The 112500-nt window shown below is 43.2% G+C and overlaps 1 protein-coding gene across 1 annotated transcript; it reads left to right on the plus strand.

The window, feature by feature from the left end:
* The first annotated feature begins 33157 nt into the window (after positions 1-33157).
* Positions 33158-76644, plus strand: LOC138206642 (solute carrier family 23 member 2). Its single transcript, XM_069163486.1, has 12 exons — positions 33158-33345; positions 40830-40985; positions 44170-44327; positions 46213-46396; positions 47446-47627; positions 51072-51189; positions 53150-53306; positions 62669-62922; positions 67839-68003; positions 69376-69484; positions 75689-75784; positions 75857-76644. The coding sequence occupies exons 1-12, from the start codon at positions 33274-33276 to the stop codon at positions 76039-76041; spliced, it is 1836 nt and encodes a 611-aa protein (XP_069019587.1). The 5' UTR covers positions 33158-33273; the 3' UTR covers positions 76042-76644.
* The last annotated feature ends 35856 nt before the right edge of the window (positions 76645-112500 follow it).

Genomic DNA, 112500 nt, shown 5'->3' on the forward strand with positions numbered 1-112500 from the left:
AGACACACAATCTGACACTCACAGACACACACACACACACACACACACACACACACACACACACACACACACACACACACACACACACACACACACACACACACACACACACACAGAACAGAGACACACACAGACACACACAGAACAGAGACACACAATCTGACACTCACACACACACACACACACACACACACACACACACACACACACACACAGAACAGAGACACACAATCTGACACTCACAGAGACACACAGACACACACAGAAACACAAAGACACACACAGACACACACAGACACACACACAGACACACACACAGACACTCACAGACACACACAGACACACACAGACACACAAAGACACACACAGACACACACAGAAACACAAAGAAACACACAGACACTCGTAGACATACACAGACACACAGAACAGAGACACACAATCTGACACTCACACACACACACACACACTCACACACACACACACACACACACACACACACACACACACACACACACACACACACACACACACAGAACAGAGACACACAATCTGACACTCACACACACACACACTCACACACACACACACACACACACACACACACACACACACACACACACAGAACAGAGACACACACAGACACACACAGAACAGAGACACACAATCTGACACTCACAGACACACACACACACACACACACACACACACACACACACACACACACACACACACACACACAGAACAGAGACACACACAGACACACACAGAACAGAGACACACAATCTGACACTCACAGACACACACACACACACACACACACACACACACACACACACACACACACACACACACACACACACACACACACACACACAGAACAGAGACACACAATCTGACACTCACAGAGACACACAGACACACACAGAAACACAAAGACACACACAGACACACACAGACACACACACAGACACTCACAGACACACACAGACACACACAGACACACAAAGACACACACAGACACACACAGAAACACAAAGAAACACACAGACACTCGTAGACATACACAGACACACACAGAACAGAGACACACAATCTGACACTCACACACACACACACACACTCACACACACACACACACACACACACACACACACACACACACACACACACACACACAGAACAGAGACACACACAGACACACACAGAACAGAGACACACAATCTGACACTCACAGACACACACACACACACACACACACACACACACACACACACACACACAGAACAGAGACACACAATCTGACACTCACAGAGACACACAGAGACACACAGAAACACAAAGACACACACAGACACACACAGACACACACAGACACTCACAGACACACACAGACACACACAGACACACACAGACACACAAAGACTCACACAGACACACACAGACACACACAGAAACACAAAGAAACACACAGACACACACAGACACTCACAGACACACACAGACACACACAGACACACACAGACACACAAAGACTCACACAGACACACACAGACACACACAGAAACACAAAGAAACACACAGACACTCGTAGACCTACACAGACACACACAGAACAGAGACACACAATCTGACACTCACACACACACACACTCACACACACACACACACACACACACACACACACACACACACACACACACACACACACACACACACACACACACACACAGAACAGAGACACACACAGACACACACAGAACAGAGACACACAATCTGACACTCACAGACACACACACACACACACACACACACACACACACACACACACACACACACACACACACACACACACACACACACACACACACACACAGAACAGAGACACACACAGACACACACAGAACAGAGACACACAATCTGACACTCACAGACACACACACACACACACACACACACACACACACACACACACACACACACACAGAACAGAGACACACAATCTGACACTCACAGAGACACACAGACACACACAGAAACACAAAGACACACACAGACACACAGACACACACACAGACACTCACAGACACACACAGACACACACAGACACACAAAGACACACACAGACACACACAGAAACACAAAGAAACACACAGACACTCGTAGACATACACAGACACACACAGAACAGAGACACACAATCTGACACTCACACACACACACACACACTCACACACACACACACACACACACACACACACACACACACACACACACACACACACACACACACACACACAGAACAGAGACACACACAGACACACACAGAACAGAGACACACAATCTGACACTCACAGACACACACACACACACACACACACACACACACACACACACACACACACACACACACACAGAACAGAGACACACAATCTGACACTCACAGAGACACACAGAGACACACAGAAACACAAAGACACACACAGACACACACAGACACACACAGACACTCACAGACACAGACAGACACACACAGACACACACAGACACACAAAGACTCACACAGACACACACACACACACAGAAACACAAAGAAACACACAGACACACACAGACACTCACAGACACACACAGACACACACAGACACACACAGACACACAAAGACTCACACAGACACACACAGACACACACAGAAACACAAAGAAACACACAGACACTCGTAGACCTACACAGACACACACAGAACAGAGACACACAATCTGACACTCACACACACACACACTCACACACACACACACACACACACACACACACACACACACACAGAACAGAGACACACACAGACACACACAGAACAGAGACACACAATCTGACACTCACAGACACACACACACACACACACACACACACACACACACACACACACACACACACACACACACACACACACACACACACACAGAACAGAGACACACACAGACACACACAGAACAGAGACACACAATCTGACACTCACAGACACACACACACACACACACACACACACACACACACACACACACACACACAGAACAGAGACACACAATCTGACACTCACAGAGACACACAGACACACACAGAAACACAAAGACACACACAGACACACACAGACACACACAGACACTCACAGACACACACAGACACACACAGACACACAAAGACTCACACAGACACACACAGACACACACAGAAACACAAATAAACACACAGACACTCGTAGACCTACACAGACACACACAGAACAGAGACACACAATCTGACACTCACACACACACACACTCACACACACACACACACACACACACACACACACACACACACACACACACAGAACAGAGACACACACAGACACACACAGAACAGAGACACACAATCTGACACTCACAGACACACACACACACACACACACACACACACACACACACACACACACAGAACAGAGACACACACAGACACACACAGAACAGAGACACACAATCTGACACTCACAGACACACACACACACACACACACACACACACACACACACACACACACACACACAGAACAGAGACACACACAGACACACACAGAACAGAGACACACAATCTGACACTCACAGACACACACACACACACACACACACACACACACACACACACACACACACACACACACACAGAACAGAGACACACAATCTGACACTCACAGAGACACACAGACACACACAGAAACACAAAGACACACACAGACACACACAGACACACACACAGACACACACACAGACACTCACAGACACACACAGACACACACAGACACACAAAGACACACACAGACACACACAGAAACAGAAAGAAACACACAGACACTCGTAGACATACACAGACACACAGAACAGAGACACACAATCTGACACTCACACACACACACACACACTCACACACACACACACACACACACACACACACACACACACACACACACACACACACACACACACACACACAGAACAGAGACACACAATCTGACACTCACACACACACACACTCACACACACACACACACACACACACACACACACACACACACACACAGAACAGAGACACACACAGACACACACAGAACAGAGACACACAATCTGACACTCACAGACACACACACACACACACACACACACACACACACACACACACACACACACACACACACACACACAGAACAGAGACACACACAGACACACACAGAACAGAGACACACAATCTGACACTCACAGACACACACACACACACACACACACACACACACACACACACACACACACACACACACACACACACACACACACACACACACACACAGAACAGAGACACACACAGACACACACAGAACAGAGACACACAATCTGACACTCACAGACACACACACACACACACACACACACACACACACACACACACACACACACACAGAACAGAGACACACAATCTGACACTCACAGAGACACACAGACACACACAGAAACACAAAGACACACACAGACACACACAGACACACACACAGACACACACACAGACACTCACAGACACACACAGACACACACAGACACACAAAGACACACACAGACACACACAGAAACAGAAAGAAACACACAGACACTCGTAGACATACACAGACACACAGAACAGAGACACACAATCTGACACTCACACACACACACACACACTCACACACACACACACACACACACACACACACACACACACACACACACACACACACACACACACACACACACACACACAGAACAGAGACACACAATCTGACACTCACACACACACACACTCACACACACACACACACACACACACACACACACACACACACAGAACAGAGACACACACAGACACACACAGAACAGAGACACACAATCTGACACTCACAGACACACACACACACACACACACACACACACACACACACACACACACACACACACACACACAGAACAGAGACACACACAGACACACACAGAACAGAGACACACAATCTGACACTCACAGACACACACACACACACACACACACACACACACACACACACACACACACACACACACACACACACACACACACAGAACAGAGACACACAATCTGACACTCACAGAGACACACAGAGACACACAGAAACACAAAGACACACACAGACACACACAGACACACACAGACACTCACAGACACACACAGACACACACAGACACACACAGACACACAAAGACTCACACAGACACACACAGACACACACAGAAACACAAAGAAACACACAGACACACACAGACACTCACAGACACACACAGACACACACAGACACACACAGACACACAAAGACTCACACAGACACACACAGACACACACAGAAACACAAAGAAACACACAGACACTCGTAGACCTACACAGACACACACAGAACAGAGACACACAATCTGACACTCACACACACACACACTCACACACACACACACACACACACACACACACACACACACACACACACACACACACACACACACACACACACACAGAACAGAGACACACACAGACACACACAGAACAGAGACACACAATCTGACACTCACAGACACACACACACACACACACACACACACACACACACACACACACACACACACACACACACACACACACACACACACACAGAACAGAGACACACACAGACACACACAGAACAGAGACACACAATCTGACACTCACAGACACACACACACACACACACACACACACACACAGAACAGAGACACACAATCTGACACTCACAGAGACACACAGACACACACAGAAACACAAAGACACACACAGACACACAGACACACACACAGACACTCACAGACACACACAGACACACACAGACACACAAAGACACACACAGACACACACAGAAACACAAAGAAACACACAGACACTCGTAGACATACACAGACACACACAGAACAGAGACACACAATCTGACACTCACACACACACACACACACTCACACACACACACACACACACACACACACACACACACACACACACACACACACACACAGAACAGAGACACACACAGACACACACAGAACAGAGACACACAATCTGACACTCACAGACACACACACACACACACACACACACACACACACACACACACACACACACACACACACACACACACAGAACAGAGACACACAATCTGACACTCACAGAGACACACAGAGACACACAGAAACACAAAGACACACACAGACACACACAGACACACACAGACACTCACAGACACAGACAGACACACACAGACACACACAGACACACAAAGACTCACACAGACACACACAGACACACACAGAAACACAAAGAAACACACAGACACACACAGACACTCACAGACACACACAGACACACACAGACACACACAGACACACAAAGACTCACACAGACACACACAGACACACACAGAAACACAAAGAAACACACAGACACTCGTAGACCTACACAGACACACACAGAACAGAGACACACAATCTGACACTCACACACACACACACTCACACACACACACACACACACACACACACACACACACACACACACACAGAACAGAGACACACACAGACACACACAGAACAGAGACACACAATCTGACACTCACAGACACACACACACACACACACACACACACACACACACACACACACACACAGAACAGAGACACACACAGACACACACAGAACAGAGACACACAATCTGACACTCACAGACACACACACACACACACACACACACACACACACACACACACACACACACACACACAGAACAGAGACACACAATCTGACACTCACAGAGACACACAGACACACACAGAAACACAAAGACACACACAGACACACACAGACACACACAGACACTCACAGACACACACAGACACACACAGACACACAAAGACTCACACAGACACACACAGACACACACAGAAACACAAAGAAACACACAGACACTCGTAGACCTACACAGACACACACAGAACAGAGACACACAATCTGACACTCACACACACACACACTCACACACACACACACACACACACACACACACACACACACACACACACAGAACAGAGACACACACAGACACACACAGAACAGAGACACACAATCTGACACTCACAGACACACACACACACACACACACACACACACACACACACACACACACACACACACACACACACACACAGAACAGAGACACACACAGACACACACAGAACAGAGACACACAATCTGACACTCACAGACACACACACACACACACACACACACACACACACACACACACACACACACACACAGAACAGAGACACACAATCTGACACTCACAGAGACACACAGACACACACAGAAACACAAAGACACACACAGACACACACAGACACACACACAGACACACACACAGACACTCACAGACACACACAGACACACACAGACACACAAAGACACACACAGACACACACAGAAACACAAAGAAACACACAGACACTCGTAGACATACACAGACACACAGAACAGAGACACACAATCTGACACTCACACACACACACACACACTCACACACACACACACACACACACACACACACACACACACACACACACACACACACACACACACACACACACACAGAACAGAGACACACACAGACACACACAGAACAGAGACACACAATCTGACACTCACAGACACACACACACACACACACACACACACACACACACACACACACACACACACACACACACACACACACACACACACACACAGAACAGAGACACACAATCTGACACTCACAGAGACACACAGAGACACACAGAAACACAAAGACACACACAGACACACACAGACACACACAGACACTCACAGACACACACAGACACACACAGACACACACAGACACACAAAGACTCACACAGACACACACAGACACACACAGAAACACAAAGAAACACACAGACACACACAGACACTCACAGACACACACAGACACACACAGACACACACAGACACACAAAGACTCACACAGACACACACAGACACACACAGAAACACAAAGAAACACACAGACACTCGTAGACCTACACAGACACACACAGAACAGAGACACACAATCTGACACTCACACACACACACACTCACACACACACACACACACACACACACACACACACACACACACACACACACACACACACACACAGAACAGAGACACACACAGACACACACAGAACAGAGACACACAATCTGACACTCACAGACACACACACACACACACACACACACACACACACACACACACACACACACACACACACACACACACACACACACACACACACACACACACACACACACAGAACAGAGACACACACAGACACACACAGAACAGAGACACACAATCTGACACTCACAGACACACACACACACACACACACACACACACACACACACACACACACACACACACAGAACAGAGACACACAATCTGACACTCACAGAGACACACAGACACACACAGAAACACAAAGACACACACAGACACACACAGACACACACAGACACTCACAGACACACACAGACACACACAGACACACAAAGACTCACACAGACACACACAGACACACACAGAAACACAAAGAAACACACAGACACTCGTAGACCTACACAGACACACACAGAACAGAGACACACAATCTGACACTCACACACACACACACTCACACACACACACACACACACACACACACACAGAACAGAGACACACAATCTGACACTCACAGAGACACACAGAGACACACAGAAACACAAAGACACACACAGACACACACAGACACACACAGACACTCACAGACACACACAGACACACACAGACACACACAGACACACAAAGACTCACACAGACACACACAGACACACACAGAAACACAAAGAAACACACAGACACACACAGACACTCACAGACACACACAGACACACACAGACACACACAGACACACAAAGACTCACACAGACACACACAGACACACACAGAAACACAAAGAAACACACAGACACTCGTAGACCTACACAGACACACACAGAACAGAGACACACAATCTGACACTCACACACACACACACTCACACACACACACACACTCACACACACACACACACACACACACACACACACACACACACACACACACACACACACACACACACACACACACACACAGAACAGAGACACACACAGACACACACAGAACAGAGACACACAATCTGACACTCACAGACACACACACACACACACACACACACACACACACACACACACACACACACACACACACACACACACACAGAACAGAGACACACACAGACACACACAGAACAGAGACACACAATCTGACACTCACAGACACACACACACACACACACACACACACACACACACACACACACACACACACACACACACAGAACAGAGACACACAATCTGACACTCACAGAGACACACAGACACACACAGAAACACAAAGACACACACAGACACACACAGACACACACAGACACTCACAGACACACACAGACACACACAGACACACAAAGACTCACACAGACACACACAGACACACACAGAAACACAAAGAAACACACAGACACTCGTAGACCTACACAGACACACACAGAACAGAGACACACAATCTGACACTCACACACACACACACTCACACACACACACACACACACACACACACACACACACACACACACACAGAACAGAGACACACACAGACACACACAGAACAGAGACACACAATCTGACACTCACAGACACACACACACACACACACACACACACACACACACACACACACACACACACACACACACACACACACACACACACACACACACACACACACACACACACACACAGAACAGAGACACACACAGAACAGAGACACACAATCTGACACTCACAGACACACACACACACACACACACACACACACACACACACACACACACACACACACACACACACACACAGAACAGAGACACACAATCTGACACTCACAGAGACACACAGACACACACAGAAACACAAAGACACACACAGACACACACAGACACACACACAGACACTCACAGACACACACAGACACACACAGACACACAAAGACACACACAGACACACACAGAAACACAAAGAAACACACAGACACTCGTAGACATACACAGACACACAGAACAGAGACACACAATCTGACACTCACACACACACACACACACTCACACACACACACACACACACACACACACACACACACACACACACACACACACACACACACACACACACACACACACACACACACACAGAACAGAGACACACACAGACACACACAGAACAGAGACACACAATCTGACACTCACAGACACACACACACACACACACACACACACACACACACACACACACACACACACACACACACACACACACACACACACACACACACAGAACAGAGACACACAATCTGACACTCACAGAGACACACAGAGACACACAGAAACACAAAGACACACACAGACACACACAGACACACACAGACACTCACAGACACACACAGACACACACAGACACACACAGACACACAAAGACTCACACAGACACACACAGACACACACAGAAACACAAAGAAACACACAGACACACACAGACACTCACAGACACACACAGACACACACAGACACACACAGACACACAAAGACTCACACAGACACACACAGACACACACAGAAACACAAAGAAACACACAGACACTCGTAGACCTACACAGACACACACAGAACAGAGACACACAATCTGACACTCACACACACACACACTCACACACACACACACACACACACACACACACACACACACACACACACACACACACACACACACACACACACACACACACACAGAACAGAGACACACACAGACACACACAGAACAGAGACACACAATCTGACACTCACAGACACACACACACACACACACACACACACACACACACACACACACACACACACACACACACACAGAACAGAGACACACACAGACACACACAGAACAGAGACACACAATCTGACACTCACAGACACACACACACACACACACACACACACACACACACACACACACACACACACACAGAACAGAGACACACAATCTGACACTCACAGAGACACACAGACACACACAGAAACACAAAGACACACACAGACACACACAGACACACACAGACACTCACAGACACACACAGACACACACAGACACACAAAGAAACACAAAGAAACACACAGACACTCGTAGACCTACACAGACACACACAGAACAGAGACACACAATCTGACACTCACACACACACACACTCACACACACACACACACACACACACACACACACACACACACACACACACAGAACAGAGACACACACAGAAACACACACAGAGACACAAAGACACACAGAAACACACACAGAAACACAAATACACACAAACACACACACAGACACACACAGACACATCTAAGGAGACAGAGACATACAGAGGGAAATGAAAACGTCACATGTTGATTCCGGCTGATCGCACATTTCAGTCAGTAATTTATTAGAACAGAGAGTACGAACACCAGAAACAGAAAAAGTAATTATTACAAATTGACGAGTTGAGAAAAAAAATTAAAGACGAGGCTCGTGAAAATCTGAAGGCTAAAAAAAGGCAGCAGACTCATTTTCTGTTTCACAGCTCTGCTGAAGGTGTGATGTTTAATTCTTAGTCTCCTTGTCAGCTGTTTATGTTTGGTAGACTCGGTCCAGCCGCCTGTCTCTTCAGCTCTATACGTGATATCTGGAGAGGTCACGGAACTGAAGAGGCGGTTGAGACTTGACCTGCTGCCACTCCTGTGTAGTTCAGTACTCCATAAATCAGACTGGGTTTTGGTCTGTCAGCGGATGTTCAATAATCCGCACTGATGGGAAGAAACTTTATTATGTACAGACCAGAGTTGTTTGGAAATGTCTTTGATTTTCCATTTTAGGCATTAAAATACTTTCTGGAGAGCAGCTGTTCCTTTTTCAGGATGTCCAGTTCAATCTGGGCAAAACTCAGTAAATTCAAACAGCCACGTCACATGGACGACTTTTCCAGTTTTTTGCAGTTTTAGCTCTGCTAACAACATGGTTGCCATGTTGTTGTTGCTGTTGTTGGTCGGTCGGTCTTTGGGTCGATCTCTTTGTGGTCCCGTCTGAAATATCCTGACACTTATTGGATGGATTGAAATGAGATGTGGTACAGGCATTTAATATCCCAAACAGATGCATCTGGACTTTGTTTTTGGAAGAAATGAAGCACAACAGTGAAACACCTATTTCCGTTACAGTGGTACCAGGCGGCTCGCTCTGCAGCCTTCTGAGAATGACGTACACATGACTTTAAACAACAGATCAGCTGGTCACGGTAGGTGAAAACAGCTAACTGATATATAACATATAATAATAATATGATAGGAAAAAGTCCCCCAGGGTTTAAAGCCAAGTTAAGTTATGTTTCAAGAGTAAAGGTTATATAATCATTTTTGAAATTATTCTTAAAGTAATCTTTGTAAACCTGTTTGTTTTTTTACATTTTTGTCAAATTATATTTATTATCAAATATATTTGTTGCATGCCTTTTGACCTGTAAGCTTTTAAATCGATGCTAAAAAGGACAGAAAAGAAATCGTGAAAAGATTGCAGTTTTACTGGGTAACACAAGTATGCAGTCTGAGCATGAAGGAGTGAGTTGCTGAACTCTGTCCACTTTCGCTAGATGCATGCAGTAAGTTAAAAACATACTACAACACTAAAAATGAAAGAAAGAAAAAAAAACTTAACAAATTTGTTATACATAGAAAACTGTACAGACAGGATAGAACAAGATGTCACATTTATCACAGCAGTAGAGGAATATAAAATCACACATCCTGTTTTACAAGAAACCTGCTGTCTCTGCCAGCAGCTCATGAAGGTTGAAGACAAACCTGAACTCTGCTGAGTTGAAAAACACCACATCAGACGTCTTCTGCTCCCGACTCGTCCTCCTGAGGCCAGTAAACAGAACCTGTCTCCGCTGTGTGGACCCACACCTGGCTGCCACTTTTACAGAGCAGTCACCATGTCGGCTGCTTTGACACACAGTGCTGTTCTCAGATCAGTTAGAGCTACAAGCAGAATCACACTGATGCAGTTAAAAGGAAATTAAGTGGTTCTCAGAACTGAAAACCTGAACAACCTGGAACCACAGCTGTGGATAGTGTAGATGTTTGGTCACTCAACATGGACACATGCCAAATATTTTCATTTTACAAATGTTCAGGTCAACTGTTTGGATTTTGGTGGCTTTTAGAGATTCTTGTACCAAACAGTATTCTGCCTTATTTTATGTGATATGTTGTAAGTAGACACAGACCGGCCAAAAGGATTAAAGAAAGCAAAGATATTTTTCTTGGAAGAAAAAAATATTTAACATTTAACCAAACCAGGTTGGAGGGGAGTTGGAGGGGGGTTGGAGGGGGGTTGTAGGAGGGTTGTAGGGGGGGTGGAGGAGGGTTGTAGGGGGGTTGTAGGGGGGGTGGAGGAGGGTTGGAGGGGGTTGGAGGAGGGTTGGAGGGGAGGTGGAGGAGGGTTGGAGAGGGGGTGAAGGAGGGTTAGAGGAGGGTTGGAGGGGAGTTGGAGGAGGGTTGGAGGGGAGGTTGGAGGAGGGTTGGAGGGGGGTGGAGGAGGGTTAGAGGAGGGTTGGAGGGGAGTTGGAGGAGGGTTGGAGGGGGTTGGAGGAGGGTTGGAGGGGGGGTGGAGGAGGGTTAGAGGAGGGTTGGAGGGGAGTTGGAGGAGGGTTGGAGGGGAGGTGGAGGAGGGTTGGAGGGCGGTTGGAGGGGGGTTGGAGGGGGGTAGAGGACGGTTGGAGGAGGGTTGGAGGGGAGGTGGAGGAAGGTTGGAGGGGGGTGGAGGAGGGTTGGAGGGGAGTTGGAGGAGGGTTGGAGGGGAGGTGGAGGAGGGTTGGAGGGGGGTTGGAGGAGGGTTGGAGGGGGTTGGAGGGGGGTAGAGGAGGGTTGGAGCGGAGTTAGAGGGGTAGAGGAGGGTTGGAGGGGGGTTGGAGGAGGGTTGGAGGAGGGTTGGAGGGGAGGTGGAGGAGGGTTGGAGGGGGGTTGGAGGAGGGTTGGTGTGGGGTTGGAGGGGGGTTGGAGGGGGGTTGGAGGGGGGTTGGAGGAGGGTGGGAGGGGAGGTGGAGGAGGGTTGGAGGGGGGGTGGAGGAGGGTTGGAGGGGAGTTGGAGGAGGGTTGGAGGGGGGTTGGAGGGGGGTAGAGGAGGGTTGGAGGGGAGTTGGAGGGGGGTAGAGGAGGGTTGGAGGGGGGTTGGAGGAGGGTTGGAGGAGGGTTGGAGGAGGGTTGGAGGGGAGTTGGAGGGGGGTTGGAGGAGGGTTGGAGGGGGTTGGAGGAGGGTTGGAGGAGGGTTGGAGGGGAGTTGGAGGGGGGTTGGAGGAGGGTTGGAGGGGGTTGGAGGAGGGTTGGAGGGGAGTTGGAGGGGGGTTGGAGGAGGGTTGGAGGGGGTTGGAGGAGGGTTGGAGGAGGGTTGGAGGGGAGGTGGAGGAGGGTGTTTCCATGTGACGGCTCTTTTCTAAACAGGTCTTTACTCTACTTCCTCTTCCTGTCACAGAGACTGAATTGACTGATCTCTACTCTACTTCCTCTTCCTGTCACAGAGACTGAATTGACTGATCTCTACTCTACTTCCTCTTCCTGTCACAGAGACTGGACTCACTGAACTGAGGACAGTTTGTAACTAACTCACAGCTTCTATGTTTATTTATTTCTGAAGAACTTTAACTCTTTATAGGAAACTTGAACCCACCTTGGATTTGAAGTATTCATTTTAAAGTTATATTTTTACATTTGAAAGCCAGAGTGAATGGACAGTACACCTGGCAGCTTTGAATGACAGCTGAAACAGACGTTGGACAGGACGTTCAACACGTCCTGCTGTTTGTCACGTGGCCTTTCGGCCCTTCATGTCCAAACCTTTATGTGTCCTTCAACAGCTCGTCCTCACCGGACTGAAGCCAGCACTCTGTTCCAGTTCGGTTTACGTCTCATCCACACAAGAGGCGTCTCGGTCTTCTGTCTCATGCATGTTTGAGTGAACCCGAAGCACAATATTACACTTCAGGTTTAAGGTACTAAACGTGAAGTTTTCTGGGCTGCTGCTGAACACATGAAGACATAAGGCTGAGCGTCTCTGCTGTGCCGACTCAGTGTTACACCTGCAGTGTTTACCTGAGGTAACAGACCGTGTTAGTGTGTCTGCAGGACTGGACTGGAGGAGGGCGTCGTGGGTGGCTTATAAAACGCTGGGTTTTGTGGGTGCTTCCTGACAAGCAATAGAAAAGATTCTCAGACTCGGTTATGCAAGACGTTAGTCATCGTGGCATGATTCATCTTTTGGTTCACTCTCTTTTATTCTCTCATTCCTAACCCCCCCTCTTAAACTCCTTTTCTGCTTCCTATCTCTCTCCAGTGGGGGTACAAGAGGTGCTATGCAATGAATGAGACACCCACTCGTTATACTTTTTACTGTAGGTGGAAAAAAAAAAATTACATATGAAAATTATAAATGTTGAGAAACCACTGTAGAAACAATATGACACTTTTAACTGGCTTTAAGGAAGACGAGCGGTTGGGCGGTCGATCCGAGGAGCTGCAGCTGGATCTGGACTGTGGACATATTATTCCCTGCAATGCTTCAAAAACTAAATGAATTAGAAACATGAAATATTTCTCGCAGGTGGATGTGAAGATTAGGACCAACATCTGTATCCTTTTTATTTGTAGGAAGTTCTTTGCCATCCAGAGTTTCATATTCTCAGCGCAGTTCAGGTCTCAGCAGGAGGTCTGTCGTCTGTGGAACAATGAAACCATCTTTTCAAGAAAATAAACCCACATGGTAAATATATAGGATCAATACAAAAAAACATATTCCACAGGAGACATGTGCAGACAAAGAGGGCGCATACCAACAACATAGAAAGGGGAGGAGTTTACATCTGCAGTGTGTTTGGTCTGTCACTAAAACTGACAGGAATTGTTTTTTTTCCTTGAGCTCAGTGAACAACCTGCAGATCCTCCTTCAGGTCAAAGTTATGCTGTGACAGACACATTCAACATTTTGCACCATAAACTGCCAAATTAGCAACTTTTCCATCTTGTTTACATGTTAGAGGATGGATGTCTCTCCCTTTAAGAAAAACACTTTGGTTTTCCATCACATGTATGACACATGTTGCAACATGTGATAACTTGGGGAAAATATGTGGAAAAGTTTTCAAATGTCCATGGACTTCACACATTACACCATTAAAATGTTCCAACACCACGTTTCCCACAATCACATGTGACTATATGAGTTTTTGCACATGGAATTCATGTGTTTTTTCTGTCGGGCTGTCATTGTACCAGGTCGAATGACATGTAAATCATGTGACTACATCTATAGTCAAATTCATTAGCAAGGACCTCCGGCTCAATTGAGTATGAACAGAATTTATAGATTATGGGACGGTGGTTTGCGCTGGAGCTGAGCAAGACATGCGGTTTGGGGAAGGCTCAGCTGAGAACCCACTGCAGCTCTCGGGCCTCGCAGATCCCCAAAAAAACCTTCAGAGAAAGCAGTGATAACCGACCCATGCGCAGCTCCTGAAGCCGTGACGAGTGAGGAGCAGCTCGGAAGCCCGTCTGAACACGACCCAGGACGACCCAGGACGGATTGATTGACGAGGGTTAATTCAGCTTTTCACGGGACACGGAAGAAGCAGCAAGAACGTTGGTTCCTGGGCACACGGAAAGCAGTTTAAAGGAACGGTGGCAATGCAGCAGTGGAAGAGATCGAAGGGTGTGAAAAAGGTGGAGAACACGTTCGACTCGGGCATGAAAGGTGAGCGAGTGACGGTCACGCGAGACATGAAGGACGTGAAGGCGAGGGAGCCTCCTCTTCTCTGCCATTGATGTCGACGACGGGGAGGTCGCCGGGATGGATCACGGATCTTGGCTCCTACTCCCATGAAAGGAAGCGACGATCACCGGATGGTTCCGTTGCAGCAGGGCATGATGGAGGGAGTTTTGGAAAAACATGTAGATGACACGAATGAGAGCGAGTGGCGGGAAGGAACGCCCAAAGCTAACCCCATGTTGGAGCGATATAAGTTCCATGGAAAGATACAAAGGGACTCTGAAAGTTTGGACCAGTTCGTGACTGAGCTAAAGCTGCTAGTAAAAGACTGCAAGTACCCTAATGGGGATGAGATGATTAGAGACCAGATCGTTTTCAGTACAAGATCTCCAAGAGTCCGGGGAAAACTACTCTGTCACGGTTCAGATTTAACGCTCGAGAAAGCGATTGACGTCGCACGCTCACATGAGCTATCACAACAGCAGCTGAAGACGAGGGGTTGCCCCGCTGCTAATATACAGCCGGCCGGTCTGTCCACGCAGTTAGCAGGAAGCCGTTCAGTTCCGAACAAAGATACCACGGACGCAAAATAACTGTGGGGAACGATAGCAGCGCAGCAAGGAGTGTGGAGCATGTGGAAGACAGCACGGTCGCATGCCCTGCAAGAAGGGCGTCAGTGAAATAAATGCAAAAAGACCAACTACTTGCTAAGATGTGTCGGACAAACACAGTATCAGCCGACAAAATACAAGCCCAAGAAAGTCCATGCTATCTCAGAAGCACGGAACAGGCCTCGATGGATCTGGACATTGACACTATTATATAAAAGCATGAAAATACAGCAAGGGAACGGCCATTCGCAGCGGTGGAAATAGGAAAAGTGAAGCACAAACTAAAGTTCAAAACAGATACAGGTGCCCCGATAATGTGATACCAGTGAACATGTTTCACAAAATATGAGGAAGTGTTGCATTAGGGCTGTCAGACGGCAACATCTCGGGATATGGTGGACAGAGACTTGGTCGGTGTCCTTCGTTTGCTTGGACAATTAAATGTCAGTGGAACCACAGAATACTACACGGATCATTGAAGGGGGACAGAAGGACCTGAACCCGGCATCTCGGTGTCTGAACCAAGTGCTGCAATCTGAGGAAATGGAAGGACTGACGAATCCAAACCTGGCCCTCTAGGGCCCAATGAGACCTGCAGTTGGGTGAAATGGGGGATGGCCAACTCTGGAACCAGCATTTCAGGGAGTGGTGGTAACGGTCCCTCTTTCTGATGGGACTTTTGCCGACGGAGCACAGTTCGTTTGGAGGTTTTTTGTTTGTTTTCTTCTTTCATGGCTGGTGGTGTGGATACGGCTGGAGGTGGACAGCTGTGCCCGGAGACTCCCTTTACCACAGCAGAGTGCTGGAGCAGGTGAAGGACTGCAGCTACTTGTGCCGGTGACTTTACCAATGGATGATCTTCCTCGAGCGGAATCTCGGATGAAGGACAGCGGAGAAGTTTTTTTTTTTCTCCTGGAACTCTCCCGATGGTGATTGGGCTGGTGAACCGCCTTCGCTCGGTCCCTGGTGAAAGTGGAGTCCCTTCCGTGGTGAGCTGAACCCTGGTGCTCCAGTGGAGGCTGCACTCACATCAGCTACGTCAGTAGGTGAAGGCCAGCGAGCTCCTCATGCTCTCTGGTCTCCATCTCACAAATCAAACATTCAACACTGATGTTCATGATCAAAAGGAGACTCACTGATTCAATGAAGTGACTGACAGCTGCCGCTCTGAGTTCCAGTCTGAACAGGTGCACATTACAGCTGCAGCTCAGGAACCAGCGACATCATCATCATCAAACTACAGGAAGCACGTTCTGATGAAGATGTTGGGGTCCCCGACACTGAAACGACTCTCTTCCTCCACATCCACCCTCCTTCACCTGCCCTCACCTCCTGCTGTATCCTGTCTCTCTGTATCCTGTCTGTCTCTGTATCCTGTCTCTCTGTAAATGTCTGTCTCTACTCCTCTTTTCCTTTTTCTTTCTCCATCTTCTGTCCTCTCAGCGTTACAGCAGCATCTGGAGGCTGTTGCTATGCAGATTAAATGCTGTAATCCTGAAATGTAAAGGATGCTGTGCACGTGCACGTGCACGTGTGTGTGTGTGTGTGTGTGTGTGTGTGTGTGTGTGTGTGTGTGTGCGTGTGTGTGCATGTGCATGTGCGTGTCTGTGTGTGTGTATGTGTGCAAACTTGTCTGCAGACGACCGGATGTTTCTGGTTGTGGTATATTGTGGCAGCAGTGTTGCTTTATGATGATGATGATGATGATGATGATGATGATGATGATGATGATGGTTTCAGTTCTCATTCTGGAAAACAGCAGCAGGAGGGGGAGGGGGAGGGGATGGGGAGGAGGAGGGGGTACATGATGTCACCACAGGAAATACACCCATTCAGAAAGGAGAGAGAGGGAGGGACTTAGAGGAACCCTTACATCTGTGACAGCATGGTGGAAGCTGTAGTTTTATGAATGCAGCAGGTGGAGATGGAAGGAGGGTGGAAGAGAGACGGTATCATGAAGAGAGACGATATCATGAAGAGAGACGATATCATGAAGAGAGACGATATCATGAAGAGAGACGATATCATGAAGAGAGACGATATCATGAAGAGAGACGGTATCATAAAGAGAGACGATATCATGAAGAGAGACGGTATCATGAAGAGAGACGGTATCATGAAGAGAGACGGTATCATGAAGAGAGACGGTATCATGAAGAGAGACGGTATCATGAAGAGAGACGATATCATGAAGAGAGACGGTATCATGAAGAGAGACGGTATCATGAAGAGAGACGATATCATGAAGAGAGACGGTATCATGAAGAGAGACGATATCATGAAGAGAGACGATATCATAAAGAGAGACGATATCATGAAGAGAGACGATATCATGAAGAGAGACGATATCATGAAGAGAGACGGTATCATAAAGAGAGACGGTATCATGAAGAGAGACGATATCATGAAGAGAGACGGTATCATAAAGAGAGACGATATCATGAAGAGAGACGATATCATAAAGAGAGACGATATCATGAAGAGAGACGATATCATGAAGAGAGACGATATCATGAAGAGAGACGGTATCATAAAGAGAGACGATATCATGAAGAGAGACGGTATCATGAAGAGAGACGGTATCATGAAGAGAGACGGTATCATGAAGAGAGACGGTATCATGAAGAGAGACGGTATCATGAAGAGAGACGATATCATAAAGAGAGACGATATCATGAAGAGAGACGGTATCATAAAGAGAGACGATATCATGAAGAGAGACGGTATCATGAAGAGAGACGGTATCATGAAGAGAGACGGTATCATGAAGAGAGACGGTATCATGAAGAGAGACGGTATCATGAAGAGAGACGATATCATGAAGAGAGACGGTATCATGAAGAGAGACGGTATCATGAAGAGAGACGATATCATGAAGAGAGACGATATCATGAAGAGAGACGATATCATAAAGAGAGACGATATCATGAAGAGACCCTGAAGGATCTTAAACTAAAACATATGAGATCAAATGAGATGATCAAAATGAGGAAGCACAAAAATGAAGAAGAATGAATGAAGCTTGAATGAACCAGGGTCTGTAATACTCATCATTTTTATGAGGATCAACATAGTTTTGTAGATTAAAAAGTGTAACCAGAGAATTGCTGCACTGTTGATGCTCTGACCTGAAGACGATGACACAAACTGAGAAAGCAAGACAGAGTAGAGAGAGCTCCGTCATCAGATACACAGCGTGTTTCCAGGTTTTATACTTCCAAGCTAAATAACAAAAACACCCAAAAACCATGAAAAGTGACAGAAAATAACACTAAAGAAGATTTGAAGTAAAACAGAAACAATTTATCCACCTGATACAGAAAAGTAAAACACAAAAACATATTTTTCAACCATAGCACATATTACACATGTACATAATATCCCCACTTTTCTCCTGTAGACTTATTTTTCTACCACAATATTAATGTTATCTACAATAAATGGAGTCATAATAAGGATCTGGGTTCTGTTTCATTCTGAGGATTGAGGTTGTAAATATAATTGTTTTCACAAACATACAAACAGTATGACAAAACTAAAAAAACAAAACATGAATAAACATATTTACATTTATTAATACTTAACACCAGTGAACTAAAACATCACTGAATACTGCAGATTATCTGTTCTGGAATATATTTGATGGGAAGTGAGCAGTCATGTTTTTGCTGTGATTATCAGGCCAACCAGGGTGAGTTCATGTTTACTAAAAGGTTCAACTGTGGTGAACCCACCGAGGCTACGGGCCATTTCACACACAGACACACACACACACACACACACACACACACACACACACACACACACACACACACACACACACACACACACACACACACACACACACACACAATGATGTGGGATAAAGACTTTCTTCTTCTCACACACTGATGCAAAGTTCTCTGACACACACACACTGAAGCCTTCGTCAGACTTTGAGACTCAGACGCTGAGGACTTACTTCTGTATATCAATTATGAGACATGAACAGAAGATAATATGACAATGAGAGCAGGAAGACCAGCTTCTGTGTTTGTTGTTGTCAGGCTGAACAACATGTGACTGCTTAACAATAAGCGGACCAAGTGAGACACCTGTTTGGAGTGAGAGTTGTATTTGAGGGGCAGGACATCATTGTCCAACCCCAAAAAAGGGACATCAGGTCAGATGTGCGACCAGGTGGGTTTTCTTTGATGTGCACTCTGTTCAAGTTTCAGGTGTGTAAACCAGCGCAGATCACCCAGAATGCTGTTCACAGAAACGTGAGCAGTGTTTGAGAAGCGCGTGCTCGGCGACACTGAAGGAACACCTACTGAAAAAACATCCTCTGCATGAGCAATAGAAAATAAATCCAATCGCAAAACATATCCTGCATAAATAATCATGCTGGGAGCAGATTTACCTGCAAACTGCTCAAATCTTTAGTGTTTAAAAGTGAAGAGCAAAAGAAACGTCAGCATCGTCCACTGACTGAAAAACAGTCGCTGTTTAAATAGTTAGAAAACATATTATTTTCAGGTCTCTTTGTGTGTCTGTCACACAGACGGTCCATCATCACACCAGGACACCGTTTCCAAATGTGTATGATTGTACTCAATGAAAAGAATTACAACAAACCTCGACACACTGGGACGTTCAGCACTTCTGAGAACTGTGAGAGAATCTGAAGTAATTAAACCCACAATAATAATATCATAAGAGAAGAAACCTTTGTTTTGTATTGTGTATCATTTGGTTTTAATTATAACAAATGAAATCAAAAACACTTCGTTAACCTACACAATAAAAGCATACTGTCTCCTTTCTCATGCATGATTTCAAAACCTTTTAAAAGTCCTGTGTCAGTGCACCGTGGATATAGATTCTAATTTCAGTTTGAGCATCTCGTCTGCTTTAACACTTGCAACCCTTAAAGCTGCAGCCAAAGTGTTCTGGTATGATTCTGATTTTATTCCACTAATCAACCATGTTTGTGTTTCTCTCGTTTCAGCTTGTTGAATATCACTTCCTGTCCTGGACTCTCCTGCCATCTAGTGAGCAAACATGACATTACAACCTTTTTCAGTGACTTAAATTAAAGTTCAATTTGTTTGATTCAACACTGCTGTTTTAATTTGGAGACACGAAGGGAATACACTGACTGTAGTTTCTTTGCCTTGGTTAAAACAACTTTTCTATAAAATAACTCGTATTTTTAATGAATGTGTATTTACAGTTGTCTCCAGAAGTATGTAAACAGCCATCCATCATCTATACCTGCTTTATCCTGAGCAGGGTCATTACATCACAGCTCTCAGTCCATCACAGAGACAGACGGAAACAAAGACCGTTCAGCTCTCATTCACACCTCAGGGACATTTGTAGAACCACCAGTTAACCTGATAGCATGTTTCTGGATGGTGGGAGGAAGTCGGAGAACCGAGAGAACCCACGCAGGAACACGGAGAACATGCAGACTCACACAGAAAGGTCCGGATTTGAACCCAGAACCTTTTTGCTGAGAGGCCACCGTGCTAAGCACTGAACCACAGTGCTACTCTCTATGTAAACAGAAGAAGGACGTTTGATGGTTTTGCTTTTAACTTATGGTGTGTGGATTTAAAATCAAAAGATTAAATTTAATGAATAAATGGTCTTTACACGCATACACACATACACACACACACACACACACATACACACACACACACACACACACACACACACACACACACACACACACACACACACACTTTCTAGTCTTCTGAAATTTTAAATGGAGCCAGAAGGCACACATCAACATACAGACCAGAGAACTGAGTGACAGAAATAATCACATCTGTAAGAAGAAAAATGACAAAAGACTTTGACAGCACAGGAAATAAATAACATCATGTGGAAATGGAATTGTTGGCTTTCATGTTTGGAGAATCAAAGATCTGATTCAGTCCATCCGATATACAGAAATTGAACTCGAAGTGGATCTTTCAGAGGAATAATGATCCTGAACACGCTCTCAAATCCAAAAAAGAATAACACACAAAAAAGAAATGTGAAATCCTTGAAATGTTGTGGGGGTATTTGGAACAGTGACAGAGGACATGCAACACAACCATCAGACAACTCACAGGAACTTTGAATGAAATGTGGTCAAACAGTTCAACAAGTCAGTGTCACAGCCTGGTGGGCAAATGGAGGAAATGCTGAAGTTATTTCTGCTAAAGGAGGCGATGATATCTTCTGATTACAGGGGTTCACTTACTTATTACAACTACTGACGTTTTTGTTGAATAAACTATTTAAAATGCTAATTTACCTGAAAGGAGGAGCACCAACGCTCTGAAGGCATGGAGAGCTTTTCCAGAGGTCGTGGACCGTCATTAGACCAAATATTAGACTGCTATTTTCTTAAACGTTCACCATGGCTCACTTTTGCACATCTGTAAAGGGGACTCCGCGTTAAGATGTCTCTTCCTATAAAATATCAAGATGTATTTGCATGTATATCGTGTGTTTTGTCTTGTTTTAAACCCAAATTTAGATTCCTAAAGTAGAAAAATGTTTTACTTCACCGTTAATATAGTTATAATGTTAAAAATATGTTTCACTATGCGCCCTTCATAATAAAAGCTCTCTGTTATCATCCTCTGTCATGGAACATGTGATTCTCATCTTGATTTCACGTGTTCAACCTGAACAAATGTCTTTGATGTGTTTGTGTTCTTTGTTGTGCAGATTTTCTCTGTTCTGTTGTGGACGGCTGAACGTTCTGATGTTGGAGTGACACGAGCATATTTACTTTCAATATTACATAACAGCGAGTCAGTGTTATATGTCATTTGTTCCATGTTTCATGAAAGCATAATTAGTGCTGCAGCAGAGGTCATATCATGCCCATAAATCACAAAAGAAAGGAGGAGCTGCATGTGTGAGTGTCATTCAGCAGAACATCTGTGTCAGCTGTGGTCGGTCAGCTGGGCCGTCACATGTCCACATGATGCAGAGGAATCCGTGGCAGTCATCGCCTGGTCAAGTATTCACCTTTTCATTCCAGTTGTGAGCATCCATATTCCTGGTTCCTCTTTACTTTTATATTCTGAAGATAAAAGCCAAATAAAAAAACAGAAAATTCTCCTTGTTTGTGTGTTGTCGTATTATAATACAAGATTAAGTTCCTGGGTTAATATAGTTATGTGAAGGCAATTCATTATTATTAATTACAATTCATTATTTCCAGTGGTGGGAAACTACCAACAATGGATGATTTATATTTTTTATTTCACAAGTGCTCCTAACCTCAACCTTACATTAACTTTCTCTTTTGTCTGTATGACACATCTGGATGCTACCAAATACACAATTTTTCCACTGACTATAGAGCTGACTGCTGGAGACTGTCAATCATCTGATAACCCTCCAGGGATGAGGCTAGTATCCATTTAGTCTGAATAAAATGACAGAACATAAATATATTTACAACCCTGTTTCTAAAACAGTAGTGACGCTGTGTAAAATGTAAATAAAAACAGAATGCAATGATTTGCAAATCACATAAACCCATATTTAATGGGAAACAGACCAAAGACAACATATCGAATGTTCAAATCTTATTGTTTTATGAAAAATAGCTGCTCATTATGAATTTGATGGCAGCAACACGTCTCTAAAAAGTTAGGACAGGGTCAACAAAAGATGGAAGAGTTGTGTAACACTGATTTGTCAGTTGAAAATGGTGATTCAGTGTAGTTCAGCTTAATGTTCAGATTTTGAATTTGGTTAATACATACATAACGTAACAGGTTACACGTATTAAATGACATGACCTACGTAATGTTACATACATATAGAATTACAGATTTGAACCAAACTATGATCTTTTACTAAACATGGTTTCTGGTGCTTTAGGAACCTATATGACACTGACATCCTGTAGTTGACTGACAGGTGTATTAATGGCTTTGGTATGATATCAGTTTGACTTTTTCAGATCTGGTCAATGCTACAGAAAATCATGGTCATAGAAAAGCAGGTATAATTTAAGCACTGAACCTGTTTGGTGAAAGTTCGGCCTTGTGTCCTGACCTTCTTCGCAAAGCAGCCAGGACACGGCGGCATCTCCACTACGTACATGCAGGATGATCTGAGCTGTGACGGGAGCACGTGCTGATCACTTGTTTGCTCATGGGTCAGGGGCTGCTGTGTGAATGGCTTTTGTTTGGTGCATCACAAAGGTCCACGGTGCATCAACGAAGCTCTGATTCATTCAAGTCACATGTTTCATTGGTCACCATCTGCCAGAGCTGTCTGTTGGTTAGAAATATTAATATTACACAACAAAGTTCCACAGTAACACATCAATAGTATACTTTTTAAACCATAGTTTGTTATGTGGTGGGTGTTTTTCCAGGACCCAAATGCAAGCTCACAGACTCAAGGTTTTCAAGTTCCAAAAATACAGTCTTTATTGTCCAAAAAACAAACAAAAGACTACAAACCAAAAGGTGGCACCTATCGTGTCCACTTTACGTCCAGTCGGGAGGGCAACTCAACCGACAGCTCCAGGGGGACACGGGTAACAGGGCAGCCGGCAGACCAGCGGAAGGGACGGCGTCAACAATCCTCCAAGCCGGGAGGGCAACTCCACCGACTGATGATTTTGAGGTGATCGGGGGCAAAACGGAGGACAAAACTGAACTCCTGACAGTACCCCCCCCTCAAAGGGAGCCTCTCGGCGACCAAAACTGGACCGGACGGGAGGAGGGGGGACCGGAGGAGGGACGGAGGACCACACTAACACAAGACACGAGACAGGAAACCCAGGTGGACGGAAGAAGGCCACGGGGCAGGAAGGCCTGGGGTGACCGCTCCGGAGGACGGCCACGGGGCAGGGCGGGTTCGGGGGACCTCTCCGGAGGACAATGACGAGGCAGGGCTTCGACCGCGATGGAGGATGGAGCCGGAGGCGGAGTGACGACACTCCTGGAGGACGGAGCCGGAGGCGGGGCGGCGACCGCGCCGGAGGCTGGAGCGACGACCGAACAGGAGGACGGAGTAGGAGGCGGGGCATCGACCGCGCCGGAGGCAGCAGGGGCCGGTGGCGTGACGACGACCGCACAGGAGGATGGAGCAGGAGGCGGGGCGTCGACCCATCCGAAGGCAGCAGGAGCTGGAGGCAGGACGTCGATGACCCGTCCAGCGACGGGGAACGAAGGAGCAGCATTACTGCCGCATAGGCCGTGCTGCAGGTACTTGAGGGCAACCTACGGGGCTGAGGGCTCGCCCGTAGCGACCTACGGGGCTGAGGGCCCGCTCGTAGCAACGGACTGGACTGACGGCTACACGTCCAGAGATTAAGGGCGCAGCAGGACCGGATGGCCGGTGACCCCGGCGTCGCCGCCTCCTTCTGGGGGGGTTCCAGAAGGCCAGGCGGGTTCCCTCGAACCCAGTCCGGGGTTCAGCGGAAACCGTGTCATTCAGGCGGGCCTGATTGGAAAAATATTGAAATAAAGTCATGTATTTAGGATTCGAGTCTGTGGCTGCTGGGTCCTTCCGTGGTCGGTGCATTCTGTTATGTGGTGGGTGTTTTTCCAGGACCCAAATGCAAGCTCACAGACTCAAGGTTTTCAAGTTCCAAAAATACAGTCTTTATTGTCCAAAAAACAAACAAAAAACTACAAACCAAAAGGTGGCACCGAGCGTGTCCACTTTACGTCCAGTCGGGAGGGCAACTCAACCGACAGCTCCAGGGGGACACGGGTAACAGGGCAGCCGGCAGACCAGCGGAAGGGACAGCGTCAACAATCTTCCAAGCCGGGAGGGCAACTCCACCGACTGATGATTTTGAGGTGATCGGGGGCAAAACTGAACTCCTGACAGTACCCCCCCCCTTAAAGGGAGCCTCTCGGCGACCAAAACTGGACCGGGCGGGAGGAGGGGGGACCGGAGGAGGGACGGAGGACCACACTAACACAAGACACGAGACAGGAAACCTAGGTGGACGGAAGAAGGCCACGGGGCAGGAAGGCCTGGGGTGACCGCTCCGGAGGACGGCCACGGGGCAGGGCGGGTTCGGGGGACCTCTCCGGAGGACGATGACGAGGCAGGGCTTCGACCGCGATGGAGGATGGAGCCGGAGGCGGAGTGACGACACTCCTGGAGGACGGAGCCGGAGGCGGGGCGGCGACCGCACCGGAGGCTGGAGCGACGACCGAACAGGAGGACGGAGTAGGAGGCGGGGCATCGACCGCGCCGGAGGCAGCAGGGGCTGGTGGCGTGACGACGACCGCACAGGAGGATGGAGCCGGGGGCGGGGCGTCAACCACCCTGGAGGACGGAGTCGGAGGCGTGGCGACGACCACGCCGGAGGACAGAGACGGGGGCGTGGCGACGACTGCACAGGAGGATGGAGCAGGAGGCGGGGCGTCGACCCATCCGAAGGCAGCAGGAGCTGGAGGCAGGACGTCGATGACCCGTCCAGCGACGGGGAACGAAGGAGCAGCATTACTGCCGCATAGGCCGTGCTGCAGGTACTTGAGGGCAACCTACGGGGCTGAGGGCTCGCCCGTAGCGACCGACGGGGCTGAGGGCTCGCCCGTAGCGACCGACGGGGCTGAGGGCCCGCTCGTAGCAACGGACTGGACTGACGGCTACACGTTCAGAGATTAAGGGCGCAGCAGGACCGGATGGCCGGTGACCCCGGCGTCGCCGCCTCCTTCTGGGGGGGTCCCAGAAGGCCAGGCGGGTTCCCTCGAACCCAGTCCGGGGTTCAGCGGAAACCGTGTCATTCAGGTGGGCCTGATTGGAAAAATATTGAAATAAAGTCATGTATTGAGGATTCGAGTCTGTGGCTGCTGGGTCCTTCCGTGGTCGGTGCATTCTGTTATGTGGTGGGTGTTTTTCCAGGACCCAAATGCAAGCTCACAGACTCAAGGTTTTCAAGTTCCAAAAATACAGTCTTTATTGTCCAAAAAACAAACAAAAAACTACAAACCAAAAGGTGGCACCTATTGTGTCCACTTTACGTCCAGTCGGGAGGGCAACTCAACCGACAGCTCCAGGGGGACACGGGTAACAGGGCAGCCGGCAGACCAGCGGAAGGGACGGCGTCAACAATCTTCCAAGCCGGGAGGGCAACTCCACCGACTGATGATTTTGACGGGGGATATCCGCAGGAGACACAGAGGCCGGAGGAACGGGAACAGGTACAGGACTGACGGAGAGCTGACGGGGAGCAGACGGAAGACGGACGGAGAGCAGACAGAGGACGGACGGGTGGCTAAACAAAAATGCACCGACAACCAGAGTTGTGCAGGGGCAGGTTACATATAGTCTGGGGAGGTGATCAGGGAGATGCAGCACACCTGCAGGTGGTGATCAGGGGTGAGTGGCTGCATCTGCTGGGACTGGTGAGGGGCGTGGTCATGGGAGGTGAGTGAAAGACAGGGGACAGAGGGGACACAGGAGGAGAGGTGATCGGGGGCAAAACGGAGGACAAAACTGAACTCCTGACATAGTTCGGTTTATGGATTGAGTATCTGAGAGAGCTCGTATAATAAGTACAGTAAATGTTGAGCTGACAGAGTTAACTTCTCAAAGCGGAAATCGTCCGTGCTTTGATTTCATCACGTGAAACACTCGTGTGAGCTGAGAGGCCGAAGACACAAAGGATCTTTTCATTGTGAGTCGTACCGTGTTGAATCCCTTCAGACACCTGCGGTACGGATTCCCAACAGAAGCTTTGTGAAAAATAAATCTGTGAGTTGCACTTAGAGACGTGTATAATTCATGAAGGAAAGGGGAACATGAATTACTCCCTCTGATTGATGTTTCTGACGTCTGTAGACATAAAAACGCCAGAAACGGTGTAAAACACCATTTAATGCTTCAAAGACTTGAAAAATACCGACCGTGACCAAAGAGCCTCTTTATGTTGGTGATGTAGATACATGAAGACGGAGCAACATCAGAATACGAATGGATTCCTGTTGGCTCACAGAACCTTCTGATGTTAGTGTCTCCTTTGAGTCGGCTCTACATGGTGCTGCAGACACACAACTCTCAGTGGGACATGAAAGCAAACAGAGTTTCTGCCTCTCTATTTTCCCGCCATCTCAACCAGCGGCACTTCTTCTTGTCAAGCTGCTTCAGACTTCTCATGGCTCTTTGTAAGACCAAAAGACAAAACCTTGAGATTAACATTAAACATAAAAAAACAGATTTTTTTTTTTTTTTTTTTTTTTTTTTTTATTTTTATCACTTGTGCGCCACCAATGAATATATTTCAAAATGTATGCAGTACAGATTTATGCAGATCCTGTAATTCAATTTAGTTTAATTCATTTTTACTATTTTCTACAATGCAAAACAATACTGAAGACAAACAGTGGAAAAACAGTGGAGTTATGGACTGTGGAAAAATGTGTACATAAAGCAAACAATTTCAGATGGTGGAATTTCTTCTTCTGTGTTTGAGACCGAACGAAGTAAAGAAAAAGGCAGTCCTTCATTACTTTTATCATTACTTCAAATGAAGGTCAGTCAATCAGGAAAATTACAAGAACTTTCAAAGTTTCACAAAAACCATGAAACACTGTGACGAAAAGAAAGATCAAGCGTTTCCTCTGCTGAAGAGGATTGTTCATCAGTTACCAGCCTCAAAAATAACCTTTGACAGCACCTCACTTTGGAGCCGACACAGAGGCTTCCTAGAGTTCAAGTAGCAGACACGTCTCAACATCACCTGTTGGAGGAGACGGTTTAAAACAGCCCTTCATGGCTGAAAGAGGCCACAGCTGACAGACACCAATAAGAAGACTTTTGCCCGTTGTGCTTTGTTTTGTTTTGTTTCATAGTTTTTGCCTATTCGGTCCTTTACGTTACTGACCTCATGCTCCCTCACCTGCCTGAGTTCACTCTCTTGTGTCTTAGTTCTCTGGCCTGATTGACATTGCTCTACACACCATCAGTTACCAATGTCTTTGTGGAGATATAATTTCTGTTTTCTTCAGGATGAAGACCCTAAACACACCTCCAGGCTCTGCAGGGACTGTTTGACCAAGAGGCAGAGTGATGGCTCAAATGAGGTGACTGAGGAAACGCAACCAACAGGAGCTGAGTTTATGTGGGAACGCCTTCAGGACTGTTGGAAAAGCTCCAGTTGATGACTTCATCATGCTCGGGAGAATGAAGAGTGTACGAAGCTGTTATAAAAGCAAGCAGTGGCTGCTTTAACGAATCTGTATCCAAAACATGCATAGATACTTCCTACATGGATCCAAATGTGTTGTTTCATGGTTTTGATTTTTTTTTTAGTTTTGTTCTACACAGTAGAAAATAGTAAACAGAATGAAAAAGGGTTAAATAATAATAATATTGTCCAACTGTCCTTGCAGAGTGTGTTCAGGTTCCTCACTGTCAGCTGCCCGTAGCCCAGCAGAACCTTTTCTCAAGGACTGCCCGTCTGACAGGCCTCCTGAATATGTGTCCTGAATGTCCCATGGCACCACAGTAATCTGATTTTAATGTTCTCATTTGGCATGCAGGCCAGTTATGTTCAAACACAGTATTCATCTTTGTTTCCACGTCACCAGTGTGTCCAATTCTTGAGCATGCATGGTAATAGGAAGAGAGATGGGAAGCACTTTTGGGTTAGATGAGGTTTCAGTTGTAGAACTAAAACTGAACAAAGGTTTGAGGTTTAGAAACAGTTCAATTCAATTCAAGTTTATTTATATAACACCAAATCACAACACAGGCTATTTCTGTAACTTTACAATATTATACAGAGAAACCAACAATTCAACAATTCAACAATTCAACAATTCAACAATTCAACAATTCAACAATTCAACAATTCCCACATAAGCTAGGAGGGAAAAAACTCCTCTTTAAGGGAGAAAAACCTCCAACAGAGGGAAGAAAAACTCCTTTTAACAGGAAGAAACCTCCGACAGAACCAGGCGGTTGAAGTCGAAACAAGTCAGTCAAAGATCTTCGGCTCCTGTCAGATGCATTTTTTTGTTTTTGCAAATCAGCTGTGAAATTGTTAATCAGGTGTAGCGCTGCTGCCTGTAATCGGCCAGAGAAAGAGAGATGTTGTTGCTCGTGATGGCTGCAGTATGACTTCAGGACGGTTCTACCGTTGCTTTAGACTCACAAAAGTCTTGTTGAGGACAGAAACAGCTGGCCACTGCAGAGGTCTGAACAGCCGGAGCAGATCTACAGCTGGCAGGCCATGGTTTTAATTATGTGACTGGGGGCACAGCACTTGGTCAATTTGCTGACAGATTGCAGTTTTATTTTAATATTGAAAATATCAATCGTGATCCAAAGCAACTGTTTAAGAATTTTAAATGGAAACAACAAATGGGCTTGCTTATTTTGGATTGTTTATCCAATGAAAATGTGTTGGTTGTTCTTTAAATCAGTGAATATAAACTGCACATCACAACACACTCGGTAACACAAATGAATTGTATGTAACCACATGACATATCCCTCACAGTGTATGTGTTACTGTGGAGACTGGGCGTCACATCCTGAAACCCGCTGAAGAAAAGTAAACTCATCATATCTGTCTTCCAGCCTCTTTTGACTTTTTACAAATATTTATCCGAGATCAAAGAGAACTAGAGAACCATAACACATGGAATATTATATGGAATATTGTAAGAGAACGATTGAAATCCATTGTCATGATGTTTTTTTTTTTTTTTTTTTTTTAATATTTCCTCCTTATGTTGATACAAATAAAGCATTGCTTTGTGCAGTTACAAATTAACGGATCATACATCCATAGAGCCAGGTCATAAATACTATAAATACTGGTGGTAGAGAATGATTTAATAAAAGATCGTAGGTAACTGCAAGTTGGAAAAGGTGTGATTGAAATGAAGTTTCAAAAGTTGTACCAGAGGCTGTTTCAGAGTAAATGACCTGAACACAGCATGACTGCAGCCGATACTCCCGGAGCCGAATGGTTAATCTGAGGTAACGTGAGTCTGTGGAACACAATGATCTGTTTGTGGTAAAATACATCTGTTATTAGAGGCTCTGTCATCTTTCTAAATACATAATGTATGATAATGTGACAGGTACTAACATGGAGTCTATTGTAGTCCAGCTCAGGTGAACACAAGTTGAACTTTAATGACTCTTCAGTGACACTTGTTCCGCAAATTTCTTCCCTCCAAACCTTTGATAAGAGCAGATGAGTACGACAAATCAAAGATTCATGTGACAAACGTGCTCGTCTATCCTCATCAGATCTATCGTCACACAACAGCAGGCACATGACCGCAAGTCAGAGTCACTAAAACTCGCACCGTCTCAGCAGCCGACCACAAACAGTTCAGAGCCGGAGAGGAGATTACCAAACCGCCGAGCCGCTCTCTTCTTCACTTCTATACTCAGTTACCGTGGTGACGTCACGTTATCCTCTTTACATCTGCGGTCAGTGGAGAGTTTTACTCCCCCGGTGTGTGTTTGTGTGTTTATGAGGATCTTAAAGAGGTGGCCGTCAGCACCTTGCCTCAGTTACCAGAATGCATCTCACTCCGGAGGAGAAGATCGAGCTGGGACTGAAGGAGCGGGGCACCGTCAACCCGGCCTTTGGGGTAAGTGTCTTCATCCTCTCTGAGTTTTATAGCTTGGCTTTGAGACACCAACAAAGTCAAAGTTTCAAACACTGACTAAAGGTATAACACAAAGTATTTTACCATGAATGCTTTCAATATGAAAGTACTTTTAATTATTGTTTTACTTTTACGAGCAAACTAAGAGTGAAACTCGGAGGTAAATCTAAGCTGCTGTAGAATGTGAAATCACCAACGTGTGCATGTGTTCCACAAAACACGACATATTTCTGTGGAATCAATCGCATGGTTTCAAAGTGTGTCGTAAACAAGTCTTAAGTGTAACAAACTAGAAATAATAAAACATCAACCAAGAAACATAAAGTGAATATCGTATATTGTTGCATGTGTGTGTGTGTGTGTGTGTGTGTGTGTGTGTGTGTGTGTGTGTGTGTGTGTGTGTGTGATTGGTAAAAGTTGGGAGTGCATGGGGAGTGTGAGTGTACACAGCTGAGTCTCAACGAACTGAAGAATTTAGAAAAGTTGGGAAGCAAAACAAACTCAACTGCAGATGTTTGAACACAAACCCGTCGATAACTGCAGAAACAAAAAATACATGCGGAAGCAAAAGGCCTCATTTAAAATAGTTGTTCTTGTATTAATTCTTCTTGTATATATAGTTATATATACAACAAAATAATCAATTCACAGATATTGAATTAGGGATAATACATTTGAATATTTTGATTAATCCTGCTGACTTCTATCCACATGAAGTTTTCATGGTTGATTTTAAAGTCTTCATCATTATCAAGATCATGATGTTTATTCCAGTTGTGCATGTTTTCCATGAGATGCATCTCAAACTAATTCAACTTCTGTTTCCTGGTCTGTTTATTTTACTGTGGATGCTTCAATCCCAAAATAAATGAAAAGTTTTACAGTATTTAGAAACTCTTTTTTATGAGCTTTATTGTCCGTGACAGTTTTCTCTGGTAGAACAATACTGAAAGACGATGCTAATCAGGTTATTTGTTTCAAACAAATACAAGATGTGTCATCTTCCTCGTAGATAATCTGATCGTATGTAAGATTTACAGCTAAAACTATCCAAGGTGTTTATTAAATCTGGCCAGATAACGACTTCAAACCACAAAAAATGGAAGCAGCAAATGCAGGAATCATGTTTCTGGTTAAACTTTTAATAAAACTGATATATTTTTCATACATCTGTGTAGCGTTGAAACACACATCTTCTACCCTCATTGTTCCTCATGCTGTGAAATAGGCACAAACTTTTTTTTGAAATCCTCGACACCTGATACATAATAGTCGTATTTGAAGCTCACTGGTGCGACGCAATAAAACAAAAAAAAAGAAAATGTGTTTTTGGCATTTTTTCCTACAATTTAAACAAAAGAGCTTTTGTTCGTCAGTTCGGGGAAGTCGAGCTGTTCCTGTTCATTTCAGAGTTTCAGGTATCCAGAGAGGATGAAGGCTAAACCATAAAAACAAAGGCTGGCTTCATGTTAAAGAGGAATCAATGTACCTTTGGTCACAGGAACATCGTCATGGTGCAGTAACTCCGACCCTTGAACTCCACGCTCGGGTTGTTTGAAATGCTGGTGGACAGAAGCAGTGGATTTTGGCTGATGTTACTAAATATGGCACTTAATATGTGTATATGTGTGCATGCATGTTTGTCTGTGAGTGTGTAAATCAATAACCACATCTGCTCATCTCCCACACACTTCACTTCACTCCTGAAACTGGTCTGAAGCTTTTAGTGGAAGTTAAGAAAGATTTAGATCGTTTAGCTAAAATACAATTACTTTTTAATTTGAGATTGACAGTTTTCCTATTTAAAACTGTCAATCCCAAATTAAAAAGTTACATTTAGATAAATATGATTAGATTTTCTGGTGTCATAAATATCAACATCATAGTCTATGTGGAACAAGAGATGAGGCAGGTGGATGGCATCTTTTGAAGACTAAAATACGTTTGATGTTTAATGTGGAGAAACTGTTTTGGTCATTAAGATGAGGCAACAAAGGTTGAGGTTCAGTGATCGTGTTTGAGGGAAGAACTCACTGATGAAGGTAAAACGAGTTCATCACTTAATCTGTACTGAAATGTTATGAACTGAATGTAAAAGCCAAAGAGTTGAGGTGGTTACGACTTTCACATATGTGAGTGTTAGACATAAACATTGATCTCATCTGGACCGCTTGTCTCCATCTTCATCACTGAACGAGTTCCTCAATGTTCTTCACAGCAGACAGAAAACCAATCCATCTTCCCATTGGCCCAGCTGTCAATCACATGATGCTGCACACTGAAACATCACGCTGGACGGATGATGGATGGATGGACTGTCGTCTGTTTTCATCATCCATCCATCCATCCATCCATCCATCCATCCATCCATCCATCCATCCATCCATCCATCCATCCATCCATCCATCCATCCATCCATCCATCATCCATCCATCCATCCATACATACATACATCCATCATCCATCCATCCATCCATCCATCCATCTATCCATCCATCCATCCATCATCCATCCAACCATCCATCCATCCATCCATCCATCCATCCATCCATCCATCCATCCATCCATCCATCCATCTATCCATCCATCCATCCATCCATCCATCCATCCATCCATCCATCCATCTATCCATACATACATCCATCCATCCATCCATCATCCATCCAACCATCCATCCATCCATCCATCCATCCATCCATACATACATACATCCATCCATCATCCATCCATCATCCATCCATCCATCCATCCTGAGCTTTAATCACCTGAGAAATTACAACGATGTGTTCAGGGTAATAACATTTCCATCACATTTCTGCTGCCATTTAAATAAAATGGAGGATTATGTTTGGTGCCTTTAACTTTGAAATTGACACAAACACTGTCAAAACTAGTCATTATGAAGTTATTTTTGTATTTTTTTAATGCAAGCTTAAAAAACAAGAGGAACTCTTGCCTCTTTCATTAATGAAGATCCCGCCCATTTCGACGAATACAACTGAATTCAAGTAAACGTTTTTTTAGACTCTGAATCAAAGAGGCCTGATTCACAATTAAAACTTAATAAAAGGGCTTCATGATCAAAATTCTCAAATCTGTAAAAAAAAAAAATCTAACAAAACTATAAAAGACCATTTGTTTATAATCCAGATAATTTTATTCTCAGTTCATATTTTTTAAATTAGAAACTTTTTTTTTTTTTAGAAAACTTTTGATTCCAGTCTGAAAATTCGCCCTAAAAAAAGAAAATCGCTATTCTGGGATTATAAAGATAATACATAAAAATAAAGTAATATTCACAGGAACAATGCCATCTGTTAATTAAATACTAGACAATATTTTGGATTTGGAGGTTTTTTTTTCTTTTTTAACACCTAAACGCAGCAGCCGTCTCGTTAACTAACCCTTCATAGCTCAGTTATAAGTAGCTGACCTGCTGCTTATTACAAAGCCTCCTCTTCTGTAGTTGGAGTTCAGGAAGGTAACCACTAGGTGGAAGCAAATGGTCGTACAATGACTGAAGCAAATGTCTGTTTGTGCAACCTGCTGAGATCCTGGAACATGAAAGAAAACCAAAGCAGACGAGTCCATGACTGTTCAGTCTGTCTCGATCATCTGACTCCTGTCTGTGTGACAGAGATGTAACAGTGAGACGCACTTAGCATCACCTCTGAGACTCAACATCACCTCTGAGACTCAAACCTCTGAGACTCAACATCACCTCTGAGACTCAAACCTCTGAGACTCAACATCACCTCTGAGACTCAAACCTCTGAGACTCAACATCACCTCTGAGACTCAAACCTCTGAGACTCAACATCACCTCTGAGACTCAACAGGGTGGAAAGGCTTCGGCCCTGTCGGTGAACTTTGTCTTGAAACAGATTCTGTTTGTGATATCTATTGTGTAATATGTGATGCATCTGGAGAGGATGTTGATGAAGGAGTTGAGAATCTGTTTATTATCACTGATATGATATAGTGCTCTGAGTAAAGACTTATTGATCGTTGACATTTTAGTGTGCTGATTTAAAAAGCAGAGGTGAAAGTAACATCACACTGTCTTCAGCAATAACTCTTAAAATACAGTCTTTGTTGCGTGACATCATCTGTTTTGTCTTCCACTGTTTTCTCTTTAAATTATTAATAATAATGATTAATTTAGATCTACTTTTAAATCCTTGTGTTCGTAATAAAATAAACAAACTCTCTGTCCACTGACTTTGGTTAATGTGGCTGATTTATATCGGTGTCTTGGATGTTAGGGTGTTAACGGCAGGCGTGAGATTAAAACACAACAAAAGGGACAAATCTGTCACTAATAACACTGCAGATTGTGGAGCTCTAATACAACAACAGAAGATTTGTTCTCTGATTATTACAGAAGTCTACGTGTTGTTAGCGTGTAAACATGGACAGCACTGAGATGTGTAGTCAGGTTGTTCAAACCCGTCCAGGTTCAAACTGAATTTCAGAGTAGGAGCGTGCTTGTTTGTCTACGACTACCACTGAAGGGAGAAGTTAAATCATGTCCTTCCTTCCAGAGATGCTGCTGTCTAATATCAGAAATTTAAACCATGACAGAACTTTGTCTTTTTCTCCCAATAGCAAGCAGATTTAGAAAATAATTCAAGGCTTGTAAAAAACAACAACTAAGAGATTTGCAAAAGTTTATGGATTTCTTTAAAGAGTTAATACATTTTTTTATTTTTGCTAACTGCTAAATTTCCGACACATTCTCTGTGCAATGGCGAGGTGAGGGAGGAGGTGACAACATATGTGTTGTCACCTCCTCCCTCACCTCGCCCACCTTTTCAACCCCCCCAGGAGCACCTCTGTCACATTTCAAACGTGGGTGTCATCTTCGGACTTCAAACAGACATGTCCTCAAAAGACTTGGTACAAGCCCTCTGGAAGCTGATCTGTCCCGGGTGGACTGTGTCAAGAGGGAAATGACCTCTTTGCATTTGAAGACAGCTCACATGGGAAATATAACACATAATATACTGTAAACACACTTATCTGGTAGAAATGAAACCTTCCTGGAAACAGAAGTCAAGGTCATATCTGTTATTTCATGTTTTCAGCTACATATTAGCCGAATTAATAATTTGTTCACGTTACAACTAAATTAGACGTCAGGACACTTCAAACAGGCAGATTTTAAAGAGTGTTTGTACTAACCAGCAGGAAACTGATCCGTCCCATGTGACTCGTTTTAAGAGGGAGTCGGCTGAAGGAAAACTTGGGCATCTGGCTTCATAGCAAAAATTGGGTGTTTCGAATTAATGTGACTACATTGCCACATGGAGGAGATGCTATGTCATTGTCCTGCTTCATCAACAACAATTTACTGATAAATCATCATATATAACTTGTATTTGTCACTTTTTTATTTTTTATTTTATTTGTCTTCTACTTCTGACCTCTGCCCTTGGATGGTTGAAATAAGGCCTCTAAGTTTCATACCAGAAGACCACACTATGCATTTTTCTCACATTTGAATTATTTTTCTTGTTCCTGATGTCCCCAAAATTTAAAAGACAAGAAAACTGCATCTTTCCAGGAATAAAACACTTTCAAACCAACGTAAATGAGATCTCAGGTGTCAGTCTTCCTTCAGGAAGAGTAAATTGAGGTTAGTTGAACAAATGTTGCCTCTGATGTCCTGAATGCTTATTTAGTCGACACCTTGATGGAAAATATCTTATATCAGCACACCTTTATGTAACAGAACCTCTGGCGCTGTCTGCATTGGGTTCCAACATTTGAACAGTCGTCAGAGCCAGAAACAAGGTCAAAGGTCAGGGCTTCAGTGAACTTTCCCTGCTTGTTAAACCTGGATATTTGGCTGAGTGGAGACCAACACTCAGGCCTGTAACTGAAGTCTACTTCTGGTAGCTGCTGCATAAGAGAATTAATGAATTGTTGAATTACAAATTCTTTTAGGGTAAAGGTTCATGTCCCACAACATTACTCCCCACCACCCCGACTTGCCACATTTGGCTCTTTGCTTCTCTCTGTTCCCACAAAAATGTGGGGCACCTGACACTTCAGCTCTCAAATGTGCATGTACCAAAAATAATGTGTAACTCAGGCGCTGACTTTAATCAAGTCACATAACTAGAAATAATTTCTTGCAAAGGTTATTGCTTCCGACTGCTCTGTGCATCTCATGTTGCTGCGCTGCGTCTGGACACAACAAACGAAGTCTCTGAGCTTTTTTTTTGGAAGGGGGAGATCTCGTTAAATGGAACTGGTCATCGAGGTTGAACGTGAAAATGAACCGAGTAAAAATATGCAGTAACTTTTATATTACCCCAACTTCACCTGTCAGTACTCGTCACCAGACATGGCATGAAAAGCAAGTGCCGCCTATATTTGCATACGGTACTGCATCCATCAGTGCATGCTGGTACATCCCACAACACCGGCCTACAATCACATAAAACCAGAGGCTTTAAGTAGCTGCTGGGTAGCTTTGCTTTAAAAAAGTTTTATACTGTAATGTGGTTTATTTTTCATGTGACATAAATGCAAACCATTACAAAGCATCAACTTGATTTAAATTAATGCAAATATGAAGCATTCTATTAATGCCGTTAACATCACTCTCATTAATTATTGCCTTTCCCCCTTTGACACACACATTCCTGCACACACACACACACACACACACACACACACACACACACACACACACACCAAACTGAGCATGTCATACATTTATTACATGAATTGCACCAAAATTTGTGCAATTGAAAAATATTTACCTGCTCGATAACTATTTTTAATAGTAAAATACAGTCCTCCTGTTTGGTTTCAGCAACACAAAATGTAATCACCAACTAAACATCTTGTTTTTCTTCATGTTTTAAAGCCTCGGCTGTAAATCCAACCTCCTCCAACCTGGCAAACTCACTGCCTCACTTCTTCTCTTTGAATTTGAACCCACAATAACAAGTATGTTATCATCTCTGTGAATGACAGGATGGGGGGAAATGTTAAAGTGCAACATAAATAAATGTCGATTAAACCAACGCATAACGTTTACAGGGTCAGAGTGAGTGTGAGGCCACCGCTGACCGGCCTCAGCTTTATGCATCTTGATAGGGAGGTATGTCGTTCACACCACTTGCCCTCCGCTATTGCTGACATACATGTTGCACTTGTCATATTAATTCCCTGACGGTGTACGTCAGTATTTCTGCCTCATCAGTGAAGATGGAAGGCTTTCCGCAAAATCATCCTCACTTTCAAGGACAAAGAAAAACAAAACGTCTCTGGTATGTTAGCAGCAACAAGGAATGACTAGTTTTAGTTATGTTTTTTCTTGTCAGATCGTTCCAGTCTGGGAGTTGGTGTCCAAATAATCTGGCTAGAATTAAAGCAGAATTGTTTTTTATTTGATCTTGCTTGTTGAAAGGACCCGGCTTGATTAATGACTTGTTTTTCTTCTTTCCAAGGGCAAAGACAGTGATGAACAGCCACAGCTGACCGTTAACATCGGGGAGTCACACATGGAGGAAGCTCTGGAGGAGACGGTGGATGAAGGAGTGGATCTGGTCTACTCCCTCAATGACAGGCCGCCGTGGTACCTCTGCATCCTGCTTGGCTTCCAGGTAAATTTATCTCAAGACTTGTTTGGTGCAGTGTCATGAAAGTATAATTTGTCGACCTATCTTGAACGTGATAGTCATGTAGACGACATTCAGCAGATATATTTTTACACAGTCCTGGTGTGCCTTTGTGAAGTTGTGTTGGCTATACAAAATAATTATGTTCACCTTCAGCAGGCACAAGGTCAGATAAGGATTCATTAATCATATTTTGGTGTGTGTGTGTGTGTGGGGGGGGGGGGGGGGGGTCATGGTGCTGTGCATCGTTCACAGGCAACAGGAGCAGTCTCTAAACTTGAAATGTTTATCGTATTCAAAGCACTTGATGATATTATGGTCCTTTTGAAGGAGCTGCCACATACATGTAGCCAATATGGGATTAAACATAACATCATCTGATCCAGCAGCACTTAACAAGCCAAGGGCTTTGTTTTGTTTATTTAAGGCAGACATCTAGGAATATATAAGAGCATATATCTGATATTCAGGGGTAGAGTGAAGATACAGGGACAAGAACATGATAAAAGAAATGTGGTGCTTGGGCTTACATAAGAAAATCAAAAGAGCAGAAGGTCCTGAGATGGTTTCAGAGCTGAGCAGCCGTGACATTTGAATCATGCAGTAAAATCTGTTACACGAAGCATTTCAAATGGATAAACTTGGATATATAGATATTTTTAGACTGTCATATTTTCAGTTTTCTTGACTTCTGAGGTGCCTAAGCTTACTTTAAAGTGACTAACTCTAACCCTGGTCAGTCAGTCTTTGTACACTTTAACACTTTATATATGTATATATATATATATATATGTATATATATATTAATGGGTTAAGTCTTTAATGTTTTGTGTACAGTTCAAATAACTGTTACTCAAACAGGAGCCCTGTTATTTAGCTCTGTAATTTAATGAGCATTCACAACATGTTGCTGCAATGTTTGACTCATTTAATTGTTTTGATTAGTTTGGCAAACAGCATTTGACATTGTCTACATCCCTGTTGCTAAAGTGCATTAAAAAAATGCAAAAAATGTATCAGTTGGTTTATTATTGTTTTATTGCTCTTAATATGTGCCCATCGTTAGATAATTGCCATAATAGTACTGGTGTTAAACATGTAAACAAGAAGTTTTCGGTGATCACTTCAAAAGGTACATTACATACACTTAAGTTACATTATAGACAGGTAGATAAGTCATGAAAGTTATTTAATGGACCGACTGTCATTGCCTTTAAGACCGCTGTGATGCAGCAGACTGTCACTTTATTATGAATGCAAAACTTGACGTACTTGTCTGGAGGTTCAGGCTCTAATCACTGAATTTATGGTACAATGAGTCGGCCTCCATGGGCTGATGCTGTTAAATTGAACATCAATTTATCAACAATCAATTTATTATAAATACCTCTTCCCTTTGTATTATGATAACCGCTGCCCAATGTAAGAAGCGCTCAAGGATATAAGACAAAATCCTGCGTCTTATAAACACTGACATTAATTAAATGACAAAGTGAACAAAGAACACTCATCCAATACAGTGAAATCAGGAGCTGGAAGCATGTTGAGGGGTGAGCAGTCTGTTTATTTATTAACACCTTAACATCTTTTTATTATATTAACACCACAACATCCATTTATTTATTAACACCTCAACATCAGTTTATTTATTAACACCTTAACATCTTTTTATTATATTAACACCACAACATCCATTTATTTATTAACACCTCAACATCAGTTTATTTATTAACACCACAACATCAGTTTATTTATTAACACCTCAACATCAGTTTATTTATTAACACCACAACATCAGTTTATTTATTAACACCACAACATCAGTTTATTTATTAACACCTCAACATCAGTTTATTTATTAACACCACAACATCAGTTTATTTATTAACACCTCAACATCAGTTTATTTATTAACACCTCAACATCAGTTTATTTATTAACACCTCAACATCAGTTTATTTATTAACACCACAACATCAGTTTATTTATTAACACCACAACATCAGTTTATTTATTAACACCTCAACATCAGTTTATTTATTAACACCTCAACATCAGTTTATTTATTAACACCTCAACATCAGTTTATTTATTAACACCACAACATCAGTTTATTTATTAACACCTCAACATCAGTTTATTTATTAACACCACAACATCAGTTTATTTATTAACACCACAACATCAGTTTATTTATTAACACCTCAACATCAGTTTATTTATTAACAGTTTAGTTACTGGCAGAGGCACCAATATTGCACTGCACCGATGCATCTTCAACAACGCACTCCCTGTTGTGCCGTTCCTCCCATCTCAGCCCAGCCGGGTTCAGCTTGGTCGACAAAAATTGCAAATGGGCACAAGCGCAGGTCAAAGCCAGTTGAGCCGCACCAAAATAACAACGTCCCAAAGAACACGAACAGCTGTCACTGTGTTTAAAGTCCCGTATATCATCTATCCCACCGCCCCCGACCTCCATACGATGTAGTGTTGGTCACTCTTTATAACACGTAACCTGACCTCCTGCTTCGCTCCCATCGTATCTGTTAAAGAAAATAGAGCTGTTACATTGAGCTGCCTGGACAGACGCCCCTGAGAGGACAGTCTGGTGCTGAAAAGATGAACTTTTGTCAATTCTCAGATGAACACATTCTCTAGAGATGACGTGAGGCCGTCATAGTCGGCCTCGAGGAATCCCCCTCGCTGTTTCCTGTCATGAAACTGATCTTAAATATCTTCCTCTGACTGATATGAGTGGCCAGTTCGAAAACAGTCCCATGACATCTGCTGAGGCCTTTCAACATCTGTATTCTATTTATTTTATCCTTTGTCCAAATTATTTTGGATAAACAGCACAGTGGATGATATAACAAACTAGTCATAGATCAGTTTGAAGGATTTAGAAGAATCTATTGGTAGACATAGAATATATTATCCATAATTATGTTTTCATTAGTTTATAATCACCTAAAACTAAGAATCATTGTGTTTCCGTAACCTCAGAACCAGAACAAGCCCTTCTTGTCTCCATATGAAGTGGATCATGTAATCTCAACCCGACTGGTTCAGAATAAACCTAAACAATGATTAACTGGGTTTAAAGGAACATGTTTTTCAGCACTTACAAAAAGTATTATATAATAAAGTACTATTTATCCTCTTTTTGCAGCATTACATCCTCGCGTTCGGCGGCATTATCGCCGTGCCGCTGATCCTGGCCGAGCCACTCTGCATAAAAGACAACAACACTGCCAAGAGCCAGCTCATCTCCACCATCTTCTTTGTGTCAGGATTAAGTACGCTGCTCCAGACGGCTGTCGGAACCAGGTAACACCGGACCGGGATGAACCAGTTGACACACACACACACACACACATTTGAGAATATGTGTGTGTGTGTGTGTGTGTGTGTGTGTGTGTGTGTGTGTGTGTGTGTGTGTGTGTGTTCATGCTTTAAATAGCGCCGTCAGTCAGTTTGAAGATTTATAGCCGGTGCAATCTGACCCACTTCAGAATGTTTCTCGTCGTCTTTATTGTTTCACCTTTGAACTGTGAATGTTTTACACCACCGTTGGTAAGAAAGCTTTTACATTGTAATTTCCTGAGGATTAAGTTGCAGGGTGGCTCTGCCCTCCTACATGCGCTGCCTCCCTGCAGTGGTCCAGGGATGGTTTCACAAACTGGATGCAGAGATGAAACAAAGCAGAGCAGCATTTTAACAGCCTTCAGTAACAGTGCAGCCCTGTGGTGGTTTTTAAAAGTTAAACTATGTCACACTGTTCTCAATAAGTTGTGAGCTTTATGCTCTCCAGAGTTTAAATGGCTTAATTTGTGCCATTACCTTTAATACAGAGATGTAAAATCCTGGTAGCTGAGCACTTTGATTACAATAATTCCTCTGATGCATTCATCTTTATGCTTCTTGATTTTTCCTGTCTGCGTGGGAGGTGGTGCAGTGGTACAACACAGTGCAGAGCTCCTCAAACATCCCTCTGCACTGTGGAGCAGTGAGCCTGAGCAAATAGCTAATGCCTTTGTTTGAGGTCTCCACCTACACAGTTTGGCAAAAGCTTAAAAGGACAAAAATGGGATTGCAGCAAAAACTTTGACATTGAACAATCAGTATGTTGATCCTTATTTTTACTGCACTTCTCAAATGGTGGTCTGGTGAGTTTTATGAAAGGAGAACATACGGATAATAACTCAAAAACATTCAGACAAAAGTGCATAAAAAGTATGTATGCTGCAAGACAACAACAGCAAAGAAAAATGACAAACTGTACTGCATGAGCCTGGTACGTATTATTTCATGCAAAGCCGCAGTGAAAACACGTTTTTCTATTTAGGTTTTAAACAAGTAAAACGCTACAGCCACCTCGATTTAATCTAACCTTCATGAGTGTAATTGAATATTTTGTTTTGCAAATTTAGCGTTGAGCATTCAACAAGGAAAACTAACAAAATACAAAATGGACTTGTGAAAAAAAAAATTAGGATGACAAGCACAAGATCTTAAAAAGAAAAGAATTGCTAAATTGCAGAAGAAAGTAAGAATACAGTAAATGTCCAACATGGGAATTGCTGCAGGGGAAATAGTTGTAACTGTTCCCAACTGGGGAGGGGTTGTTGTAATTGCAAGGCAGATGTGTTAGGAACAGCTGCTCCACGTCAGGACTTAAGACATTATGACATGAACCATCTCCGACAGGTCAGTTTCAAAAGCTGAAACCTGCCATTGTATTATATCATCACATGAGGATTCAGCAGTTTGTTCCTTCTTTTTCCCTTTCTATATAATATATATAGATATATACTGTACTGTATATACGTACTGTGCATTTTATATTTTATATTTATATTTTTACTGCTATTTTACTGCTATTTTATTGCTTTCTATTATTCTATTACTATCTATTGCTTCCTGTATGCTGCTGTAGCAAAAAAATGTCCCCTTGGGGATTAATAAAGTAACTACCTAACCTAACCTAACCTATGAAAACCTTGCTGAGATTTTCAGAATCATCAGGATTTGAAACCAAAAATCACTTCTTTTTTTTTGGTTTCCTGATGGGACTTCCTGTCACTGAGAAAAGCAACATACTCATTCCAGCTGTCTTCCTTTTGGACGGCCTTGATCCAGGTCACTTAAGTCTGCAGAGACATGACATAATTTGGTCCAGTGACCTCTGACCTTTGACCCCATCAACTTACAGGTTACCGATCCTCCAGGGTGGGACCTTCAGTTTCATCACTCCGACCCTGGCCATCCTTGCTCTGCCCAAGTGGCAGTGTCCGGCCCCCAATGCACCTGTGATGCTGTCCGTGCAGATGCAGAATGGCACCGGCCCGTTGCAGATGGAAAATTCTGACGAGGTCTGGATGTCACGGATACGTGAGGTATGTGAAATATTTACTTGTGTGAAGGGATGAGCCTCAAAACCTGCTTCTTGTCAGCAGTGAAATCGTTCCTTATGTCTCAGTATACAGTCAGTTACAGATGTTTTTAAAGTATGATCTATAGCTGTACAGAAACCATACCTTTACATACCTTTCAGTAGGAGAGATTGATGGAGCATTAAAGGAGCTCTTTTGCCTGAACTCGCCAGTAAAAATATTTTTTACAAGATTTATACCTTTGAATGATGTGTTAGTGACAGTGGAGGGTTAGATTTTAAACATAATACGGTTTGCAGTCATAGATCCTGAATTTATGAAGCTCCTTGTCCAGGTTTTACACGTTTTTCTCACATTTGTAGCGCTTAAGTTCTCATTTGTACTTCTTTTGGTTTTACTGAAGATGTAGCATATGAATGCATGCAATCAATCAGCCACAAAAAATAAAACAGGATCTCTTGAAACGTCTTATATTAGGCTTCTACAAAAACTGCCTCATAAGGTGTTAAAAAAAAATATCTCAATTTAATTTCCAAAGGTCTGTTGTCCAAACGAACACAGACCTTAATGGATATCATAAATATTTTTTATTGCTCACTGTTTGCAAAAAGTGGCTGAAAAATCCACTTCATTTGAGTCTTTTTTTTATATTAACTGATAAGAAGAAAGGTTTGTTAATTTCAGCCCAAAATTATATATTTGAAAAATTCCAGGAAAAATATTTTTAAAATATAATCACAAAAAAATGTCATTTAATCTGCTTTGCACTTAGTAAATAATTCTAGTTTCAATAATCTGGTTTGACCGTGGTATTACAAATTATTTGAAGAGTCTCAAATTTAATGTGATGAATATTGCTGAAACCGTGGATTTGAAATACCACAACTGTGTTCTGCCATTTAAAACCAGGTAGTTCTGAGCACTGAGTGTTCATGTAAAAAACCTAAAGTCAAAGTGAAGCATCAGACTGGATGTGCAGTATGTTTCACAGGTAGATATGAAACACCTGTCTCTGCCATCAGGATTAAAACCATGTCTCTTGTCTTCCACAGATCCAGGGAGCCATCCTGGTGTCCTCTCTGCTCCAGATCGTCCTGGGCTTTTCAGGGCTGGTGGGCCTGGTGCTCAAATATATCGGCCCTCTGGCTATCGCTCCCACCATCAACCTCATCGGCCTGTCGTTGTTCATTGAAGCTGGGAAGAAGTCTGGAGGTCACTGGGGAATAGCTGCTCTGTGAGTGGATGCCTTTCATCAAGTTATTGTTCCAACATGAGTTTCTTCTTGGAAAAGAAGTTTCAAGAAGTCTCTGAGCTTCACAGACAGTAGGTCGGCCTCATTTTTTTGGTCATTTGGTCCAAAATCTCTCACAAACATCCAGCTGCGACTGTAAAGGTTATTCAGGAATCCTCACTGTCTCAACTCAATAATTCATACATGTCCTTTATTTATCACCTGTCTTTATGTCAGTAAACTCACTTTATCAGGAACACCACACTCACACTGGATAGAGCCTTTCTTCTGGCTCTAAGCAGCCTCAGTTCTTGGTGTCATGGATTCCAGGAGATGTTGGAAGCATTCCTTTGAGATTTACATGATTTATCACATGATTTCTGCAGATTTGTGAGCTGCACATTTATGATGTGAGTCTCTCTTTCTACCACATCCCAAAGGTGTGTTCTTCTGGAGTCAGATCAGGTGATCAGGGAGGCCGCTGAACTCTGCCATGTTCAGAAAACCAGTGGAAATACGGATAATATAACTCAATGCTATATTTGCTACTTCATCTTTGATTAAATATTAAAGTGAACAAAGAACACCGATAAAGTGGTCAGGTGCTGGAACGATGTCGAGAAGTGAGTAAGGTACGCACAGTAAAAACTCCCGATGCAATTCATTTATTAATATGATGGAGAGCAATGTGCTCCAAACATCACTGATGTAGTCTGTTAATAAATAAACGGCACCGGGAGCTTTGTCTGTGGATAATTTACTTTCCAATCAATGATTAAAAGGTCTAAGCTGTCATGTATAAATGATACAGTGTCAGACTCCGTGGTCTTACACAGCTGCTAGATTGCTAAACCAGACGAGTAGGTGAAAAAACTGTTTAATTGTTACTCCACTATATGTAATTTAATTGGATTTAATTTGTAGGTAATCCAAATTGTATGTTAATTATATGAAATTATATTAATGATATATTAAATAGCTCTGCCTCATAGGCGTGTTTTGGCTGGGTTGCACTTAGACCTGGTATGATCACAACAATCACAAAAAAACACAGCAAAATCCTGGCGAGACTGACACAATGAGACAACTAACCCAGTAGTGTGGTCCTGAAGGTGAATTTTCCTCTGAACTCTGCATATTTTCAAACCTGACAGGACTGGAACCCGCTGAGGTCCCATCCACCTCACTGTTGCATGTGCTAAGAGGCTCTATTCATTGGATAATTGCATGAACACGCAGGTGTTCCTAATAATCTTAAAGTTTATAATACTGAGTAAAAAGTTGAATTAACTTTATAGTCATTATGAAGGGTGTAGTTTTTGATGCTCTTTAATTATAAATATATAAAGTGAGATGAGGAGTCATTCAAATATTGAACTATAATACAACGCCACCTCCAAAAAAAGTTGGGACGCTGTGCAAAATGTAACAGAATGCAATGATTTGCAAATCCCATATTTTATTACAGATAGACTAAAGACAACATATCAAATGTTGAAAATGAGAAATTTTATTGTTTTATAATAAATATATGCTTATTTTGAATTTGATGTCAGCAACACGTCTCCATAAGTTGATCCAGGATCATGTTCACCACTGAGCTGCATCACCTCTTCTTTTAACAACACTCTGGAAATGTTGGGGAACTGAGGAGACCAGTTTCTGGAGTTTAGAAAGTGAAATGTGGTCCCATTCTTGCCTGATAGAGGATTGCAGCTGCTCAACAGTTCAGGGTCTCCTTTGTTGTATTGTTATTATTCTTAGATTGTTGAACTATTTTCCAACACAGTCTTTCACAGAGTGGTGAACCTCTCCCCATCTTCACTGCTGAGAGACTCTGCCGCTCTGAAATCATATTTTTATACTCAACCATGTTACTGATCAGTTGCCATGGTAACCTCATTAGTGTTGAGCTGTTCCACCAGGTGATTTTTTTATTAGTGTTACACAACTTTTCCAGTCTTCTGTTGACCCTGTCACAATTTTTTTGAGACGTGTTGGTGCCATCAAACTCAAAATGAGGATATTTTTCATAAAAGAATAAAAGATCTCAGTTTCAGCATTTGATATGTTGTCTTTGGTCTATTTTCAGTTAGATATTGGTTTATGTGATTTGCAAATCACCACATTGTGTTTTTATTTACATTTTACACAGCGGGGGTTGTATAAATGTAGATATTTCTGAACGTAAATTGAAATAACAAATACAAACTTTAAACTTACAAATACAGTACAACAACATAAGATAAAAGAACACACGGGAAGTGAATAACTTTACAAGAACAAGAAGTCCTCTCCGCTCCATCCATCCATCCATCCATCCATCCATCCATCCATCCATCCAGTGAACAACTAAATATTTCTTCTGTGTCTCTGCACAGCTTCTTCATTCATGTCTTATTTACCCCAATCTAAAGAGTTGATTTCCGGCATCTAAATCCAGCTTAATCTCTTTAAACTGCTGCTACTGGAACTTAATGTTCCACCAAACATCTCTTTTCATCTACCCTCGCCCTGCCCTGTCCACCCCATCAAATCTCTCCATTTACTGCTGCCATCTGCACATAAGGCACACTAACGTCATTACATTAAGTGATCTTTGTGGGCTTTAAAAGGTCCAGCACGTTCTCCTCCTGGTGCCAAATAAGGATGGTAAATAGTCATATCCTTCTTAGCCTCAATAATATTATGAGAAACTCGTGTTAGTGAGATGAGCCTGTCTTTAATGTCACATTCTCCTCTTTCTGGCATCACACCACCATCATCTCCTGACCCAAACACAACCTCCCGGCCTTCTGCTCTGTCCCACCGTCATACAACATCACAACACAAACTTTTCATCCTATACTTCTAGATGTTTAGATGGATTCTTCTGCTGCAGGAGTCCTACATTTAATCCTAAAGTTAATCAGGACCGACAAGTGAATGTAAATGTTTAAAGTGGATTTGAGTATCCTGCTCATGTGGCACACATTGGAGATGATAAAAGGAAAACAAATTATTTTTCTCTGAAATAAATGAGCCTCTTTTATTTCCAGTAACTTTGCCAGATGTTCCCGAGCCTGTGGGTGTTCCCACTGAATGTCCTGCACCGTGACGCTGACATCCGTCTGAACAGTGCTCCGTGCACAGTGTGCAGTGTTTTCATGTGCAGCGTGAAGCTTCTCATGCGCAGCGTGAAATGCCGCTCTAATGCAGGAACTGAGTATTCTATGTTTTAATGGCCACTTTCAGCACACTCACCCTGGTGCTGACTCCGTATCATGTACTGAAGGCATGCCGGCTGCGTATGATGACATGTTTTCACTCGCTGTGACCTCTCACTGTGATGTGTGGAAGCATGCCACGCTTAAGCTCCATCATGCCGAGAGCTTTAAGAGAGGGCTCCGCCTCGGGGGGGAAGTGACAGTGACTGACATATTTGTCTTATCTCCGGTTTTCCCACAGCACGGTGTGTCTGATCCTCCTGTTCTCCCAGTACCTCAGCAAAGTCGACGTTCCTATGATCGCATACAAGGATAAGAAGTGGAAGGTTTTCCAGTATCCACTCTTCAAGCTCTTCTCAGTGAGTCAACAAAATTATCCAGCTTTTCTATCCTTTTGTCAACTATCACAGAAAGAAAATGAACATTTAAAAATAGGACCCATAAAACCGGTTTTAACATTGTTGCCAAATTCAAAACTGTCACTTTATAATAATAATAAAAAAAATTCTGTAAAAACTCTTACGAAATGTATTTAGTTGAAACTGACTATATCAAAGCTAAAATCTGTAAACTAGACGAGGAAAGTGACATGTGTATCATAGATGATCTTTATCGACTCAAAACCAGTTTAACTGGAGTTTCGAATAAAAGTCTTTCACATCAGTTTTTTACAGTGTAACTCCTCATCTCTCTGTGCAGATATTATTGCTTTTATCTTATATCTTAGTCAAAATGATGTGTACAGGAACAGTTTGGTCACATTTGAGCAACTTAATCAGTGTGGACTGAAAAACCTCTTCTAAAGAATCCAGCACTCATGATTCCTTTTTTTTGTCCTTTAACCCTCTTTCGACCGTTGGCTTCACATTCCTTTGGTTTCACAATGTCAGTGTGCGAACTGGTAGCTGTCAATCACACACAGGCATCAAAACTCGGCCTGCTTTCGATGAAAATGTTGCGAAGAGATCGGTTTCTGCACATCTCTATCTGAGCTGAGGGTAAACTCAAATGAACCTCTTTCATGTAAATACAAGATATTCCTGCAAAAAAAAATGTGTGATGACAGCAGCCTAGAGGTCGACTGGCAGTGCTTTAAAACATGTTGGTGTGAATTTAAATAACTCCTTGAATGTTTGTTAGAATGTCAAAGAAAGAGTATTAATAAATTGTCGAATGAATGATTAAAGGATTAAAGTAATGACAAAAATATGAAACTGAAGGCAGAAACTCCACTAGAGAACCAAATAGTGAACCTGTGAGTCAGTTTGGCTTCAAAGTTCAGTCTTTGAAATGATTTGTTTGCATTCTGACTCATTCTGACAAAATATGAAAAGCTGTCAAAGCCTAAAAAAATGAACAAAAAACCCCCAAAGGTGTCTCGATCCCACAGTAAACAAAGTTCTTCAGTGATTCATCAGTTTTTAGTGTCCAGCATCAACTTGGGCCACACAAACAAAATAATGCGTCAGTTTTCAGTATGAAGGAACAAAGCCGGGCAGTAATGCCCAATAAATGATTAAAGACTGAGTTCACATACAGTATGAGGTTCACCAACGCGCAGAAATAAACAGTCTCATGTCAAGTCCTGTTCTCACGTGATGCATGACTTTGTCATCTAAATCACATTGGATGAATAATTTGTAGATTAGTATAAAGCTTTCTATGAATCTTATAACATTCATCATCACCGGTTTATCCTATGACGAAGGGCTCAAGATGACATCAAAGCAGAAGTTGAGGAAATGTAATGAATAGACTTCGCTGGCATGTTTTTCTGCCCTGCAGCTACTGTTCATCTTCTCTGCAAAAGGCCTGATAGAAGCTCACCTCCTCGCTGTCGCGTAATCTCTGAACAAATGCAGTGAGAATTGCACACCGCTGCTGCTCACACACACAGGCGCAACTGGAAGACAAGTGTAAACCGGTACAGCAAGGAATTTGATTAAAAATGACACTGTGCTCATCATCCTGCTTCAAACCAGGTTGTAGAAAAATGATCATCTTTGAAGATGACACCTGAAGATTTGAAGACGATGCAGGAACGTGAGCTGCAGATGGTTCTTACCCAACAGTTGAGGTTGAAGGTGGACTAAGTTATTGGTTTTAAGAAAGATTGGACTCACTAGATTTTGATACAAAATTGAATAACTGACAGGTAATGTTTGATAGCTTTTCTGTACGCGAGTTCAGTACGTTACTCAATATTTCTGGACTGTGAAAAATGCAACCTCTGCAGACTTTAAGGAGTTGCTGAGAAGAACTTCATGATGTTTTGTGGGTTGTGAATGTACCTCTCGTCTGTCCGATGACCAATTCCAGGCTTTGTTCGGGATGTGTGGCGGCTGGCTGGTCTGCTTCTTACTCACCTTCTTTGACGTCCTGCCTTCAAAGTCAGATCAGTATGGCTTCTCCGCCAGGACTGACATCAGCCTGGATGCAGTGACCAACTCCCCGTGGTTCCATGTGCCGTACCCAGGTAGGTGCAGAGATAAATAATATTCAACCCCTTAAACTTGAAGGTATTTTTTTTAAATTTGTCCTGAAGAAGCATCCTCTAATTCAGTCAGAAAGGTCAAAATGAACCTTGTGGTCTATGGATAACAGACTCTTTGGAGAATGTTGAGGTACAACAACCCTCCTTGTTCCCGTGACCAGAGTGAGACTTAAAATACGAGAAAAAAATAATAGTGTAACGGCCTTGTAGGTGACATGTTAGGTTAACTGTTCAAAATGTTAAAGTGTTCATGCTTGTTGTTGCTGTATTTAGATAAGCTGTGAGACCTGTCAGTCATTCCCGTACCTAAGACGGTGAGCAGGGTGGGACAGCCTAGGGGGGGGGGGGGAGTCCTGTTCTCCTTGCTTGTTGTGAGAGTAGTTCAAGTGTGTGTGCGACGAAGACATGCTGTGTAGAGCTACCGGTAAGAATTAGCCGTCATGTTGGTGTTGGCTACGGCCCACAGTAGCCTGTGTATTGTTCCAAATAAAGTTCCAGAAAACCGAGTACCGTCTGGCGGCTTCCTTAAGCAGAGATGCTACAATATTTTCACCTCTGCCTAATCAAAACTGTAATTTAAGAGTAAAAACTATTTTTATATTAGTAAGTCAGTGACGCGGATGTCATTGAACCGGTTCTAAAAATTCTAAACTGCAACTCAACAAATGTAATGCAACAGAAACAACAAGTGCCACATTTATTTGAATCGTTCCAGGGAGTAGGCTGGCCCGGTACGAACCAGGATATCTCGGTCCGTACACCCTCCATTGAGAATCGTTTGCAGACGTTCCATCCTGTTGGGCGTCGACCTCCATTTAATTGTAACCAATCAGCATGCGCCAAAACACTCTGCCACCACTGCAACTACCTACAGTGTCCACCAGTGTTTTTTTTTCCTGAGAACAGCATATTTTGAACTTTTCTGACAGCTCTTTCAAAATAATACATATACTTCTATGTGCAATGTCAGTTCATGTGTATACAGAACCCATTTTACAATAACTATCAGTGCCGTTAGGTCATGCAGTACCTGAACTACTGTGTATTCACTGTGTGAACCACAAACTGTCAGTTAAACAGTACATTATTCAACTTGTCTGCCAGTCTCTCCTTAATTAAACCTTTGGCAAACATCTAAACAAAATGAAAACCGAGACCATTCGTACCTTTGCTGAGAGTTGCACAACTGCTCTTCAGTGATCTGCCAAAATATTGCTACATACAACAAAACAACTGCTATTGCTTAAAACACATCCCCTGATATATTGCAGTCAAAAACCACATGATTGCAATGGATCTTTTTAATGGTTGAGTTGGAACAAGAAACTTGCTGAGACCAGTGAGCTGGCGACGGGATGAGGAACGTTCCTTGCTTTCAAAGAAGAAATGCTTCTGAAAGAAAATTAGCAACTTGTGATCCTTTTTCAAAAACACTTACAATAAACATTTTAATGGCACAAAGTCTTCATCTTTTAATGGGTATATTTAATGGGTCAGCTTGACATCAGTGTTCCTGTCCATTAAGTAAATGGCAACTGCAACTTTATGAACTTTTGATGTTTTGCGTGTGTCACCTGCTTTTTGCAGATGGTACATTAATTTGTGGCCTGTAATCCATTTTTGAGCCATAAAACAATCTACGGTAACAACATGAACAACTGTGCCAACGAAACAAAGAAACAAAACATCTTTTATATGAAAGCACGCCATTAATAATTTGGAAAGTGTGTGGATGCATTGTTTTTGGCAGGATGTTGCACTATTTAATGTGCATATTCAGGTTACTAATTAAGGATGGTAACAACAAAAACAGCAACAACATAAAACGTACAAATCTGTTGGTTTCATGCATTATCCCAAAATGAACCCAACATATGCATCACAAATATTTTATGTTAAAGCCTTCAGCTAATTTTACATTAATACTGCTGACATTTCTGAAGAAAAGGCTGTTGAATATGCTTAATTAGGATTTTTAGGGGCTTATGAGCAAAGCTAAATGATACACATCCAGTAATACAATTTACAAACAAATTAAATTACTAATCTGCAAGGGCTGTTATTCTAAAATTGATGTATACATATGGAGCTGTGTTTTTATTCCTACGTCTGTTATGAGGTGAGGTGATAAACGAACCCAAATGCAGACACACGGCAAAATCTCTTAAGAGTCAGGTCTTTATTTCCCGGGCAGCGAGAGCAACCCGGAAATGCACGCCAAGAGTCTGTGTCAATCTGCGCTGCGCCACCCGAGGGAATCCCGGGGTTCCCCTTGACACGTGGCCGGGTGACGTGACCGAACGGCGATGCTCCGCTGGGGGGAATCCCCAGATCTCTCCACAGCGAGCTGATTGGTTGGATCGACTGTGTGACGTCCGCGACTCGACACAGGATCGCCCAAAACCTCGACAGCGGATCTCCGAGGAACTCACTGGAGGGTCTCTTCGTGCAGGTGATGCCCGTGGCTCGACACTGGACGGAACCGGCAGGGTCGACTGTGTGACACTCGTAGCTCGACACAGGATTGCCAAGATTGCAGCAGATGATCTCCGAGGAACGATCTGGAATCCTCTTCGTTCAGGTGGATGCCCGTGGCCCGACACTGAACGGCAGGAAACAGGTCAGAATCGTAATCTCAAACAACGGGAGACGGAACGGACTTACTGGACGGGTTGACGGGTAGGCAACGGACGAACTGACACCGGCTGGGCCGGAGACCGGAGTATTAGTAGCGGCCGGCGTAATCACCGGAATGCCGCTCAGCTGTGCTGCCTGAGAGGTGCGGTAGTGGGCGGTGCTTGGAGGAGGGTACTGCTGAGGGAGAAAAACAGACAGGGAAATGACAGGACACAGGAGGAAAGGTATTCGGGGGTTAAACAGAGGAAAACACACTGGGAACAGACAGGAATCCTAACAGTACCCCCCTCTCAACGGGAGCCTCCTGGCGAACCGCCAGGCTTGTCAGGGTTCTGTCGATGGTAGGTGCGAACCCTCTCAGGATCCAAGACCCGGGAGCGTGGTACCCAGCACCGCTCCTCAGGCCCATAACCCTCCCAATCTACCAGATACTGGAACCCCCTACCTCTGCGACGGACATCGAGGAGGCGATTGACCGTATAGACGGGCCCGCCATCGATAATTCGGGGTGGTGGAGGGGGTGTGGCCGGAGGATTTAATGGGCTGGTGACCACGGGTTTCAGGAGAGAGACATGGAAGACAGGGTGAATTCTCATGGAGGCTGGTAACTGTAGTTTGACTGTGACGGGGTTGATTATGGCGGTGATCGGGAAGGGCCCAATGAATCTCGGGGACAGCTTCCTTGACTCTGTACGAAGGGGAATATCCTTCGTTGAGAGCCAAACTTGCTGTCCGAGCTGGTACACGGGAGCGGGAACTCGGCGACGATCTGCCACCCTCTTGTTCCGTTCCGCAGTGCGGAGTAGGGCGGCCCGAGTCTCCCTCCACACCCGCCTACAGCGACGGGCATGGACCTGAACCGATGGGACTGCTACCTCGACCTCTTGGCTAGGGAACAGGGGAGGTTGATAGCCCAGGGAGGCCTCGAAGGGGGACAGTCCAGTGGCAGCGGAGGTGTGAGAGTTGTGGGCGTATTCTACCCACAGAAGGTGACGGCTCCAGGATGCGGGATTGGCGGTGGTCACACACCGAAGAACGGCCTCCAACTCCTGATTCAGCCTCTCGGTCTGTCCATTTGTTTGGGGGTGGAACCCTGAGGAGAGGCTGGCCGTGGCCCCGATGGTCCGGCAAAACGCCTTCCAGACCTGAGAGGCGAACTGCGGACCCCGATCAGACACAATGTCCACAGGGATGCCGTGGAGTCGGACGACATGCAGGGTCAGCGGTCTCCTGGGCAGACGGAATCTTGAGGAGTGGAATGAAGTGGGCCGCCTTTGAGAACCGGTCCACTATGGTGAGGATGACCGTATTCCGGTCAGATGGAGTGAAACCCGTGACAAAGTCTATAGCAATATGAGACCATGGGCGCTGGGGGGTGGTTGTAGTAGTCCCACAGGGGGTCGGTGCGAAGCCTTATTGCGGGCACATGTAGTGCAGGCCAAGACGTAGGCTCGCGAGTCCTCCTCGAGGGATGGCCACCAGAAGGTGCGGCGAAGCCAGTGTATGGTTCGGCGGATACCTGGGTGGCCGGAGAGCCGGGAGTCATGAGCCCACCGCAGGACCTGGGAACGGACGGACGGAGGAACGAACAGCCGGTCAGGGGGACCTCCTCCGGGGTCAGGCTGGGTCCGCTGAGCCTCACGCACCGCCGTCTCGACCTCCCAAGTCAGCGCTCCTAGCACGCAGGAGGGAGGCACAATGGTGTCCGGGGTTGGCTCCTCCTCATCCGGGGAAAACTGACGGGACAGGGCGTCGGGCTTAGTGTTCTTGTGCCCTGGACGAAAAGTGATGGTGAAATTGAAGCGGGAGAAAAATAATGCCCAGCGGGCCTGACGGGGGTTTAGTCTTCTGGCTGTGTGTATATACTCTAGGTTTTTATGATCGGTGAGGACGACAAAAGGCTGCGCTGATCCCTCCAGCCAGTGCCTCCACTCCTCCAGAGCTAATTTCACAGCCAGCAGTTCTCGGTTACCCACGTCGTAATTCCGCTGGGCTGGGGAGAGTCTTCGGGAGAAGAACGCACAGGGTCGGAGTCTGGAATCAGCGACTGAACGTTGGGACAATACTGCCCCGACCCCAGTATCAGAAGCGTCCACCTCGACTACGAACTGGCGCCTCTCGTCCGGATGTGCGAGGATAGGAGCCGAGACGAACAGTTCTTTGAGGGCCAAAAAAAGCCTTGTTGGCCTCGGGCGTCCAGCTAAAATCCACCTTGGTGGATGTGAGTCGAGTGAGGGGAAGAGCTGCCTGGCTGTAACCCCGGATGAATCGCCGGTAAAAATTGGCAAAACCTAGGAACTGCTGAAGTCTCTTTCGGGAGGAGGGCACAGGCCATTCCGTCACAGCTTTAACCTTCTCCGGGTCCTTACGGACCTGCCCCTCCTCTATGATAAAGCCCAAAAACTGGACTGAAGGGACGTGGAACTCGCACTTCTCTGCCTTAACGAAGAGCCGATTCTCCAGGAGTCTTTGAAGGACATGATGGTAGTGTTCCTTGGGGGTAGCTGAGTAGATCAATATGTCGTCCAAGTAGACGAACACGAACCGGTTCAGGAAGTCCCGAAGGACGTCGTTCACCAGGGCCTGGAAAACAGCAGGGGCATTGGTCAGACCAAAAGGCATGACCAAATATTCAAAATGGCCAAGGGGGGTGTTAAACGCTGTCTTCCACTCATCTCCCTCTCGGATTCGGACCAGGTGGTAGGCGTTACGGAAGTCCAATTTAGAGAACACGGTGGCCCCAGCGAGAGACTCGAAAACGGAGTCTAGCAGTGGTAGAGGGTACTTATTCTTAGTGGTGATCTGGTTGAGACCACGGTAGTCAATGCAGGGACGCAGGGTCTTGTCCTTCTTGGTCACAAAAAAAAACCCCGCTCCCAGAGGGGAGGATGAGGGACGGATAATTCCTGCGGCTAGAGAGTCTGTGATGTATTGCGCCATCGCCTCTCGCTCGGGACAGATTGTAGAGGCGGCTGGAGGGAAACGATGCGCCAGAGAGCAACTCGATGGCGCAATCGTAAGGTCGATGAGGTGGTAGGGAGAGGGCTTGTTCCTTACTAAAAACCTCCCCCAGGTCCTCGTACTCCCGGGGAACGGAGGATAGATCGGGTCCGGCCGTAGAACTGCAGGGGATGTTCTCAGGCTGGGGAACGGCGGACAAGAGGCAGCGTGAGTGACAGGCCGGGCTCCAACCCAAGACTCTCTCTCCTATCCAGTCGGTCCGGGGGTTGTGGTCCCGGAGCCAAGGGTAACCCAGAACCAGGGGCGTCAGAGGAGTCGGGAACACATACAAGCGAATCCTGTGGCGATGATTGCCTGACATGAGCAGAGGAATGGGCAGAGTTCGGTGTGTAATAGTCGCCAGCGGACTGCCATCCAGGGCACGTACCGACAGCGGCCGCTCCAGAGCCTCCACCGGAATCCCGTGCGTGGAGACGAACGTGGAGTCTAAAAAGTTCTGTTCGGCTCCAGAGTCAATAATGGCCGAGATGTGAAGAGGGCCTGATGGCAAAACCAGGCGGGACTTGGGATGGGGGAAACGCGTGGACTCGCTCGCCAGTATCCCAACCACTACTGGCGAGCCCCCTCTTTTGGGCGAACCGGACAGGAGGCGATGCGATGCCCCGGCTCCCCGCAGTAGAGGCAAACTCCCGACCTGAGGCGCTGCTCCCTCTGCTGCCGAGTGAGACGCGACCTCCCCAGCTGCATGGGCTCCTCGTCCGCTGGCGGCGTCGTAGGGGTGTGGTCCCATTGATCGGGAATGGGTCGACGTGTGGGTGCCTGGAGCGGGAAACAGGAATAGGAGTTAGACTGACGGCCCGGCGGGGCGGTTCCGGCGGGTCCTCTCCCGCATTCGGTTATCCAGCCGAATGGAGAGAGAGATGAGTTCATCTAAAGAGTCAGCCTCCTCCCTAACGGCGAGCTCATCCTTAAGTTCCTCAGATAAACTGTTCTGGTACACACCCCGCAGGGCCCTCTCGTCCCAGCCGGACTCGGCGGCTAGGATCCGGAACTCCACTGAAAACTCAGCCGCGCTAGTAGAGCCCTGGCGTAGGTGAAGCAGCCGCTGTACCGCATCACTGGAGTACTCCGGGTGAGCAAACACCTTTTCAAACTCCTCCCTCAGCCGTGCGAACGAGGTAGACTCTACTGGGTTCCGAGTCTGCCATGCCTCAGCCCAGATCAAGGCCCGTCCTCGCAGCAACCCTATAGTATAGGAGATCTTCGAACTGTCCGAGGCATAGGAGATAGGCTGCTGTCGGAACACTAACATCACTTGTAATAAGAATCCTCGGCAACCCCGTGTAGCTCCGTGAAATGGCTCCGGGGGCGGAACAAATGACTCACGGGGAGGAGGTGAAGCCGCGACGGGCGGTCCCGCGACGGGTGGCCCAGCGACGGGCTGGAGGGCGAGAGTGAGATCCCGCATCATAGCCCGGCCACCTGGGAGCCGAGAGCCTGCTGAGCGTCAGTCAGTCCCTGGATCAGCTGATGGTGCTGCCCGACGAGAATCCCCTGGGTCGTAAGAGCCCTCTGCAGTTGGTCCGCAGAGGTGGATTCTGCCGCGGTTGCTGGGTCCATGTCTGGTCAGTTCGTTCTGTTATGAGGTGAGGTGATAAACGAACCCAAATGCAGACACACGGCAAAATCTCTTAAGAGTCAGGTCTTTATTTCCCGGGCAGCGAGAGCAACCCGGAAATGCACGCCAAGAGTCTGTGTCAATCTGCGCTGCGCCACCCGAGGGAATCCCGGGGTTCCCCTTGACACGTGGCCGGGTGACGTGACCGAACGGCGATGCTCCGCTGGGGGGAATCCCCAGATCTCTCCTCAGCGAGCTGATTGGTTGGATCGACTGTGTGACGTCCGCGACTCGACACAGGATCGCCCAAAACCTCGACAGCGGATCTCCGAGGAACTCACTGGAGGGTCTCTTCGTGCAGGTGATGCCCGTGGCTCGACACTGGACGGAACCGGCAGGGTCGACTGTGTGACACTCGTAGCTCGACACAGGATTGCCAAGATTGCAGCAGATGATCTCCGAGGAACGATCTGGAATCTTCTTCGTTCAGGTGGATGCCCGTGGCCCGACACTGAACGGCAGGAAACAGGAAACAGGTCAGAATCGTAATCTCAACAACGGGAGACGGAACGGACTTACTGGACGGGTTGACGGGTAGGCAACGGACGAACTGACACCAGATGGGCAGGAGACCGGAGTATTAGTAGCGGCTGGCGTAATCAATTGGAATGCCGCTCAGCTGTGCTGCCGGAGAGGTGCGGTAGTGGGCGGTGCTTGGAGGAGGGTACTGCTGAGGGAGAAAAACAGACAGGGAAATGACAGGACACAGGAGGAAAGGTATTCGGGGTTAAACAGAGGAAAACACACTGGGAACAGACAGGAATCCTAACAATGTCCTGGATATTTATGTGTAAGTGCATGTTTTTGCCTACCTTTAAGATGACTAGGATTCAAGCCATCCAGCAGAGATGTTGACTTACTGTATTTCTAGTAAAGGATAATGTCATTTTTAACATTATCTTGTTTGACACCAGCAGGAACATACATAGAAACACGGATAACATGTCAGTATCTGACAATACTGAACACAACAAACACATTACATATATATTATCATGACAATGCAGATTCATGCCAAGTTTTTCAAGCAGATTGGTGATCGTATGCTCGATGGTCTAAATGTGTAAATATTTATACGTGCACAAAGTTTACGTTTGTGATTTTAAAAGTGCAGTTACAGTCAAATCTGGAGATGAGAGTTGATCCACAGTAAACAAGCTGTGTGGTGAAGTGAGGTCCAGGAAGTCAACTCTGTTAAATGATACTAATTTACTCAGCACTCAGTTAATACATTTCTAGATACCTTGTTTCTGTGCAGTTCAATTTGTGCATAAAAAATCCTGAGTGAAAAGTGTTTTTACTTCCATGGATGTGGATCATTTTGCTATTAAAAAAAAAAAAAAAAAAAAAAGCATTAAAAGAACATGAAGTAACGAATGATGAAAACTTTGATTTACTGAGTGGAATACATCCTCACACTGCAGCACTTGTTTCCAACATATTTCCATTCAACTATAAAGACCCAGAACTGCTCCTAGCTTTTATATTAAATACATAAATATTGTTTCAATAAATTATAAAGTTGATTCTATTTTCATTAATTGCCATTTAACATCCAAGACTCTCCTACTAACTCATAGCTCATGTAGAACTGCGTTTCCTGTTGCACATACAGTAGTTATTGAGAGGTGAACAAAAACAGCCCTCCTTTTTGGATAACGGTACACCTGCACCAGAGAGCCAGCATGCTCCATTAACCTGTAAATAATATGATGGAATCACATACAGTGCATTTTTATTTTCCTGTGCCTACCCCGACTCCTTCAGTGCATTTTATTAGAATCCTACAAAATGTTAGAAAGTAAAATCTTGATACATGATATTTGCATCTGTCCAGATGTTCGTACAACATGTCAAGTAAAGTCGTCATGTTGTCATGATGAGCTTTGGTTTGGCAGATGTTGTGTATGACTGCTTGTCTATAAATTCCTCACTGCCTTCGGGTTATTGAACTAATGAACCCTGTTGGCCTCTCACGTCACCTGACAGCAGTCCTTTAACCCCTCAGTCAAACTAAAATATGAAGTCATTGATGAAGCAGCCTTACATCTCCACTCTGTGTCCACAGGCCAATGGGGTTTGCCCACAGTGAGTCTGTCCTCAGTGTTGGGTATGATGGCGGGCGTCTTGGCATCCACCATGGAATCCATCGGTGACTACTACGCGTGTGCTCGTTTGTCTGGAGCTCCGCCGCCACCCACTCACGCCATCAACCGAGGTATCGCCGTGGAGGGCATCGGCTGCATCCTGGCCGGACTGTGGGGAACCGGAAATGGCACCACCTCCTACAGCCAGAACATTGCTGCTCTTGGCATTACAAAGGTACGCACCATCATATTTCTTTAAATGGTAAAATGTTCTGCACTTAAAGAGTACTGTATCACCTTGGCAGTCTCAAATCGCTTTACAGTTTGCCTCCCATTCACCCACTCACACCTTCATACACCGATGGTGACACACCTGACATGCAAGGTTCCTCGCTTGCCTTTAGAACCAACTCGGGGTGCATTGTCTTGCTCAAGGACACTTCGGCATGTGGACAGGAGGACCTGGGGATCAAACCAACAACTTAATGATGAGTGGACAACCTGCTCCACCATCTGAGGGTCTGTTCAGGGTCTCCTCTGTCATATTTTTTCATTTTAAAAGTGCGCCAAATTTTTTACAATTGGAGACAGGCCTGGACCGTCACCTGGACTCTTCTACTAGAGGCATGTAGTTGAAATACGTACAGAATGCAGTTTGGCATTCTTTTGTTGAAATAAACAAGACCATGAATATGTTGTCTTTAGTCTATTTACAATTAAATATGGGTTTGTGAGATTTGCAAATCATTGCATTGTGTTCTTATTTACATTTTACACAGCGTCCCAACTTTTTTAATTTATTTTTTTGACCACTTTGGGGCAGAAGCACTCTATGAAAGCCCCAGTCATAGCCATAGTATACCAGAGGTCTCCGATCCTCCAATCCCTCTGAGGTGGCGATCTCCTGGTTGGAGACCCCTGAGGTACCCTTGGTCACCCTCTTCCACCTGTAAACCCTCGGACACCCTGTTCTGCCTAACATGTTAGCAAGCAATTGTCTACACATACAGCGCCCATTAAGCAACATTACCATTTATTTCCTGCCAGCCTGATAGATGTAGGTCTAAATTATATTCTCCTTTTCCTTGAACTCCTAATAAAACTATCATTAGATATTTGACTTTCTTTATCAGCTGCTAACTAGTAAACAGTGACTTTACAGTAAACACTTAAAATGTTTATTAGCCCGGCTTTATGGCTAACATTATTTTGTGTGGATTTCATAAACTGTAAGTCTGACCTAATCTTCGGCTGCCAGTGGCGAACTCCGTCTGTTTGCTTTTGTGATCATTTGCCACCTGCCTGAGTCAGTGAAGCACTTTAAGGTTTAACTCTGCAGCGGTTCACTGCTCTGGCAGTGAGGAGGGATCCCCTCCGCTATCTTTAGTGCTGGTACATATCGTTGAAAATGCAAGTGGACTCTAGTGAGCTCAACCTGGTGAGAGACATGCAACAGTCATATCCTACTAAGATTAAGTGATTGTAAATAAACAAAAATGACTTTTGGGTGTAAATATTTTCATAAGAGTAACCCATAAAATACATTTTATTCTATACCTTCTTTTGCAGCATTTATCATAATGCATTATTTTCAATTTTTGGTAACTTAGTGTTTGCCATTACCATCCTACACACACATCACAATAACACTCTTGTGTGGTCATGTGATTTTATTAATGAGTGTTAGGTTTGTGTTAAATTACATGAGTTGATACTCTCTTTTTGTGCATTCAGCATGTGTGGAATTAATATTATTTAAAAAGCATTAAAAAATAATTAACTATCTTATGTAACTTTCATGATATTTTTGCAACTTTGAGCAAATAGTTATTTCAGTTTGAAAACAAACAAAAAAAAGACTAAAATATTTCCATCTATCTCTGTGATGTGTATTATGGTCATTAATATATGAAGTGATTTCATATGACACTATTAGTAGTAGTTGTTTAAGAAAAAATCTTTGACTTGCAATTTTTGAAAAAAAAAAAAAAAAAAAAAAAAAAAAAAATCATATAATCATATCATGGATCATAGATTTATACAAATCATGTAAAACTCTGAAAATTGCATGAAGAAAAAACATTGATCAAGCATTTTTGATTGCAACAACAACAAAAAAACTCCCAGAGGTACGGAGATATGGAGGTTAGCTCAGTCCATATTCACAGCAACACCATCTGAATACAGTATGTTGAGACAGGGCATCACCACTTTACATTTTATGAAATGTGTAATATTTATTGCATAACTTTAATTGGTGGGAAATTCTGCTTTTAATGTGGGTTTTGATTTGACTTCTCATCTGTCATCACTGTGCTACCATTTTATACTAGATGCACTGAAAGAAAATCTCAAGAGAGCATCTTGGTGAAACATTATATAACTAAAGAAAAGTTTCCCCACTGGCGCCTGCGAGTATATCAGAGGTTAAATAGTCTTTAAGGCTCAGAGCTTGGGTGGATGGGGATGTGTGGCATCTCTCAAGTGGAGACAGCGAGCAGGGTGAGCACTATACGATTTTGCTTGACCTTTTGATCATCGCCTTGTGACACAATTAATTAAAGGAAGGGGAAGCCAATAATTTTGGATGATTCATTGATTGTGCTTTGTAGTTGATTGTTAGTCTCACTGCCTAAGCTGTTTATTAGGCCGATCATTTAAATGATTGCCACATAAAAGAGGCGGAGTCACTGTTTCACTCTCCATGAAAAACGTCTTTGCATGTCTTTTGTTGGCACATGGTTTGAGTTTAAATGGTATTTTTGGGAGCTGGAAATCAATAAATTTGAATCAGTATGGGCCTGTTATCAGCTGCCTTGACAAGGGTACCGGACGTTCTCATACCCGTTTTACCACTTTAAATTAGATTAGACCTTATTTTAAGAAATTCCATTTTGTGTTAAAGAAGGATCAAACCGAGCCATGGAAAAACAAGCATGAAAACAACACAGTCATTAGCTTGCGAAATCAGAAACAGGAAGACAATAGCTTTCTTTTCTCTCCTCTCCTCTCGGGGTCTCCTCCTCAAACTGGCTGAAGTGTCTCTGAGGACGAAACACCAAACAACACTTCAGGCCTTCATTAAATCTGTTATCAGGGCGAGGAGATGTGACCCTGGGTCCTTCTCAGAATGCAAAGGACCGACCAAAAGGCACTACTATCCAAACGGTGTGAAATGTACACCCACAAAGAGCCTGTGAGCTCACACCTTCAAAGTGACACCAGAATGTGGATTAGGACACCTAAATAGACTACCAGGTGACTGGCAAATGATTGACAGGTCTGGACTGCAGGAGGCCAGTTTATCAGCGGACTCTTCTACTAGAGAACCATGCTGTTGGAATACGTGCAGAATGTGGTTGGACGTTGTTCTGCTGAAATAAACAAGACCTTCCCTGAAAGAGACGTTGTCTGGATGGCAGCATATGTTGCTCCAAAACCTGAATATATCATTCAGCATTAATGCTTCCTTCCAGATGTTCAAGCTACCCATGCCATGTGCACTAATGCATCCTGTACCATCACAGATGCTGGCTTTAGAACTGAGCTGATAACAAGCTGGATGGTCCCTCTCCTCTTTAACCTGGAGGATGCAGCGTCCATGATTTCCAAACAGAATCTCAGATTGTGATCCATCAGACCTCAGGACAGTTGTCCACTTCACCTCAGTCCATCTTCAATGATCTCGGTCCAGAGAAGGCGGTGGTGTTTCTGGATCATGTTTCTATCTGGTTTCTTCTTTGGAGAGTTTTAACCCGCATTTGTGGACGCAGCGATGAACTGTGTTCACAGACGATGGTTTTCACAAGTGTTCCTGAGCCCATGCAGTGATTTCCACTCCAGAATAGTGTGTTTTTAATGCAGTGCTGCCTGAGGGCCCGAAGATCACCACCATCCAATATTGGTTTCCAGCCTTGTCCCTTGTGTTCAGAGATTTCTCCAGATTCTCTGAATCTTTTAATGATATTATGAACCGTAGACGATGAAATCCACTAATTCTTTGTAGTTTTACGTTGAGGAACATTATTCTTAGATTGTTGAACTATTTTCCAACACAGTCTTTCACAGAGTGGTGAACCTCTCCCCATCTTCACTGCTGAGAGACTCGGCCGCTCTGAGATCATTTTTTTTTTTTTTTTATATCCAATCATGTTACTGATCTGTTGCCATGGTAACCTCATTAGTGTTGAGATGTTCCACCAGGTGATTTTTGTTTCACATTACAGTATTTAGTTGACCCTGTCCCAACTTTATTGAGGCGTGTTGCTGCCATCAAATTCATAAGGAGCACATCTTTTTTCATAAAAATAAAAACATTCTCAGTTTCAACATTTGATATGATATGCAAATTATTGCATCCTTTTTTGAATTTACATGTTACACAGCGTCCCAACTCTTTTTGAAACTAGGTAGTATAAAGTTCAGCTAATAATTGATCACATTTCTGTCCTGAAATCATGTTCATTTCTGCTACTGAACTTTATGAAACTATCTTGGTGGATGAATAGTCCAATTAGGTTGTGTGGTGAATTCAATATAATCACTTCTGGATCTAAATGCACCTAATTTCCAAACATGCAACACACATGTTGTTTTGTAAAAGTGTGTACAAACCAAGCTGTAGAGAATATGGTACACCGCCGATATCTCCTGGTTTTGACCAGTCATTGACAGGACACCTTTCATTGTCCTGCTTGTATCAGTCTTTGCTTCAACTGTGAAATAGAAGAGATAAAAAACAAATGACAAACATGTGAAACTTCCACTATGTTGTTAAATCATTGCCTGTTTTCCACAATGTCAACTGTAAAAAACAATGAAAAACAAGCACTGACAGTATTCAAGAAGTGAGGGGTTTTCTAGGTATTTATTTGCAGTTGTAAAGTTCTGCTGGAAAGACTTTAATGTGCTCAACTGTGCTACTGCTGAATGTTGTATGACCTCTGCGAGCTTGAGCTTTCTTTTTCCAAGGCAGCTCTCCATGTTGTCACACGTCTACATCCAAGTTAGAAATCATAGCAGATGTGATTCGGCATATGTTCATGAAAACGTATTTTCAGAGGTTTTTCCCCATGCACCGTCCAGGTAAAAGTAATGTGTGCCCATCATGTATACAATTTATAACAAGTCCTTGTGCTCGCTTTACGCTAGGTTGGCAGCAGACTTGTCCTGCAGACAACTGGGATTCTGATGATTGTCCTGGGGATCTTCGGGAAGTTTGGAGCAGTTTTTATCACCATCCCTGACCCGGTCATCGGAGGCATGTTCCTTGTTATGTTTGGAATGATCGCAGCAGTGGGAATATCCAACCTCCAGGTAAATACATTTCCATACCGTATCATGTTTTATTTTATTTTGTGGACCCTTTTATCTAAGCTGCTGCTGCTCTACAGAGTATGGCGTATTAAGAGCCACCCATTTTTCAGAGAATCAACACTCTGGGAAACTAAACATCCTCCCTGCTGGGGTCCTTAAACTAGACATGAGTCTCGCTGACTCTGGGTCGCTGCTTCGACCCCGTGACCTAAAACACAAGCAAAATGAGAAGATGAGAATCTGATGGGGAGTAATTAATGCTAACTTTATTTGGGGAGCATTTTCATGCATAAAATGCAGATCAATATGTCAGAAAGATAAACCAAAATGAGCCAATCCAATTTAAATCCACAAAACAGAAATAAATCAATAGAATTAATATCAAAACAAGAAAATGAATATCACACTGACTAGTCCAGGGAGCAGTGTTTAGGAGTTAGTGGCAGCTGGAGGTGAGGTTGTAGATTTCACTAACCTGTATGAAAGGAGCCATACAAATAACATGATTGCTTAATTCATACGACGATCCAAGCTGCAGCCTCCCAGGTGAGCTGCGGTCAGCTCTAATCCTCTGTCCTGGCATGAGATATTTCAGTGTGATTCAAGCAGTAGTGCTGGGAAAGGTCTTACACACTGTTGGCAAATAAAACCGCCCACAAATATATATTTTACATGATTAACATGAGAATATAGTGTTTTACTTTAGATCATATTTTGGGGAAATACTTGCTATATCATGAACATAATTACATTAAAAATAACATATCTTTATATATTATATATTTCATCACCACAGATTAAAAAAATAGGATGAACATGATTTGCTGACCTTTAAAAGCCAGTTTTCCTTTTCACACACACTGGGAAGAAATCTGATGAAATATTTGTTGTAAATTTAAAATATTACAATGCTGCATTCTGCAATAAAAAAAAAAATACTAATTATTTATTTAGTATTGGTTTCAGTTTTTCAGAAAGACAAATGGGAAAATACATGAAAGCTCAAAGCTAATGGAACAGATACTAAGTAGATTGTGTGTGTGTGTGTGTGTGTGTGTGTGTGTGTGTGTGTGTGTGTGTGTGTGTGTGCGTGTGTGCATATCTTTCTTCTTTCCAATTTTATTGATCTCTGAGTCCATTTGTAGACTGGGTTCAGTCCAGTCTGGCTTGTGTTAACTGGTTATCAAATAAATGCACCAAAATAGAATTCAGGTCATTTTTGGATTTCCTGATTATTTGTAATCACATTTCATTGAAGTTCCAAACAGATATGAGCTGAAACAGAACAACAAAATAACAGCTTGCATCTGAGAGTCAATAAACCAATTTGAACTAATTTGTATCATATAATGTCTCCCTCTCTTTTCTGCAGTATGTCGACCTCAACTCGTCCCGTAACCTCCTCATCCTCGGCTTCTCCACCTTCAGCGGTCTCGTCTTACCCACTTGGTTTCACTCCAATCCTGGCATCATTGACACAGGTAACTTTAACACTCATTCAAACACACACTGGCACTGGAAACAAACCTTTAGGGTTATCAAAAAAAGCAAATACAGGATTTCCTTCCAAAATACACATTTGTTTCGTCTTCACAGCCAGAAAGAAGCACATATTGAATGAGTGAAGACAAACATTATAGAGCAAGAAAAACTCAAAATCATATTTTTTTATTTATGCTACAATTTGAATGATAAAGACGGTCGTAATTTGGTTTGAAAACTAAAGTTTGTCACTTCAATCATGGCTGCAATTCCTCAAATGTCCACTTGAGGCTGACCCCCAACTTTACAGCAGAAATAAACTTGTTTACAGTCTGATACAAAAAAATAATTTGGTCTCTATGGCTAATTTACCAATTTATAAAAATGACACAGTGGGAGAATCTTTATGAAACTCACCCATATCCATCCATCCATCCATCCATCCATCCATCCATCCATCCATCCATCATCCATCATCCATCCATCATCCATCCATCCATCCATCCATCCATCCATCATCCATCCATCATCCATCATCCATCCATCCATCCATCCATCCATCATCTTCCACTTATCCGGGTCGGGTCACGGTGGCAACAGGCCAAGCAAGCTGACCCAGACTTCCCTCTCCTCCACAACATTTTCCAGCTCATGCTGGGGGATCCCGAGGCGTTCCCAGGCCAGCCGGGAGATATAATCCCTCCAGGGTGTCCTGGGTCTTCCCGGGGTCTCCTGCCAGTTGGGCGTGCCCGGTAAACCTCCAGATGGAGGCGCCCAGGAGGGTCCTGATCAGATGCTGAACCACCTCAGCTGACTCCTTTCGATGCGAAGGAGTAGCGCCTCAACTCCAAGTTCCCTCCTGATGTCCAGCTCCTCCCTCGATCTCTAAGGCTGAGCCCGGCCTCCTACGGAGGAAACTCATTTCAGCCGCTTGTAGCCGCGACCGCGTTCTTTCGGTCATGACCCAGAGCTCGTGACCATAGGTGAGAGTCGGAACATAGATCGTCCATCTAAGTTGCATAATTATGGGCAGGGCTGCTCTGAATGTGGGTTCTGTCACAGTTCAGCAGCTGCCTCCAGGTTTCAGATATTGACTTTAAGCCAGAAACATACAGACAGACTCTTCTCTCTGATGGTTCATTCGGCCAACTCAGCCCCATGTACCTCCTCTTTGCCCATTTTTGGGTCAGGCACTGCCAACATGGTTAATGGTGCCACCAATGACTGAGCTTTAAAAATGCCCTTCAGGAAACCTGTCGGTGGCGTCACACGGGCTACGTCCATTTTTTTTTATACACTCTATGATGATGCACTAAAATGACCTGATTAGGGTCAGAATAGATCACTGTTTGGATTAAAATGAATAATTTTACATAAGTAAAGTTTCATACGCCACACAAGTTATTTAACAAATGTTACACAAGTTAAATACAAAGCATTATGTAAGTAACCTGCTCAAACTTACTTCTCTTCTCACAGTAAAATACCGCTCTTCTGGGTGGAACTCCTGTTTTAAATCCATGAAGTCTTGACCTCCTCCCCATGCTGACTTGAACACTCTTCATCACATGACCTCCTTCTTCTAGCTTTGTCTAACATACGTGTAGTTTTTATGTCTTCGGGTGGACTGACGGGTGTGTTACAAGCTCTGGTGTGACATCGGGATGTGTGAGGATGCAACAACTGTTTGTTACGAAGCACCAGTGAGCGTCACACTTTGGTAAAGGTCAACACCTCGACTACAATCCACCCTCATCAGGTGTCTGCTAGTAGGATTTTATCTGGAAAGAGTCGGCACTGAGAGTCCAGGACTAGAGCAGAGGCTTAAATAACATTTATAAATGGTCCAACAACTTCTCCCCATAAAACTGTTTGTGTCGGTGTGCTTTTCTATTGTACAAAACATTTTGTGTAAATTCTTTTTATTTGAAGCAACTGGGAACAACATCTTTGTTCTGAATATCTCTTTTGCTTTCGATAAAAGGAAGACAGAAACACCCGCTCGGCGTCAGAGGAGGAACGCTGTCCTCTGACGGTAAATGCGAGGCCGTGTGCTCCCACTGTTCCACCTGCAGATTACCCTTGAAAAGAGCCTAAGCTCCTTATGCCAAGGTGTTCCCAAATCCCACGGGCCCAGATGGCAAACAATTTACCTGTTGTCTTTAGCCTAGATTCATAAGTGGCGAGACGAGCCTTTTTAATGGTCTTACGCGCAGATCTTGAACAAACCAAACAGAAACGTTAGTATGTTTGGTGTCGCTGAACGATACGGATCCAACAGGGTGTAAGGAGCCGTTCAGCCTGCAGGGGGCTCTGCTTTTACACCGTTGACCTTTGATTCTTTTCACATCCACACTTTTATATTTTTATCAGTGGGGGATAAAAGGAGGATGTCACATGTCTACTTCAGGTTTCGCCCCTGTAAGAATGTACTTGTAATGGCTCGTCTTGATGATACATGACTTTAGCTGCAGGAGGAAACTGAACTAATGAGACTGAGCTGCCATGCAAGGTGCTGGCTATCAGGAGTACATTCACACACTGATGGTTCCCCATCGGAGGCAACTTGGGGTTTAGTGTCTTGCCCAAGGACACTTAGGCATGTGGACATAAGGAGGAGGAGCCGGGCATTGAACCACTAACCTTCTGGTTAGTGGGCAACCCACTCCACCATCTGAGCCACAGCCTCCCTTTACTATTAACTAGGTTTTATGTTTTTCTATATGACTGTGATATATCACTAATAAAATATATTTCTGAGGGAATACTTCAATCAGGTCTCCATAATTTTGGAGTGCAGAAAACTGTTGAAAGTGCAGTTAGTTTCTGACTGACAGCTGTCAGTCCTGCTGGTGAGTCGCTGTGATGTGTCAGAGGTGAACAACCGAACACATACCAGAGGTTTAATCTGAGTGTACTCGGACCCCCGGGCTGTTTGTGTACCAGGCAGCCCAAAGAGTGAGTTTATTACTTCCTTAGTGTTGCTGCTGGTCGACCAAGAAAAGAAAGCAGGAAATTGGTTGAAGCAACTGCGGAGAAAAAAGTAGAAAAAACGTGAAATATTGTTTTGTAATCCTGGAAATTCTCCTCTGATTTTTAGAAAGATAACAAACATGCAATCATACACAACAGGTAGGTTCCAGTTAACTAATCCAGTAACAAAACATCAATCCAATCAATGAAAGTAGAAAAACTCAAGTAGGTATGATCGATCAGAGACCTCAGAACCAATCAGAGATCAATCGCAGCCTGTCAATGGATGACTCCCTCCCATTGATGACACATTGATCGGCTGCCGGGAGTCTTTTTGGCCACCTCTTGTAAGAACCACCAAAAGATCAATCTCCAAGATTAAACAGCTCTTCCCTGCAGACATAAGACTTTGATCCCATGAGTCATGTGATGCTGGTGTCACCCAGGAAAGTGTTAATCCAGAGTTCAACACTGGGGATGAGGGCTTGTCTGGTTTTCTCAGGTCTAGGCTGCTTACCTCCCAATCCTCTTGGCGAGCCCCCATGTCAGTGGCTGTAATCTGCCCGGCTCAGATAAAGCACCGTTGCCCCGAAGTTTCTCTCCAGCCGAAACACTCAGGCCTGTCACGGCTCTCTGTAAACAAACTGCTGCTCATCCAGACATCCTCAGATGTACAGGCGGTGGGACTTAAAATCAACCCAGTGCGTGCCTTGAACTTTTGACTTCGCCCACTTTATGTGTGTGTGCGTGCGTGTTCTTGTGTGAGTGTGTGTGTGTGTGTGTGTTGGAACGGGCGAACTGAACAACAGTGTGTTCAGAGTGAAACTACGTCAGCCCTGTTTACAGTTCTTGATTCAATTCGATACAACTTCATTATGTAGTTTATTGCCAGAGGCGCATTATGAAAGCAGGACGTCGGACATGCAGGCACTCACATTCAATGGCCCTCTGTGTTCACCCATGTGCTGCCGGCCACACATGCCACATAAAAGGCCAACTCCGACTCAAGGAATTAGACGGTCTCAGTGGTCTGGTGATTACAAAGGGTGGCCTTCGGCCACCGAGCGGCCTTCGTGAGTCTGGACATCTGTGGACCTGCAGACTCTCCAGGACCCTCCGGTGAGGTCCTGCTGGCAGGTTGCTCTCCATGATCACATCATATATCTCAGGCCTGCTGGGGGGGTCATATCATAGTTACAAAAAACATGTCTTTCCTATTTTTCACTTGTGTCCATGAAGTGAGCTTTAATTGAAGTTATCTGTCTCTGAAATTTAAAAGAAAAAAAGTCTGCTTAATATCCATAGATGTTATATATGTTTGACAATTCTGACTGAAAGTAGAAGCCACTTTTAAGACTTGCAGTATTTGTTTTATAAGTAGTAAGGATGATTTTTTTTTTCCTTAACCTTCAATGGAAACTCAAAAGATCTTTGTGGAATAGATCTTTTAATGTTTTCTTTACAGGTCTGAGAGAATAGTATGTCAATGAACAAAATGTATAAAGCTGTCTGTGAATCATGATTGACATGCACATAGTCTGAGTGTCTCAAAGTAATACCAGATGGGCATACGAAAATTAAAATATTTTTTCTAAAACACAACAAAACAAAATAAAAACAATAATCAGGGGATGTGTATTTTGAAAGTTGGAAGAAAAAACAGTTGGCTACTGGTTCTGCACTACAAAAAAAAGAAAACGTTGAGAAATATCAAGGTAACAAACAGAAATAAAAGTTTTATGTTAGACAGTTAAACTAAATCTCTTAAAGAGCCACATAAAACATGTTTTGAAATATATTAGAAACAATATACTTCAAATAATGATTTGATGTTATTTCCACCAAAAAAAAATATCTTGTGAAACCCTCAAACTTATATCTGTCTCTTTTGTTGTTGAAAACTTTATCAATATGTGAATACATTTTTAAAGTTTAACTGTTGGATGTTATAAAATTCCATTGAAGAGATAAAACTTGTATTTTAGTTTTTGTGAAAGTTTTATTATACTTCAAATTAAAAGTACCCGGCGGCTCCGGTAGCTTTCTGTGTCCGCTGCACAGTGAAGCTCAAACATTCAACTGTAGCAACAAAAAGAGAAAAAAAAATTCAGTGCAGGGAGACTTCAAGTTCAACTTTTTTAATGTATTTTGTACCTGCTTTAACATATTTCAAATTAGAGTAACATTATTGTACATCACCACAACTCTTGTACTTCTGTGTAATTTAATGAAACTTGAAATGATTTAGCTTTCTATGCCATGACCACACTAAAATAGTTTCCATTTAAAAATGTGTCTGCAAGCAATCACTAAAAGTCCAGGAGAAATGTTCCTCAATTTGATCCTTGTGACTTCAGCTGTTCTACAAGTAGTGAGGAGGAACTATGTAAAATATCTTGGTTTTTGAATTCTCGAGAACATATTTTCTGGAAAGAGACACATAATTGGGGGTGAATTAAGGAAAACTGAACATTGAGTCAACTGAACCCAAGATTTAAATTTCAGAAAGCTTTAATGTGTTATCTAATTACATGGAATAAAATAAGTTTATTCAATCCAAATGATCACGAGATTTTAGAGTCCAAAGAATGAAGTAAGCACTGAAAATTATTTTCCTGCATTCCCCATCTAAAGAATAAACAAAACTGTCTCACTCGGTGATGGCTCATTATAAGATTCAAAGTTATCAGGACTCACTTTCAATAAAAACAGAGACAAACTTGATTTTATGAGAATTTCATAGAATTTGTATTCACGCACAGTGTTATAGGAGTCCAACGTAGAATTCTCTTTTAAGCTTACTGTAGTCGCCACACGCAGATATTTCTTAAAAAATATGAAGTCATTCAACATAAATTTTGATTTCAGACTTACATGAGGATGTCAGTTTTGGGCAGGGAATTCAAATGTGACGGGTTGAGAGGGTTCAGCACACAGAGAAATGGTGCATGTATGAGATCCATCGGACAGATGGGTCGGAGCCGGGCCGTGAGGGGATTTACTGTCATCCTGTCCTGCAGGATTTACTGTCAGGCTCCGGTGTTTGTTGGTTTTGCTTTTGAGAGAGCTTGTATTTTTAGTTTCAGTTTTAGTAGAATGAACTTAAACCCGACCTCTGGCCTCCGTGTGGAGGAGGAGAGAGCAAAGGGAAGCTCCCAGGAGATTTATAGTCATCACATTATTTCAGGGTTAAGTAACAAATGACTTTGTTGACTCTCTTCTGTTTGAAGGAATAAAAGAGCTGGACCAAGTGATCGTTGTGCTCTTCACCACACATATGTTCATCGGGGGATTTTTTGGGTTCATCTTGGATAACACTATTCCAGGTACGACAAAATACTAAAAACAAGTAGAGTCCCTGTTATAAGTCCCAGCTAACATCAGCTCTTCCTTCTCAGGCACCGACAAAGAGAGAGGCATCCAGAGCTGGAAGGACAAGGTGCACCAGGGAAGCAGCAAAATGTGTGACCAGTCGTGCTACGATATCCCTTTCTGCAACGGCGTTTTGAAAAGGTTTCGATGTTTCCAGTACCTGCCCTTCCTCCCTTCTTACAAGACCACCAGGGAGGGGACGTCCAAGTAATGAAGTGGTAACACATGTTTTGTCTTTACAGTAATAGATTAAAACTTTTAACAAAGTTGAGCTGCTCTTCTGACAGTTAGAAATTCAACAAAATAAACCAACATCCTCTTCACATCATTTCTAGTTTACTAAACCACAAGATGCAGAAACATCAGTCATTAAAAGCTCAACAGCAAAGACATTAATTTGTGAAAGAGCTTTTAAAGAAGTTAGTTCAAAGCAAAATGTCTTTTTTAAACATCTTTGTGTCACACGTTTCTCTTTTTTTTTCTGTTTGGACCACAGCTGATTGTCTTTCACACAGAAACAAATTGATATTGTATATCTTCAGTTACCCAGCTCAGTAACCCACTTGTTATCAGTATGATCATCACTACCTCATCAGGAACAGCAACTCACAGAAACAGATTAATAACAAGGATTTTTTTTCTTTTAATACACATTCTGTGATGTCTTAAAAATAATGTTTTTAAGGTTACTGCTTTGTAAGTTTTATTTTGTCTTCTCTCAATGTAAGTACATTTTTAATTTTTAAATATGCTTTTACATTGTAATTTGCCAAATTTTTGTACTATAAGTATGAAACTGTCCTAAATAGTGAAAATAAAGGGTTGTTGTTGAATAAATTCTGAACTTACTGAAGACATTCGTCTTTCTCACACTCATGTCAATTTGAGGTATTAAAATTGATTTTTCTTTTTCTTTTTTTTTTTTTTTACAAGTACCACAAGTTTAATTTCATTTAAATTATTCTAAATGTGTGTCAATTTACTTTTTCATTTGAGAATAAACTATTGATCAGTGGAAATCCCACAAATAGTTATATTAATCTCGCAAAGTTTAGAAATTTGGCCTAATAATTATTGTTATTATTATAATTATTGAGGCAATTAATTAGAAACCATAACATTTCAACTCTTTGGTGTCAAAACAATCCACTTTAGAAATCTTAAAACTGCAATGACTGATTTTTTTTTTATTTCATTTTGATTTTACAACCCCGTTTCCAAAACAGTTGGGATGCTGTGTAAAATGGAAATAAAAACAGAATGCAATAATTTGCAAATCCTGTAAACCCATTTTTAATGGAAAATAGATCAAAGACAACATATCAAATGTTGAAACCAAGACATTTTATTGTTTTATATAAATATCTGCTCATTTTGAATTTGATGGCAGCAACACATCTGAAAAACTTTGTTCCAGAATCATGTTCATCACCTCTTCTTTGGACTCTGGAAACCTTTGGAAAATGAGGAGACCAGTTTCTGGAGTTTAGAAAGTGAAATGTGGTCCCATTCTTGCCTGATGGAGGATTTCAGCTGCTCAACAGTTCAGGGTCTCTTTTGTTGTATTGTTCATGTCCTGATGCTCCAGATGTTTTCAATGATTGACAGGTCTGGACTGCAGGAGGCCAGTTTATCAGCGGACTCTTCTACTAGAGAACCATGCTGTTGGAATACGTGCAGAATGTGGTTGGACGTTGTTCTGCTGAAATAAACAAGACCTTCCCTGAAAGAGACGTTGTCTGGATGGCAGCATATGTTGCTCCAAAACCTGAATATCTCATTCAGCATTAATGCTTCCTTCCAGATGTTCAAGCTACCCATGCCATGTGCACTAATGCATCCTGTACCATCACAGATGCTGGCTTTAGAACTGAGCTGATAACAAGCTGGATGGTCCCTCTCCTCTTTAACCTGGAGGATGCAGCGTCCATGATTTCCAAACAGAATCTCAGATTGTGATCCATCAGACCTCAGGACAGTTGTCCACTTCACCTCAGTCCATCTTCAATGATCTCGGTCCAGAGAAGGCGGCGGTGTTTCTGGATCATGTTTCTATCTGGTTTCTTCTTTGGAGAGTTTTAACCTGCATTTGTGGACGCAGCGATGAACTGTGTTCACAGACGATGGTTTTCACAAGTGTTCCTGAGCCCATGCAGTGATTTCCACTCCAGAATAGTGTGTTTTTAATGCAGTGCTGCCTGAGGGCCCGAAGATCACCACCATCCAATATTGGTTTCCAGCCTTGTCCCTTGTGTTCAGAGATTTCTCCAGATTCTCTGAATCTTTTAATGATATTATGAACCGTAGACGATGAAATCCACTAATTCTTTGTAGTTTTACGTTGAGGAACATTATTCTTAGATTGTTGAACTATTTTCCAACACAGTCTTTCACAGAGTGATGAACCTCTCCCCATCTTCACTGCTGAGAGACTCTGCCGCTCTGAGATCATTTTTTAATTTTTTTTTTATACCCAATCATGTTACTGATCTGTTGCCATGGTAACCTCATCAGTGTTGAGATGTTCCGCCAGGTGTTTTCATTTAGTGTTACACAACTTTTACAGTCTTTTGTTGACCCTGTCTCAACTGTTTTGAAATGTGTTGCTGCCATCAAATTCAAAATGAACAAATATTTTTCATAAAACAATAAAATATCTCCGTTTTCACATTTGATATGTTGCCTTTGGTCTATTTGCAATTACATATTGGTTTATGTGATTTGCAAATCATTGGATTATCTTCTTATTTACATCTTTCACAGCGTCAGAACTTTTCTGGAAACGGGGTTGAGGATCACTGAGAGCAGCGGAAACCAGGAGCAAACACAACATTGATATTTATTGATTATCACCTTTTGACCTCGTGGCGCTGTGGAGCTGTTTTTCCATGAGTGGATGCCTAGTTTGTTAATCTTGTGCATGCACATGAGGATCCACATGTCAGACACACATCTGTAACACTATTTATGTTGATTTGATAGAAGTTTGTATGATGTTACCGTGCGAGTCCAAAGCTGAGTGGCATGATGTGTGGCTTTGATTTTTCTCAATAACATTGAGACATTTACGGGGAGCTCTAAAATGTCCATTTTGATATTGTCTCCAATAAGGTTCCTGGGATAAATAATAATACTAAAAACATGTCATTGATGTGTGTTAATTCACCCACTACATACCAATTTCCCAACATTTGTCTCCTAATAATCAGAGTGCTTTGTCTCTTCCTGCACTTAGATTACTGTTACGTTGCCCTTTAAACATCTGTTTGCCGAGACAGATGGACAGGTGTCGCTCAGTTGGGCTGCCAGCGAGCTGTTAGTGGTTGTAGGGAGAGGGAAGAAACAGCCAACAACAGAGGAAGACGCACAATGTTTTTCACAGTAACCCTGCAATTCACTGCGCTGCTTCACACTTCAATGTTCGCGTGCATGTGATGTGTTTAGTGGCGCAAAAACAGAACTCACCCAAAAGCCAGTGTGTCATTCAAACCCTGGTTTCATCCTTTTTCCTCCTATATATTTAATTTGACGTGCCCACCTCCTGCCACGCAGCATGCTGTCCTGTTTTACAATTGGGCTAATAGCTGAGTAGGAGGTTAATTGGGTGAAGGTCAATGCTCTGATTGGGCTTCTCGTGGTCCAGGCAGGGCAGCTGAGCGACTTTCATCAGTGTAGGAATAAACAGGCTGCCTACATGTGTCGGTTTGTACATGACACATGAGAACGCACTGTATGTGTCCTCATGTTCTGGAATTTGTTTCTTTTAAACCGAGCTTTCATGTTTCATTAATTGGTGTTTTGTCTTCATCCGTCACTGATATAGAAAATCTCTAAAAATCTCTTCTCCTATTGGGATGAGAACGTGCAGTGCCTCCTACAACAAAAAAAATACTCTCAGACTTTTCTCAGACAGTTTGAGACATTTTTGGTGACCAAAAGGTCTCTTCCCTCTCCTGATCAGGCACATCACAAAGCTCACAGGTTTAATCCTCTGTGGTATTTACTGTACTGTGTCTGTCAATGCTGTGCTTTTATACTGTGAAGGAACAAATCTTTGATATATTACACAACCTTCATGTTTAGGATTAAACTGACGCCATGCAAGGCAAAATAATGTAAATACTAAGGTCCTGTTCCTTTGAAATAAGGAAAAGATGCTGAACATTTTTACAAAGCAGTTGTTTTTGGGACTATAAAGTGTTTCCCCACTCAAATCTTTCTTTGTAGTATCAACTGCTGACTTTCAATCGGACTTTTTCACCATCAGGTAATTCATAAAAAAGCAGTTCCTCATTATTATTTTTTATTCAAAGTGCTCATACACTGAAATAAAACTTCTCCCAATGGCAGCTGTTTAAATATAGATAATCATAATTACCAACAATTTGTAGAGCTCGCCAAGGCTGCCCTCTCTTACACTTATTTTCCATTGCAAAGTGGACAGAGTAGAACGTTTTTCGATCTGTTCATAAAAATAATTCAATTGTAATGAATCATAAACTGTAACTATGCATTGATGATTCACCTTCATATCAGAATGCTTCATCTGTGCTGCCAAACAACTCCAACTACACGTCAAGTATGACATCGTACAGTAAAAATGCAGAAGAAAAAAACATCCCGTGATATGGTAATTTCTCCAGGATTAGCAATCGGTAAAAAAGACATTTAGTTCAGGAAAAGAAACACACTGCTTCCATCTTGATCAACCTCATTGTCAACACGTATTACAATAAAAAGGCTTCATTTTACAGTGTCATCTGTAGATTTATTTATTACCAAAGTCTGTTTTATAAAGTTTTAAGCAAACCATTTGCTCACTTACAAAAGACTTATAATAACTGTTACATTTATTATAACATGCAGTTCATTCCTACCAGCTGCAGAGGACTAGCATGTGGGGCCACACACCGTGAGTCCCATATGTAAAGGCCATGTGGCCGGGACCGGTGCCAGGTTTGACACTGAGACCGTCACCTGGTCAACATGCCGGTTGCACAGATACATATTTAAAATGGATGTTTAGCTTTGCAACTCCATTGGCACAAATCTAACAGGATTAGTGAATGCTAATCAGGATAGAGCTGTATCGACAGATGTATGTGTTCATTAAGTAAAGAGCCACCTTCGGCCACAATGTTCTGAACGTGAGGTATTAGAGAAAGTCTATCAGGGCTTTACCTGCCCCGGGCTTCATCATCCTTTGGAAACGTGACTTATCTGAGATGCATGCCATCTCTGAGCTGAAAGGATCTCTGAGTGGAGAAATACAAGGTGGAAAGTACTAAACTAAGCCTGTCAACTCTATGCAAAGAATCGAATCAATACTCATTCGGAAAATTGGATTCAGTTGTTTCATTTAGGGTAATTAACACTAACCAGGGCAAAAACAAATGTTAATTTTAGTGATATCATCTACTCATTAAAAAAGTAGAAACATATTAAAAAGGCAAACATTTATGATTAAACTGCTTGATTTTGTTTTGGTAAGTAAAGTTTATTTGTATAGCACTTTTCACAGATATAAAATCACAAAGTGCTTCACAATAAAAAAAACGGCCCACAAGCAGCATGATTTTGAAAACAGTTATATATATTCAAATCACAGTTGGAATCACAACAACAGTTAAAATCACAAAACAACAAACACGAGAACACTAGTGGAGAGTTAGTCTGGTAAAATGGTAATAAATATAAGAAGCTCTATAGACAGGCTAACCAAAATCCTGTCTGAATAAAAAGGTTTTTAACTGTCTTTTAAATATGTCGCAGGATTGGACAGATTGTAGTGACGGGGGGAGAGCAGCCCACAAGAGTTTGAAAAGCCCGGTCACCTCGGGATTTAAAACGGGTTCGAGGGACGGACAGTAATTTTAGATGGGCGGACCTCAGTGCTCGATTGGGTGTGTAGGGGAGGAGGAGATCAACAATGTACTGCCATGTTTGACTATGGAAAGCTCTAAAGATTAACAGCAGAATTTAAAATGAAAGCGGAAGTTCATCATAAGCCAGTGAACTGTGGATAGACTTGGGGTGATGTGCAATATCCTGTTATGACCAGTCAAAGGGCGAGAAGCTGCATTTTGGACGGTTTGAAGCTGGTTTAAAAAGGCCTTACTTAAACAGCTCGAGCGGGTTACTGTAGTCTCAACGAGAAGAAACAAAAGGTACCCAAAAGCAAGGTACACCTCATTCAACGAATCCACAGAGCCCAGAAGGCTGGAAGCTGTTATTTATTACTTTCAATTGGGTCACAATGAGTTTGGAAAGTCCCAGAGTTGATACTAAAAGGGTTATATCATTGGTCCAGTACAGTGATGAGAAGATTAGGACTGAGAAACTTGACAGTGTGGGAAAGCAGCAGGAAAAGTACACCCACAGAGGAATGATTGAAACATGAGGGAACAGATCTTCATAATAGAACTTACATGAAGGCTTCATCAGTGTTTTAGTTTCCTCCCCTGAACCAGACTCTAGTTCTTCAGATATATAAGTGTGAAGTATGACTGCTTGTTGTGAAGCTTGTGTTCAGCAACAACAGCAGATTAAATGCAGATACAATTAATTGTATGCTACCTTCCCTTTAGTTATAGTTGGAAATCATTATGAGGGATTTACTGTGTTTACAATATGATTAGGTTTCTGTCCCACCACTTAGCTTCCACACTTTTTTTTGTACTGTACCTGATGATAAAAAATAAATAAATCATGTTATTTCAAATATATGTCACCAAAGACATTGCAGCCAAACAACCTGTCATTATGGGCAATGTTCCGCATTATTTAAGCAGATATTGTTACACAGATTCCTTAAGAGAGATCACATGATATCCGAAACTCTGAGCTACTGGCAAATATATAGACAGTATGGAGAAGAGGAAAGTCATGGACATTCTCAAGAACCCTTTTACCCTTTACAAGGAATTACACAAAAAAAACTATTGTTGTGGGATGTGAAAAGTTAAACTTTACAAGCAGATTATAAACATATTTTCAAGATGCAATCATGATATAATTACTCAGTTGTGTGTTTAACTGATGGTTCACCACAACCAATGCTGGCTCCAGTGTTTTTTGTTTGTTTTTTGTCTATAATATTTGTAAATATACACAGATATACATCACCTTACTAAATGCAATGGATCCCTTTTATGTAGCCAATGATCAAATGAGCCTAAACTGGGATTTAGGAAGTGATTATAGTGTACAGAAATGTGTTCTTATGCTGTATAAAGAAAATGGTACGATGCATTCACTTGTAATCTTTCAGTAAATCATCACCAGCTCTGTGGAAGCAGACAGTAATCCAATGAAGTACAGCCCATGTGACCTATAAACATTTTAAACAATCATCAGTGAATAATCACATTAACTGTACACTGGTGCCATTTTCACAAAAAAAGATATTGTTTGGCTGAACTCTGCTTAAACTCTCTGAACTCTCCTTTAACTTCCAGTCCAGACCACCAAATATATCTTTCTGACCTGCAAAAAATGTGCATCAGATGTTTTTCTATTTCGTCAGATCAAATTATCTGCGTGAATATATGAGTTTGGTCTCACTCCATTTAAGATTATTTTCATCCAACTGAGTAGTCTTAAACCAATCCATAGCTACCATATACCAAATGTTGTCTGCTGAAGCTCCACCAGCACCGACATCGTTGGTACAACCTCCACGTTATCCCACTTAGCCAGCCCTTCTAGTCACTGATTGGTCCCCCCCCGTCAGAGTGGCTGAGCACCTTAATGTGAGTAGTTCAAGACTACAAATCACTGTGAAGGTGAAAGCAGTGAGCACTAGACAGGTGGAGGCTGGCTAGTCTCTACCAACTCCTGACAGAAATATCCATCTCTTCTGCTGCTAGTGGCTAAAGTTGGTATTTAAAGCTTTACCCATATTAAGCTAATTGTTGATTGTGATTGCTTTCATAAAGCTTGTTTCCAGCAACAACATCTGTGTTAAGCATGCAAGCACTGATTAATCCTGTAGTTATAGATGAGCATAATTTATAGGGGTTAAACTGTGCTTGAAACTTGATTCGGGTAACTTTGCTTGTAAAAGAAAAAAAATACCAGAGATAGACATTGGACTTTGTACTAATATTTGTATTTCTGTACCTTCCACACTTTTCATTTTCCATATACTGTCAATCCGTGTTGGTTTAAAACATGGTATTTCAAATGTCTCTCACAAACACCCAGTCATCATTGGTAACCTCCAGCATTATGAGGGCAGGTGCTCTGTGACTGAACAGACTCTTGGATAGAAGCCACGTGATGTGTGAAACTCTGGACTACTGCCAATTTGTAGATAATACCGGTAAGAGGAATGGCCCACGCATTCTCAAGAATACTTATTCATTTACCACGAGTTGCAAAACAATAATTTTACAGGAATGTCTAGTTTCTGTTGGCCAATGCCACCAGGCTGAATAGCCTTCTAATGGATGCATGGAAATACAAACATGCCTTTATACCTGATTCTGTTTTGAACAAAATTCAAGTAGATCTAAATATTTCCAGTATGTCCAGGTTATTGATAGTTCACTGTAGCAAATGCTTACCAATGATAATGGTAAACTGTTTTTTTGTTTCATGTAAAGTATATTTCAAAGAGTCTGCAGAAATTAATTACATCATAAAGTTTGGAGGTCGGGGCCGTGGGAATATGAGGTCCCTGGATTGTTTTTGCAAGGGATTTGGTCTGTATACAACTGTAGTAGGAGTTGCACTGTCAGCAAAAAGACAGAGAAGGTTGTCTCTTGACACCAGTCCTGTTTGTGATTTTCATGGACAGGATTTCAAGAAGCAGCCAGGGGAAGGATAATGTCGTCTTGGGGCTTTAGGATTGCCTTTCTGCTATTCATAGATTACGGGGTTCTGTTGGATTCATTGAACCGTCACTGGCAGCATGGACTGTGGCAGTTTGCAGCAGAATGGGAAGTGGCTGGGATGTCTTTGGCCATTGTTCTCTGCTTGACAATGGTGGGTTGTTGCCTGCGAGTTGGGACAAAGTACCTTCCCCACGTGAAGGAGTTTAAATATCTTGTTTAAGAGGAAAGGCTGGATGGATGGAGACTGAGAGGCTGATCAGTTGTAAAGACAAGCGTTGTACCAAATTATTTTGCTGATGAGGGGAGCTGAGCCGGGGGGAAAGCTTTTGATTTACCAGTCAATCTACATTTTCACCCTTCCCTTTGGCCATTACCTTTGGGCATTGACCAAAAACTGCCATTGTTAATACAAATAGCTGAAATGAGTTTCCTTCACAGGGTGACTGAGCTCAACCTTAGAGATAGGTTAAGGTGTTGCAACATCTGGAGGAAACTCAGTAGAGCCGCTGCTCCTTTACATCAAGAGGAGCCAGTTGAGGATATTCAGGCATCTGATTACGATGTCTCCTGTGCGCCTTCAACTGGGGAGTTTTCTGGGCATGTCCAGCTTGTGGGAGATCCCAGAGTAGACCCAGAACATGCACGAGGGATAATATATCTCACCTGGCTTGGAAACGCTTTGGGATCCGCCAGGAAGAACTGGACAATGTCTTTGGGAGGACTGATGTGTGGGCTAACCGGCTCAACCTGCTGCCACCGCAACCCAACACCCAAGTAGGTGGTGGAAAATGGAATGGGACATCAAATTATACGTGATTTACGCATAAGCAAGTGTTAAAATGAGTCTGATTTACGGATTTAAAAAAGTCATTGTAGTTTAGATGTAAAGTGTAATCTTTCAGCAATCATCACCGGTTTTCATAAGCAATGTGGCAGCAGACAGTAATCTAATGAAGTGTAGGCTATGTGACCTATAAACATTTTAAACAATCGTCAGTCACAGATCCATCATTGGTGCCATTTTGATAAAAACATATTATGTTGCTGAACTTTGTTCAGACTCTCTGAACTCTACTTTAACTACTAGTCCAGACAACTCAATGTCTTCCTGATCTGCCAGAAATTAGATTCAGATAATACATGAGCCACTGAGCATTTTCTATTTCATCAGATGGATACACAGATTCTTCTTCCACAGTCATATCAGCATAAAACATGATATGCAAGTCGTGTTCACAACTTGTTTTCACTGCCACTAAGTAGTCGGAGGTTTAAAGATCAGAACTACGAGCTCTTTCTCATTCTCAGGGCATGGTTTTTGTCAAAACCATTGGCATCAGAGAGACACACACAGGGTGCCCTTTGGCATTGGCACCATGATGAACCAAGTCCAAGAAGGAGGACATGTGACGGAGTAGAAAAAGAGTGACAAAGTTAGAGGAAGTGGGATTGAACAAACTCAGGACTTTCACATGAGAGACCATCATAAATGTCCATAAAAAAGCAAAACTCCATGTGGATTTCTTATAAATTACTTATACAATGTCATGTATTTAACTTGCATAACGTACAGAGTAATTCATGTGATTTGTTACGTAAATTTGGTTAACCCAAACCATGATCTTTTCCAAAACTTAACGAGTAGATTTGGTGCCAAACCCCAATCAAGTAGTTTTGGTTTCCTGGCCTAAAGTAAGGCACCTTGTGGGTATGTCGAAGACGCCAAGGAGCACTTGTGCAGCTCTCTTAGATGGTTGGTGATCTGATAAATTCTTAAATTAAGTATTTGATGCCTTGGGATGAGTCCAGGTTGGAACCACCACCCTTGTCTGTCTGTCCAGCTACCACATGACATCAAAAATGCGTGTCAGCCATTAGAGCTCAACAGTGTCAACAAATACTTCCTAACTTTTAGAATTTCTAAGAAGGAACCATGAAATTTCAAATTAGTTAGACACATTATGAAAAAGATCAGTTAGGTCGGTGCAAACAGAAGGAAGAACTCATGACTGGAAAAACCGATGAGACAGATTCAGTTGGTAAATCACAAGAAAATAAAAGAAAATGGTTTTGATCGAATGAACAAAACAGAATCAGAGGCTCAGTGCTTCTGTTTAAGGGATCGTACATTTTTAAGAGTACATTTTAAACCTTTGTAAAACTGTGCTGCAACTTCTAACTGTCCTCCAGATGATGGGTTTTCCTGCAGTTCTTCATGTGTCCACCAGATGCCCTCAGACCGTCCAATCTCATTGACCTAATATCCACACCCACCTGCTCAACTGTTGCTTATTCCTCAAGTGCCAACTCTGATTTAAGAAGCTCACCGAGTCTTTCCATCTGCCACATCATCTTAACATTTGCCATGTTGTTTGTGTTGTAGCCCTTCTGCCCTTCTGCCTCTTCTTGTTTTGTAGCTGAGCATCTGTCTGCCAGTCTTGACCTATAAACTGTCATCATCAGTTTATTCATTGCACCCGTCTTTGTGGCTGCATTTGGCTCCTTCGTTTTACTCCATCCATTTTATATTTGTTGTTGTTTGATTCATTGCTGTATTTTTTCATAGTTATCACTTATTTGACTGTTTGCTGTAAAACCAACACATATAGTGTGTAAGTCTGTTATTATGAATCCCTCTGGTAACTAATTTGTGCACATGCACCATACGTATCAACATTTTTGTCATTCTCTCCATCAGCAGCTTTGTGATTTTGTGACACTTGTCAAAATGATGATTTTTTTAATTCATCGAGACACATTATTTGTTTGAAATAATTCCTTCCAAATGTTGGCTGATTGTTCAGGAATCCACAACATAAATAAATAGATAATTCCCTGCCAGACACAAGCATGTGATTTAAAGAAAGCTGGCAGGTAAATTGAAGCCATAATTGGCATTTCAGTTCTCTGGAGCCAGGAGTGATTTGACGAAGTGGCTCGCTAGTATTCATGAGGGAGAACACTTTGTGAGGTCAGAATGCAAGAATTGGATTATGATCATTAATGAATTAGGCCTTCAATTGTGTTTCCTGCAAAATTTACAACTAATTGTGAACCCAGTCTTGATCTAACAGAGTTAAAACCTTCAATATTGTGACATGATTGATAGCGATACATTATGTGGACAATCCCAATCAGACATAAGACAATTAGGATGCTGTGGACGAGCACATATTACATTTTTTATCAGGTGAAAAGTCAAAGATAAAGTTTTCTTTACTTTTAATTACTGTTTCTCAGATATTCGGACTGTTTTTAGTCTGATCCAAATATCGTGTGGCTCCTGTCCTGTCTGTTTGATGTTGGTCAATGTCGATGTTCGGCACAATTTTTTGTCGTTCTGATTGTTCAAATCGTAAATTAGTATTCTTTACATTGTACATGTGTTGCATGTCTGTCTGTCCTGAAAGAAGAATCCCTCCACCATTACTTGTGATGAGGTTCCTTCCATTTTGGGGGAGTACAACGTATTTCCTTCCCCAATTTGGAGGTCTAATAAAGGGATTTGTATTCTGGCAGATTTGCGATATAAGCTTGAAAATCTGACATGTACAATTACATAAAGAAATTAAGACAGCCTATAGGACATCCACATTAAGAGTGGTAAATGTTTCCTTTAGTAGTGCAAAACAAGCTAAAATAAGCTATATCCTCAAAGGTCGAAACAGCTTGATAATAATCAACGGCTCAAATTTGCAGGTTGAATTGAACCAAAGTTAAACACAACACGAAAAAGTCACGCAGGTTCTGTTTTTGATGTCCAGTTCAGTGCAGACAAAAGTAGATAGAGTGGATAATGCATGTACTGTATATCTTATCAAATTGGCAAAATATGTAATATCAACTTTCAAAGGATCATGATAAGTCAAATTTGATTTTCTGCTTGTTGTGGAGCTCGATGGAAAAAAAAACATACTGCAAAAACTACAAAGAAACTGAGGATAATAAATTAGAAACATACATACAGACATAATCTGTGAAGAAAAAAACCTGAATGGAAAATCCACCCAGAGCTACAGCAGAGTTGCTACAAATAGTAAAGAAAGGATATATAACGTTTAGTTAAATCCAAATGAATTTGGAGCCCAGATTAGTGGTAAAGCAGGACGACGGGTTTTCCAGTCATAACCTGCAACAAGGAGATTCGATTCGTTGACCCAAATGTCCCATGTTGTTGAAATCAAAATATTTGTCGTCTTTAAATATGCAATTTTAGCCCGAGCTGCTCAGTCTACCATTTCCAGATACATTTAGCAAACAGTCTGGATTACTTCACTACTTTTCAAAAGACAACTACAATGACTTTCGACAGAGATTAGGGAATTCTCCACCAGGAGGAACGCCCACGGACGCATCGCTCTGCCACTGTATTATCTGTCCAATCAGCACCCGGTCGGGGGTCAAGCACTGGGACAGGCGGTCAACCGTTAACAGACCAAAATATTAAAAATATATCCATACAACTTAAAAGAGCAATGACGCCCTTGCAGGTACAACATGCACACAGAGAGCTGGATCACTTGTGTCTGACAGACATCACTTTTATCTGTGGATTTCTGTGGCAACATACAGTGGGTATGGAAAGTATTCAGACCCCTTTAAAAGTTTCACTCTTTGTTTCATTGCAGCCATTTGCTAAAATCAAAAAAGTTCATTTTATTTCTCATTAATGTACACTCAGCACCCCATCTTGACGGAAAAAAACAGAAATGTAGAAATTTGTGCAAATTTATTAAAAAAGAAAACCTGAAATATCACATGGTCATAAGTATTCAGACCCTTTGCTCAGTATTGAGTAGAAGCACCCTTTTGAGCTCGTACAGCCATGAGTCTTCTTGGGAATGATGCAACAAGCTTTTCACACCTGGATTTGGGGATCCTCTGCCATTCTTCCTTGCAGATCCTCTCCAGTTCCGTCAGGTTGGATGGTGAACGTTGGTGGACAGCCATTTTCAGGTCTCTCCAGAGATGCTCAATTGGGTTTAGGTCAGGGCTCTGGCTGGGCCAGTCAAGAGTGGTCACCGAGTTGTTCCGAAGCCACTCCTTTGTTATTTTAGCTGTGTGCTTCGGGTCATTGTCTTGTTGGAAGGTGAACCTTCGGCCCAGTCTGAGGTCCAGAGCACTCTGGAAGAGGTTTTCTTCCAGGATATCTCTGTACTTGGCCGCATTCATCTTTCCTTCAATTGCAACCGGTCGTCCTGTCCCTGCAGCTGAAAAACACCCCCATAGCATGATGCTGCCACCACCATGTTTCACTGTTGGGATTGTATTGGGCAGGTGATGAGCAGTGCCTGGTTTTCTCCACACATACCGCTTACAATTAACGCCAACAAGTTCAATCTTGGTCTCATCAGACCAGAGAATCTTATTTCTCATAGTCTGGGAGTCCTTCATGTATTTTTTGGCAAACTCTATGCGGGCTTTCATATGTCTTGCACTGAGGAGAGGCTTCCGTCGGGCCACTCTGCCATAAAGCCCCGACTGGTGGAGGGCTGCAGTGATAGTTGACTTTGTGGAACTTTCTCCCATCTCCCTACTGCATCTCTGGAGCTCAGCCACAGTGATCTTTGGGTTCTTCTGTACCTCTCTCACCAAGGCTCTTCTCCCACGATTGCTCAGTTTGGCTGGACGGCCAGGTCTAGGAAGAGTTCTGGTCGTCCCAAACTTCTTCCATTTAAGGATTATGGAGGCCACTGTGCTCTTAGGAACCTTGAGTGCTGCAGACATTATTTTGTAACCTTGGCCAGATCTGTGCCTTGCCACAATTCTGTCTCTGAGCTCCTTGGACAGTTCCTTCGACCTCATGATTCTCATTTGCTCTGACATGCACTGTGAGCTGTAAGGTCTTATATAGACAGGTGTGTGCCTTTCCTAATCAAGTCCAATCAGTTTAATTAAACACAGCTGGACTCCAATGAAGGAGTAGAACCATCTCAAGGAGGATCAGAAGAAATGGACAGCATGTGAGTTAAATATGAGTGTCACAGCAAAGGGTCTGAATACTTATGACCATGTGATATTTCAGTTTTTCTTTTTTCATAAATTTGCACAAATTTCTACGTTTCTGTTTTTTTCTGTCAACATGGGGTGCTGAGTGTACATTAATGAGAAATAAAATGAACTTTTTTGATTTTAGCAAATGGCTGCAATGAAACAAAGAGTGAAAAATGTAAAGGGGTCTGAATACGTTCCGTACCCACTGTATTTATTCTGCTGAATTTGAAGAGAAGGCTCCCACTTTGTAAAACAGCTGTGGAATACACAATTTGTTTTTACCATTATTAATGTATAGATCACAGTAGGCTGCTTTTCTGATGTCGCTGCCTTAACTACAATAAATGTTCAGTTGTTGATGCCGATTTAAACCCATGAAACATGATCCGCTTGATGTTGTGCATTTTCTTTAAGTAATTAGTTTGTTCTTATTTATAAAATCAGGCTGCATTAGAACTCACTTTGTACTCATTTTGTTTGAATAAATCTCTCACCTTCACACCACCATATGTCACCGCAGGGCAAAGAACATTTTAAGGTCAGGAAAATACCAACAGGTCAGAACGCCACTTGCACTGGTGCTCGCATATAAGTAGGGAACTGGAAGTCGTATTTGCAGTTGTGTGAAATTTGGCATGTAAAAAAAGAAATGTTTATTTATTGTGTCCGACAATCAAATATAAGTCCCCCCACTCAGTTTAACAGGCTGTTTATGTCCTTGTATTTGTGCTTGACTTTACTGTAAATGAAAAGATCTACATAAAAGATGTCAATTAAATCTTGATTAAAAATGTAATATAGAAGTCACCAGGGTGAAAATGAAAGAGCACCATGTATGCAGAAATATGACCAGTTATAATATTATCTCTAAATACTATCAGTGCTCTTCTGGTGTCCTCTTATTGCAACAATTCTAGTGCCTGCAACATGTCTGCCAGTCTTACCTACATCAAAAAGTTTTTTTTTTTACATTTTTGACAAAACGCCTAATTAGCACATTTTTTACTTCCAAATATATACTGGTTACATATTAAACAGCATCTCGTGTCCATAAGCACTGTTAACATGTTGCATCATATATTATATATTGTTTATATTGCTTTCAGAGACATTTTTTTCAGTAAGTGTTCCTCCAAAACACATTTTAAATGCACATTAATGCATATAGTGTCACTGTAAATGTAATGTAAATGTAGCACAACTGCATCTTCTGGTGGGAAATTGTGGAGAAACCAGGGCTGAAAAACAAAAGTAATATTTTATTATTTCAGTGAATTACTCTTGGGACATTTTTTTTTTATTTTATCAGTGAGAGACCTGGATTGCATTGGAAACACTCAGGTTCACAGGATCCAGCAGAGAATTGAACTTAAGTCAAAGCTAAATGTTTTTGTGAGGAAGTTTTAACTCCTGCCAGACAAAAGAAATCTGTTAGCGAGCGATCCCAGCTCAGCCTTTAAAAGACTAAAACCTGTACAAAGGGGTTGAAGTTAACCTGCATGGCCTCTGCATTTAAACGGATCTGAATTGAAAGGTTCATGACACACCTGTTGGCACACACCCCACCCGCTTCTGACAAATTGCTTTAATGGTAATCCCTCTGCTCAACTGGTTTGAAGGCTTTAGTTCCAGTGAAATGGAAGTTAAAGTATTTATATGGCCTCAACAATTTAATGGGACTTGGTGACCGTTAGAGCGGCGCTACTTTACTTTAAGTTAATTTCATTTTATTTCCCTGAACATTAAAGGTAGAAAAAGAGTACACAGCCACACATATGTGTTTGTTGCTGCATTAAAAACAAATACAACTTAAACATCATGTCTTCAAAAAGTGCTTCAACCTGAAAGGTCCACCTCTCCCTCCAGAGAGTTTTTTTTTTTTTAATAAACTTTATTAATCCCCGAGGGGAAATTTCTTCACTACAGCAGGGGGGCTCTCAGGGGGGAGCTGCTGCAGCAGACTGCCACTAGCGCGGCGCCAGGTAACCTGACCTGAGGTGCATGTTTTTGGATGATGGGAGGAAGCCAGAGAACCCGGAGAGAACCCACGCAAGCACAGGGAGAACATGCAAACTCCACACAGAAAGGCCCAGGACCGGATTCAAACCTGGAACCTTTTTGCTGTGAGGCAACAATGCTAACCACTGCACCACCGTGCCGCCCGTGTAACGTAGTACTGGCATTCTTTAGGTATAGATGTTTAAAACATGTTGATTAGGTTTTTATAGAAAGTTCAAATATAATTTGACAAAGAAAATATCAACTTTATATATACTGATTTCTTATCTTATCAAAGCAAAATTTTAATTATGGTTTTATTTTAAGATTTTACAAAAAGAGAAAATAGGAAATTCATTTTATAAATAGTCTATAATATACAGTATGTTGACATAAACCAAGAATCAGTGCAGGATAAAAACCTGGATTTAATCTTAAGGTTTATTTCACTGCATATTTAACTTTCTTTCCAAATTACATTTTAAATTGAGTTACTGGACATCATAACTCTACAGTGTGTATTGTATGTATTCAGGCCTGAGAAGAAAGCGTTAACTGGCTCCTGTTTCACAGAAGCAGCTGGTTTGGCAGTGAAATTAATTTATGGTACTCTGAGTGGTGTCAGAAAATATACAATAAACAGGATGAGGTTCTTTTTTGCACATTTCAATGAGTAACTACATATGAATCTCATTTGTTGGCCACTTTAAAATCAGCTCGTGCACAGATTTTCTCCAAAGAGGAAGTGGTAAGGATTTTGTTTAGACTTTGACCCCTGAACTCTGAATACCAGGAGGTATGTGGGGTTGTTAATTACAAGCAGAGCTCTCATTGCACAAATACGTCTGTAGGTACAGTGGGTACGGAAAGTATTCAGACCCCTTTACATTTTTCACTCTTTGTTTCATTGCAGCCATTTGCTAAAATCAAAAAAGTTCATTTTATTTCTCATTAATGTACACTCAGCACCCCATGTTGACAGAAAAAAACAGAAATGTAGAAATTTGTGCAAATTTATGAAAAAAGAAAACCTGAAATATCACATGGTCATAAGTATTCAGACCCTTTGCTGTGACACTCATATTTAACTCACATGCTGTCATTTCTTCTGATCCTCCTTGAGATGGTTCTACTCCTTCATTGGAGTCCAGCTGTGTTTAATTAAACTGATTGGACTTGATTAGGAAAGGCACACACCTGTCTATATAAGACCTTACAGCTCACAGTGCATGTCAGAGCAAATGAGAATCATGAGGTCGAAGGAACTGTCCAAGGAGCTCAGAGACAGAATTGTGGCAAGGCACAGATCTGGCCAAGGTTACAAAATAATGTCTGCAGCACTCAAGGTTCCTAAGAGCACAGTGGCCTCCATAATCCTTAAATGGAAGAAGTTTGGGACGACCAGAACTCTTCCTAGACCTGGCCGTCCAGCCAAACTGAGCAATCGTGGGAGAAGAGCCTTGGTGAGAGAGGTAAAGAAGAACCCAAAGATCACTGTGGCTGAGCTCCAGAGATGCAGTAGGGAGATGGGAGAAAGTTCCACAAAGTCAACTATCACTGCAGCCCTCCACCAGTCGGGGCTTTATGGCAGAGTGGCCCGACGGAAGCCTCTCCTCAGTGCAAGACATATGAAAGCCCGCATAGAGTTTGACAAAAAACACATGAAGGACTCCCAGACTATGAGAAATAAGATTCTCTGATCTGATGAGACCAAGATTGAACTTGTTGGCGTTAATTGTAAGCGGTATGTGTGGAGAAAACCAGGCACTGCTCATCACCTGCCCAATACAATCCCAACAGTGAAACATGGTGGTGGCAGCATCATGCTATGGGGGTGTTTTTCAGCTGCAGGGACAGGACGACCGGTTGCAATTGAAGGAAAGATGAATGCAGCCAAGTACAGAGATATCCTGGAAGAAAACCTCTTCCAGAGTGCTCTGGACCTCAGACTGGGCCGAAGGTTCACCTTCCAACAAGACAATGACCCTAAGCACACAGCTAAAATAACAAAGGAGTGGCTTCGGAACAACTCGGTGACCATTCTTGACTGGCCCAGCCAGAGCCCTGACCTAAACCCAATTGAGCATCTCTGGAGAGACCTGAAAATGGCTGTCCACCAACGTTCACCATCCAACCTGACGGAACTGGAGAGGATCTGCAAGGAAGAATGGCAGAGGATCCCCAAATCCAGGTGTGAAAAGCTTGTTGCATCATTCCCAAGAAGACTCATGGCTGTACGAGCTCAAAAGGGTGCTTCTACTCAATACTGAGCAAAGGGTCTGAATACTTATGACCATGTGATATTTCAGTTTTTCTTTTTTAATAAATTTGCACAAATTTCTACATTTCTGTTTTTTTCTGTCAAGATGGGGTGCTCAGTGTACATTAATGAGAATTAAATGAACTTTTTTGATTTTAGCAAATGGCTGCAATGAAACAAAGAGTGAAACTTTTAAAGGGGTCTGAATACTTTCCGTACTCACTGTATATTGAGCATCTGGTTTGTCCCTTTGACCGTTTGACATATGACATTCAAACATTTCTTATGCATGAAAATTCTATCTTAAATAATGAGGATGAATAGAAGTTTGTGCCAATATTTCTTAACAACATTTCAGGTGCAATTAACATCAGATAACTGAGCAATGAGAGCAGTCTGAGATGATCAGATTTTGTGAGTCTGCCAATTTGTGAGATTTGATTGATTGCACTCGGACAGTAAAGATGACTGAACCTAATGATGTCAGAAAGGAAATGCAATAACAGAAAAAATACATTTTGCTGTTTCATTACAAACAGCAGGCAGTTCCTTTCTGCTATGCACAGAAACAGTTAACGTGTCCCTGTTTCTCAACCACTGATTTCTCTCTCTTTTGTCCGAATCATTATGGTCTCAATTTCTAACGAATGTGCTCAATGTCATTTTTAAAATTATTGCTCTGTTAATATTAATTCAATTCAATTTTATTTATGTGGTACGCAAATTGCAGCGGGTCCAGAGAAGATTTCACCAGCAGCCTGAGGTGGGCCAAGACCAGCCTCTCTAGCACCTTCATCACATGAGATGTGAGGGCAACCGGTCGGTAGTCGTTGAGGCCAGATGGAGTCGTCTTCTTAGGGACTGGAACCAGGCAGGACGTCTTCCACAGCACCGGGACCTCCTCCTGCTTCAGGCTCAGGTTGAAGAGGTGTTGTAGGACCTCAGCCAGCTGGACGGCGCAGGTCTTCAGGACCACGGGGCTGATGCTGTCAGGTCCTGCAGCCTTGCGCTGGTGGAGTCTCTCCAGCTGTCTCCGAACCTGGCCAGTCATCACAGAGAGGGGGTGGGGGGGTCAAGGTGTCGATGGAGGAAGAGCCCTTTGAGATTGAGGGCGCTATGCAGCTCACCAGGGGGCGCAGAGGGGGAGGCAGCAGAGGTGTTTGGGAGGTGTGGTGTGTGGAGGAGACAGATGAGGGTGGTGAACTAAACCTGTTGAAGAAACAGTTTAGCTCATTGGACCTCTCGAGGTTCCCCCTGGTTGTTCCTCTCCAAGTTCCCCCTGGTTGTCTCTCTCTCCCCCCTTGAACCCAGTAATCTCCTTCATACCGGTCCACACCTCCCTCACGTTGTTCTGTTGGAGTTTGGCCTCCAGCTTCCTCCTGTAGGAGTCCTTGCACTCCCTGAGCTTCTCCTTCAGGTGGCGCTGCACTCTCCTGAGCTCCTCCCTGTCCCCAGACCTGAAGGCTGCTTTCTTCTTATTAAGAAGAATCTTCAGGTCATTGGTGATCCACGGCTTGTTGTTGGAGAAGCAGTGTACAGTCCGTGATGGTACGGTGGTGTGTTCACAGAATTTAATGTATTCTGTGATACAGTCCGTCCTGCTGTTGATGTCCTCCCCATGTGGTCCACACAGCACGTCCCAGTCCGTGGACTCAAAGCAGTCCTGCAGGGCGTCTTTAGCCTCCTGTGTCCACCTCCTCACAGTCCTGGTGGTTACAGGCTGCCTCTGCACCAGAGGAACATACTTGGGAGTCAGCAGGACCAGGTTATGATCCGACCTACCAAGGGGGGGAAGGGCAGTAGCACCGTATGCATCCATGGCATTAGCATACAGGAGGTCCAGAGTTTTATTGTTCCGGGTGGGGCAGTTCACATACTGGTGCAACGTTGGCAGTACTTTATCCAGACTGGTTAAAGTCTCCAGTAACTAACAAAAATGCACCGGGACGCTGAGTCTGAAGTTTGGACACAGTGGAGTAGATGGTGTCCACTGCTGCCTCTACGTCAGCTGATGGAGGAATGTACACAGCGATAACAATGGCGGATGTGAACTCCCTTGGTAAATAATAAGGACGCATCCCCACGGCTAGCAGTTCAATGTCCGGGCTACAGAAACGTTCCTTCACACACGTGGTCAGGATTACACCACCTCTCGTTCACATAGACTGCAATCCCTCCACCTTTCTTCTTGCCGCTCCGAACAACGTCTCCGTCCCCCCGAACGGTCCTGAAGCCGGGTACGGCCGCGCTGTGGTCCGGGAGATGTGAGTGCAGCCATGTCTCGGTGAAACACATGATGCTGCACTCCCGGTACTCTCTCTGGGTCTTTACCAGCACCGAGCTCGTCCGTCTTGTTGGCCAACGACCTCACGTTCCCCGTTAAGATCTCCGGTACCGCTGGTTTATATTTCCTCCTCTTCGCCTTCAGTTTAGCTCCAGCTCTGTAACCCTGACGTCTTCTCCGAAGTTCAACGGGGATCTCAGGCCTCGCTCCGGGCAGCAGCAGTAGAGGTCTACTCAGCGCAATCAGCTGATCACGAGAGTAAACAATAACAATGCCCCCATCCAGAAACGTGGAAAAGTTACGGTCCATTGTCTGACCGTTAACTTAACACACGTGAAGAAAAGAAAACAACAACTCCGAAGAGGAGAAAGGCTTAAAAATACTATAATACAAAACACACTCGGGGGGAGCTGCTGTAACAGGCTGCCGCTAGCGCGGCGCCATCTTAGTACAGAACCAGGATCAGAGGTGGGCGGCCATCTCCCTCGACCGGTTGGGGTGAGAGGAGAGCAGAGAGAGAAAAGGACAGCATAGAGATAGAAGAGAAGAACTGTTGGTGGAGACGACAAGCGCAGAGCAGAAACATGCAGCTCCATGACGGGACATCTGCAAAAGAAAGAACAGAAACTACACGAGTGAAGGAACTGAATGGAGACAACAGATAATAAGAAGAAACTATGGGAGAGAAGAAGATGGTGAGGTATGAGTCAGTTAAAGAGTAGGAGGAAAGAAAAGAAGCTCAGCATGTAACGAGGTCCTCCAGCAGCCTCGGCCTATAACAGCATAACTAAGGGTTGGTTCAGGTCTACCTGAGCCAGTCCTAACTATAGGCTTTATCAAGAAGGAACGTTTTGAGTCTAATCTTAAAGCTAGAGAGGGTTTCTGCCCCTCCAACACAAACTGGGAGCTGGTTCCACAGGGGAGGAGCCTGAAAACTGAAGCTCCGCCTCCCATTCTACTTCTGGAAACTCTAGGAACCACAAGTAGACCAGCGTACTGAGAGAGAAGTGCTCTGCTAGGATTATATGGTTCTATAAGATCTCTAAGATATGATGGAGCCTGGTCATGTAGAGCTTTGTAAGTCATCAAGAGAACTTTAAATTCTATTCTTGATTTCACAGGAAGCCAGTGAAGAGAAGCTATTACAACCCCGTATCAAAAAAAGTTGGGACGCTGTGAAAGATGTAAATAAAAAGAGAATCCAATGATTTGCAAATCACATAAACCAATATTTAATTGCAAATAGACCAGAGGCAACATATCAAATGTTAAAACGGAGATATTTTATTGTTTTATGAAAAATATTTGTTCATTTTGAATTTGATGGCAGCAACCCGTCTAAAAATGTTGGGATAGGATCAACAGAAGACTGGAAAAGTTGTGTAACACTAAATGAAATCACCTGGTGGAATATCTCAACACTAATGATGTTACCATGGCAACAGATTGGTAACATGATTGGGTATAAAAAGATGATTTCAGAGAGGTCAGAGTCTCTCAGCAGTGAAGATGGGGAGAGGTTCACCACTCTGAAAGACTGTGTTGGAAAATAGTTCAACAATCTAAGAATAATGTTCCTCAACGTAAAACTACAAAGAATTAGTGGATTTCATCGTCTACGGTTCATAATATCATTAAAAGATTCAGAGAATCTGGAGAAATGGCCTCAGGTTGGTTTGCATGTGTTCTCAGGTGCTCAGTCAGATCTTTGAGTCTGATCCACTTCTCGCTTCATCCTCTTGTCCAAACACTTCTGGCTCCAAAAATACAACATGGCGACGGCCAGTCATGTTGGGCTGCTACGTCTGTCCAGGGGAGAAAAATAACAATGAGATCATTTTTGTAGAACATACAGCTCTGGAAAAAAATGCAGAGCCCACTCCAAATGTTTGTTAAATCAGCATCTCTATGTGCACGGCAGCCGTTCCATTCCAGTCTGTTGAATTCCAATAGATTCTACTTAATGAGGTACTGATCAGGTGATCACCTGATTCTACTTGATGAGGTACTGATCAGGTGATCACCTGAACCAGATCTGATTTAATGAAGAAAAGTATAAAACGAGTGCTGTGGTCATCACTATCCTCTTACGATAGGACCAGCTGGATGGCAGGAACAGTGCTACCAGAACCTTCTAATGTAATTGGAATAAAAAAAAATGTGACTATTGATCAAAAGAGTTCAAAAGAAAAGTTTTGAGTGAGAAAAGAAAGATTAAACTCTGGTTTTACTGGCAGAAGGTTACAGTGAGCTGGAATGATCTCCTGTATCTGGAATGATCTCCTGTATCTGGAATGATCTCCTGTATCAGGAATGATCTCCTGTATCTGTCCTTGTGACAGCGGAGCTGGAGGAATCTTTTGGAGAACGTCCTCCTCTGTCCCTGCAGCAGGTGGAGAGGGTGGACAGGATTATCCAATATGGATAATAGTTTGTTCAGCGTCCTCCTCTCCACCACCTTTTCCAGGTTGTCCAGTTTGTAGCCGATGATGGAGCCGGCCTTCTTCACCAGTTTGTTAAGTCTGTTGGTGTCTCCGGCTCCAATGCTGCTCCCCCAGCAGACCACAGTGAAGTACAGTTCACTGGCCACAACAGATGGTAGAACATCTCCAACATCTCGCTGCACACATTGAGGGATCGAAGTTTCCTCAAGAAAAAGAGTCGACTCATCCCCTTCTTGTAGACAGCGTTGATGTTGGTCTTCCAGTTCAGTCTGTTGTCATGGAGACACCAGGTACTTGTACTCCTCCACCATGTCCACCTCCTCTCTCAGAACTCTCAGCGGTTGTGGAGCCGTCGTCTTCCTCCTGAAGTCGACCACCATCTCTCTGGTCTTGGCCACGTTCAGGAGGAGGTGATTTCTACCAGCCCACTCCACAAAGTCCTCCACTACTGCCCTGTACTCCTCCTCCCGTCCATCCCTTATACACCGTCCACTGACTCCTCCTCCCGTCCATCCCTTATACACCATCCACTGACTCCTCCTCCTGTCCATCCCTTATACACCATCCACTGACTCCTCCTCCCGTCCATCACTTATACACCGACCACTGCAGAGTCATCAGAGAACTTCTGCAGATGTCTTGACTCTGAGTTGTTCTGGAAGTCAGTGGTGTAGAAGGTGAACAGGAAGGAGACAGAACAGTTCCCTGAGGAGCTCCAGTACCACCGACCACCATATCAGACAGCACACTGCCCAGACGGACAAACTGTGGTCTGCCTGTCAGGTAGTCAGTGATCCAGGAGACGGTGGACGTGTCAAACAAAGCCGAGCTGCTTGAATCTTTGCACCAGGAGTGACATAAAGTCTCCCAACATCAAAGTGAAAGAGGTGGAGAGACGCCAAGACGCATGAAGCTGGGATTGGAAATCAAGAATCAATTATTCCACCAAATATTGATTTCCGAACTCTTCCTCAGTTAAAACATTCATATTGTGTTGTTTAAAAATTAATATGAACTTGTTTTCTTTGCATTATTCCAGATCTGAAAACATCTTTTTTGTTATTTTGACCAGTTGTCATTTTCTGCAAATAAATGCTCTAAATGACAATATTTTAATTTGGAAGAAATGTTGCCAGTAGTTTATAGAATAAAACAAAAAAATTCATTTTACTCAAACATACCAATAAATAGTGAAACCAGAGAAACGGATCATTTTGAAGTGGTCTCTTACTTTTTTTTCCACAGCTGTATAACACACTGTGAAAGGGTTACAGTACTGCATATTTCTCCTCAAGAAACCACGTAAAAAGATTCGTATTACGGGTGCGAACATAAAAATCAAAGTGGTGTCCTGAGGTGGAAGTTCAGAGTTGGCAGTTTTTTATTTTTTCCCCACTCAAAAGGTGACATGTTTCTGAGAATCCCCATCATGGATTTATTGTGCCTTGTACCTCACATGTGTTACTTGACAATCACTGCTCTGAAAACGTGTGATTACAAGACGGAAATATTTTGGAATTATTTGATGTCTAACTTAATTCTCTCTGTTTTTATCGTTGTGGCATTTTTTGAAGCATTTTACAATTTTACCAGTTCCCCAGTCCCTTGATCTGTCTGATGCATATCTGCAAGGAAATAAAAACACAGCAAAGCAATTATATTGATCAGTTTTAAAAGGGGATTATGTTGAAAAGTTACACAAGCCAATAAAAACAGTTTTGTCATCTTACCTGTTAGCCTGTGAGCTGTAGCGATGCCAGAACAGCATCTGGAGACTAAATGAGGACATGCATTTTATTTATAAAATTTCACGTCAATAACATTTGAGAGTGTTGAACCACAGAAACCTTTTTATTTGTGGTTGTATGGGATATTCAGAGCCAGACTTTAACTCACAGCTTCAGTTGTCTTCACTGTGATTATAGTGTGCAACCCATTAACGTTTGTTCAGCACCTCTGAGGGGCGGACCAATCAGCGCGCAGTGTCAGAAGTTAAGTGTTGGAGTTTCAGCCCAAACCGATTGGTTGAAGTTGCTCTGGTAGTTTCTAAATTAACCTCAGGTCTAATCCCAGTAGGATACAACAACTGCAAGGATTCCTTATGACTAGACCCACATATGCACACAGTGAATTTTGATCTACTAAAACCGAGCTAGAATATTCAGATTCTGTGTTTTTGTTCAGCAAACTGCTTTTTCAGGTGTCATCACAGCCACGATGATACCAGGTATTTACATGCCATGTTGCTGGATGTGGTAATCCAAACCACAGGCTTTGTAGCTTTTGACAGGCAGATTTATGGAGGACAGAAATTGCCAAAGTCAAAAATGAAGTAATAAATAATAGACTCAATAATTAATAAAAAATACCAAAATAATTAAAAATACAACCCTGTTTCCAAGTACTTTGGGACACTGTGAAACATAAATTAAAAACAGAATGCAATGATTTGAAAAGCCCATAAACCCATATTTAATTGAAAAGACGACATGTTATTGTTTCATGAAAATTATGTGATGGCAGCAACATGTCTAAAAAAGAAGGGACACTAAATGAACTAATAATTTAGAACAACACTGTTTAACTAACATGCAGCTTTGACTGTGCTCCTCTCATTACTTTGATGCCACACAATCCCAACCAGCTGGACTTCAACAACAGTCACGTCTGAAGATAGTTGTTTGGCTGGCAGGCCGAATCAAGCAAATAACAGAGAACATCGCGTGGCGAGCAGAGCATCTGCAACGATTCAGGAAGTCAGAAACCATGTGTCAGGAAGTCAGAAACCATGTGTCAGGAAGGTAACTGGAACCAGGCACAAATAGAAGGACCAGCAACATGTTCCCATCAGATCTGGATAACGACTGTTGAAACAGGCCCTGTTAGAGGCTGATGGGGGAATTGGAGGAGGTTGAGCAGGCAGGTGATGGTGCCAGGGATCTGTGGAGGAGAATAACTCACTGGGAACAACGGAAAGGCAGATGAGGTGCGACAGGTTCTGGAAAATGTCAAAACACACATGTGACAGGAGGAGTGTGAGGCAGAAGAGGGGGAAACATGAGATGATGCAGAAATACCAAAAATGGTGGTAACTAGCTTAAAAAATAATCAGATAATGTTCAAAAAGAAATAAAATAAAAACAAGACAATTGAAGAAAAAATTCCACTCGTGTGTGTCAAGCTTATTTACATTTATTTAATTGATCACGAAATACATTTTATTTTGTGAAAAAATATGAATTAAACATACTACAACCCTGTTTCCAAAAGACTTGGGATGCTGTGTAAATGTAAATAAAATCAGAATGCAAAGATTTTGTATTGTTTTATGAAAAATATATGTTCATTTTGAATTTGATGGCAGCAACATATCTCAAAAAAGTTTGGACAGGGTCAACAAAAGACTGTAAAAGTTGTGTAACACTAAATAAAATCACCTGGCGGAACATCTCAACACTAATGAGGTTACCATGGCAACAGATCAGTGACATGATTGGGTATAAAAAGATGATTTCAGAGAGGCGGAGTCTCTCATCGGTGAAGATGGGGAGAGGTTCACCACTCTGAAAGACTGTGTTGGAAAATAGTTCAACATTCTAAGAATAATGTTCCTCAACGTAAAACTACAAAGAATTAGTGGAATTCATGTTCTACGGTTCATAATATCATTAAAAGATTCAGAGAATCTGGAGAAATCTCTGAACACAAGGGACAAGGCTGGAAACCAATATTGGATGGTGGTGATTAAAACAATAAACGTTTAAAATTTCAACAGTTGATATGTTGTCTTTGATCTACTTTCAATTAAATATGGGTTTATGTGATTTGCAAATCATTGCATTTTGTTTCTGTTTACATTTTACACAGCGCCCAAACTTTCTTGGAAACAGAGTTGTAATATTTTAATCTGTTTTCAAAGTCACATTTATAACACAAACAATGTATTTTAACTAATGAGACACACATCCTGTTGGAGTCTTGTCCATACGGAGAACATCATTCAAACATTGAAGTGAACCTCAAAGATGATGACAACAACTTTGTGAGGATTCCTGTCTGATCCTGATGTGTTTCCCTCTGTTTTGTCCCCGATCGCCTCTCCTCATGTGTGCGTACTCTATCCAGGCCAGGTGACGACTCCAAGAGGATGGATTTGCTGCCGTCACACATCGGAGCATGGCTTCTAGCTCCTGGTTAAGTCTCTCTGTCTGCCCATTGGTTTGGGGGTGAAAGCCCGAGGAGAGGCTAGCGGTAGCGCAGAGGGTGCGGCAGAACGCCTTCCAAACTTGGGAGGAGAACTGGGGACCCCGATCAGAAACAATGTCCACCGGGATGTCGTGGAGCCTAAAAACATGTTGGACCAATAAGTCAGTGGTCTCGCGGGCAGACGGGAGCTTGGGAAGGGGAATTAAGTGAGCTGCCTTGGAAAACCGGTCCACGATGGTTAGAATGATCGTATTGTTTTCGGAGGGAGGAAATCCGGAGACGAGGTCCAAGGCCATGTGCGACCAAGGCCGGTGGAGAACAGGCAGAGGTCGTAATAGTCCGACAGGGGGTCTGTGTGAGGCCTTGTTGTGCGCGCAGGTGGTACAGGCTAGGACGTAAGCGCAGATGTCGTTGTCCAGAGATGGCCACCAGAAGGAGCACCGGAGCCAGTTAATAGTACGCCTTATGCCTGGGTGGCCGGAGAGTCGGGAGTCATGGGCCCATTGTAGGACATGGGAATGAACAGAAAGGGGAACGAACAGGCGCCCAGGAGGACCACCTGGGTCTGCTGAGCCTCCCGCACTGTAGACTCTATCTCCCAGGTGAGAACCCCTAGGACACGGGGGGGGGGGTGGTACTATAGTGTCTGGAGCTGGGTCTGCCTCGTCTGAGGAGAACTGACGAGAGAGGGCGTCGGGTTTGGTATTTTTATTTCCTGGGCGGTAGGTGATTGTAAAGTTGAACCGGGCAAAAAACAGGGCCCAACGGGTTTGGCGGGAGTTCAGTCACCGGGCAGAATTGCTATATTCGAGATTTCGGTGGTCGGTCCACACAATGAACGGGTAGACTGCCCCCTCCAATCAATGTCTCCATTCCTCCATGGCTAGCTTGACTGATAGTAATTCCCGGCTACCCACATCATAGTTTTGCTCGGCCGGAGAAAGGCGGCGGGAGAAAAAAAGCGCACGGGCGGAGCTTAGAGTCAGTAACTGAGCGTTGAGATAACACCGCTCCTACTCCGGTGTCGGAGGCGTCTACCTCGACCACAAACTGGCAGCTCTCGTCTGGCTGGACTAGGATGGGGGCTGACGCGAATAGTTCCTTGAGGGCGTTAAACGCCCGGTCGGCCTCGGGAGACCAGGAAAAGTCCATCTTAGAGGAGGTAAGTCGGGTCATGGGAACCACCGTCTGGCTGTAGTTCCGAATGAACCGGCGGTAGAAGTTTGCGAATCCCAAGAACTGCTGGAGCTTCTTCCGGTTTGAGGGGACCGGCCAATCGGTGACCACTTTGACCTTCACAGGGTCCTTGCAAATCTGACCCTCTTTGATTATGAAGCCCAGAAACTGTACGGAGGTGACATGGAATTCACATTTCTCGGCCTTGATGAAGAGTTGGTTCTCCAGTAATCGCTGAAGAACCTGACGGACATGCTGGCAAAGTTCCTGTAGGTTCGCGGAGTATATTAAAATGTCGTCGAGGTAGACAAACACAAACCAGTTGAGAAAATCCCTGAGCACGTCGTTCACCAAAGCCTGAAAAACGGCTGGTGCATTTGTAAGTCCGAATGCCATCACTAGGTACCCGAAATGTCCCAGGGGAGTGTTAAATGCGGTTTTCCACTTGTCCCCCTCTCGTATCCGAACCAAGTGGTATGCATTGCGGAGGTCTGGCTTGGTGAAAATCGTGGCACCATGTAGGGATTCAAAAACAGAGCTGAGCAGGGTTAGCGGGTACTTGTTCCGGGTGGTGATCTGGTTCAACCCTCGGTAGTCGATGCAAGGGCGGAGACTCTTGTCCTTCTTAGCCACAAAGAAGAACCCCGCTCCAACCGGGGAGGATGACGGACGGATGATACCAACAGCGAGGTAGTCGGTGATACAAGTCTCCATTGCCTCGCGTTCTGGTCGGGAAAGGTTGTATAGTCGGCTGGAGGGCAGGGTGGTGCCGGGGAATAGTTCAATGGTGCAATCGTAGGGTCTGTGGGGCGGCAGGGAAAGGGCTCGCTCCTTGCTGAATGCCTCGCTGAGATCTGCATACTCCAAGGGGACCAAGGTGAGATCTGGTCTGGTTGCTGGGGTGCCGAGAGGAGAGGTCTGCAGGGGAAGGGTGGACTTAAGGCACCTCGAGAGACACGTAGGACTCCAACCGATTATCCGGTTCCCTACCCAGTCTATCTGAGGGTTGTGGTCCCGGAGCCAAGGATGGCCCAGAACCAGGGGCGCTAGAGGAGTCGGGAACACATAAAACCAGATCTCGTGTCGGTGGTTGCATGAGATGAGTAGAGGAATGGGCTGAGTCCGGTGAGCGTTGGTAGCGAGTGGGCTACCATCCAGACCACTGACTTATTGGTCCAACATGTTTTTAGGCTCCACGGCAACCCGGTGGACATTGTTTCTGATCGGGGTCCCCAGTTCTCCTCCCAAGTTTGGAAGGCGTTCTGCCGCACCCTCTGCGCTACCGCTGGCCTCTCCTCGGGCTTTCACCCCCAAACCAATGGGCAGACAGAGAGACTTAACCAGGAGCTAGAAGCCATGCTCCGATGTGTGACGGCAGCAAATCCATCCTCTTGGAGTCGTCACCTGGCCTGGATAGAGTACGCGCACAACAGCCATACCTCCACGGCAACAGGTCTTTCACCTTTCAAGGCCTCCATTGGCTACAAGCCTCCCCTTCTGCCCAGCCAAGAGGCTGAAATTCCCATCCCGTCTGTCCAGAGCAACTATTGCCGGTGCAGGAGAGTATGGAGGGAGACTCGTGCCGCCCTACTTCGGTCTTCCGAACAGAACAAATGCCTGGCTGACCGCCGTCGCATCCCCGCTCCCACCTATCTCCCCAGCCAACAGGTCTGGCTTTCCACTAAGGACATACCACTACGCACAGAATCCAAGAAACTCTCCCCCAGATACATTGGCCTGTTTCCCATCATTTCCATTATCAATCCAGTTACTGTCAAACTCAAACTCCCACAGTCTATGAGAATCCACCCTGTTTTCCATGTGTCCCTTCTCAAACCTTCTCACACCAGTCTGCTGAACCCTCTGGCCGAACCCCCACCCACCCCCTCCCCCCAACTCATCAAAGGCAGTCCGGTATACACAGTCAACCGCCTCCTGGATACCCGCTGACGAGGTAGGGGATACCAATAACTCGTTGATTGGGAGGGGTATGGTCCGGAAGAACGCTCCCGAATTATGGATCTGGAGCTACTATGCATGTACTATCACCTTCACCCCGACAAGCCTGGCGGACTCAGACTTTTGGTGTGTTTTCCTGTTTGCTCTCACTGCCTGGGAGAAATAAATACCTGGTTCCAAAGAGACTTTGCTGTGTGTCTGCATTTGGGTCCGTTTATCTACACACCCCATAACAAACTAAAGCTAACTGGAGGGAGGAGTTAAAGAGCTAGGAGTCCAATCAATGACATGGAACGACCTGAAGGGGGCGCTCACACCAGGCATGATAAGAATTAAGACTAGTTTAAAAAAAACAGGTTGTGCAGTTTTGATTAAATAATCGTTTGTGTTTGTATTTACATGTTGGTTAGATTAATATTAGATCATGTTTTATAAAGGGTTCACATACTTTTGTTTCTTTCTGTAGAAACAACTGAAACTGGAGTAAAATAACCAAAATCAGGAAGAATAGCAGATCCTTTTCACACCGTCATGTAGCCTACAAGAACCAAAATTCAAGCACACAAGTAAGATGTAGAGCTGAATCTGTTAGTGTACGAAGGCCCGTCCTTTACCAAGCTGTAGACACAGCCAGTCATAACTTTTTGTTTGTGCTTTATGGATTCTTTCATCCCAAAAAGTGTTAAACTCCTCACTCCGAGTGAAAGGCCTCTCTGCAGTAAGACCAGCTAATACCTGAGCTGCAGACTCATGTCAAAAATAATCTGGCCAATTAGGACTTTTGTTAATCCTCAAAAGCAGCTGGCAATTCGATCTGCACCGCCGCACTGCATGCTGCCTCGAGCAAACAATGTACCCTTACAAACCTCTCAGGGAAGTTCATTGATCAATTCTTACATTTCAAGACCATTTCAGAAAAACACCTTCACATCCAAACTCAAACTTTCCCTGCTAGTTTTCACCAGCTGGACCATCGTTATGTCTGATTTACAAAAAAACAGGAAAATAAATGTGATTAATAAATAATCTTGAGGGAAAGGGAAGTGTTTTTTCATTTTTCTTCAGGTGAGACATTAAAGTTCAAACATCATTTTGTGCATTACTTACAAAATAAAATATGTTCTCTGACAGTGAAATCCCCAATAGGAGAGTTAACAGTTAAATGTCTATAATTATGCCAGATTACAACCTACTTTCTCTGGTCAACAGGAAGAGGAACTGCTCATGTATCAAATACAAGATGAGCAACCGGATTAACGACTCAAAAATAAACCAAACAACCGTTTGGGCAGCAGCAGGTTGGACTCAGCATCAGTGTGCAAACCTTTAATTGGCCCCCCGACGGTGAGGTCGAGCGTTCGGCTGAGCGGCTGACCCCCTAAAACTACAAATCCTTAATTACTGTTTTCACATTAACCAGGTGCTGCTGATATACCTGAATCAGTAAACTGTTAGTCTCAGTGCGATTGGATTAGATGGAAGATTCATTGGAGGCCTAATGATCTGTTTGGTGGTTGTTAAACTGTGTTGGCACAGAGCAGCAATCCAAACATGTTCACCCTCCAACTTCAGAGGAGTTTAGAGAGGAAAATGCAACTAAAAGGAAAGTTATTTCAATTCATGTAAAGTTTTGGAAAAAATAAAAAACAGCTTGCATGGTTGAAAAGTAAAACAATACGTCCCTGTGATCATACCTCCGAGACAGTAGCTGCACTCAGTGGTGAGACTCATCATAACAAGACGTGCTGCTCGTGGGTATTAAGGACAAATCATTAAAACAGTTCATGTATTAGTTCACTACTGTTATCACCTGATTTATAGTCAAACTTTGTTGGTTTGGACGGTGACATTTGGGCCCTCTGTGGAACTGAATGCCACAAAGAATATGTCCTCCTGCTCATCGCTTCAGCGTTTCAAAGAGCCCAAGTTTTGAGTTTGACACCAAATCTGATGTGCACACTCTGGTAATGTCAGCGGAGAAACTGCCGACACACGACGAACACATCTCACAAAACGTGTGAAACTGAAGTGCTGATGTTAAACAAGTGATGAATACTTGGAGCTTCTCCCTGCGCATGGTGGTGCTGCACACCTTCCACCTTCACAGAGTCCTGCATGAACATGTCATTGTCTGTTTTAATCTGGTAACACACCACGAATGTTGGAGTTAAATGGCATGCATCTTATTTATTAGGCTTTCCACCACCCAGGAGAATAAATCTTAAAAATGTAATTAAAAAAAGATTATTAAAGTCTATTCAGTAAATTTGATTTATCCTGAAAACATGTTATTTAGAAGCTACATCATAAAATAAGGTCAAATTTGAAATATAATCCATCTCCACTCAGTTTAAGAATGAATAGACCCAACAACCTTGAAACCAGGTATGAATTCTCAAAACATTAATAAATCAAATCTTCTGCTTTTCAAAATGAGACCCAAAAAACATTCTCAGTCTTCAAATGCAGACTTTTATCATAATCATAATATCTTGCTTCAGTGGGATTAATGTTTTCTTTCTTTCTTTATCAACTGCAAGCACTACATAAACCACAACGTGAGCACATTTTGTTCTGGATGAAATTATTTATCTTACATATCAAAAAGGTTTTTTAATCTTGAAAAAAGATGTTCACTTTTTATTGAATGTCCCTGTGTTTTCATGCTCTAAATATTCTGTGAAACTGAATACAGACAATGTTTTCCAAAAATGTGTCTATAACGCTTTACAGCTTTGTTCACCTCTTGAGAGCATTAAAGATGTTTCAGCTCCTCAGGACTATTTCATTATTAGATTTGGACATCTGTCATTTATCTGACCAGAACCTAAAGTTTCCTCAAAACCATCATGTTAGTATACATCGTGTAACACTGCAGGTCATGGACGGCTGAAACCAAGAATCACACCAACATCAAAATATACAGCGTTACTGCAACACTGACCTGAGAGGGGGGGTGTTATTAATCAAAAATTTAGACACTGATAGGGATGACATCCTGCATCTCATTACAGTCACAGGCGGATGAAGTTGTGAAATGAGCAATGAAATGAGCAGCGACGGAATCACTAATAAAAAAAATGGAGCTCCAAAAGTTATTAAAGTAACTTGTGTTATTTTATTAACAAAATAAACGCCTGGGATGAAATTAATGGATTATGTTTTATTTTCTGTCCCTCACTTTCTTTTTCATAGTGTTATTAAAGCCCCAGTAATAGAATACATTGTGTCACAGCAGCGTGTTAGTCTAAAACCCACGTCAGGTTTAAAACCAGACCTTTGATGTCGTCTTTCTGTGTCCCCACATATCAGCTGCCTCTCATCCAATGAAACACTAAATGGCCCAAATCATCATAAAAAAAGCGAAGCATGAAACCAAGTAACTGCTCAAAAAGAGAATGAATACTAATGCTGCTGCTCTTTAGGCCTTTTTAGCTCATTGTTTTGATTTGCATGTCATGTTTATTGTCAGAGGAAACCAGCCATTTTCATCAGAAAAGGTCTGCTAGAGTTGTGAAAATAAAAGGACATTATTGACTTTATCAACATATTTAACAGTACCTATGGATACACCTATGGTGTAGAAAGGACACAGAAGATTTACATAGAAAAAGTATCGTACCTTCATTTCACAAAGTTGGAATCAGAGGTTTCAGATTAGGTGCTCAGATTGAAGGAGGGACAGGTGGGACTTGGTCTCTGGTGTGAAGCACAATTATGCAAAGATCGACAGAGCTTTCCAAGAACTTTACAAAAAAACAAACGTTCTGGAAGCCTGCGAGTCTGGCAAAGGATTCAAAAACATCTACGAGTGGTGTAGACTTCAAACAGCTGGCAGTCGGTCCAGGACTGGCTGCCCCACAAATCTAAGAGCATACCGTTCGATGTCTGGAAGAACCCCAAAGTTTCATCACAGGGTCTTCAGATAATTCTTCTAACTGTTGGTGTCAAAGTGTCTGCTTCTACAATTAGGAGGAGATTGCACAAATTTGACTTGCCACAAAAAAAAAGCCTTTGCTGTTCAAAAAGAACAAGAGAGCAACACTACAGTTTGCCGGTGAACATATCGGCAAAGATTTCTGGGATAATTCAGGCTGGACAGATGGAAGGTGGAAATGTTTGGCCTCAGAGTTCACATCTTCAGACCAGAAGAAGAACTTCATACTGACTGTGAAACATGGTGTTTGAGGTGTTTTGGGTTCAGAGCCTGGGCATCTTTCAGTCACTAATACGCCCATCAATTCATCATCAAATAAAAAAATGATAAGGTGATTTTAAACAGTCAATACATCAAGAAAACCCACAGAAAATGTCTGCAGGTTGATATTAGAGACTCGTGCACAACTATGCAAAACTGGCTTCCGCTGCCAGGCGTGCACTTACTTTTTCCACATAAGAATATTACATGTATTTATATTTTTGTTGAATAAATGATTGAAAAATCTACCCAACCTCCACCTTCATTCAGAGGATCACATTTACTTGTTCAAATATGTTGAAACTTATCTTGTTGATGACTGCAGCTTCCATGTGCTCCCTGGCAGCAGTGCATGATAATGTTTAAGTACAATTAAGGTCCTCCAGCCTTACGTGATGATAATATGTCTGCTCTGTGTGCTCTTCTACTTTTTTCCAGCCCTAGTGGCCAAAGATCCCTCGATCCCGTCTCCGGATTCTGACGATATTTCTCAGGAGACTCCCGGAGTAAGTACAGGAAATACCGCTTCTTGCAAGTTTGGATTACTTTCATTGATGAAAGTCCACAAAGTCGTAGTGTTTCACAGACAGATTTGCAAAATAAGACCATTATGTAATTATGGTTCTCAGACACCAGCGCTACGTGAGAGGGGGGGGGGGGGGGGGTTCCCAATTCAAACAGTGGTCATTCAGTAAACAAGTCCGATTGGTAATCCGATTATCTCTCTGCAATCGAGCCACGCTCTAATGAAAGCTCTGTAATAACACCACACTGAAGCTCTTGAAGGCCGAGCTAGAAGTGTGCAGCTCGTAGGTTCGTCCTCCGGTCTGGTGAGAAGAAGCTCAGAGCTGAAAACCAGCAACCATCCAACTGGTTTGTTCTGAAGGCGATGAATGAACCTCTGACAGCAGTGTGTTACACATCCTGTAATTAGAGCTTCTCCTCACGCACAAACACAGGAAGTCCAGACGTGTTTTGAAACAGCACGAGCATGTCAGGCATAAATATGATTATGTTTATTTAATGGTATGAAGCGTTGACATAAATACAAATACATTTTTAGATTGAATTGAAGAAAGGACAGCTGGATATAAAACTTTATTACCGCATTCATCCCTAAATCCTCCCAAATACTACGAGTGCTTCGTAAAAACTCTGAATAATTATTATATAATTATTCTTTAGCATAATTAAGTATCTCTCTCTCTCTGTCTCTCTATCTCTATTTCTCTCTCTATCTCTATTTCTATCTCGCTCTATCTCTCTCTATCTCTCTCTATCTCTCTCTGTCTCTTTCTCTCTCTCTCTACCTCT

The sequence above is a fragment of the Embiotoca jacksoni genome, unplaced genomic scaffold, assembly GCF_022577435.1.
Source record: "Embiotoca jacksoni isolate LCO1_2020_lvr unplaced genomic scaffold, fEmbJac1.0.p SCAF_3, whole genome shotgun sequence".
Taxonomy (NCBI): domain Eukaryota; kingdom Metazoa; phylum Chordata; class Actinopteri; family Embiotocidae; genus Embiotoca; species Embiotoca jacksoni.

Excerpts from the sequence above, each read along its gene's own strand:
- LOC138206642 (XM_069163486.1), top strand. The coding sequence starts at position 33,274 with ATGCATCTCACTCCGGAGGAGAAGATCGAGCTGGGACTGAAGGAGCGG. Across the intron at positions 33,346-40,829 it reads CCGTCAACCCGGCCTTTGGG|GGCAAAGACAGTGATGAACA; the intron begins GTAAGTGTCTTC and ends CTTCTTTCCAAG. Across the intron at positions 69,485-75,688 it reads TCCTGGCATCATTGACACAG|GAATAAAAGAGCTGGACCAA; the intron begins GTAACTTTAACA and ends TTCTGTTTGAAG.